Below are 138,586 nucleotides of genomic sequence, written 5' to 3' on the forward strand. Positions count from 1 at the left end.
GATATTTTAAAGGAAAAATCATATACTAAATATTTTTAACAGCTACTATATTATATATTTGATTTAGTATTGTAATTTATTTTAAAAAAATTTAGTTTTTTGATATTACATATATATATAATATATTCTTCATGATTCAAATAAATGTGATATTAGTATTGATATATATTCACTAAAAAGTATGTGCTTTCTACACAAATATTATACTCGTAAATGTTTCTCATAGATTTTTACTATAAAAAAGGATTGTTTAATTTAATATATAAAATCACAATTAATGCAACTTTACTAATCTAATGAGATAATTTATATTTTTTAACAATTATTATTTTTTTTAATGGCTACATGTGATCATATAAATGATTTCTTTTAAAAGTTAATTATATATTACTTCTAATATTTACGTTGTTCTCCATTTAATAAAAACAAAACAGTTGGTTTTTTTGCTATTACATATATTTTTTACTTAAAAGTAATTATAACAATTTTAGTTTTTAAAAAAATTATTATGAAACATGAGTTTTTAATAGATTATTTGAAGAATACTTTGATAGATTTTTTATTTATTTTTTATAGTTCAAATATGAAATTATAAGTAAAATATAATGATATTCTCCTTTAAAAATTGAATTATTAATAGAGTATTAGCAATTTTAGAATTCCTAAATCTTTATAATTATATTAGTAGCTTAAATAACATTTCGAAATTTATATTTTATCTTATGTAATTGTTAGATTTAATTCTTTTTTATAAAAATTGCTTAAATATATACTATAAATATAATGATAAAAAAAAACTATATTCATTTTTACAATTCATATAATTAAAAAACTACGTTTTTCTAATACGATTATTTATGTGTTCGTGCAGATGATATATTTATACATTATATGTTTATTATACTTTTTCTAAATAAATATATTAACTTAAAAAGAACAAATACGTACATAAAACTACGAACGTTTCATTTAACAAATAATAATTTAATTTTCATCCAATTAAGAGCTATATCCACCAAAAATAATTTGGGGAGTATGAAAAATCAGTCTTTATATATCTTCGAAATTTATACTTTTACGGCATATTAGGTGATTCGCTGTAAATTTGATTTCTTACTTGTATTAAAGATCAAATATTACTCATATGTTTATCTAGTTACCAGTTTAAAATTTACAAATAAAATGCAAAGTTATAAAAGTGTAGTTTTCTTTATAATTATCTTTATTTTATTGTTATAATAATTAAAATTTTTTTACAAATAATTATATTTTCTAGAATATAATTTTAAAAAATTTAGAATTATTAATAGGAAAACATCGCTGGAATCTGTAATACTTCTACTAGGAGTTAGAACAATATATTATCTATATTCTCTACTATCTATATTCTATATATACACCATATTCAAAATATTATGAAATCATATATCTGCTTTTTTATTTTATTTTGAAAAGAATTAATACAAAAATTATTTACTATTTTAAATAAATTATGTATCTTGAATATTTATTAATGCACTCAGTTTATATTTTTTAATTAAATCTATTTTTTTATAAATATTATTGTGATAAAATCTTTAGAGTTTATGTTTGAAATTATTTTTTCTATCTCTGTAGAAAAAGAAATTGTAGTTACATATTTTTAATATAATTTTAAGAAGAAATAATGAAAAACTAATTAAATAAATGATAATAGCATTTTTTTAATTAAAGGAATATTATATTATTTTTAATTATATCCTTGATCTGTATATTACCGCATTAACGATTTACATTATGGAACGAAAAATTAAGACACTGTTATTTATTAAAATTTATGCTTTTGTGTTTATAAGTTGGATATGTCATTTTTACACTTATATGGTTATGATAGTTTTATTTAAATATGTATATATTATTTATATTTTTCGAGTTTTATTTTTTTCAAGATTTTATCTTAGTGAGAATTTATTCATTTGATTAAATGATAAATTTTTTTTTGCTTTTTCAGAGTAAGCAAAACAAATATTTGGTTGAGTGCTACAATCAGCATAGAAAAATATATGCAAGAAACTATCGTTTACTGGCGAAATATAAGCAGGATAAGGATTCAATTATTGTATGTTTAGAGGAAGAAATGCCAAATAGAGTAAACGATAAAAAAAATATATCTAATAGTGAAAAATTGCTCCCAAGAGAAAAGAAACAGTCAAATGGAAGTTTCCAAATAAATGTAAGAGGCCATAAAAAAAATATAAAAAATAAATCTTGTATATTTGAAACTAAACAGTATTCTTATATGGAAAAAAAAATATTCAAAGAACTTGATTATGTAGATTTTCTTAAAAACAACAGAACAATAAGTGATAATACTTATAAAAAAATAATATATAAAAAATTCGGATTGCGATTTGCTTTACCTATATTCCTATTTTTTGGTCTTATCAATATCATTTGTGTTAGATTTTTTTTGTGGATATGGGATGTTTGTTCGTTTTTTTAGATTAATTAAAATTACTCAGGATTCGGATGGATCAAAAATTTAACTTTAAAGTTGTGGTATTCCCCTTTTAAATGGTTATTTATAAGTCAAAAAGCGATTAGTAAATCAACTAATCCCAAGTAAACGCTGTATAGATGGATATATGGTTTCAGAGGGTTTTTGTGGATTTTTTATATATTTTGTACCTTTTATTATATTAGGTATCATACTTATTTTAGGGGTTGTTTATTACCATAAGAAGGTTAAAAAATATGAAAAAATTAAGTTTACAAAAAGATAAAATGAATTATAAAAAGTATTTTTTTTTTTCTGCAATGAAAACTTCAATATGAGCTAATATGTGCATTATCTTGAATGGCACATGTGATATGTATTTTCATAATTGCATATATCTTATAAAAGGTTGTACATGTAAATGGTCTCATTAATACACATTAGTAAAAAGAATTTCTCTTATTTTTTTGTTAATTTTAATGTTTTAATGTTTTTCAATTTGTATTTATTGCTTAAGCTTAATTGATTATTTTTGACTTAATATATACGCTTGTGTATTTCCATATATTCCTATGGAATATATGTGCTTCTTTGTTGTAATTAATTAATATTAGGACAATTTATTTATTATGTTATATGTCTTGTGTAAATTTATATTTTAACTATAAATAATAATTCTTCATATTATTCTATCTTTTACTAGTCTAAAATAAATATTTGTTTACTTATTTTGGAAAACGTTTGATAAGAATTAAATTAAAAATATATGTATCTTGTTTTATTTTAAGTGACATGGAACAAATAAATATATATATTACATAAAAGCAAACATAAAATTTATTATATAAAATACGTTTTTTGTGATATATATTATAAAGCAATTTTATTGTAAAGCGCTTTTCAAAGTATTTATAATTTTTTTTTGCATGATATAAAAAATAAAATAAAAATATATAATAAAATATCTTTATTAATTTTAGGGTACTTATAATAGTTCAATATTTTAGCAATTCTAAATATTTACAATTAAGTGGATAGTTACTCTGTTTTATAATTTTTGTATTTTTTTGAACTGTGGTGTTAATTCAGTATGGGAAAAATTAATTGTATATACGCTATATAGAATACATATAAACAAATATACTATATATATTTTTAGTCTTTTATGTTATTAAAAGATTAAATTAATGAGTTAAAAGTAATGAATTCTTAATGTATAATATGCATAAATACAATTTCTTTCATAATGGTAAAATATTAAGTATATTTTTATATAAGTAAAAATATAAATTATCTTTAAAGGTAATAAAAAAATATATAATTTTTCTACATTTATATAGTAACGTGAAATTATTTTTATTTTGTATACTTCCTAATTTTATATGTATATTAATATGTTATGTAAATAGTTAATATTATTTTGAAGATATATAAAAATGTATGTAGTTTATATTGAAAATTGCTAATTAATTTATATCAATAATATTTCTTTTTTAAATGAAATGAAATTAAAAAAAAATTATTTATCTATAAACAATTCATAAATATATTACTTTGTTCTTTTTGATGACTTGGGTTTTAATTATATCTATTAAAAATATTTCTGCATTTTTTTGTATAAATTTTTTGTGTAATAATTTTATATTAAGTATAAGGAGGAATTTTTAAGTGTTAAAAAATAAAAAAAATACAGAAAAATTTCCGTTATAAATGTAAAAGTATGCTAATTAATTTTATACTATAATAATGAAGGAAAAAAATTGAATTATTCTAAATTCCTATATAATAGAAAACATTATCAAGTAAAAATACAATATATTAATATAAATAAAATATTTAAAATTTAGGCTTGCAGAAAATAATTCTGTATCTATAGATAAATGTAATAATGTTACGACGTTAATAAGAATATATATATAAGATAACAATTCACCTATGTTATACATATTAAAGAAGTAGAAAAATAAATATTTTTTAAGAAAATTTATATATTTCTTTACTATTTCTTAATTTAGAAAAAACTGGAATATTTAAAAAAAAAGGTTAAAAATATATTTTTAAACTATACATTTAATTAAAACAAAAAATAACTATTTATAATTAATTGTTATGAGAGTGTATATGTTGAAGCTTTCTAGTTTTTACTAATTAATTTTATATTATATATATGTATTATTTTACATTTTAAAATTTTGGTGCCTTATATTTAATATAAAAGTATTAGCTATAAGAATAAACGTTAAACGAGGAATCATCGTAGTAGATGTTGGTACATAAACAGGAGTTTTAATAAATGTCGTGACAAGTGTATAAATAATGAAAAACTATAAAAATACCATACTAATATTATTTGTAATGTTTTAAATTTTTTTTATTATTTAATTATTTACTTGGATAAATAATATTTATTGAAGAGAACAATAACAAAATGTTATATTTCAGGTGATTAAAATAATTCTCCGCGTTTGCCTGGTTTTCATAATTATCATTGTTCAGGTTACAATTCATAAGGAATATAAATATTCAGTTATAATATAATTTTACTTCTAAATATATTTTTCGTGCAGTATATATTGTTCATACACATATGTCAATTTATTATACTAAACATTTAAAATTTGTTCTTGACTTTATGTATTTCCAAAGTAATAAAAAAAAATAGCACTATCCTTAAAAAAATAATAATATAAAAACTACTAATTCATACATTTAAGTAATATACAATGTTATTCATTCTTATTTGTAGTGTCAATATTATACATTATATAAATTACATATATTTATAAATTTATATCAATATAAGTATCATTAAACTAATGTTTACGCAAATAACATTGTTGTAACAATTTTATATTTAAGAATTTTTTTTTTTTTTACTGTATTACTATTTCCTCTAATTATATGTATAATTAAAACAAAATTATAAAATTAAATAGATTAACATAAATATTTTTAATTTAGAAATAATTATACATATTAATCTTAATTAAATATAGTAATTTTATAAAGTTATTGTACAAAAATAAAAAATTAGTTCGTATTTGCTTTTAGAGTACGTATTTTTTAAAATATTAGGCAGTGTATAAATTGTTCTTTATTTTAAAAACCTTATATCCAGTAGAATATTAAACTTAAAATGGAACTAATACATATGTTATAATCAAGGTAATACGATATATGGTTTCTTTCATTTAATGTTATTTATTATTATATATATAATATTTGATTTAAAAAAACATTTTTTTCTAAAAATTAATGTTTACAAAATTAGAATAATACATAGGATTACATCCTTAAAATTTGCAATAATTATTTTAGTATACAGAGGGATATATTATATATATATTCTCTACATTGTGGATAGTGGATAAACTCGATATTTGAATAAAGAAGGCATAACATATTTATTTCTTAGTTTATTCTTAAATTTATTAATAAAATTATTATTTAGTTAGTACTCTACAATAAGTAAATTATATAGTTTAAACATTTGTGAATAAATTTATATCATTTTTTTTTAATTAAATTTATTTTTTTATTTAAATAATGTTAAGATAAAAATAATATAATTTGTTTTTAAAGTCATTTTACATTGTATACGTGATAAAATCAATTATAGCTATACATAGTTTGTAATGTATTTATGAAAGAATAGCAAATATAAATTTTTACATAAATATAGAATCTTTTGGTGTTAGATGCATGTTCCATTATTATCAATTTGTTTCTTTTAGAATACATTTAAATATTAAATATCTATATAATGAATCAAAAAATTATGTTGTTCCTTTTTATAAAGATTTCTACATTTATACTTTTAACATGGATATACGATTTTTACAGTGAGCTGGTATGATAATATAATTTAAAGATATTTGCATTATTTATATTTTTAATGTTTTATCTTTATTAATAATTATTTCTAGAGCGAACTATGTATCGTTTAAACAACAAATATGTGTAATTTTTTATTTTAGAGTACGTTTAACAAAATTATCGATAAAAACTGTAATCTTAGTAAAAAATTAGATACAAGAAATTATCGATTACTGGCAAAATATAAACTGAATAATCATTCAAATAATGTGGGTTTTAAAAAAAGATTTGAGGATAATGAAACAAATAAACAAAGAGATTTATCTAATAATGAAAAGTGGATAAAAGAAAAGAACAAACAATCAAGCAGAAATTTATTAAATAAGGCCCAATACTATATAGAAGTTATAGATTATAATAATGGAATGTTTGATGGAAAACATTTTCATTTTCAAAAGAAATGGGTAAAAAAAAGGGACTTTGATACTTTTCTTGCAAAGAAGAAGAGAATTGGTGATATATCTTTAAAAAAAATAAAATTTAGAAGTTATAAATTTGGATTTGCTATATTTTTTGTTTTTTTTCTACTGGGAATAGGATTACCGGTATCTAGTGCATTTGATTTTTCCGATGGTAGTGGCATAGGAACACGTATTTTATATTTTCTTCAAAGTAATCTCGGTTTAGGTAGTAATGGAAATGCTCATATATTATTATTTGCAGTAACATTCATTATGTTAGCAGTCTTGATTATAATAGCTATTTATAAGATCTTAAGAAATAATGAAAAATATCAAAAAATTAAGTTGATGATGGAGTAAAATGAAAAATAAGTAATTTGAACTTTCGCATAAATTAATTATTAACAGAATATATTCTATGTAATATTTATACTGTTATATACTTTGTAGTATTATTTATTATATATATAATTTTATAAATACACGTGTGTATAAGGTATCATTTTTGTACGAAGATTAATAAATTAAGTTTTTATATTTTTTGTAGATTTAAATGTTTTAATGATTTTCATTTTGTACTACAAATTATTGTTTCAGAATAGATAAATATCATTGCTTAATATATATATTCGTGTATTAAAAGCAGATTGATATTAACTGTGTATGTATTGAAATAAAATTAATATATAATATAAAAATTAATATACTTTTAATTATTCTATGTTACGATTGATCTTTTAAATGAAAAATACTTATGCTCTATTTTTTACCTTGTTCAATTTTAAAATAATTAAAGGTAGACGTGATGACTAAGTTACTTCGTTGATATTATGTTGAAAATAAAAATGTTTATTTTTGTATATAATCAAACGAAGTGAATGTATTATGCTACATTATGTATATTTTACTCAAAAAAAAAATCATAACTTTTATTATATAAAATAAGTTTTATTAGAAATATATAATATAATATATTTAAAACTTAAGTTTTTTTAACAAACTTCATTTTTTTTTTTAATGGCACAATTGGAGAATTATAAATATATAATGAAATAATATTATTTTTCATAATGGATTATTTATAGTTGTTTGCTAATATATATATTCTAGGCTATTAAAATTACATGAAAAGTTATAGTTATTTATTATTTTATTATTGTAACTAGTTGTGACAATAATATAGTTTTGACAAATTTTCTTAAATATATCTTATACAGAAATATACATATATTCATAAATGTACTATATATTTCTATTATTTTTTTTAATATTTAAAGAATATATTAATAAATTAAATTTACATAGATACCAATATGTAATATGTTGAAATTATATCCCTTTTCCCTATTCTGTGCCATATAATTAATATATTATTATATTTAGAGTAATATGTTATATTGGAAGTGATATAGTAAATGTTGGCAGAGGTTTATTAAGAATTCATGATAATTCATAATTCATATTCTAATATTTAATGTAGAATATCTAATAATATTATTCTTATAAATACATTTTATTAATATCAAAAAAATCTTAAGGTAATATAGTTATGTTTTATAAGACTTGCCAAATAAAATGTAACAGTTATATTATTTTGATTGAAATGAAATGAAATTCGGGTTAATAATAAAGAAGAAAAATATTAATTATTCTCATTGTACACTAATCAATTCTTAGAATATGTATAAATTAATAATTCATTTTTGTATATCAACACAATAATAATTTTCAAGAACAGAAAAATATAGTAGTAAAAGAGGAAAATAATGAAATTAGTTTTTTATATTATAAAAAAATGTATCCTGTCCATATTCCATTCAATCTAACAAAATATTCTTATTTGAAAATATATGAAACAAAAAAGAAAAGTTATTTTTTCTTATTCGTATATTTATTCAATGAATTGTCTTCACGAATAATTTAGAAGTTAATATAATTATATAATTATTAAAATAAGTACTTTTAAATAATTATTCTGCTATGGATATTCGATACTTCTTCTTTTATTACATTACTATTTTTAATATAAATAATATAATTATTTTCTCTTTTTATCAAATTTTTTTATTTATAATATTAATATGTCTTTCTTCATTTTTAAAATATGTTTCTTTAAATAAAATAGATATTTTGAAAATATGCACAATATATTTTTGAATATATTTAGGTATTAATATAATGACATTTACATCAATTTATAATTGTTTTTATAGGTTTATTCTTGATAATATTCTTTTATAATTATTAGATTTTAATATATATTTAATATACTAGCAATAGTTTTAAGAGATTATAGGTAAATTAAAAAACGTATTGGAATTTCATTTAAAAAATATAAAAGAGAACGCTAATATATATTTTGCTTGTAATGTATGCTTTATATTAATTAAATATGTATATACTCTTTATCTTATGTGGTAGAGCATAAGAATGTTTATTGAAAAGTTTCTTTTGTACGTTATGATACTATACTATAAAAGCACATCTGTTTTTTTAATGGTAATATAATGTGATAATATCTAAATTCAAATGATTCTATTCACTAACCATGAAATTTTGATAATGTTTATATTATTAATTAAAGATAATTATTTTCTAAATAAAATATTAATAATATATAATAATATACCTTATTTATATAATATAAGGATATAATATTAAGAAGAATGAATATATGCATTTTGTCTATGATTTTATTACCCTCTCGTGATAATTATAATAAATAAGAAAAAAATATTTTTTTTAATTTTAATTATTAATATTATTCCTGAATTAATTACATTATAGAAACAATAAACAAAATGGGGTTGTAATATTATTTGCTTAATAGAAAGAATTAAATAGAATTTTATAATATACGTATTTTTATGGTATATGTGAACAACCAAAAATTATTACATATCAAAATGTATCTTATACTTTCGCACTATGAGACTAATATTAATTTACATTATAAATTTAAATATATATATACAGTTATAATTGAAAAATAATATGAAAAAGAAAAATATTCAATAAGCTTATTAACTAAGATGAAAAATTAAAAAAATTATTCTGTAATTACAAAAATCAAAAAAAAAAAAAAAAAAGATGAAACTCAAAATACATAAATTATCATTAATGCGTAAATGAAAAGTAAGTCAATATTTTTTATTAACATAACATAATATAAATAAAATTTTAAGTTTAACTGAAAGGGAAAAAATAAAAGATATATAATATTTTTTAAAATTTCTACAAAATAATTATATGTTCTTTCATTTCCTTTTTGTTTTAAAAAAATGTTGAAGCATATGAATTTAGTACCTTTTAATTTACATATATATTCATATTTAAATTTTATTTTTTTGATTTCATAAATATATTTTAAAATTACTATTTTTACTTTTTTTTATTTTTCAAAATATTAATTTTTCCCTCAATATTTTTGGAAAATATTAATATTAATTTATATATAGATATATTTATTAGCGTTTTCATACATATATTGTGTTAGGTATTAATATAACTTTGTAATAGTTATTATTACATAAATTAAAATAAGTATATATAATTTGAATATTTCTAAAATAATTACATTAAAATTTTTACATTTCACATCTAGTTTTCCCTTCTATGATACACATTAATTAATAAACTTTTATCAATTACCCGTTTAGATTTCACAAAACGTATGAAATATATTTCATAAGCATCATCCGATTATATATAAATATCGTTCTAATATGTTTTTGGTGTGCATTGTGAATTTATAGAATGTATTTTGCCACAATTTAATAGGACTATTCTACACTGTTATCATTATATATGGAATTCGCCCCTGAATCATCTTCTTTTATCCATTCTTCTATTTCCTGTCTAAAACTATTCTCCCCTGTTTGAGCACGAATTTGCCCATTTTTTCTATGTTCTAAAGCAGTGTCATTAACATCAATTACTTGTTTTGGAGCATCTGATTTTCTCTTTAAATTTGCATCTGTTTTCCAATCATTTATGGAATTATCCAAATGCGATTCCTTATTTTTTATAAAATCTTCTGTTTTGCAATCTTCTAATACCATCATAAATACTAGTATGCACATTTTTGCAATTAATTTTTTTTTTATATAACTATATAATTCTTCATAGCATTCTTTACTCTGTAATTCTTCTGAATTTAATAGTGAAATGTTATTTTTAGTTTCTTCATTTACATACTCATCTGACAAATTGAGAAATTCTTGTGTCATTTCCTCAAAACATTTTTGTTGCAAATATTGTTCTATAATCTTATGCTTTTTTGATATCCATTTTTTCCATAAATCTTTTTCTTTTTCTAAAAATGAAAATTTTTGATTTTCATTTGAAAAATTCATTTTTAATTCTACACTATTTTTTATAGAATCTTTTTCGTCTTTCCATTCATTTTTCAAATTATTAAACCAGTCTGTTTTTTTCAATTTTTCAGAAATATTTCTATGTTCTCTTACCCATTTATTGCATAGAATTTTTTGTTTTTCAATATTATTAATGCTTTTAGTATTTTCCATTATCAGTTCCTCATTAGTCAAATTGGGATATGTGCTATATTCCGCTTGTGCGAACAGTTCTATGCATATATGTAAAAATTCTTGTTTTTTGTATTCCCATTCTTCATTTTTGGATTCTCCGAGTACTTCCATATGTACTTCTATAATGGTTTTAAATCTGTCCTTTTTTTGTTTTAACGTGTTTATATTTTTTATCATGACATGTTCATGTATTTTTAATTTTTTTATAATTTGTTCTTCATCAAATAATGTGCTTTCTGTATGATAATGTGTTAAATATTTGTTTTTTTTGTCAGAAAGAGAAGGTAGAAGTATTTTAAGAAATCTCACTTTTTTTCTTTTTATGTTTTTCTTTTTTTTAAATATCCCTATTAAAGCGTACTGCAATATAAACAAAAAAAAAAAAATAAAAAAATAGATTCACAATATTATTTATTACAATTATTATAAGTTTATCATATTTTTAATCTTCTATATTTGTTTTGCTTTAATAAAAAGAGAAAGTACAATAATAATTACAAGACTTGTTAAGATAGTTGATTTGTGCGGAACAGTTGTATTTTCTGCCTGACCTATAATTATAATTTAAATGTATATTTAATGTAGTTAGTTCAAAAACAGAAAATTAAATAGTATTAATACTACCTAAAATTTTAGAGGGAATAGAGTTATGTGGAAAATTTGAACTTCCAGATGATGAAGGAATAATTTGAAAATCGGCTGAGGTTTCTAAGACGCCAAGACTTGTAGGCAAAGTTATAGATACAGGAGATTTTTGAGATTCTGTAGAAACTGGACTTTTAGGAAATACTGATAGTTTTGATTGTGTATGTTGTCCAGGATCTTCATGATCATCTTTAGTTTTAATAGATGAAGATTCAGATGAAGATGTTACTGGGGATATAATTTGAGATTCCTTGGCAATTCCTTTTTCAAGGGCACTATGATCTTCATGTTGGGATCGTGATTGAGGTTCAGGTTGAGGTTCAGTTTCGAGTATATCAGGTGCGCGTTTTTGTTCTTGATCTTCGCGCATTGACGCTCTTTCGCTTTCTTTTTTGGTCACTTCTGGTAAATTTTTATTTTCTTGAGATGGAAGTTGTCCAGATTCTTTTTGAACGGTAGATCTGCAATTAGGTAGTTTGTTAAAAGTTTCGGGATCCATTATATTACATGTTTTTCTTCGACCTTTTTGCGTTTTATCTATTTCATAACAATTTTCAAAGAGTTTTTTTTTTGTCGTGAAATAACCTTTCTTTTCTTCAATCCATTCATTATATGAGTCACATTTACTTGAATAATTACTATCAGACTTAGGGTTTCCCTGTGACTGTCTTAATTCATCCAGATAGCTTTTTCGTTTTTCACAGAAATCATCTACTTTATATTTTAATTCTAAAATTTCTAAATCATTTTGATTCATAATCAAAGGACATCCTCCTAATTTATCTAGCTTCTTATAATGAGGACTTAACCATTCTTTTAGAGCCTTTTCCCACGTTGCTTTTTCTGGTAAATAATAATATGGTGGAGACTTGTTATTAACTAGATAATTAGCCAAATATAAGCATTTATCCTTTAATACTTTTTTATCATTCTTAGCAATTATGTCATCAATATCAACTTTTATATGATTTACAATTTTGTTGAAGATTCCATCCTTAATATATCTAAAATAAGTTGAGCCTCGAACACCCGAATACTTAATTAAAGTGAATTTTAAAAAATCATTTAAGCATAAATTTTCATTTTTGTTTTATTATCACTTTTTTTTATTGTAAATAAATAATTTATTAATAAATTTAAGAATAATAAAAAACAATGAATATTACCTTAGGTAAACATTTTTCCATAATGAATAAAAATTAATGCTCAAGTTGTAAGTAACAATCTGAAGGTAAAATAAAAATATACATCTTTTTATTGATCGATGGGGATATTTTAAATTAAGATAACTTAATAGGTAGGAATTATAAAATTATTATTTACATAAAAATTTATATGGGCAATGCGAGATAATTAAAAGCCCTAACATTTATTTGTATGCCTGTTATATACTTTTACGTTAAATAAATATAACTGAATATATATAATAATCATAATATGATATTAAATTAACATATATATCTTCATATAAATGGCATGCACCATATATAAAGAAAAACCCAAATACAGAAAATAACAAATTGCACATAAGTAATGTTTATAAGTAATATAAAATTTATTCTGTACAGTTATCTTTAATATCTATATAACTTTTATTTTTTTTCTTATTAGTAAGAACATATAAATACTATTATAAATGAATTAATGTGAGTAATTCTTTTTATTCTTTTTTTTTTTGTAAAATATATAATCTATATACCAAAAGATTTATAATACTGAAAGAATATTTCTTTTTTATTTTATTACTTTGATATTTATTTTTTGTATTAATCATTTTTAGTGCTATATATTTTTTGTTAATACATTTTATGTTTACTATTTACCGTCTATAAATGAGTACCACAATATATAAATTATATTTAATTGTCTCTATGGTTACCTAAAGTACAAACAAATAAAATATAATATCACTTAATATTATAAGTATATTTATACATATCATTTACCTAAAAATTAATTATTTATAATGTATATTATGGAATTATAAATTATTAAAACGGTATAATTTAATATTTATTTATATGTTCTTCGGTATGTGGCTATCAACACTTCTGGGTATATATAATTGAACGTGCAACAAATTCTATTTAATAAAATATATGCCTAGGTATACGGATTAATGAATATAAAATTGTCTACTTACTATAAATATGAAAAATTATTAGTTGTACTTATAGCAAAAATATTATACTATAAGCATAAACATAGGTAAAATAAATTAAATACTTATACTAAAAAATAATAACATTACAATCACAGGTAAATTACATAATATATTATGTTAAATAGTACAATAAATACTGAAGTATCATAATTATATTTCTGTAATTATTAATATATATGTTATAATATAAATATTAAAAATATTTAATTAATTTTTTTGGTTTCTGCTGAATTTGATAAATTTATGTAAATATAATTGTAACACTACTGATAATTATATTAGCATACATACTAAAAAGGATTATATAATATTTTATAATACTTTTTATCAATTCATATTATAAATGGAATTACAAGACAATATAAAAGTGTTTGAAAAGAATAGATTATTCTGTTATAATGTAAATAAATCATTTACAATTTTAATACATCCTTTGAAACAAGACAATAAAAATGTAGAACGGTAAGAAAATTAATAAAGGAATTCTAATTGCTAATGTATTTTTGTAAATAATTAACATAATCACTTAATATATTATAGTTATTATCAAGGAATCGAAATTTATAAAAAATTAATTTTTTCACGTATATATAATTTTTAATTTGAAATTTTTGCAAATATATTTTTATACTCTTTCTTTTCATTTAATTCTTTACATTCTATCATATTTCTTTTAAAAAAAATTTTATTAGTAACAATATATGAGGAACAAATGTAAAAATATTATATCATTTATCAAGATATTATATATGTAATTTTTGTATTTGAATATATTACATATATGGTAAATAAAATACATAATTAGAATGTAATAGTAGATATTTATGTTAAAAATAAAAGAAAATATGATTTTCTCAAATATCTGAAAGCATTTTGAAAGAGCTCCTTAATGATTATTTTCAAATATATATATACGAAATTTTTGTTTTCTTTTTTTTTTCTCTCTATACTATTCTATAAATTTATGAAAAAATATTTTTTTTTGTGGATATATTTTTTATTATTTTATTTTTACGTTTGATCAAATTTATTGTATATTGCTGCAGTTTATTCATGACATTTAATTTTAAATAATAAAAAATTAATAAATATTTTTAAAAATTATTTAATATTTTTTCCTATAACTAGCTCTATTTTATTTATATATTTAAAAATAATATTTATTATTGAAAAATATGTTTGAATATATGAAATTTTTAAGTCAATAATTGTAATGAAATTCAAATGTATATACGTACAGAAAAGTATATAGATGGAAATAAGCTTAAAAGTAATGCTATTAAGAATACTTTAGTGGATTTATTATAATTTTTTTTTATTTAATATAAATAAACAATGTAGTAACTATAATATAAATTTTTGTAAAAATCTCATACTAATTTAAAATTATAGTTCATATTATTTTATAGTGGAGTTTATACTTATCTATGTATTCTAATACTGCAAGTCATTTTAAACAATAATATAAATGAAAAACATGGTATAAAAATTTATTGTATGATAAATATATTGCAATATTATGTATAATCTTTTACTTTTGTATATAAATATAAACTAACAACATACTATGTAATAAATTTTTGATTTTGTGCTTTTACTAATAATGGAACAAATTGTATTTATCCACATCATAATAATATAAAATGTGTAAAGTTATGATTAGATTTTAATTAATATCGTTTAATCCTAATGGATAGAATATTATTATTATATTCATAATATGTTTAATTTTAAATTCTTAAGTTATAGCACTGATATTTTAAATATAGTGTTCTATAATCTATTATATTCTCATTATTTAATTATAAGAGTACATATGTTAATATGTGTGTTTAATTATACATTAAAATATAAGATATTCTTTATATTACTAATTTTTATTTAATTAAATGATAAATCGGTTTATCCATTGTAGCTACTTTAAAGTTACAATTATTTAATTACTAAATTATACTTTTTGTTAAATATCCATTTATATATATTATATTGAAGTATAGATCATACGAAATACTATTTATCCTAACTATATTCATGTTAATCAATGGTATATATAATAGACATCCAATTAAAATATTGTTTTTTGATATTTTTTGCCCGTCTGCTGCATAATTTACAATTTTGCATAAAATATTTGTATTTTAATTTCACAAATTTTTTTCACATTATTAAATTAGTTCCCACATTTTTTTTATTGTTTTTTTAGTTTTACTGTCAGTTATATAACGATATATTTGCAATATTATTATCAGAAAAAATTATTCTAATCTTTATTTTTGAATTTTTAACTTTACACTTCAACTGAATTATTTTAGAGATTATTTTATATTCATAAAAATAATTATTATTGAACATTTATATATTAGAATATTTTATAATTCTATATATTATATAAAACTTATTGTTTCCTGAATAAGGTAATCATATTCAGTGACATAATTGTTACCTGGCCATTATTTTTAATTATGCATTTAAAAAGTTGTATATTTTTTTGGAATATAACAGAAAAGTTAAAAATTTTTTTATTAGTATTAAAAAATATTATTTATTTGTAAATACAAGACTATTATGGCAATTAATTATTGTCTTAATATATAAGAGTGTTTCTTGTAGAGTGTTAACATTTTTAAGTAGAATAATTTATAATTTAGAAAAAAAAAACTGTATGGGAAATATTGCAATATATATTAATAAAATTATTGAAAATAATTATATATATTCATATGCACCAAAATAAGAAGGTTCATCTACAAGTGACACTTGATCCTCGAACAAGGATTTTACTGAAACCAAATATCATTGAGATTCAGTGATTTTATTTGGTACATTAATATATTTTAAGATTGATACAGTTTTAAACTTCGCTACATGATTCTTACGAATACCGTAATCATTTTCAATGTTTTATCGTTGGGTACAAAATATATTTCAATTTCATACAAAACACTTATTAATACCGTTACATATTAATTTATATTTTTGGCAATAGATAACGTTTCCATATATAATAAATGAAATGTACGAATTTTCTAGAAATAGAAAGAAAATAAAATGTATCAAACATGTAAAAAAGATGAATGTTTCAAATAATTTATTTATATAAAAAAGCTAAAGAAAAAATATATTTAAAATAGTAATACTTTAAAACACATAAATAATTAATAAATTCGATAAAAATTGGTTATTTAAGTGAATATATTATTTTTTGTTGATTTCGTTGTATAAATTATTATAAATATGAAAAAATGTTTTAGAAATTGAAATTTAATAATATTTTATATTCATTTACTTTTATTTGTATTTTTAAAATATTAATAATTAAACATATAAATGACATAATAAGGAAAGTATTTAAACTTTAGTGCTATATTATAAATGTATTAGGCGTATGACATATATAAGAAATAAAAGAAAAATTAAATATTTTTCTGTAAATTAATATTTTTATATATGGTCTCATTATTTAGAGAATGTAAATAATATAGATTTATAACGAATTGTTTTTTAAAATAAATAGATCAAAAAATACTTAGGATCAATTAATGTTTCTAAAAATAACAATATTTATAAGTAAATATTTAGCAGTATTTTATTATATAGTGCACTTATTTTTCTTAATATATTTTACAATTTTTGTGCATAGATTATTATAAATTTTTATAATGGATTAAAGCACATTATATACATAAGCATTAGGTAAGAGAAAAAATGTGAGCTGCTCAAAATGTTCGAAAAAATAGAACCTGATTGTCTTCATAAAAGTTATAATGAAAATAATATACATATTAAAAAATCAAAATATGTTAATTTTAATATATGTAATTTGTTTTTTCTGTTTTTTTTAGTTTATAAATAATATTTTGGTTTCATCTGTTTTTTTTTTTTTACGTTTTAATTATTAATTGGAAAGATAGTATTTTATAAGGAGATCAATAATATAAAGTGAATGTTCTTTTGACTGGAATATTTTTTTATAATTAAATTTCTAATTGTTACAATATGTGAGAGATATATATGGGAATAATATATTTATACTCATTTATTCCAGTTACCATGTAAAATATGTTTCTGGGATTATGTATTTTCAAAGAATATATAAAAAATAATTTATTCTTTCTAATATTATGAATTGAATAATCACTAAGTCATATATTTTAGTTGAATGTATTTTTATTATTTCACAATTCTATAAGTATATTGTGTCATATATATATCTTTAGTAAATTTGCTTCAGTTGATATATTTTTAAATTAATGAAATTTATTGTAACAGTTATATGTATGCTTTACCTTTAAACATTTTTTTTTTTTTTAATACTCTTATATTTCTTTAGAATATATAAAAAAAGAAATTTAAAGATCTATGTACATGAATGTAAAAAAAATTATTTTAGATGGAAGGTATAACTTAAACGTAATTAAAAATTATGATTTTCAAATATTAAGGTGCAAAAATAAAAAATCACACCTTGTTTGCTTTTAGAATATATATTCCTACATAGATTAAGAAGTTCGATAAATTTCTATTTTAAAAAGAATTTGTATACTATAAAAAAGTATATTTACTTGAGGAGGAATTAATGCATTTGTTCTAATTAATATAATTAATATGTTTTTTTTCTTATATTATTATGATTATTATATTATTATAATAATTGATATTTTATTAATAAAAATCAACGTTTTCAGAATAAAAATTTATATAATCAGAATTATTATTTGTTTATAATTTTTAACATTATTAATTATTTTCTTAATATATAGAGGAATATATAATATTTATATTCTCTACATTCTACATAGTGTATAAACTCAATATTTACATATAATAAGTATTCGAATATTATTTTCATAATTTATTCTGAAAAAAGTTAAAGTATTATATAATTATAACACTACGCTGAATATATAAATTATATATTTTAAATATATATGTATTAAATCGAATTATATGATTTCAAAGCAATTATTTTTTTTTTTAAATAAAATTAAGATAAATATTACATAATGCATTTAAAAAATTAATTTTGATTACAGAACATGTAACGTATATTATAGTTATGTATTTTTTATTATATATTTATACAGAAATAAAAATTTTTTTTTATTATTTTAATTATTTCATTTTACCATTAGAAGTATATTCTATTATTAATAACTTCTTCTTTATTGATTATATTATAATATTAAATGTCTGTATAATGGAACAAAAAACAAAGACCCCCTTACTTTTTAATATTGTTGAGCTTATCCTATTATCTTGGGTGCTTCATTTTAACAGTGATGTTGTATGAAAATATTATTTAAGGATATTTGAAATCATAATATTTTTTGGTTTTTTTCTCTATTAATACCTTTTTTTTACCTATGTATTATTTATACTATTAAATAAAAAATATTTACATTTTTTTTTAGGGCATGTTTGACATGCCATTGAATAAGTATTGCAATTGTGCGAAGGAATTTGAAGCAAGAAATTATCGATTACTAGGATATAAGTATAATATCGATTCAAAGGATATATTTACAAAAGAACAAATGCCAAATATTGGTTTGACCAACAAAAAAGATATATGTAACAGTGAGAAAGGGTTGCAAAGCAAAGTAAATAAATCAAATGGATGTTCACCAAGTATAACAAGAAGTCGTAAAAAAGATATGAATAAAAAATCTTGTACATTTGAAACCAAAAAATATTCCCATTTGGAAAAAAAAATATTCAAGGAGCTTGATTATGAGAATTTTCTTAAAAAAAACAGAACAATTACTGATAAGATGTACAAAAAAATAATGCTTAAAAAATACAGATTACGTTTTACTTTACCTTTATTATTTTTTTCACTGTTTTTAATCATACTCTTAATAGATTTATCATGGGGTTTGATTGATAAGAATAAGGGGTTATGGGGTGCATTAGGGCTTTCTACCCATTTAAAAACCTTGTCTGAAGGTCCTCTGAAAAGTTTTTTACAACCATTGACAGAGTTCCAAGGGTTTTGGAAATCTGCTCTTAATTCAACGTCGAGTACTGTTAGTAAAATAAACGTATTATGGCATTTATTTGGTATTCTAATATATTTCATACCGTTCGTTATATTGGGTTTCACATTAATATTAGGGATTATGTATTATCATAAAAAAGTTAAAAAATATGAAAAAATTAAGTTCAGAAAAAGGTAAAATGAATAATAGGAGACATTATTCTTTCTAAAAAGAAATATCCAATAACAACTAATATATATTATCTTTAGTGATATTCTTAATAAATATTCGCAAAACAGTATAAATTTTATAAGTAAATTTACATAAACATACCCATTCATATATTCAACTGTAAAAAAACATGTTTTAATTTTTTTTGTGAATTTAAATGTTTTAAGTTTTTTAAATGTGTTCATTAATATGTTATCTCTGTTTAATGTCGCATTTTCGATTTTTTTATATATTTTTGTATATGTAAGTAGGTTTTTATGAAAAATAAATTTTTATGAGATAAAATTAATATATAAAAGGATAATTTACATAATTATATTGAAATAGTATGTTAATTTATAAATATAATATGTGGTACTTCCTATTTTTCTACAGCTTAAGTCTAAAATTATTATTTATGGAAGTAATTATTAAAATGTATTATTAGATTTATATTAACTATAAATATGTCCTATTTTATAATTTATGTAAGAATGTGAATCTGTTTTGTTCCATTTACATACATATTTGTAATTAGTAAAACTATCATATATATTGTATAAAATATATTTTATGTAATATGTTTTATAGAATATATTTTTTGTTAATCCCTTTTTGAAAAAGGTGGAGATGTTTGGGGATGGTTTAATAGAAAAAAAAATGTATATAATTATATAATATATATATTAAATATTGATTGTTTTTAATAGTTTTTTAAATTAAAATTATGAGTTTTTAAAATTAAAGGAAGAGCTAAAATAATTTAATTTATTATTAGTGTATTCGGCTGCGATATTAAAGATAATTTTGGAAATTCTACTTAAATATATATTATATTGAAAATATATAGAATATATAATTTGTTAATATTTTCTTATTACAAAACAATAAAAGAAATTACTTTAAGTTAATTGCAGATGAATGTATTATATTGTGGAATTGTTTTGTTTTGTTTTTAATGATTATATATCTCATAATGTGTTTTATATATCTATGAAAATAATAATGGTCTTTATCTGTAATGAATCTAATTTTATTTTTTTCTGAAATAATAAATTAAAATGTATTTAAATATTTTTATATATATTCTATTTTTCAAGATTGTCTATAATTATGTAATGTATAAAATTTTGAAAATGTTTTAAATATATATGAAAATATATGTAGATTATAGAAACAATTAATAACATCTTCAAAATAATTACAATTTATTAAACACAATAAATAAGAAAAAACAATTATATTTTTTTAGATAATTTATAAATAATATTGTTATTATTTTTTAGATAATTTTTAACAATTTGTATGTACAAAATTATATATTTGTTCGCTTTGTTTCATTCAATATATCTAATACAGAAATTTGGTTATGGAATGGTTTTTCGAATATTTTTATTTATTAAAATTGATTTTATATAGATATAAATGAACGCATAAACATTAAATTATTATATTTTTTATTTATTACACTTAAATACACATTTAAAAAATATTCTTATATAAATATAATGTCTCATTCATAATTATTTCTTTGTAAAAAGCATACTCAAGATAAAGGGAATATGATATTATCATGTACAAGTAGTTGTTTCTAGGAAAGTGAAAATATATCTAATATACATTTTAATTAAAAGATCAATTATTTTTGTATTTTTTGTTAATTCTACAGATTAATAATATATTCAAATATTTTATTTCATTCAAAAAAATATATATCCATTGATATATGTAACAGTTCTATTATAGCAATAGGTATTTTATTTTTTGTTTTTTATTATTATTGTTACTTCTGAATATATATAGTTAAAAAAATAAATAATAAAAAATTTAGTATATGATTATAAATAATTTTCATTAAAATTATGTAATACCACTTGAACGCAAAGATTAGAACGTTTAAAAATTATGGTACGAATATAAAAAAAAAGTCTTAATTTCACTTTAAAATAGATACTAAATCATATATTAGGTAGAATAATATAAATTTAATTTTTTAAATATATAATACGCTAAAAAAATAATATATTCAATAAAGGAGTAATTGGATCATATGTTATAATTTAAGAAACATATAATTATATTTTTTTTTATTTAATTTTTTTTATTATTTTATTGTTTTAATAATTAATATTTTTTTAATAATAATCGTGAAATATAATGTTTATAATATTTAATTGTTATTAGGATAATATCCATAAAATGTGTAATTAATATTTTAATAATAGATAAACATATTATATATGCATTCTATATGTTCTATGTTTTATGGAAACTCAATATTTCAAAATAATATGGAATAAATTTTTTTTCCCATAGTTTATTAAGAAAAGGATTTATAAAAAAACTATTTAATTAGTACACTCGATGAAATAATTTAATAATATAATTAGTATATTACGAATAAATTTAAATTATTTTTTTTAATGAAAGTGTATTTTTTAAAATATTAAAATAAAAATTTTATAATACGTTTTTAAATATATTTTTCTTTATATATATATTACAAAATTTATTACGGAAATGTACATTTCATCATTTATTTGCGAAGAAATAATAATTTTTTTTTTTACGAATATATTAATAATATCAAAGAAGTATATCATGGAAAAATAATTTAAAACTATGTTATTAATTAAAAATTATGAATTATTCTTTTAACTTGATTATGTCATTTTATGAATATTATATGATAATATTATATAAGGATATATTTGCGGTATACATCTTGTTTTTTTGATTTTTTTTTTTTTTATTATTACAACTTTTATAATAGAATTATTCATTATATTATATATGAAATATTTACTTTTTTTCTTTTTTAGAATAAGTTTATCAGATTTTCCGATGAGAGCTATACTCTTGGTAGCAATTTAAAAATAGAACGTATAGATCCCTATCTGATTATAAAAAGGTAAGTGTTAAAATATTGTAGTATTAAAAGAATATATACCTAATCATAGTGAATGTGAAGAGAATGAATATGTAACATAAAAATGGGGAATACAAAAAGGAAAAAAACCTAATAAATCATTAAATAAGAAGAAATTCTAACACAAGTTACGGGTTACGATAAGGAAATGCTAATAGAAAATATATCGTTTTGAAAAAACATGAGTTAATGAAAATGATTATGAGGTCTTTCAAGAATAAAATAGAAAAATTCGTCATATAGATTTAAAAAATATAACACTTAGAAGTTACGCATTTGGAGTTGATTTTTTTTCTTTTTTTCTACTTGAAAATAGGATGCCTATATTAGAAGGATTAGGTTACTTGAAAATCTACAAACAATTCTTGTAGGACTGTTAACCATTATTCCAAACTTAAACCTACTCCAGTAGAACACTTTATTTGTTCAATATTTGTTGGAATACTTATGATTTTATTAGTTATAATAATTATAATAACGATAACTAAGATCTTAATAAATAATTAAAAATATAAAAAAATTAAGTTGAGGAATGTACAAAATGAATTATAAGTAGTGTGCATTCTTCCCTAAGGGGATTATTAATGTGAACAACTATATCTTTAGACATATATTTTTTTTTTATACATAGATATAAATGAAATAATTTTATAAATGTACTTGTGTATATCATATTATGTTTTTACGTTAAATAAGAAATTATGATTTTAAATTTTTTGTGAATTTGAAAATTTAAGGAATTTTTATTTTTTATTATAAATTGTTGTTTAAGAATAATTAAATATTATTGATTAACATATATATTCACTCATTAAAATAGATTACTATATAGAATATATATATAGGAGTTAAAATTAGGGTACAATAGAAAATATTATATAATTTCATAGATGTCCTGTAATAATTTATATTTTAAATGAACGATGGATGTGTCCCATTTTTTATCTTATTCTAGTCTAAAATGTTTATTTATATATAAATTAAGATAAATATATAATTAGTTTTGTATTAAAAATTAATGTGTTTTTTTGTATTTATTGGAGCAAAGTGAACGGTATTATATAACATTGATATATAGATATAGTTACAAAATATATTTTTACTTAAATTTTGAAACTTTAATAATTTAAAATAAGAATGAAAATACAAATAATTTACTTATAATAAATATAAAATTATATGATGACAAATTTTTATGATGTAGTGTAAAAAAACAAATAATTTACATACGATATTGCTGTATTGGAGACATATTTTTTTTACAGCAAAGCATATAAAATTTTGTTCACATTGAAATTATTATAATAAATTTATAAAATTAATTTTTTACAGTGAATACTTTTTTCTCATTTTTTACTAGAATTAGATTAATTTATCAAATAATGTCATGTATATTAATTTAAAAAAACTGTATTATCCAAACCAGCAGTATAAAATATTTAAAAACTGTTACATTGAATACCAATAAATAGAGGATTAAAATATAAAATTGTAACAGATATAATTATTATTAGGATAGTAGAGGAGAAGTTATGTTATTTAAAGAATATAAATGCGTATGAAATGAAGATCGTAATTAAGCCAACCATTAACACTAGTGCGATCCAGAAAAGGACGTAAAAAATTATAGATTTACATCGATTATTTTGTGTATATTTCATAGCATCATTCATTTTATCTATATAATTAATAAAACTAAAATTTTTTCTTGATTTGTTATGGCTTAAAATTGAGTTATTCTTTAAATACAATTTTTTTAAAGATTTGGGTTGGTAATTGTACTGAATATTATCATAATGTTCTAATGTGGGTGATTGTTCTTTTAAATTAGGTTCAAAGTCGAATTCTCCAAGTTCATCAAATTCTGAGTTTTTCATTAAATAATTAAATTCATCGTAAGAAGAAGCATCACTATATGGTGATTTCTTATCTTCATGAAAATGTTTATTATTCTGTAATACATATGTTTTTTTTTTAAATGCTTCAGCGCTTTCTCCTTCTAAATTAATTATTTTTTTTTTTAAAAGTTTAAATTTATCTCTGACCGATTCTACTGTTTCAATACTTAATAATCTTCTAAATTTAACATTTAATACGTTATTTCTGTTCAATTCCTTGTTCCATGATTTATCGCAGGTTTTCTAGAAGTGAATATTCATATTAAACATTTAAAAATGTATTTTTATATTATATAAATAAAATTCTTTTATCATATAGAAACATAAAATTAAAAAGAAAAATAAAAAAATTCAAGCATAATTACTATGATACCTTATAAAAATGTTTTAATGTCCATATTAAACAAGGAAAAATAAAAACTTTAGTAAAATGGTGCACATTTGTGTATTTCACTTTCATAATGAATTTTTTTAAAGTTAAAATTTATGTAATAATTAAGACATCAGACATATATGGCATTTTCGACAATAATAAGTAAATAGTTAATTTATAATTCATATTGATTATTTTCTATTATAACAATATAAAAAGTCTTCAGATTTTTTTTATTTTTGGATAAATATAATCGTAGTACGCATTACGTTACAAGACAAAAACATATTTAAAAAAAGTTATAATTAAAAAAAATATATTCCAGTAATAGTTATATTTAGAAATATTATTATTTCACATTTTTAAAATAAAACAAAAAAAGAATTTAATAAATATTTAAGGAAAAATTTAAAGAAATATAATTGTTCAAAATACAAATATTTTGCTTCAAATATATAAATATATATTGGTACAATATAAATTGATAAAATATTGATTTAATAAGCATATATTATTGCATTAGATTCTAGTAATAAAATATGCATTAAAACACATTCTAAAATTATTTTTAGAGCTTTTATGATAAAATTTATTAAAAAATATATAATAAGAATTTTTTAGAATCTATCTACTAATTATTCAAATATACTATTTTTGAGAATTATTTTTAATAAAAATTATTAAAAAAATGTGGAGGGAATAAATAAAATAGTAACAAAATTATAATATATTAAATAAGTTTACATATAGAATGACTTTTAGATATAATTTGATCTAATGTAAATATTAGAAACTTAGTTCACAAAATAAAATTATTTAACATATATATAGTTTTATTTTTATGTTATAACTAATATATGTAATTTTTATTTTCTATAATAATTTAACAATTAGCTCTTTTGATTCTTTGAAAACATTTTTATTTATATATGGAGCAAATAATTCAAGCATTGTAGCGATGTATATTAAAACTGTGAAATTTGAGCTACTATTATACATTGTTTTATGAATGTTTTAAAAATGCAGATTATGATATAATGGGAAAAAAAAATTAAATTAAATAGTGAACTTTAAAAATAAAAATGTTCACAGTTTTTTAGTTTTTTATTGGTATTATTTGTGTATTTTATTTTTTTTATTTCATGTTTTTTTTTTTTTTTTTTCCTAATGATTTAATAACGTGATTTGTTATTAAAAATATTACATTTATTTTTTCTCTTTGAAAACCAGTAGCAAAAAAAATTGATAGAGAGAAATATTTTTTAAATATGTTTCAACTAAGATAAAAAAGAATTATTTTTCATTTTATAAGATAAAAATTATCAGAAAAAAAAAAAAATATTTGTATTGATAATATAGCCTGTATTTATATGAAATATTTTAATTCTATATTTATATATTATAACATTTTTTTTTTTGGATCTACGTTTATTTTTACAATAAAAAATTATAGTCATATTTTATAAACATTTTTTATTTCAAATACGATTTGTAAACTCGGAATTAATAAGTATTAGATGTAAATAAATACAGAAAAAAATTCAGCATGTGTCATTATTATTTTATTATTTTTAATTTGATACTGAAAACATATAAATGAAAAAAAATATATAAAAAAAAAAAAAATAGAATATAAAACAAGTAAAAACGAAAAAAACAAATATAAAATAAAGAAAAGAAAAAAAAAAAAAATAAAAGGAAAGTTGCCCCTTTTACTTCATATGTGTACATTTATATTCATTTATATATAAAACAATAAAAAGTATGTAAACGAAATATTTGTTATTATTAGCAACCATTAAACATTTATTCATTTTTAAAGAAGAAATTTGACAAGTGTACATTCATCCCCGAATAGGAGTAAATATAACAAAAAAATGATAAGTTTTATGTTAATATTTTAATTATTCAATTTGCATTTTATTTTATTTTATTTTATTAGTTTTATACATTTATTAATTATAAAATAATTAACATGGCGTTAAGAAAAAATAAAATCCACAGTTTCATGAATATATATGGATTTTTTATTAGTGCGAAAAAAAAAAAATAAAATAAAAAGTAAATCCCAAATGATTGAAAATATTGTAGATTTCTAAACTTTACATCTAAAATGAAAATATTACTCTTTGTCTTATAATATTTAAAATATACAAAATAGAAATTATTGAGGTCTGATAGAAAATTAAATTTAATTTTGAATTTATATATTCTATAAAAATTTGATTATTCCATGTAATTTTTATATTAGAAATAAGCGGAAATTTTTGTTTAGTAATATTATTTGGATGCGTTCACCATTTTGTTTACACCGGAATCATAAGGTTATACTGTAGTTATATCAATAATCAGCAGAAGTAGAGATATTCTTGTATTTCAATAAATCATAGTTAGTTTCAGGGAAAAAAAAATAAAAAGTTAGGAAAAACGACAAAAAAACAAAAATTTTTAAATATATTTTATTTTTAGTTTTTATATATAAATGAAGGTAATATTTTTATTATTGAAATTATTTTTTATAAAAAAACAGCCTACTTACAACAAATTTTAATTGGTTACTGCTGTAATTAACTAATTTTTATAGATTATGTTAAAAATATGTTAAGTTGGTGTTACGCCAGTAAATATATAAGGAAATATTACTATATATTTATTACATTTTTGTTTTGTTTAACTTATCATTCAACATTCAATGGGTACATAACGTTTAATAAATATTTTCGATAAATTATTAACAATGAGTAAAATATTACAAAGGACTAAATAAAGACTTCTAACTAAATAGTAGTATGAATTATATACTGAACATTTTATTTCGTACTAAATTTATGATTACTATAATAGAATGACTTAGAAAAAAATACGAAGTTCATTCTCATTATAAAAAGTTATTAATTTGTCCCTTTTATATGAACTAGTCACATTTACAATAATATGATATAATTACAGTGTATATATTTTTTGTTTTTATTTTTCGCTTATTATTTTTATTTTTGTTGTTGTTTGTTTAATTTTTGTAAACAAAATTTTCTTATTATGAAATAAAACAGATTATGAATTAATAAAATAAAATTTTAAGTCTTATTTTTAGTTCTCCGTTGGTAAAACTATAAAACAGGAGAACAAAAGAATATCTTCTTTGCATCACAAACCTGGCATATTTTGAGCACAATTCATAATAGAATTTGAAGCAAAAAATGTAACTTTGAAAAAAAAGACATTATCAGATGATGAATAAGGAAATAAAAAAGAGAAAACAATAAATATAAGTTAGAAAAAATTAGAGAAAATAATAATTTAAAAAAAATACAAGGACTAATTAAAATAAAACATATAATGAATAACTTAAACCAAAGTACAAACAGTTAATATATACATTATGGAATGTAAATAAGAATAAATTTATTAATAAAAAAATAAGATATATGTCAAAATCTATTAGAAAAAATAGAAAACTTATTTTAAAAATTGTGTATTATATATATTATGCTAAATAGATGAAAATAAAAAAAAACTAAAATTAATTAAAATATTTATAATTAAATATATATATGCAATTTACAAATATTACTTGCCTCACCACTTTTGAAATTATTAATCTTGTTTCATTGTTTCATAAATTCAGTGTATGAAGTTTTAATATTCACTAGTATATGTAAGGTAATATTTATTTATCTTTACATAGACACTTTAATATATGATAAGCTATTAAAATAGAGTAGTTAGAACTATTTTTAAGCATAATATATTTGAGAAAAAGGTTAATTATTTCATACTTTAAAAAATTTGGTTGTATTATTAGTAATAATACATGTCGAAAATATATAGAGGAAATGTGTGATAATTAGTATATAACCAAGATATACTTAAATATTTTGATATGGAATAAGAAGATTAATATACATTCTTAAATTTTTAAACAATTAGTATGTATTTGTTCCTACATTTTTTATATGGTACTTTTTTAAGCTGTCTAAAAGTTCTTATTTAATATAAATATATTATATATCAATTTAATAATACTATTTATTTATAGTATGTACATTTACTTAGGAACAAGTTAAATATTTAGAAAATAAATGTAAATTATTTATATATGATACTTTTATTTGGATGAATATGAATAATTTATTTAAAATAACGCGAATAATTTTATTAGATATAAAATTCAAAAAAACTAATTAGAGTAAAATAAATACTTCTAAAAATAACCATCTCAATTAGTTACATGAAAATATAAAAAAAAAAATTTTAAATGAAGTGTTATGAGTTTACGTAATTTGTTTCATTATGTATTCCTCATAATATATAACAATAGTTATTAAGATACGACATTATATTTTTATATATAATTACGAATTTGTTCTATACGAAAAATTAAGCGGAAGTGAAGTAATAGAATATTCTATGGTTCTGAATCGATTAAATTTCCAAATACTTTTTATTATACGTATTATATATATATATATATATCCTAATCATATATGAAAGCATGAAGTAAAGAAATAATTATCTTATATTATTTCAGTGCCACAGGGTAATATGAATTATATGACGTAAATAAAAATATAATTTCTTTTTTATTTCATTTTATTATTTATTTTTTATGGCAGTAAATTGATTTGTCAAATTAATATGAGTTTATTATTGCATAATAAAAAATATATATTCAATATACGTTATTTTTGTAATTATCGTAATTAAATAAGTGGAACAAATAGTAAGGTAAAAAAGAATTGGAATATGAATATTTTTGTTTTTATAGGTTTATTTTATAAAAAACTAATTTATTTTATTTATATTAGTTGTATAAATTTTTTAATATAATACTTAATTTTTTATAGTATTTATTTATAAATAAATAAAAAATAAATGTATCTTTTTTACTTTTATAGAATTTTCAAGATTAAAAATTATATATAAAATATTTTCCTAATTTTTATTATATATTATTCTTCAAATTTCGTAACGATATTATTTTATATTTTAAGTAACTTTACTTAAAATTCTTTTAACTTATCGCAATTATTAAAGATTCTTTTTACAAATTTTACTTTTATATTTTTATTATTAATTTTTCTTTATTATTAATATTTCTATAGAATATATGAATTTTTTTATTCTTAGGAAAAAAGAAAAGGAAAATAAGGAAAGTAACTAAATTGTTTATTTTAAAAAATTTACTTTTAGCGATAAAAAATAAATTCTATTTATATAAATTTTATAATTATAAGGTTCTATTTGTAATTAATAGATATAAATTTATTTAACAGCTCATTTTAATTTCCCTTTTTAAACTATACAAATTATAAACGTTTCTTCAATTAAAGAATGCATAATTTAATATAATAGCGCATGAGTTTTTCAAATATCCAAGGTATATTTAACATGTAGCTTATAATTTGTGGAAAAAAAAATTTTGTCTTATTTTTTTTTTCATTTCGTATAATTAATTTTAAATTTCATTTAACGGTTTAAATAATTTAATTATTAAATAATGTTTAAAAATTATAAAAACTCAAATATATTTTTTCTGATAAGGATATATGAAAAAATTCAAAAGTTATATTCCTAATATACATTTCTATGTGAATATTTAGGGTATATATAAATATATATATTTTTTTCTTAAAAATAAAATTAAATTGTTAAACATCAAAAGGTCAATTTAATTTTATTTCTAAAAGGTATAAATAATAAAAATTTTAATTGTTATATAAGGAAGTATATATGTATATTCCAAACATTAACAATATTTACTACATTAAAACTACTTGTAAAAAATATTCGTTTTTCTACAAATATCATTATTGAAAACATTTACTAAAACATTTTTTAAAATGATATTTTTTCTTCTAAAGTTCATATTTGTATATTCTTTATCATACTTAATACTTTTAAAAAAAAAAGTAAAAGAAATTAGAATGCAAATAATACTCACTGTAATAGTTCATTGTGAAAATATAGTGAATTCTTTACAAACACAAAGATAATATAAGAACAAATAATGATAACATTAATAGAAAGTGAATTTTTTTATTTTAGTGAAAAGTCTTATACTTTTCTATACAGTTGTTCCTGTTATAATTACTAAGTAGTGGTATAATAATATCATCCAAGAAAATTTGCTTAATATTCATTACTGCTTCATATTATGTATATATGTACATTAATAATAGTAGTAATAATATGAGAAAATAATTATATAACATCATTAGAATTTAAAATATTTTATTTTACTTATAGTATTCTTTGATAATTCTTTCCATAAAATGAACATTACCCACAGAATATTATATAAAAAGTAAGATATTTTGTTGTCATATGGTGAGACATATGGAAAAAATGTAGAATTAAAAGACATATTATTTGAAAATGAATTTTATAATTCAAAAAACGAGGACGATAAAGACGAATCATAATTTGATGGAAAATGAGAGTCTACGAATAAAATTAACATAAGAACTTCATCCAAAGGTTTAATCAAAATATTAACATCAATTATATGGAAAACATTTGAAGAGGTAGATTATTTCTTTGAAAAAATATTATATAGGTTATTTAGTCCTATATATATTTATATGATATGCACAGATTCTACCCATAAAAAAGAATTAAAATGTTAAGATTATAAGAGTGCATATTTGATATTTGCTTTACCTGAAATATTTTATTAATGGATTTCCGTTATTTATTATATGTTCTTACTATAAAAATATTTTCGCACGCGATGAAGTAATAAAGCATGTTTTATACGAATTTATGAAATATTATGGTTATTTCGTTTTATTTTTGTTAGTTTTTTTAACTAGTTCATTGATTATTTATATTCTTGTAAAATTCTTGAAATATAGGAAGGATATTTTTGCAATGAAGTTTAAAAATCGATATAATAAATATAGAAGCTTTAGAAAAGCATTTTTTGAATAAATAATAAGGATCTACTTTTTGATTAATGATATTATATTCTCAATTAAATTCTTCATTTTATTTATATAAAATTATTTATGCATACTAGTTTATGTACTTATATATAGTGACACACAAAAGTAAAAAAATACATATTAAATATTTCCAACAGTTCAAATGTTTCTATATTTGTTTTATTAATATGTTGTACTCTTATAAGTTAATTTGTTGTTCACACTTGTTATAACTATATAATATATATATTGTGTTTCATAGGAATGTTAAATAGATATTACTCAATATTTATAATAAAAGTATGAGGAATATATGAAATAATTATGTGTATATATAATTTATGTAAATTTTTATTATAAATTACATATCTTTATTTAATTTGATGTATTAAATTACAATTAATACAACTTTAACTAAGAAGTGAAACTATTTACACTTCTAAGAGTCATACTTATTCTTTGTTTTTTTATGGTTGCAAGTGATTATATGAAGAATTTATTTAACAATTTAATTATATATTAGTTTTAGTTTAAGAGCACTTTGAAGTTTTTTATTTAATAAAAATATATATATGTATTTTATTTCTTGTTAATATGTACGTTTTATACAAAAGTATATTTAATAAATATTATTTTTAGAATACTGTTATGAAAAGTATATATTTCAAATCATATTTCATATAAATATATTTTTAATATATTTATAGAATACTTGAATAGTTAAAGATGAAATTACCCATATGAACTAATATTTTTTTACTTTTAAGTATTAGTTATTAATAGAAAATTACCAATTTTAATATTCATGTACCTTTATAATTAAAAGAAGGAAATAAATTCCGTGCATCATTACATAACGCGTATACTGGTTATATATTAAATTATTCTATGAGAATTAATTAATTCCTAATACAAAAGGAATTTTATAATAAAAAATTATTGTCCCCTTTTTTTTTTGACAGTACCGGGAGAATAAATTCTTGTGACAATTCTTACAGTATTGATACATATAAAAGAACAGTTATTAATTTTGTTATTCCTTAAACATTTTGTACTTTATGAAAATTAATCAAAAATATATAATAAAATTGAATAAACCATTAAACAATATGTAAATAAATTTTAGGTTAAATACATATATTCCATAATGTCTTTATATATAGATATTCATTTATACAGTTGTGCTACTCTGTATTTTTTCTGTACAAATATGTTTGTAGAAGAAACAATGGGATAAAAAATGTATGTAAAAGAAGGAGGTGTTTATCATAATAGCTAAGTATTTTTTAATATAAGTAATACTCTCCAGTAAAGTAATATTCACGTTATACATATATACTAATAAATATATTATTGTGCTATAGTTAATTATGTGAGCTTTGATATATTTTTTTAAAATGTTAAGATATATGTTTTATAAAAGTTTTAATTATATAAGAATAAAATAAATTGTTTTACTAAAGAAGATTTCTGATTTTTTGAAAAAATTAAATACTAACTTTATTAAAAAATTTCTTCTGTAAATTTAATTTTAATCAACATGTTAAAATTAATATTTCGTATATTAATATCACGCCATTTATATTTCAAATATTGCTTTTTAAACATTGATAGAGCTTATGTGTTTCATTTTTTCTTATATGTAAATATACTTGAAGATATAGAAATTGAGATAAATTTATGCAGATATTCTCTAAAAAAAATAGAACAACATAAAAATAAAAATTTTAATATATTTTTAAGTTTTTTTTCTTTTTATATTGTTATTTCTTACAAATACTTACATTCAATTAAAAACAAATATATATATGCATTAAGTCGAATTAAAACAATTTATTTTATAAATATAGACATATATTAAAATTAAATAATCATTTTAATATGAAAATATAATGCTAAAATGAAAATTGTTTTATAGATTAGGCAGCATATTATAAATTTAATTTATTATGTATATTATAGTTTATAAAAAATTGAAACTCTTACGAACGATATAACAAAATATATTGTAAGCAATATTAACATTTTCAATTTATTATAATATTCATTATATTTTATAAATATCAAAAGGATTAAAATTATATAATATTTATTTAATTAGATTTATTTATAGAAAAATATCATTAATTTTTGCAATTATTTGTTTAAAATGTGAAATGATACATTTTATATATTATAAACGTTTTATATTCTATATATCCTATATATTAGATAAACTCAATACTTACGAACATCATGAAGTAAAATATATATCTTTCTTTTTATGATAAAGGTTAATAAATATAAAAATTTTATATTTCTACTATTTTAAATAATTGATATATATATCATGGATATTTATGAATGAATTCAGATTATTTTATTTTAACTTAAATTAGATTTTTAAAAATACAATTAAGATAAATATTCTATAATATATATTTAAAATCATTTTTCTTGATCTTCGTTATAAAATTATTACAATTATATATATTTCATCACGTTGTTACGAAAAAATAATAAAAAAAAATTGGAAAAATAAATATAGTACCTTTATCATTAAATATATATTATTATAATTTTAATTTTATTCTTACTATGTATATGAGAATATAAAAAATCTATAAAATGGAAAAAAATATTAAAATAATCTTATATGTCAAAATTGCTTCGTTTATTCTTTCGGCGTGGATATGCTATTTTAACAATTATGAGGTATTATAATATTATTTAAGGATATATATATTATTAATATTTTTATTGTTTTTTTTTTAATGTACGTATTTTTAGTGTGATACATTATTTATTATTTTGAATAATAAATATTTACTTAATTTATTAGCTTACTTTTAACAAATATTTTGGTGAGAATTACGACGTTGGTAGAAAAATATATACAAGAAATGCTCGATCATTAGCAAAACATAAGCAAGAAATGTCCTCAAATATTTTAGGTTTAAAAGAAGATATAGCATTTAATGGAGAACACGATAATAAAAAAAACAAAAAATTGAATAGAAGATCGTTGAATAATGCGAGATACTATACTGAAATTATAGATTATAATAATGGAATGTTTGATGGAAAACATTTCCATTTTGAAAAAAAATGGATTACGAAAAAAGATTATGATAATATTGTTGAAAGAAATAGAAGAATTTGTGATATAGCTTTACAAAAAAAAAAGTTTAGAAGTTATGGATTTGGAGTTACTCTGTTTTTTCTTTTATTCGTGTTGGGAGTAGGATTGCCCATATTGGATGGATTAAAATATTTGGAAAGTGTGTTGAGTCCTATGAAAACGCTTCTCCAAAATGTGAGTGCTGAGAAATATACCTTTTTAATATCATTTGGAATACTTATAATTATATTAGCTGTTTTAATTATAATAATAATTCCTAGAATATTAAGAAATAATGAAAAGTATAAAAAAATTAAGTTGATGACTGAGTAAAATGAATAACAACATGTATTTTTATATAAGCTATAAATATGATTTATCATATGTAATATCCTTAATGTTATATACTTAATAAACTCGTTTATAATTATATTAATTCTTTAAATTCAATTGTTTTTACGCTATCTCTTTTATAAGGAACAGTGTTAAATTGTGTTCTCTCTTTATTAGTGAGTTTTAATATTTTACATTTTGTATTATACGTTATTGTTGAAGAATAATTAAATAGTATTTCTTAATATGTATATTCGTGTGTTAAAATATATTGTTATTAACATTGTATGTATTGAATCAAAATTAATATATAATATTAAAATTAATATAATTTTATTGATTCCATATTAGAATTTGTATTTTAAACGAATTTTACCTAAGTTATATTTTTTATCTTCAATTAATAAATAACTGTTGATAGAAGTAATAAGAAAAGCCCATAGTTTATATTATGTTAAAAATAAAAATGTCCTTTTTTTTATTTAATCAGATAAAGTGAATGTATTATACTGAATTACATATATTTTACTCAAAAAAAAAAACATCATATTCTTTATATAAAATAATTTTAATTAAAAATATGTAACGTATATTTATTAATTAAGACTTTTAAACAAACATCTTTTTTTATTTTTCATGGTATATGTGAGGAATTATAAATATATAATAAAATAATATTTTTTATAAATAAGTTTCTGAGTTTAGAGAGTATGGATAATAATTTAATTTTTACCCCATATACTATTTTACTTTATTTTGTAATCTTATAAATATTATTAAGTGTAGAATTAAATCTTTTTAAAAATAGAAAAGTATATATTATTGATTTAAAAAATAAATATTCTTTTTATTTTTATGCATGAATAAGAAAGAGCATAAATGAATACATTATGAATTTTAAATATACCTTTTTAAGCTGTAAAAACATTTTTTATATAGTTCTTCTATTTTTAAATATAAATGAAAGCAAATTTTTTATATCTGAAATTTTTTTATTTTTATAGATACCATATTATTAAAATATGCTGAATCTGTAAGGGAACTAATTAACCAATTTATATATATTAATTCAGTTAAAAATATTTTAAGTCAGTATTACATAAGCAAATTTGTAAGGAGATGATACTTAATTAATTTTGTAATTTTCTTTTGCTGTATAATTTATTATTCAGTTCTCTATGTATATATATGCATTAACTAATAAATAATTAGAGTAAAATAGAAAATGTTAATTAAAATATAACGAAACATTGTCCATATATATATTAGTAGTATTAACAACCTACTGAACACTTCTGTATAAATAAAATATATCATTAGTATATAGAAATATTCATTAAAAATACTATTAATTGGCTCCTTGTTATAAAAACTTTTGTATTTATCATTTTTATATGAACGCGTCAATGTTTTGGTAATGTTGAAAAATTTCAGTATTATGTATTTATTTTTTTACTGTTTTGAATGTGATATTATGTATAATCTTACAAATGTTATATCTAAATTAATATCTAAAATCAGTATATATCGTAAAATCTAGGGAATAATATAATTATGTGCAACAATTAAAATGAATGAATATTCTGAAATTTCTGATTAACAAAATAAAAGGGTATTTAAAATTTTTATGTAACTAAAAATAGGAGCTTCTCTTTATAACATATCATATGTACAGTTACATATATAATTAGTTTCATGGAGGCTATAAATGTGGAATTTTCTTTGAATACTTAAGAATATAATAATTATCTTTTAATTTTTCTTATTTTTTACTTATTATCATATTACTTGCTGCTACAATTACAGGAATATTTGCAGAATATTTGCTTTAGTATATATAGAAACAAAATATAGATATATAAATAGCATTTGTTTCTATTATAATTGTTTTTGATAAAAAAATTATAATTATAAAGTAATTTTATATATTTTTTTTATTTATTATATGTTCATTTGTTTACTCCTCATAAATATAACACCTATAAAGGGGTGTTAAATGTTAAACGAAAAATTAAGTATACTGCTTTAGAGAAACATATTTAAGAATTATTAAATAATGGATAGAAATGTTTCCATTTAAATTCCATCAACAGTATTACTTTTCTCATTTATCATCATGTATTAATATGCTTACTAAAGTTGTATATATAATAACTGAAATATGAAGTTAACAATGATGAAATTGTTCTGTATTGAGTTAAATTTTCAATTCTACATAATTTTCAGAGGAAAATAATAGTAAAAATTTAAAATACAAATTTTTATAAAAAAATTATATAAATTTTTAATTTTTTTAATGGTATCAAAGTTTGAAATTTTTTTTTTTATCTTATATAATAATATTATTGGTTGAGTTTGTAATACTTTTTTTTTCATCTTATATTTATTTAATACTTATTTAATAATTATTACTTCACATTACTATGTAAGAAAATCAATATTTATTGAATAATCTTGTACTATATATTCATATCTTAAAATTATTTGTTTTTCATTGACTAAAATCTTACCTATATGTATATTTTTCTGCTAATAATTCTTATATTAGTGGTGTATACATGTTAATCTTTTCTATGAATAACTTTTATATTAACATTATTGTAATTTTTATGAACTTGTATTAATTTCTTTATATTTAGTTAATCTTATTTATTAATATATTTCTAGAAGTATTCAACCTTCGTATCGGTGTCTATTAGATTTTTGAATGGACATAATATACACTGTAATTTTTGTAGCAAGGATCTTTGTGAGGTTGATAACTTATATTATGAAAAGTCTGTCTATAATTTATATTTACATTTTGTATATTTTGTAAGGATTCTTATGTTTCTTCTTCAAGTTCAATTATTTTTTTCCTTTTTAAGCGACTATGTAACGACGATTTTATAGGAGTAAACTATATGAAAAAATAATATATATATACATAAAAATATAATTATTTTGTGCAGGTAATTTTTAATGAACATGAACCTACTCATTTTGGTAGAATATTCACACTACTGTGCATAATTTTTATTAACCTTATATAAAACAAATAGTATAAAAGATAATAATATGACAGTTGTTGTTAAACTAGTAGCAAACATATAACATTTTGGAAGTGCTAAAATTTTTGGTACATGTGGACATATAGATACATCTCCCATTGTTTCATCATATGCTTTTTTAAAATTGCTTAAGTCTTCGAAAAATTCGTTCATTCAATTTTCTTCACACTTCTTGTAATTTTCAATGTAAAATTTATAACAATTTTTAGGATTTTCTCAACTAATTGTGGCTTTATCCTTTTGAGATGTAAAATTCATAAAATCCTCATATAAATTGTACAGATTTGTTTCTCCAAAATATGTTTATCAATTTTTTTTATTTCTCGAATACATGTATTATCTATATTGGAGGAAAATTCTTTATATCCATTAAACCAACTATAATCCTTACTATATTAATTTTCTTTATTTATCCGGTAATTCATGTATTTACAGCATTTGTTGCTATCAGTTTTATAACTATATCTTTTTTTAATTATATATTTACCAATATTCTGACAAGCAGTAGTAAAATTTTCATAAGTAATTATTAAATTGCCATCTTTTATATTACAATATAGACAAGGATTTATACTCCCCTGTGTTTCACTTGAGATAGTATTATCAAATTCCTCTTTATATTTAAAAAATAATTCCACGCAATTATCCTAAAAATAAAAAAATAATAATAATATATAAATTAAAAAAATCTATATTTTCATTAAATTTGTTTTCACATTATTTGTTGGAAAACGAATTATTGAATACATTAACATATATAATTATAATAACAAAAACATAAATTTTATGTAATTCTATGAACTTTTGGATATCATTGTAAATATGTATAAGTAAATTAAAAAATATAAATTAAATTCACATCAAGTTAATATTTATATAAATAAATAAATGATAGATCAAATGTTTATATGTGATGCATTCCATATACTATACGATGAATTTAAAAAAACTTTCCATATTAATATCAACTCTTTAGTTTTTACATAAAATTGAAATAAGATAGAATACAATGTACACATTATAACATAAACCTTTAGGCGTAAATATAATGATATCAAAAATTGAATTACTTTATATTAATTAAAAAAGTGTACAGAGAAAAATGGAATTTCCTAATATTTTCATTCAGAGGAAGGCTATAAAATTTTATTGAATTGTAGTACTGAAAAATAAGTTATTTCTAGTGAATACTTATATAAATTTAGCATTATAATGGAACATATCTTTAGTAATATTTTTTGAATTTTTAGTATACTATAAATACTTAAATATTCCATCTTTAAAAAGTACATAATTTTTCCTTTTTTGAACGATTATTTGTTCATAAGGTTAAAATGATACTTTTCAAATTAATTCAATTAATTTTCATTATAATTATAATAATATAATCGCCTCATACAATATTTATCTTTGACATTCTTATTGTTATTAGAATTTATATAAATGAAATAGAAATTTAACTAAAATATAAATATACTATATGACAATATGTATTCTTTTGTTAAATTAAATATATATTATTTTTCAAAGAATTAGCTTTAATTATAATTTATTATTAGATAAACACTTTATATCGTATTATTATAAAACAATCTCTTAATACTCTTAATTGAATTGCATATGGAGGATAACATTTTACTTTACTCTTGGTTATATTTGACTTAGTATATTATATATTTTTATAATGGATATATAAATATATACATAAAAATTAGTTATTATTATATAATAAATTAATTATAATTGTAAATTAAATATAAAAGGAAGAATAATTTAACTATTGTAATAAAAGTATTAATAAAATTTATTAACGTGATACTTTTGTATATGTAGCATCATAAAAATGTCGATTTAAATAAGAGTTAGAATTAATTATTATAATTTATGGAGAATACATCCTATTAGAAAACATATATATAATTCATGTTTTACTTTTAATATATAATAAAATAATTGTGATAGTGGTATAATATTATTTTTCAATTTGTAAATTTCATTACAATTCAACTTATCTAAATTATTTGTCATGTAAGTTCTACTATAAAAAACACCTATTGAAGATACTTAGAAAATAATAGTAAATAATTTCTCCTTTTTTATATAACTAATTGTTGCAAAAATTTTTTAGGCTTATATATTTTTAGTATAATATATAAGTCATATGTTATTAAATTTTAATTCTATTAAAGTATTTAGCATGTAATTAAATATATTTTAAAATAAAAGTTGTGAAAAAAAAAAAATTTCTTTATTATTACTATATGTGTGAAAAGAATCGTCTTTTTTTCATGAACTATTAGGAAGATAATATACTAGCATAATTATTAAAAATGTTAAATATTTTTTAAATGTTGTTTTACAATAGATGTTTTATTTTTCTTATTTTATATTTTAATGTATAACTTTAACATGTCTTTTTTTTAGTTTTTTAAAATCTGTTTTAACTAATAAAATAAACATGTCAAAATGCACAGTATATATTATCAAAAATTATAGTTGTATTGAAAGTTTTTTTTGTACTAATATATAACTAAATTTATAGGTTTATATGTAGCAATATTTTTTTATAATTATTTGTATTTAATTTATTTTTGATATACTTTCAAACGCTTTAAGAGATTAGAAGTAAAATAAAAAATTTTGTTAACTGCCATATAATACATAAAGTATATAAGAAACATACATATTTAATGTGATTGTAGTTTACATTTTATATTAATTAAATATGTATTAAATATATATTTTATATTATAAAGAGTAAAAATATCTATTGTAAACTATCTTATATGTGTTAATTTAATAAACATTAAGAGAATTTTATTTTTGTTACTGGTAATATAAAATGAGAATATATAAGTTCTGTTAATTTTATTCAAGTATTTTGAAATATGTATAATGATAATACAAATAATAACTTAATTAATTATATTCTAAAGAAATATTATTAATATATTATAATACACTTTCTTTATATATTATAAGGTAATCATATTGCAAAGATGCAAATACGTTTGAAATATAGTTATACTGCCTTCTCGTAATAATTATAATTGCATAAAAAAAATATGTTAATTATTAATATTATTACTACATTAATAATATTATTTAAAAAAATAAACCTAGTTAAGTTATTATAATTTTTACGTAATATAAAGCGGTAAATAGAAAATATTAATACAATTAAATTTATGGCTTATAGTAACACTAAAAAATTATTACAAATCTACATGGATTTTATATTTCCCCTCATAAATCTAATATTAGTTTATTTTATAAATATATATAAATATAATTTAAAAAGTTATATAAAAGATATAAATAATAAATAATTTTATAAAAGAATAGATAAAAAAGAAATGGTATTCTGTAATTACAAAAAAAAAAAGAAAAAAAGGAAAAATATGTACGTCAAAATATATAAATTCTCTTCAAAATGTAAAACGAATATAATTGAAAGTTTTTTATTAATATAACTTAATAAAAAGAAAATTAGAAATTATATTCAAAAGAAAAAAATAAAAATATGTGATTTATTTTAAAATTCCTATAAAATAACTATATTACTTTTCATTTCTACTTATTTTTAAAAAAATCTTAAAGATTACTGATTTAGAATTATTTAATATATCAACCTGTTAATATTTAATATGTATTTCTTTGATTTAGTAAAAATTATATTAAACTATAAGGTAGAAACTTAGAAAAAAAAAAAATAATAATTATTTTTATATTTGTGCATGTTTTTTTTCAAAAAAGAATAATTTATACAAATTAATGTAAAAAACAGGACGTTCAGCATAGTTTTATTACATTCCCTTTTAAAAAGTTTTAATAATTTGATTGATCTATTAAATACATTTTATTAAAAGTTTCCAGAAAGAAAACAAAAAAACTTTAATGTTATCAGTATATAAAAATTCGTGTGAAAATTTTTATGTTACATATATATTATGAACAAAAAAGCTAAATATCTTATTATTAAATGGAATTTTAAAATATAAGTTTTTATTCTAATAAAATATAATTAGTTTAAAAAAAAATGCTGATATATATAACAGATAAAGTGTTAAAATTTTGTAATAAGTTAACACTCTCAATCAGAGATCATCTATTAACTCATAACCCCCTAACATATTATCATTAAGTATATAGTACATTTTTTTTATAATATCCTTTTTCATATAAGTTATATATGTATTGTCCTTATATTTTCATATTTTAACATATTTCTTTTATTACTAACAAATTTATTATATTGATTAAAACGTGGAACAATCTAATAATGGGAATGTTTAATGAACACAATATAATTATCTTTCTAAATGTGAAAGAAACACTACAGTTAGTAATAGAATAAAATATTGTTATATAAATTTATGTAATAATATTATATTAATTCAAAAAATAGTTTTACGAAATTAGTGATTTTGATTTTTCATATTTTTCAGTTTCTTAATATTTTCTGAGAAGTTTACTATTTTCATATAATATTATTTTTTTTTTTTTTATTTTATATATGTATAAATATCGTGCTACTTGTATTGAATCAAATAATAATATATGGTTCCTTTAGATATTTTTACTGCATTAAAAAAATGTATATATATTTAGAATATATTTTATGTATCTGCATTCCAATCTTCATATTTCACGAGAAATTTTCTTAATTTTATATTACACTTTACATTCTTCTAATTATTTGTGCCCTCTCATATCAAAATAATTGATGAAATATGTTTCATATGTATTATTTCATTATGAATAAATATTATAAGAATATATTATGTATATATATTATAAATTTATAATGTATTTTTTCCTGGTACATCAATGCATTTGTTTACTTCTCCATCATTAATTATGAAATTTACGTATGTGTCATCGTCCCTTGTCCAGTCATATATTTCATTTCTAAAGTTGGGTTCCTCCTTATGATCAATATTTTCTTTATTTTTCAAAGCATTTTTGTCAGTGTCAATTAAATTATTCGCAATTTCTGTTTTTTTCCCTAAATTTACTTCTCTCTTTAATTCATTTATAGAACTATCAAAATATGATTCGGTATTTTCTATAATATCCTCTTTTTTACATTCTTCCAATATTATCATAAATACTAGTATGCACATTTTTGCTAGTAATTTTTTTCTTATATACTTATATAAATCTTTGTAACATTCTTTCTGCTTCAATTCTTCTGTATTTAGTAGTGAAACATTATTTTGGGTTTCTTCATTTACATATTCATCTAACACATTGTGGAATTCCACGTTCAATCCTCTAAGCCCGTCCTGTTCCAAATGATGTTCTAAAGTTGCATGCATTTTTGATATCCACTGTCTCCATAGATCTTTTTCTCTTTCTAAAAATAATATATTTTTATTTTCATTAGAAAATTCCTTATTTAATGCTTCACCTTTTTTTTCGTGAATTTGTTCTCTTTTCCAATCCTTTTTCATATTATTAAACCAGTGTTCATTTTTTAATTTTTCAGAAAGATTTTTATGTTCTTCTATCAACTCATTCCATAGAATTTTTTGTTTTTCATTATCACTGCATGTGTCAATATTTTGCATTAGTTCAGAATTTTTTAAAATATTACACGATGTACACTGTGATATTTCTAACTCTTTTATACATATTTCTAAGAATGCTAATTTTTTGGTTTCCCATTCTTCATTTTTGCATTCTTCTAGTACTTCCATATGTACTTCTATTATGGTTTTGGACCTGTCTTTTTTTTGCTTTGACAAGTTTACATTTTTTGTAAGTTCATTTATTTTAATTTTTTTTATGATTTCTTTTTCATCATATATTGGCTGATCTAAATGATCATCTATTAATATCTTACTTTTATTTTTAGAAAATGAAGGTACTAGTAATCTGAGAAATTTCACTTGTCTTCTTCTCGTCTTTTTATTTTTTTTTAAATTTTCTATTAAAGCAAACTATGGCATAAGAAAAATATTTTTATAAAATAATCTATTACAATAAATAAATTATTATCATATAATTAAATTTTTATTTCTATATTACTTTAATAAAAAGTAAAAATATAATAATAATTACGAAACTTCTTAAAATAGGTGATATATATTTATCATTTGGATTTACTTCCGAGCCTATAGCTGTAATTTATACGTAGGTATATGTTATTTATTAGAGTTATTTAAATTTTAAAAATATAAGTAGACTTGGTAATACCTGTACTATGGAGATTTTTAAGAGGAAATTGGACTGAGGTATAACTTGATGCTTGACGAGTTAGCTCAGTATATTTGCGACTAGGCGATGCTTGTGTTTCTTGAATAACTGGAGAGGGAAATCTATTATTACGTGCTGAAGTTATGTCTGCATTATCAGGATCTCTAGATGTTTTTAATGATGTTATTACTATAGGTTGTATATCAATGGTCTCTTTAGTTGAATCTTGCATGTCTGAAGCTTCAGTTTCAGCTGTTTCTAATGAAACATGTTGTAGAAGTTCTTGTGAATCTTCTGGGGGATGTTGTACTGGAGACTCTGGTGAAATTTCTGGTTGTTGTTCATCCCTAGTTGCGGGTGTAAATATCAAATGTTTTTCTTGTTGACCTTGAGGTTTAGGAATAATTTGAGGGGTATCTTGACTTTTCTCTGGTAAAATTTTATTTTCATTTTCACGTAAATGTCCAGTACTTTCAACTGAGTTCACATTTAAGCAATAAGGAAGTTCTTTAAAAGTTTCTTCATTCATTATATCACATATCGATTCTTTAGTTAGTTTTTTGGTATTTTTTCTTGGTTCCATTTTGTAACAACTTTTGAAAAGGTCTCTCTTTTCCTTAAATTCATTATAAATTTGCTTAATCCAATTATTATATGCTTTACATTTCGTTAAACATGCATTTTCACATTTACCTGAGTTTCTTTTTTTTATGCCTTCTATTACATTCAAATCGGCAGTCTTTTTTTTACAAAAATCCTCTTCTTTATATTTTAATTCTAAAAGTTCTTTATGTTCTTTTCTTAAGATCATGGGGCATCCGCCATAATTAGTTATACCCTTAAAGTAATGATGTAGTTGAAACTTTAATAAGGATTCCCACATATGTTGACTTGTATACCGAGGAGGAGACGTTTTCCCAATTAGATAATCAGCTAAATTTATGCATTCTTCTCTAAACAAATCTTCGTTATTTGCCGTTTTTAATAAATTAGTTTTATTTTGTATGTGAGCTCTAATAGTCCTAAATTGTTGTGTAATTGTTAGCCCAAATCCTGCCGTTCCAGAAAGAGTGAAATTCTGAATTTAAAAGAATTATTAAAAATTACCTAAGTATTATGTTTTACGTTAATTGAATTGTCACATATTTTATCATAAATAAATAATTTATGTATGAATTTAATAGTTTAAAAAAAAAAATGAATATTACCTTAGGTATACAATTTTCCATAATGACCCTAATTGATGCTCTAGTTCGTTCAAAATAAAAAACTTAAAGAAAATTGATCGTGTACACTTTGTATCAGTAGCGTATTTTAAATATGAAGATGTATTAAAAGCAATTACATATTTATGAGCTACGTAGTAATTTATATTAGAAATATAAAGTAAATAAATTTATTATTATTTATTCTCTGAGAGTTCTATATTATTTTACGTTAAATAAATATAAAACAACTTAATATATATCCTATACATGTTTTGAAATTAAATGAGAGTAAGGTATATTTTCGTGTATAAAATTTATATGACCTTCATTAAAGGAATCCCAATAACTTACAAAAAAAAAATTACATATAAATTAAATGTAAAATAAGTTAAAATTTATTATATATAAGTATTATTAATCAATTTATTACTTTTTTTTTTGGCTCTTTTTTTTTTTTTAACGCAAAATAAAGTATATAAATACTATTGTGTATTAAGGTAAACAATTCTTTTTGTTCAAGTTTTTTTGAAAGATAAATAATCTATAAACCAGATAATTATTAACACTTATTGTATGTTTGTTATTATGTTACATTTATCATTTTTCCCATATTGGGCACTACATTGTAATTATATTGTTAACGGTTTTTTATTTTTAATACCTTATATATAGAAATGGGAAATAATAATATATAAATTATACTATATTGTTTCTGTTTTTGAGAATGGTAAATAACATTATAATGCACTTAATCTATTTAATAATATATGAAAATAATCTACCAAAAATTTAATAAGTTATGCTATACATTATGCTACAAAATAATTTTAAATAGTATACATTATCATACATATACATATATATGTATGTTCTGTACTTGTCTATTAGCACTTTTGAATAAAATTGATTTCATTTGCGCTAAATGTTAATTAATAAAGAATAAGTTAAAATATATTATTTATTGAATAAAATGTTGAATGCTTATGAAATATATGAAAAATTATTAGAATATACTTGTGAGAACGTTATTCGTACTACATGTCTAAAAAATCGTAAAATGAATTATAACTATGTAATGAAAAATAATAATACTAAATTTCACGTAAATGCAATAATATATTAAATTAAATAATACAACATTATTGAAGTTTCATAAATGTTTTTTTGTACTTATTCATATATATATTCTAATAAATACATCATAAAAATTTTTTTTTAATTTTATTTCTATTTTTATTTTTTTTTTCTGCATTTGCTATGAATATGAAAAAATCGTTTTAAGACTATTATTAAGTATTCATTTATGATCTAGAATGACAAAATTAAGTATTAGCGTATAATATATTTTTAAATATTAATCAATAAATGAAATCACAGAACTTTTTAAAAATATTATTGCAATATAATTTATTATTTGTTAATGTAAATATATTATTACTTATTTTAAAATTTCTTGTGAAACAAGCATATAAAAGATAATGAATAAGCAAGAAATTAAAATAATATATATATTAATAAATTTTAGTAAATAATTATTTGAATTAGTGGTTGATGTAATATAATTATGTATAACCAATCTGTTATATTAAAGAATTAATGGTTTTTATTTATTTGTAATTTTTGTATTTATTTTTACTCAATCTTTATTTTTTTTTCTATTCTTTATATTTTAATCCTTTACATTCCATCTCATTTTTTTTAAAAATATTTTTATTTATTACATTGTACATGGGAATATATGTGACAATAATTCATCATTTTTAAAGATATTATATGTTTAAAATATCTCATTTGAATGTATAAGATATGTGGAAAATATAGTACATAATATATATGTAATAGTGCTTGATTAGGTAGCAAAATAAAAGAAAATATAATTTTCTGAAATATGTGAAAGTATATTGGAAGAACATTATTATAATTGTTATCAAGTGTATATAAAACAATTTATTTCCTCTATTTTTTTTTTTTATTGTTTTATATATATATGAAAAATCTTACTGTTTTGATGTATCCTTTATTATTATATTTTTAATATATTATAAAATTTATTGCATAACATTACAGTTTATACATAACATATAATTTAAGTAAATGAAAAAAATAGTAAATATTATTATGAATTATTTGATATTTCTCTATATTACGATAGTTATTTTATTAATTTACTTAAATAGTATATTTTAATGTTAAAATATATATATTAAATAAGTGGAATTTTCGTATAAAATGGACTAATGATATTCCAGTATGTATATATATATATATATATATATATATATATATATATATATATATATATATATATATATATATATAACATTTTATTAAGAATACTTTTAACGGAAAAAATATGCAAAAATATTTGTATTCATTATGTATTAAAAACAAATTTCTAATAAATATAAAAAAATTATATGCCCAATATTAATTATAATCACGTAAATACATTATACTATTGTTCACTTAAAAAAATATTATTCTTCCAAATGAATAATTAAAAAATAATAAAAAAAAAAAAATTTACAATAATTAAAAATAATATATTATTATCTTTTTAATATATATATAATTTTGTTACGATAGCATTTATGGAAGCGCTCATTTGGTTTTTATTAATTTTTAGCACAACTAGGTTCTCTAACTATCTTACATATAGCTGATGTTTACAATGAAATAAATAATAATGCATTTTTATATATTCATAATAATACAAATGTAACTTACAAAACGGAATAAAAATAAACGTTGTATATAATGAAATTCCCTTAAACATTTACATTTAAAGAGGATTTTTCTATTTTAGTAAAAATCCTTGTTCCTAAATATTTTTTTGGGATGTTTTAATAAAACAAAATATATATATTTGAATAACTTATTTATGTTTTTATATATTAAGGAATACTATAAAAATTATTTATTATCTTTGTAAAATATTATATTTTCTCCTTATTGAGTATATATTATATAAGGAAAATGCATTCTTATATGTACGTCGGCATAAAGTTCAGAAACCTTTCACATTAAGTCTTTTTTATATTTGCTAAATTATACATACATAAAAAATAAAATATGTATAAAATAATGTTAACAATTTTTAATGTATTATTTATATATTTATGCTAGCTATATATTAGAATATATACAAAAAATAAAATGTTCGATTTTTATGGAATATAATGTTTTATATATGGAGTTTCAAATATAACTTGAAGATATCTATTTTTATACTTTTCTAAAAAGAAGATTACTTTAAAATGTTTTCCTTTAATATATATTTTAATATAAATTATATGTATTACTGATTCTAAAAAGGTTACTATGAATCAATGTAATACATACAATTATCGCATCTATGTTTAAAAATATGATTAATTATATAATAGTAATATAAATAGATATGCTGAGCAAAATTGAAATAATTCATATAATCAATTGCAAATATTTTAAAATGAATATGGAACTCGTAAAAAGTATATATCTAACTTTAAAAGTGTAGAATAGTTAAAATATGTTAATGAACTACATGAAGTTGCTGAATCTCATTCATTTTTAGTTTCAGTAAAATACTTATTATAGAGATTATTGTCATATAAACAACCTTATGCTATTAGGTGTTAATTTATTTATTATTTTTCCATAATTAGATTAATATTTAATGCAATATCTTTCATGTTTTTCCTTTTGTATTACACTATATGTCATTCTAATTAAAAACGTGAACACGTTTCTACAATCCTAATATATAACGATAATTATTTTTTACTCCATTAGAATTGTTTCTCTCTGTATGTAATTCTTAGTAATATTTGTTTTTTCCATCTTGGCAATGATGTTGTTTTCAATAAAAAAAAAATTAAAAGATGTCGAAATGTGCAGGTGAACAAAGTGGTAAAATGCTGATAAGTGCTTTTGAAGGTCATGACATATATTAGTGTAACAAGGGATATTAAACAATATATAGAGAACAAAATTCTAATCTATAAATTTCCAATAACACATAACTTTTTGAATATAAAAAAAGACCTTAATAAACTTAATGAAATATATTTTAAAAAAATGCAAAAAAAAAAAAAAAGTTAAAATAATTTTTTTTAATAATAATACTACTAATGTAATATATAAGTGTATGATTCTAACAGAATTATAAAACGTTGATAAGTGAAGAGCCGTATAAACTATTGTAACAAGGTTAAAAAAAATATATATTTAATTAAAAATCAAGTATTTTACTAAAATACTAAGTTATGAAATACATAAGATGAGAAAATGAAAAAGCATTAATTTTTATTGTATAAGTAATATTCATATTATTGTTTAGTATGTACATAATAAGGATATATAAAATTTCTTCTAAGTAATCCATCTCATAATATATATAAATGGATAGTAAAAAAGAGACTTTTATTAATTGAATAAGTGTAACACGAATAGAAACGATTAAATGTAAACAGAATTATGATTAAATTAACTAAAAGTTTGTAATAGATAGAGTATATAATATATTGTAATGCAGAATTAATATATAAATTATGTTTTTTGTACTATAGTTATATATTTGTCAAAAATATCATAACGTCTGTAATCCAAAATTTGAAATACAAATACTATAAAATATAATTTTATATTAAAAAGATTTATAGAGAACAAAAATATGTATTCCAATGTCATTAAAAAATTTTAATTGAATATTAACAATACTATTAATATTTTATATTAAGATAATGGGGATATAATTTATTGAATTTTTTATTAAAATCAAACATATAGACAAATTTCTTGTATAGTGTTAGTAGACTCTATATTTACTTGTATTTCTAAAAAATAAAACGTAAAATTAAAAAATATTTAAGGTAAAATAAATTTTTATGTTATAATTTTCTACTATATTATGCTTTAATACTGCTTGATCTATTGGAATATATTTATAATGACAGATTGCAGAGGGAAATAATATGAACTATAAAATTTTAATACTTAAGTGTATTTTTTTAAAATAATATATATGAAAGTTACTTAAATTTTTCATTTATACAAATTAAATATGAGAAAATTATATTGTGTTATATGAAGTAATCGAAAAATATTATATAGGATTGTTTTTTAGTATATTTGTAGCTAGAAATTGTGCTGCTTAATATATATTGTAATACTGATTATGTGTTTGATGTGAAATGTTTAAATGACAAACAAATCTATTTTAATGTTAAATATTATTTTTTAAATAAATAATATATTCATAATGCCATGAAAAAATAGAATATACAATAATACGTTTGAATTTTTATTAATTTATCATTAATTTTAATGAAATGCAAAGTATAAATTTCGATACGATAAAATAATTGTAATCATTTATAAAAGCAAAATAATAAAAAATACCTTTAAAAAGAAAAAATTTGGTTATATAAATTTTTGAAAGCAAATTTTACTTATTTGTTTTCATAATCTAAATTTATTTTGGGAAAAACATATAATTTTTTATGTTTGTACATGTTCAAATACAATTTTAAGTTTGTTATCTATTGTATTCAATTACAACTTAAATATATAATATCCTATAATACAATAACATTATATTTATATATATTCCAATGTATACGGTTATTAAACAACATATTCCAAAAAAAAAAATTGCATATATCGTAAGAGATTAAAATAAAAAGATTGTGTTTTTGAAGGAACAAAAAATTGTATATTTATAAAGTGAAAAGTTAAAAATGCTTTATTTCATTAAATCTTAAATAGAATGAATAAACTTAACTATAATAAATTTAACTGTTTACATGAAAAAATTATTAAAAAATTAATTATTTATTAATATATATTTTTTTATATAATTTTTTCAATATTTTTTAATCTTTTATTTACCCAATACAATTGAAGTGTTAAAATTAGATATAAATTTACATTATAGTGGAATAACATGTAATATATATAATATGTTTAAATTGTTCTATAATTTCTTTTTCCAATTAATGTCTTAAAAATATTGTAAAATAATATATGATTATTTTTTTTTTTATAGTAAATAATATTTACTAACAGTGTTAAGGAGATATATTCATATAGTTATCAAATGCAGTAAAAACTGAAAAAAAAAAAAACAAATTTTAATCTATTTATTTGAACATTTATATTAATAATCTGAGAAAAATTATTACGAAACTTCAACATTTTTGTTTAATTTAATATAATATTCCATTTACATAAAATTATAATAATTTTATTTTGTATTGTAATGTTCTAACAACATTTACTTTTTTTTTTAACCATATAGTATAATAAATTTGTTTATAAGTATAACCTAAAATTTTTCTTATTTTTAATAAGTAGTTAAATTTATTTATATTAATAAATATACGTTAATGTCCATTTTACTAATTAAAATTTAGTCCTAATGGAATCATCCGTATCCAAATGTGGCAATATATATATCCAATAGAAAACTTATATATAATAAATTATACTAATTTAAAACTAGTAAATTTCATAATATTTACCACAAGTAATTAAATTTAGGTAATTCATATGTATATAATGATTAGACCTTTTTGTATATATTATTTCCATATATTTTCCTCAAATATATCAACAGATTCGTATAATTTATATATTATTAATTCTTATCAAGAGATAAAAGTATATATAAAAATTTTTTTATAATGCTATAACATTATAACGATCTATATCAAAAATAAATTACAAAAGACAATAAAGAGGAACATACTATAAGTTCTTATAACGATTTTGCTTATAAATTATATGTTTCTGAACAAGTAATAGATTAAAAGTTATCATTTGCTTTCACGTAAAAATATCTATAAATATAGGCGTTAGTACTAAAAAATAAAAAAAAAATGTTATATTACGTATATTATTGTTAATTTTATGTATAAATGATGTATTTCTTATTAATGTTACTTCTGTTGTAATTTTTTATTATTAGCTATTGGGTTTTTCTTTATAAAAGATGTATATATTTTACATAAAAATATATACTTATATTTGTTTAATATCATATTAGGATTAGAATATATTCCTTCTTGTGGCATAAGTTTTTAATATAAAAAGGATAAGAAGAATATAAAATAAATATTAATATGTTAAATTTTTTTATAGTTCTCGCATAAATTCCTTTAATGTTTATAATTTTAGAATTTCATTTAATTAATATATTGGAATTTAATATTACTCTAACTATAAATAAAATATTATATAATTTTATTGTTAGTTAAGATAGTTATTTAGAATTACCTATAGTAATAATGTAGCTTCATCATGGATTTGGTAAAATTTAATGTTTTTTAATATATCTAAATTTATACCCAATTTTTAAGTTTGTGGTAAAAACAAAAGATAAGTTAATTAAAAATTAAGGCTTAAATAATTCCTAATAATTTTTTTGAGTCTAGGGTTTGCATGGATTTGGTTCTTCGTCAGTGGAATATATTTTAAATCCCATATTTAGAAGCATAGGAAAACATATTAAAAAAATAACTTCTTCCTTAAGAGTTCAGAAAAATAAAAGAAAATTTAGAAAAAATTGCTTAGATCTGGCTGATTATATAATTGAGAGAAGCCACGCACCCTCACATATTGATCAATCTAAATGGGACTTAGCACTAAAGAATTGGTATCAAATTCAATATAAAGATCTAACTAGACATGGGGAATGCCCTATGATTATAGAGCAGAATGAGAGAAATCTTTTAGAATTAAGTTATGAAGTAAAAGATTTTCATGAAAAAAAAAATAGAGAACTCAGTCGACTAAAATCCTTCCTTACAGAAAATAATACATATAGTTGTAATAATGATCAAGTTTGTAAGAAAATACTTAAAGGATATAATATCTGGATTAATGATAGGAAAAAATATTTTCAGGGAAAAAGAGAGCTCATTCAAAAAAATTCCTCATCTGAACAAAGGACATTAAAATTTTCAATACCAATTAGTAACTTGCTGAGCCCTGAAATATACAGTGAACTTTCTGAAACTTTACCTTCAGTTTTAGTTCCATTTGAAGAAGAAGATGGAAAAGAGAAAGGAGGAGAAGGAAAAAGAGAAGACATACCCTTAAGAGTAAGAGAAAATGCGTCTGAAAATCAAAGTACACTACAAGAAGAAGCTTCAACTTCAGGATCATCATTACTTGAAACATCTGAAACTACAAGTACAGGAAAATTACCTGGATCAGCTGTAGATTCCACAATTCCAGAAGCTGAAAAATCAATGATTCCTAAAAATTCTGAACAACCTTCTTCATTGAATGAATCTGATCCTGTAGAACAACGTCCAACTACTCGTGGATTAGGAGGAACTGCTGGTCATATAAGTACTATGCCATCTAATGAAGCATTAAATCCTGATTCAAGTTCTGTTTTTATTACAACCTCTAAAAGAACAGGTATCACTTATTTTACTTATTATTATATTTTTGAAATATCTATACTAAATAATATATAAATTTTAAAAGATATTGAAGATACAGAAGGAAATCAATATAACGCCCACATATCGTATATTTTAACAAGCTTTCTAGTTATTATAGTATTTTCCTTTTTTATTAAAGTAAAATAAAACTAAAATATTAAAAATAACATAAACTTGTAATTAATGTAATATTTTATTTTATAAATATATTTCTATTAAATTGTAGTATGTTTTAATAGGTATGTTTAAAAAAAAGAAAAAGATAAAAAGAAGAGAAGTTAAATTTCTGAGAATATTAGTACCTTCCTATTATAACAGAAGTAAATTTTTAAGACATAATCATTTGGAACACCCAATAAATGAAGACGAAGAAATCATTAAAAAAATAAAAATACAAGAACATAATATGAACAAAAATGAAAATGTATTATACGGAAAAAAGGACAGATCCATAACTATTATAGAAGTACATATGGAAATACTGGAAGAATGCAAAAATAAAGAATGGGAATATAACAAAGGAGAATTTTTAGCAATATGCCAAGAAGTATTAACAAAAAAAGAAAATAGAACCTACACTAACTTAAAAGATGATGAAGTAGTAATGGATAATATTAAAAGTACCAATGAAACTGAAAAACAAAGAAGTCTATGGAATAAATGGATGGAAAGGAATAAAATATTTTTGGAAAAATTGAGAAAAAAGGATTGGTTTAACAATCTGAAAAATGATTGGAAAGAAGAAAGATCATACATAAAAAATAGTGAAAAATTAAGAAAATATCTTTCAAATGAAAATGAAAAAGATCCATTTTTAGAAAGAAAAAAAGATATATGGAGACGTTGGGTATCAAGGAAGGGTAGTATTGTAGAAAAATATTTGGAAGAGGACTTGTTTGAAAAATTGAGAGAGGAAATATATAATATGATAGATACATATGAAAATGAAGGAAGAAAGGATGATATATTATTTATGAATAAAGAAGAATTGGAAAACAAAGAAAATTATGAAGTATTATATAAATACTTTAAAACAAAATTATTAGAAAAACTGTGTATACTAGTATTTATGATGGTATTAGAGGAATGTAAAAATGAGGAGTATATAGAAAATATGGAATCAGATTTCGATAATTCTATAAATGAATGTATAACAGGAAAAAACTTAGATATTAAACCAAAAATTGAGGAAAATTTAACTGATATTAACGGAGATGTTTTAGGGAATATAAAAAATAATAAAAATTATACTTATGAGGGAGAAGACTGTTTCAGAGAAGAATTGAAAGAATGGATAAGAGAAAATGATGCATACATAAATTCCTTAGATAGTGATAATAACATAGACGAATGCTATCAAGTGGTAGAATAATACATGCTATATATTAATAAAGACAAATTCAAAATATATTTGAATAATAATCAGGAGAAGTTGTACGATATCTATGAAATAAATTTCTTAAATTTTGTTATAACCTAAGGAAGAAAGAAAAAGTAGAATGCAAAAAAATGAGTTATGTAAAATAGAAAAACAGGCATATTATATGAAGATTCAAACGTTTTTATTTAAAAGATATTCCAAGATTATATAATTGTTTTTATTCATATTAGAATATTTCTACAAAAGTTATAGTTACACATGATTCAATAAAAATAGCAATATTTTAATGTGTATATAAAACAAATAGTAATTTTTATATGTTATATAGTAGCATATTTATTTAAAAAGTTTTAAGCAATGTTTTTTTTTTTTTGATTCCTTAATAAAAGTTTTTTTTTATTGAAATATTTGGATATATTAAATTTTTTACATATATTATTAAATTGTATTTATTTTATTATCTATATTTTAGATAAGTATATAGTAAAATTGTCGGTGCCCGGTTCCCATGAAATTGATATTAATGCGTATATCAGGATCTTATATAAAAATTTTTTTTAGTATATATATATTACATTATTTGTTAATTCTTAAATTTTCATAAATTTCACTTTAGAAATAATAAAAAGAATGCATTATTTTATATTATATAAAAACAATAATATGTCAATTAAAATAAGATGGTACAATTATATAAAACTGTTAAATTGGATAATACGTTTTAAAATAAAAACGTTTGTACGTTAATTTAATCCTAGAATATAAATTTTATATTTTTACTGTATAAATTCTTTTCATGTCGTAGGTTCATGTCACATTTTAATAAAACATGTGTCATATAAAAAATTTGTGTTATTTTATTTTTTTTTCTTTCATTCCTATCAATACTGTTGTATGTAGTACAAATATTTATATTTTTTAATTATAACGTAATTTTTAGAGGGTATAAACTATATATAGCCGAAAGATCATTTTTTGGATGATAAGCAACAAATTAATAACTATATACATTGTATAAGCTAATGCACCAATTTTCACAGCATATATTATTTTTATACTAATTATGAAATAAAATCCCTATGAACTAAAGAAGTCATTTTATTTTAATTTTATTATGGAAATTATTGATTATAAAAATTTAGAATTGTTCTGTTCGAATATTAATATATATATATATATATATATATTCTTTTTTTTTTTGGAACGTTTAGGAATATTATTGGATTTACAAAAAATTATTTTTTTTTTATTGCTTTTTATATAAATTTGTTGAAAATATTTACAAAAATATATTTAAAATTATATATAATTTTTTATACTTTATATTTATATTCTATTTAAATATCTTTATGCGTTTTTAAGTATAAAAGGACAATGCAAATACATATATATTTATATCGCTATCTTGTAGATAAACACTTATTATTTTTCTTAATTAAAAATATTGTAAAATTAAACAATACTAATATGAAAGAAAAAATGTAATCTTTTATTATAGTAAAAATCAGAATTATATTTTTTATTTAGGGATGTTCTAATTTATATTGCATGGCCTAATGATAACATAGCTGAGAATTTAACTTATAATTTTTTATACCTGAAATTAAATGTATAATAAGAAAATTTCCATTATAAGTACATTTATAATATTATAAATAATAAAAATATATTTTTTTCATTAATCGTATCCTAGATAAATATTTTGTTAACTAGAACTGTGAAGATGGAACCTTAAATTCAACAACCGATATATTATTATCAGAAAATGAGAAAGAACAAATAATATATAATTAAAGATATATTATTTAAAATTGGATAAGATGATTCTGAAAATGAAAGTGATTATATTGAATAGACTTATTGATGAAAAGATTAGTGTAATGTTAAACATAATTCAAATTTTACGGAAAATAAATTAATCAAGAAATGAGTGTTTATTATATGTTAGTCATTTGAGGTGATAAATATATTTTTGTTTTTGAAAAATAATTATATAGAGGATTTAGTTCTATATATTAATGTCGGTAATATACCAGTACCACTCAAAAAATAAGTATACGATATTTAGGTTGTATTAATATATTTTTATTACTTACCTTGTAGGAATATTTTTGTTACTTTTATTATTTTTTAATCCTTTAGAAAATTTATTGTTTATTAAGAAATAAATTACGGAGAAGAATATTTTACTCTATCAATAGAGGTACAACTACAATGAACTTAGTTACTTTATTTTGTAGTTTAATGACCATTTATGTACTTGTAAATTTTATAAAATACATAGTTGGTGTTTGAGAAAATTAGTTATATCCTATTTACATTTCATATATTGTTTTTATAAATAATATTCTTCATGCATCTAATGAAGTTTTTCTTCATACTTAATGGAATTATATTCTTAGCAAGAGCAATCGTTTCATAATTATAAATTTTTTCTTATGAGCACTGAATATTATATAAATATATATGGATACATAAAAGTAGAAAAAAATATATTAAATAGTTTTAACATTTTGCATGTTTATACATTAGTTCTATTATAATAATGAATCATTTTCTAGGGTAATTTAATACTCTTATGAATTGTATATAAATATATATTTTTCTAAGCATATAAAAGTAAAATTGATATTTCTCAATATTCATAATATAAATATTTACTTTATAAGAAAAAATTATACGTACAATATGTATCATGTCTATTTACATTGTGATAAGTATGAGATCGTTTAAATTAATTTATAAAATTAGACTTAATATAACTTCTCTAACCTAGTGAATTAATTAATATTTTTAAAAATTATATAATTTTTTTTTTTTTATTGTTCTATGTGATCACTTGAATGAACATTTAAAAACATATTTAATGCATTAGTTTAATTTTCATTATATTACGTTGTTCTTCGTATATTAAAATCAAAAAGATATCTGTTCTCGTGTTTATATGTATTTTTTATTTAAAAGTAAATATAGCAAGTCATATTTATAAAAAACTATTATGTGAAATATATGTTTCATAACTTATTTGATATAAAGATATTTTCAGTAGATATTTTTTTTTGTGCGAGTATGAAATTATGAATACATTAATATATAATTCTTTTTTAAAGTATAAATTATTAATAGAAGATTATCGATTTAAGAATTCTTGAAACATTATTTTTATATTAGAGTTTTAAAAATTTATACGATTACTTTTTATGTTATGTAATTTTTTGAGCTAAGAACATTTTTAAAAAATTAATTATATGTGAAACATATATTGATAAAAAAAAATTATATTGACTTTGCTATCGAATTAATTAAATAACTAAATTATATTAACTATAATGTTTTTATGTAATATTCCTTGTACAAAATTTCTCTATAAATATTTAATAATTTTTTATTATATTTCTTATAAATATGTATATAACATTAAAAAAGAAAAAGGTAATATAAAAAAGGTCGATGAATTTATAAACATTTCTTATAGACATAATAGTATAAATAATATCTAATTAAATACTATAACATTCAATATTTATATTAAGGAAGTAAATGATCAGTTCTTATATATCTTCCAAATATGTACTTTTTCAGTAGTTCATATACTATAAATTTGATGTTATAAATACATTATAAATCATAATATAAAGTGTATTATTATAAAAGAATTAACAAATATACGACGAAGAGAATAATAAGAAAAGTTGTAATAAATGTTGTTTTCTTCATTTATTATTGCATTGTTAAATTTATTAATAATATTATGGGAATAACCAGTTTTTCCTTGATATATAAAATAAAAAGATATACAAATTAATAAGGATACATCAATTAAATGAGTTATACTTTACTTAATATACAGAATAACGTATTATTTATGCTCTCTACATTCTATATTTTCTATATATTCCATACTTGGTCATATTGTGAAAACATATATATAATTATTTATTTTATTTTGTAAATTAAAAAAACAATTATTTAATTAATTTACGGTATTTAATAAATAACTTATATATTTTGAATATTTATTGATGAATTATATTTATAGTATATTTTGTAATGTTACATTTTTATAAATAATATTAACATAACAATTTTAGATTATATTTTTGAAGTTATATTTCCCTTTCTCATTGTAAAACAAATTGTAATTATACATTATTTTTAATAATTTTATCAAAAAAAAAAAAAAATTAAATAAATAATAATAGGGTTCTATATCATTAAAATTATATTATATTATTGTTAATTATATCATTTCTTCGTTTATTGGCGTATTAAATACTTATATTATGGAACAAAAATTTAAGTCTTTGTTATATAATAAAATTCCTATATTTATACTTTTAACTTGGATATGTCATTTTTACATTTATGTGGTTATAATAATGTCTTTTAAGTGTATATGTATTATTTATTTTTTTTGAGTTTTATTATTGTTAGTATTTTGTTTTACTGAGAATTTATTCATTTGATTAAAAAATAATTTTTTTCTATTTTTTCAGAGTAGGCAAAGTAAATCATTGGTTGAATGCTACAACCAACATAGACGGTTATACGCAAAAAATTACCGTTTACTGGCAATATATAAGCAAGATAAGGATTCAAGTATTGTGTATTTAAAAAAAGAGATACCAAATCGAGTAAACAATATAAATGATATCGTTAATAATGAAAAATATTCCTCGGGAAAAACTAAACAGTTAAATGGGGGTTCACAAGGAAATAAAAGAAGACATAAAAAAGATATGAAAAATAAAACTTGTATATTTGAAACGAAAAAATATTCCCATTTAGAAAAAACAATCTTCAAAGAACTTGATTACGTAGATTTTCTCAAAAACAACAAAACAATTAGTGATAAGATTTACAAAAAAATAATGATTAAAAAATGCGGATTACGAGTAGCCTTACCAATATTACTGTTTTTTGTGTTAGCAGTATCATTCATATTAGATAATTTTTGTGGATGTGGGCTTACACGTGGTTTGCTTAAAGTAATAGTTCTTATTTCACCTGCCGTAGGTGTTACTGAGCTTCAAAATTATCCATATTTTCAAGGAATTGAAAATCTCTCAAGGATATTTAAAGAGAATGCTTCTCCCGCTTTAGCAACCTTTTATATGTGGTTAACGAAATCACCTTTAAAAAGGTTTACACAAGTTTTGTTAGAAAACTCACGTACAAGAGAAGTGAGAAATTACTGTGTTTCAGGATTTTTGGGATTTCTTATATATTTTGTACCTATCTTCATATTAAGTATAATTCTTATATCAGGACTTGTTTATTATCATAAAAAAGTTAAAAAATATGAAAAAATTAAATTCAGGAAAAGGTAAAATGAATAATAAGCAATTTTTCATTACTGTAATGAAACCATCCATATGATCTAACACATTTCATATTTTAAATGGTATTCACAATATATATATCTATAACTTACTAAATTTTATAGATTTATGTTAATATAACTGGTTTAATTCATACGCAGCAGTATAAAAGTATATTCGTATTTTTTGTTTATAATTTTGTATGTTTTAATATCTTTCAATTTATAGTTTAAGGTATCGTCTGAGATTTATTCACTATTTTGTCTTAATGTTTATATATGTATATTTTCATATATTCCTAGGATAAATATGTTTTTGTGCGTTATAATTAATATACATTATGGAAATTTATATAATTTTATTGATACCATGTGTTAATTTTTATTTTAACTATGAACAATACTTATTTATATTATTTTATCACTTTCTAGTTTAAAATGATTATTTGTAGACTTATTTTAAATAATGTTTGTCAAGATTTAAATTAAATTATTATATGTCCTATTTTGTTTTCAATGACATGACGCAAATATATTCTGTTGTATTAATGTAAATATATATATTTCATAAAAGAAAATATTATATTTATTACACAGAATAAGTTTTATGAGAAATATGTTATGGAACAATTTCATTGTAAAACACTTTCCAAAGGTTATTTTTTTTTTTTTTTGAATGATAAAAAAAACAAATTACAAATAAATAATAAAATATTATTATTAAATTTATGATACTTATAATAGTTCAATAACTCAATAATTCTATATATTCAGAATTAAATGGAGAATTATCACGATTTATTATTTTGTTATTATTGTGAATTAATGTGTCATTTCTATGTGGTAAAAATTAAATTAATATATACTATATTAATACTTTACATATAGAGAATATATATTTTATATTTTTTACAATATCTAAAGTTTAATTTAATGAAATAAATGTAATCAAATATTAATTAATAATATACATAGATACTTTTTCTCTTTTTTTAATAATAGTTAGATTTTAAATACACTCATATCTACAAAACAAAAATAAATTATTATTAAGGGAAATAAGAAAATATATAATATTTATACATTAATATAATAATGTGAAAGCGTTTTTTATATATATTTCCTTATTTTTTCTGGTTATCAGTGTATTATGTAAATAGTTATTATTATTTAAAGATGAATAAAAATATATTTAATTTCAGTTGAGAATTTCTAGTTAATCTATATTAACAATGCTTGTTTTTTAAATAAAATAAAATTATAAAAAAAGTATTATTTTTTTATAAAAGTTTCATGAGTACATTACTTTTTTTTTTTTTTAATACAGATGTTTTTATTTGATCCATTAAAAAGAATATCTATATTTTTTGGTATATGTTTTGAATAAATAAATATAATAATTTTATACTAAAAATATTAAGTAATTATTTACTGTTCCAAAAAAAAAAAAAAAGAAAGAAAGAAAATATTCTGTGTAAATGTAAAAATATTTTTAATACATTTTAGATAATAATATTGAAGAAAAAAATGAACTTCTCTATGTACTTATAGTTTTGAATACATTATCTACTAAAAATGCAATAATTAGTATAAATAATTAAATTAAAATAACGAATTGAAAAAAATGTTATTGAAGGTACAGACGATGGAATATGCAATAAGAGATTTATGAGAATATACATTTATAATATTATAATTCAGTTCTGGTATAAATTTTTAATAAGGACAACAATATATATTTTATAAGGATATTAACATATTTGCATATTAATTATTAAATAAACAAAATCATATATAATTTAGAAAAATATGGATTATTTTTAAATGATAAGGCTAAAAAATTATTTAGAAATCAGAAATATTACCAACACAGAAAAGGTATATTTATAATTTATTGTTTAATGGATTATAATATATAGTGAGTTCATTTCTCGTAATTAATTTCATAATATATATATTAGTTATTATTGGTTTTTAAAATAGGTTGCATTATGTTTTATATAGAAATATTATCTTCCACTTAAAATATAAAATGTTCAAATCATTGTAACAATTAAGGGTAGATAAAAAGGAGCTTTCATATATATTAAGATAAATGTATAAATAATTTAAAACTATATGAATGCAATGATTTTAACGTTTGTGACATTTTCACTTTTTTTTAATGTTACCTTGTAGAAATAATATTTCATAATGAGAACAATAATTTAACTTAATATTTCAGATTATTACAAATATTTATTGAGCGTATAATATATTAATAAATATCACTGTTATATTTACACATAAAAAAATAAATATTGGGGTATCAAATTTATTGTTGTTAATAGTTTATTTAATAAAATATTATTTGTTATTCTGTTTATATTGACTTATTAAGGTTCTACTCTGAATTATATTCATAACATTACTAATTCATAAAGGAATATCTAAAACATAACATGAAAATCGTAAAAATAACAAAAGCAAAATTAACAAAACATGCATTTTAGTAAATTATACTGTACTTTCTTATTTTTTATGGGAAATTATACACTATACATATCATACCTATTTGTAAATATATTTAAATTGAAATATTCTTTAATTAATATAATTGCTTGTAATACTTCTATAAAAATTTTTACTTCAGCGGATTTTATTTCTTATACTTTTTTACTACAGTTGTATATTATATAAATTTATATATGTTAAAAAAACAATTAAAAAATAATATAGCTGAATATAATGATTATTCATTTATAAGTGACGGAATTAATTAAACTAAATTAATAATTGTAATTTTTAAAAATAATGGTAGAAATATAAAAAATAAGTTCTTATTTGCTTCTATAAGGGATATTTCTTAATAGATTTGTTGGTATATTATATATTCATCATTTTAAAAGAATTATACAAAATAATATATTCTTTTTGATGAGAAAGTAATGCATGTATTATAATCATCATAATACAATTGCTGTTTCAATAAATCATTATTTAAGTTATTATAATAATTAATGTTTTATAAAATATAACTAGTTTTTCATGAATACAATGTTTACGAATTCAGAATTATTATTGAGATAACATCCCTAAAATTAGTAATTTTTATGTTAATATATATAGGAATATATTATTCATATGTTCCCTACATTCTCTATTGTAGACAAAATCAATATTTACATATAATAAGAATTCACATAATTATTTCTATGTTTACTTTAAAAATAATTAATAAAATGTATTACTAATTAGTACACTATCTTAAATTAAATATATATTAAAATATTTTTGAATAAGTTCTAATTAATTTATTTTTATGAAACTTATTTTTATTTTAAAATAATATTATGTTATATTTTAAATAATATATTTTTAATTTTATTTTACTTTTTATATGTGGTATAATCAATCATATTTTTGTACTTTTTTTTATATATTTATAATAGAAGAGTAAAAAAAAAATTTTTTAATAAGTATAGAACTGTTTGTTATTGGAAATACATTATATTATGGTTAATTATTTCATTAATATATTATAGTGTTAAAGAACTTTATAATGAAAAACAAAATTACGCTAAACATATTTATTAGAATTGGCATGTTTGCCATTCTATCATGGATATGCAATTTTAACAATTATATGGTATAATGGCATCAAATAAGTATATTTATTATTATTTGTATTTTTCCTGTTTTACATTTATTAAAATAATATTTTACAATTAGTATATTTATTCTTATTAAAGATATATATTTACTTTGATTTTTTAGTATATATTTAAGAAATATTTGGATGGAATGTGTAACTATGATAGGGAAACATATACAAGAAATTATAGATTACTATCAAAATATAAAGAGCATAAGGATTCAAATAATCTATGGCTAAAAGAAAAGCTTCCCAATAATGAAGTCATTGGACAAAAAATCACATCTAATAATGAAGTAGGAACTAATAGAAAAAATAATCAATCACATAAATGTTTATTAAATAAAGCACAATATTACACAGAAGTTATAGATTATAATAATGGAATGTTTGATGGAAAACATTTCCATTTTCAAAAGAAATGGATAAAAAAAAAGGATTATGATACTTTTCTTGAAAAAAAGAAGAGAATTGGTGATATATCTTTAAAAAAAATAAAATTTAGAAGTTATAAATTTGGAATTTCCATATTTCTTGTTTTTTTTCTATTGGGAATAGGATTACCGGTATCTAGTGCATTTGGGCTTTCCGATGGTAGTCAACAAGGAAATGATATTTTATCCTTTCTTAAAAGTACGCTGGGTTTAAGTAGTGAAAGAAATGCTTATATATTATTATTTTTAGTAACGTTCATTATGTTAGCAGTCTTGATTATAATAGCTATTTATAAGATCTTAAGAAATAATGAAAAATGTCAAAAAATTAAGTTGATGATGGAGTAAAATGAACAAAAAGTAATTTGAATTTTCACATAAATTAATTATTAATAGAATGTATTATATGTAATATATATACTGTTATATACTTTATAGTATTATATATATAATTTTATAAATACACATATGTATAAGGTATCATTTTTGTACGAAGATTAATAAATTAAGTTTTTATCTTTTTTGTAGATTTAAATATTTTAATGATTTTCATTTTGTACTATAAATTATTGTTTAAGAATATATATCATTGCTTAATATATATATTTGTGTATTAAAAGCAGATTGGTATTAACTGTGTATGAATTGTATCAAAATAAATATATAATATAAAAATTAATGTAATTTAAATTATTCTATATTACAATTGATATTCTAAACGAAAAATACATATGTTCTATTTTTTACCTTGTTCAATTCTAAAATAATTAAAGGTAGACTTGATGAGTAAGTTACTTCGTTGACATTATGTTGAAAATAAAAATGTTTATCTTTGTATATAATCAAACGAAGTGAATGTATTATGCTACATTACGTATATTTTACTAAAAAAAAAAGTCATAACTTTTATTATATAAAATAAGTTTTATTATAAATATATTATATAATATATTTATTACTTAAGACTTTTTAACAAACTTATTTTTTTTTTATTGGTAGAAGTGGGGAATTCTATATAATGAAATAATATGATTTTTTAGAATGGATTACTTATAGTTGTTTACTAATTTATATATTCTAAGCAATTAATATTAAATGAAAAGTTATAGTTATTATTTTATTATTGGGGCTACTTGTAACAATGATAGACTTTTGACAAATTTACTTAAATATATTTTATATAGAAATATACATATATTCATAATTGTACTATGTATTTCTATTATTTTTTAAATATTTAAAGAATATATTAATAAATTAAATTTAAATAGATACCAATATATAATATGTTGAAATTAATTCTTTTTTTTCTTTTTCTATGCCATATAATTAAAATATTATTATATATGCAGCATTATATTATATTGGAAGCGATATGATAATTGTTGGCAAAGATTTATTAAGAATTAATTATAATTGTTAATTCATGTTCTTATATTTAATGTAAAATAGCTCATAAAATTATTCTTATAAATACAATTTATAAATACCAAAAAAATCTTAAGGTAATATAGTTATGTTTTATCATACTTGACAAATAAAGTGTAACAGTTATATTATTTTGATTAAAATGAAATAAAATTCGGGTTAATAATAAAACAAAAAAACATTAAAAATTATCATTATCCACGAATCAATTCTTTGAATATATATTCACTTATAATTCGTTTTCATATATCAGCACAATAATAATTTATAAGAACAAAAAAATATAGTAGTAAAAGAAAACAAAAATAATGAAATTACTATTTCATATTATAAATAAATGTATCTTTTTCATATTCTATACAATTTAACAAAAATTTTCTAATTTGATATTCTAAAAAAAAAAAAAGAGAAGTTATTTTTTCTTATTAGTACATTTACTCAGCGAATTGTCTTCACGAATAATTCAGAAGTTAATATAATTATTAAAATAAGTACTTTTAAAAAATTATTCTGCTATAGATATTCGAAGCTTCTTCTATTATTACAGTACTATTATTAATATAAAAAATATAATTATTTTCGTATTTTATCAAATTTTTTTATTTATAATATTATTATGCCTTTCTTTAATTTTAAAATATGTTTCTTTAAATAAAATAGGCATTTTGAAAAAATACAAAATATATTTTTGAATATATTTAGGTATTAATATAATGACATTTACATCAATTTATAATTGTTTTTATAGGTTTATTCTTGATAATATTCTTTTATAATTATTAGATTTTAATATATATTTAATATACTAGCAATAGATTTAAGATATTATAGGTAAATTAAAAAACGTATTGGAATCTCATTTAAAAAATATAAAAGAGAACGCTAATATATATTTTGCTTGTAATGTATGCTTTATATTAATTAAATATGTATATACTCTTTATCCTATGTGGTAGAGCATAAGAATGTTTATTGAAAAGTTTCTTATATACGTTATGATAATGTACTATAAAATATCATTCGTTTTTTTAATGGTAATATAATGTGATAATATCTAAATTCAAATGATTCTATTCATTAACCATGAAATTTTGATAATGTTTATATTATTAATTAAAGATGATTATTTTCTAAATAAAATATTATTAATATATAATAATATACCTTTTTTATATATTATAAGGATATAATATTAAGAAAAATGAATATATGTATTTTGACTATGATTTTATTACCCTCTCGTGAAAATTATAATAAATAAGAAGAATATATATTTTTTTATTTTATTTATTAAAATTATTCCTGAATTAATTAGTTTATCGAAACAATAAACAAAATGGGATTGTAATATTATTTGCTTAATAGAAAGAATTAAATAAAAATTTATAATATACGTATTTTTATGGTATATGGTAACAACCAAAAATTTTTACATATCAAAATGTATCTTATACTTCCGCACTATGAGACTAATATAGATTTATATTATAAATTTAAATACATATATATATATATATATACAGTTTTAATAGGAAAATAATATGAAAAAAAAATTATTTAATAATCTTATAAACTAAAGTGAAAAATTAAAAGAATTATTCTGTAATTACAAAAATCAAAAAAAAAAAAAAAAGATGAAAGTCAAAATATATAAATTATCATTAAAGCGTAAATGAAAAATAAGTCAATATTTTTTATTAACATTACATAGTATTAATGAACTTTTAGGTTTAACTGAAAGGGAAAATATAAAAGATGTATAATGTTTTTTAAAATTTCTACAAAATAATTATATTTTCTTTCATTTCCTTTTTGTTTTAAAAAAAAGTTGAAGCTTATGAATTTAGTACTTTTTAATTTACATACATATTCACATTTAGCTTTTTTTTTTTTGATTTCATAAAAATATTTAAAAATTATTATTTTTGCTTTTTTTTATTTTTCAAAATATTAATTTTTCCTTCAACCTTTTTGGAAAATATTAGTATTAATTTATATATAGATAATTTATTAGAATTTTGATGCATATATTATATTAGGTATTATATAACTTTATAATAGTTATTATTACCTAAATTAAAATAAGTATATATAATATGAATATTTTTAAGATAACTGTATTAAAAATTTTACATTTCACATCTAATTTCCTTTTCTATGTTATTCATTAATTAATAAACTTTTATTAATGATCCCTTTAGATTTCGCAAAGTGTATGAAATATGTTTTATAAGCACCATCCGATTATATATAAATATCGTTCTATTATTTTTTGGATGTGAATTATGAATTTATAGAGTGTATTTTTCCAAATTTAATAAGATTATTCTACTATGTTCTCGATATATATGGAATTCTGCGGTGTATCTTCTACTCTTACCCATTTTTCTATGTCCTGGCTAAGGCCTTCCTCCCCTGTGTAAGCAGGAATTTTTCTATATTCTGTATTTTCTAGAACATTGTCATTAAATTCAATTATTTCTTTTGTAACATCTGATTTTCTCCCTAAGTTTACTTCTGTTGTCAAGTCATTTATGTAACTATCCAAAAGTAATCCCTCATTTTCTATAAAATCTTCTTTTTTGCATTCTTCCAATACCATCATGAATACTAGTATACACAATTTTTCTAGTAATTTTTTTTTTATATATTTATATAATTCTTCATAACTTATCTTCTGCTGTATCTCTTTTGTATTTAGAAGTGAAATATTATTTTTAAATTCTTCATTTACACTCTCATCTATCATATTGAGCAATTCTTGTGTCAATTCTTCATCCCATTCCTGTTCCAAGTATCGATCTATAATCATATGATTTTTTGATATCCACTCTCTCCATAAATCCTTTTCTTTTTCTGAAAATGAAATTTTTTGAATTTCAATTGAAAAATTCATTTTTAATTCTTCAGTTTCTTTTATGGAAGCTTTTTCTTTTTTCCATTCATTTTTCAAATAATTAAACCATACTGTTTTTTTTAATTTTTCAGAAATATTTCTATGTTCTTTTATCCATTTATTGCATAAAATTTTTTGTTTTTCAATGTCATTAATACTTTTAGTATTTTCCATTATCAGTTCTCCATTACTCAAATTAGGATATGTTCTATATTCCTCTTCTTCAAACACTTCTAGGCATAACTCTAAAAATTCTCCTTTTTTGTGTTCCCATTCTTCATTTCTGAATTCTTCGAGTACTTCCATATGTACTTCTATAATGGTTTTAAATCTATCCTTTTTTTGCTTTGACGACTTTATATTTTTTATCATATCATGTTCATGTATTTTTAATTTTTTAATAATTTGTTCCTCATCATATATTGTATCTTCTGGATGATCATGCGTTAAAAATTTACTTTTTTTGTCAGTAAATGAAGGTAGTAGAATTTTCAGTATTTTCACTTGTCTACTTTTTATACTTTTTTTTTTTTTTAATAATCCTATTAAAGCGTACTACAAAAAAGAAAAAAATTGAAGATATTTAAAATAAATTACGGCCATAATTGAATGGTTGCAGCTTTTTTAATACTTATGTTTTATCTAACTTTAATAAAAAAGGTAAATACAATAATAATCATAAAGCTTATTAGAATAGATGATATGCTTTGGCTATGAATATTTTCTTCCGTACCTGTAATATCTTCTTAAATATATATATTATTTAGTGTAATTATTTAAAAAGTAAAATATTAGGGAGTATTAGTTATACCTGTCTTTTTAATGTGTGTAGGGGGGGTAATATAACTAGAGACAGGTTCAAATTCTTCAGGAGATGATGGAATAGGCCCTTGAACTGGGGGTAACTTTATGATTTCGTTATCAAATCTAGTTGTAGTTTCTTTGCCTGTTTCGGAAGGTAAAATGTCGGAATTTGGTATAAAACTTGGAGTTTCGGTTTGTACTGATTCTGCAGCATCAGATTGCTTTTCCATATTTGGTGTAGCAGATAATGATTTTTGATCTTCTACTTGATGATCTGATGAAGATTCAGATTGTTGTATAGTTAAATTTTGTATTTGCAATGAAGATTTTAATGAATCTTGATCTTGATGTATAGTTAAATCATGAGATACATCTGGATGTTGCTCTTTATTTTGTTTTACAGCTGTATGATCTATAGGTGGGTCCGAGTACTCGCATTCAGGAAGTGTTTCAAATGTTTCTGGTTTACTTACGTTGCAAGAATTATTTGGAAATGGTAATATTCGATTTTTATTTTTGCATTTTTGATAAATGTGCTGTTTATTATTAGTGAAATAGTTCTTTCTATCTATAATCCAAGTATTATATTCAACAATTTTACTAGAACAATTACTATCACATTTAGCCGGACTAGAATTTCCTCTGTTAATGCATTTTATTCTATTTCTTTTTCTTTTTTTTTCCTCGCAGAAATCTTCTGCTTCATATATAAAATCTAAAACTTTTTTATCTTCTTCATTTAAAATCATAAAACATCCGCCATATTTATTTAGCCCTTTATAGTATTGTTGTAACCAGTACTTCAGTGCTAATTCCCACTTATATTCTCTTTCAAAACGTGGTGGTTCTTTCTTTTTCTTAATTAGATATTCAGCCAATTCTAGGCATACATTCCGGAAAATTTTCTTATTTTTTTCATTTTTCAAGGAATTCGTTTTTTCTTGTACATGTGTTATAATCTTTTGAAATTCGGGATTTGTACGGAATCTCCACGCATCATATCCTAAAATAGGAACATACTAAAAACAAAAATATTATTAAAAATTATATAAGCTATAATTTTTAAATTAGATATATATAAACACCTTCTTTATTATAAATTACTTATAAATAAAATTAAGCATCATAAAAAGCAATGAATATTACCAAGGAAAAACAAGAATCCATATGGATACTAAGTTAATATTGCAGTTTGTTCAATATAATAATCTGAAATAAAAATACAAATTGGTATCTTTTTATTTATTTCTAGTGTAAATTTAGATTAATATTTTTATATAATAAAAAATTATAAAATAATAATTTTCATAAGAATTTAAGTTTTTCCTACAAAATAATTGAATACATTAGTATTTATTTTGTACACTTCATATCTGCTTTTACTATATGTCAATATATTATAAATGGAGATAAATTCTAACAATATTTTTATATGAATGCATAACAATTTATATATTTTTATGAACAAATAATATTCCCTTTATAAACAAAAAGTCAAGATATTAACAGTAACGAAGTACATACAAGTTATATCAACATGTAATATAAAAGTTAATCTGTAAAAATATCATCAATCTATATAATAAATTTTTTTCTTTAAATATAAACATATAAATATATGTATTATTATCTATATTAATGTAAACAATTTTTTATATTCTTACTTTTTTCCAGGAATATATGATCTGTAAACCAAATCATTATTAGTACGGATACCATATATATATATATTTTTTTTTTCTCTTATTTATTCTTATTTATTTTTGGAAGAGACCTTTATAGTGTTATAATTTTTTTGTTAAATTTTTTAATCATTTACCACATTGTAAGTAAGAATCAGAATTAATAATATATATATTATACTAAATTGTTGCTATTTTTATGGAAAGTTCTTATTAAAGTGTGACTGTGATACTTAATATTATATTTATATATTTTACCCAAAATTTCTTTATTTCTGATACATATTATTCAGTAAAATAATCTTAATAAAGTATATTTATTAAAGATTTATGTTCTTTTTTATGGGATAATTATCACTTTTATAGAAGAATCATTTTATATAGACAATATTTTAATTAACGAAAAGTATATTTTGGTGTAATAATTAATAAAAATATGTTTGGCTACTTATTAAAACTATGAAATACAATTAAGAAATAGTTATAACAAAATAATTCATAAAATTTTGTTGAAAAAATATAAAATATATTATAATTTTATAATAAAAAATATTAACATAATAACTAAATGTAAATAGAATAATATATTAAATTACATGAGACAAAAAAAAGAGAGAAGCTTTGTAATTATTTTTCATTAATTTTTGATAGATATATTCTAATAAGTAGATTAAAAATATATTATATATTTTTTTGATTGTTCATATATTTAACCATTATAAAATAAATTTTTTTTATAGTAAATATTTATTTAGTATACAAAATAAAAAAAGTTGTATATTATTTATAATTCTTTTTATGACGCGAATAATCAAATTACATTGCAGAAGAGTTTTAACTTATAACCAACAACATAGCTTATTATATTATTATGTACATATATTATTACATATTCTAATGTTTCCTTTGAAATAAGTACATATGAGATAAAGAGCGATTGGAAGATTAAACAAAAATATACTTATTATAAATTTCTGTTACTGATTAACTTACATTTAAAATTACGTTATTATAGTTATCTTTAATAAATAATTTATAATAATGAGTTATATATTAAATTAATTTTATGCTCTAATGTATTTATATAAAATTTATTTGTTCAATGTTCTGTTCGTTTTATTTTAATATCATATGTTTTTTTCAATTTTTTTTAAAAATATATTACTTAATAACAGTATATAGTAGAATATACATAAAAATAACTTATTATGTTTTTGAATTTATTTCATTTGTATTTTTGTTTTTGAATATATTTTTATAAATATATGTAAATATAATTTATATAATGAGCGTATAATTGTGAAATAATTTGGAAACAAAAAATAGTATATGATTCTATGAAACACTTAAAATTATTTCAACAAAAAATACGTAAATTTCGTTTTAACATGTTTATAAGAAAATATTTTTTTTTTCTTTGTGTATGTATTTTTAATTATATTTTTCATTATTTGTTCAGAATTTTTTTATAGTACTTCAATTTATATATTATTTTTGATTTATTTAAAAAAAATACAAAATAAATAACAATTCATATGAATTAATGAAGTTTTCTTCATAATATTGTGAATATGCTACTTGAATTTTTATTTAAAGTTAATATTTAATATAATAACATTTATATCTTCATGTAAAATATTAAAACAATATAAGCTAGTAGAAATGCTAAATGAATAAAAAGTATAATAGCTTATAAGTGGAAACATATGTAAAAGTAGATGTACATAGACAAATGCACATATTTAAATAATAATATATAATTTTTTTTTATTTAATATATACAAAAACACAATGAAAAAGTTCTAGTATCTATTATTATAAGATGATACTTATGTATTTAAATTTATAGTTCATATTATTCAATGTAGAGTTAATAATTCTTAACATATTTTTATAGTGTAAACAGTCTTAAATAATAATAAACCTGATAAATAAGATAAAAAAATTTATTTTTATGTTAATTAGGACTTAATTTTACTAATATTTTTTTATTTATGCATATAACTATATAGTCTTATCATATTATATAGGAAACTTATTATAGTAAGTATTTTAACGAAAAAGAAATAAGATAAATTTATTAAGAATAATGTAATATAAAATATGTGATATTAGTTTAATAATTTATTAGTGTCATATCATTTTATTGATCTAAATAAGATTGTTTTATGTATAATTTATTTTTCATAAAATTCTATTGTTCTGGTATGCATCTTTCAAATTTTGCGATCTCTAATATATAGCATATATAGTAATTTAATTATCTTAGTGTAAAAATTATTATTTATGTAAAAATAGTAAATTAACAGAAGACATGTTGTTAATATTGAGAATTATTATTTGATTTTAATTATACTTTTTCTTATTTACTACATATACTAAGAATATTACGTTTATTAAATTATTAATTTGTACTTTTTGCTATATTTCTATTCATATAAGAAATATTATATATACAAATAATTTTAATGTTAAAGAATTAATGGATATTGGTTATTCAGTTAAAATTAATTCTCGTTTATATTTCTATGTCTGTATTACCTACAAATTTAAGTAAAATATTTGTCTTTAAATTCAAATATTTTCCTTTTTTTACGTTGTTAAATCTTTTACATGGACATTAATATAAGAAATGTTTATAGTTATATTAAAATGATACTCCTATTCTATTACATTTGTGGTGCTATTATTAAAAAAAAATTGTTGTAATCATTTTGTTTTTAATTTTTTTTAATATATATTTCTATTAAATTATTTAGGGTTTTTATTTTATACGTACCAAGATGTATATACTGAAAACATGAAGACTATAATTTTCTTAAATAAATGTTATATATTACTTTCTATTAGCCGAAAATGAACTATTGTTTTCAGAAAAATTTATCTATATTTGGGTATTTCTTTCATATACATATTTTTATATTTTCTTATTAAATCTCAAATCAAAGTACGAGTCATGTAATATAGTATTAACTAATTGCATTTTTGTATGTACAACATCATTTTAAAAGGAATTTCTTGTCGTAACAAAATAGACGTATCATGTGGAACATTCAGATTTTTGAATAAATTAATTTGTGGTTCTAGAAAAAGGGAAACATGAAAAATAATACCTGAATACTAATGTAATTAATGAAAATAAAAATGTAATTTCATACACCATATTTTTAGATGCTGTTTTTTCTTCTACTAGTAAACTTACAAATAATAATTTTACTGGAATTGTATAACTTAGAGATCCATTACCTTCATCTAGTTCAATAATATTGTTTAAGAGCTGTATTCTTATGTGCTACAACATATGATATTTACGAAGTTGATATTTATTATTAAAGTTTTCCAATTATGTACAAAATTTATTGCATTAAGTATAACATATTTATTTAAATGACTATTACATAGTCAATTATATTTTTTAGTATAAGAGCGACGGCTATAATTGTATATGAAATTTGGAAAGATTTTAGAGGTAATAAAACAAATAATTTGTATTAGGTATATAAAAAAGCGAAAATTTTCAACAATTTTATATTAGTAAAAATGTAGAAATAATAATCTCTTTAAGTAAATTATATATTAAACCATATAAATAATACAGTACATTCGATAAAAATTGGATACTTAAATGAATATACCATTTGGGGGGGATATTGAAACGTGCAATTAGTATAACTATGGAAATCATATTTTGTGAATTGAAATTTAATATTACTTTTTATTTATCATGTTATTTTCTTTCGTATTGAGTATTATTAATATTATTAAATAAATATAAAAATGATATAACTTGAAAAGTATATAAAATTTATTGATATATATATAAAGATAATGTAAGTATGCATGCTCAATAAGGGAAAAATTAAATATTTCAATGTAAATTAATGTATTTGCGTATGACTTCTTAATTTATAGGATATAAATAATTTAGATAAATATAAAATTATTTTCTAAAAATATATTAAAAAATGTTTTGGAATAACTTGTGTTACTAACATTGAAGAGAATTAAACATAAGTAAATATCAAGAAGAATATTTTATACAGCGCACTTATATTTAATAATTTATTTTACAATTTTTATATATAGGATATTATAAAAATTTTAAGTAGATTAAAGAGCATTATAAATGGAAACATTAACCAATAATAAGAGTGTTATATGTTGATATTGTTTAAAATACTACGATAACCTATATAAGACTATTCATGAATGTTATAACGAAGTTAGTATATGAGAAAAAGAAATAAATATATAATAATATTAATTTCTGTATTTTTTAATTTGTTTTTTCGGTAACTTAAATAAATTATTTTAGAGTTACCTATTTTTTTCATATTTTTAACTATTCCCATTGTATTGTGAAATTTTTGATGGAAAAAATGATATAAATCTAAATTTCGGATGGTTACGTTAATATATGATATACATGATATTCTTATAATTATAATTCGTATGGTTACAATACGTAAATAAAAATATTTTATTGGCATAGTATGTTTACTACTGAAAAAGTATTTTTAATAAAATATTCTTTATATATATATATAGATTTATGATGATGTATCTGTAAAAAATATTACTGGAACTAAGTCTTTAAAAAAAAACAAAAAAAAAGATATATATATTCGTTATAAAATTATAAATAAAACAATTACTAAATCTTATATTATAGTAGACTATATTGTTATTCATCTTTATATGTTATGTACTCATTATGCCCTGCAATTTAATTGTAAATTTTTCTCGTTTGATATGTTCTTAAAATTAATATGCAATATTTCTATATTAATTTTATTTTTAATTTGTTTTCTTATTCTTTTAAAAAATTTCGCATTTATATATATTTAATTAAAAATATATACGATGATTAAAGGAAAAATGTTTCATTAAGGTTTAATAACATAAATTAAATATAATTAATATTATAATTTTTAAAAATGATTATACAAAAATGAAAATTCAGTCTTCTTCTTGTTTGAGATATATATTTTTTCATATATTAGATAGTAGTATATAAATTAGATTATTTGAATACAATATAAGCTGTAAAAGAATTTATAAAATTATGAAGAAACTAAAGTATTTATCATAATTTTTATTACATAAATGTTATTTTTTTTCATTTTTTATTATTATATTATTATAATAATTTACATTTTATTGTAAGTTACTACCTTTTTTAAAGTATAATATTTATTAAATTAGAATTAATAGTGGAGTAATATCTTTATGATTTGTACTTGTATTAACTTATAGAACAATGTATGATCTATATTCTCTACGTTCAATATTCTATATATACTCAATAACTCAAAATAATAGGAAACCTCATATTCTTACTTTGATTATTATGAAACGTATTCAAAAAAATACTACATAATAATTGCACTTAATCAAATAATTAAATAATATATTTAGAATATTTATAAATAAATTCGAATTATTTTATTCAAATGAAAATTAATTTTTTTTTTATAATAATATTAAGATACACATAATATAATATATTTTTAAAGTTATGTTTCTTTTTATATATTGTAAAAACAATAATAACTATATACATTTTATTACGTACTTACAAAGGAATAATAAAAATTTTTTTTTGAATAAATAAAGATTCATTTATTAGTACAAATATGTTATATAATTTAAATTTTTTTCTTTACTAATTATATCAGTATAATAAAAATCTATATAATGGAAAAGCCAAAAAAGTTATTCTTATTTACTGAAATTTTTTTTTTTATAATTTCAACTTGGATTCTAAATTTTGAAAATGATGTAGTATTAGAATATTATTTTAATTTATATGTATTTTTTATATATTTTGTTCTTTTTTTTTTAATACGAACTTTTAAAAATAAATTTTTTTTTAATTAAAAAAATCCTTTCTTTTCATTTTTAGATTTTATTTAACAAAATATTGGATGTGAACTATAACCTTGTTCAGAAATTAGACATAAAGATGTACAGATTACTAGCTAAATATAAGGAGACCAAGGATTCAAATAGTGCAAGTTTAAAAGATGATATACCTAATAATAGAGGTTATTCTCAAAGAGATATATTTAATAAAGTAGAAGACACAATGAAACGCAAAAAATCAAATAGAAGTTCACTGAATAAGGCGCAATATTATACAGAAGTAATAAATCATAATAAAGGAATGTTTGATGGAAAACATTTCCATTTTGAAAAAAAGTGGATCAAAAAAAAAGATTATGATTATTTTCTTGAAAAAAACAGGAGAATTGGTGATATATGTTTAAAAAAAATAAAATTTAGAAATTATGGATTTGGAGTTTTCATATTTTTTATTTTTTTCGTGTTGGGAATAGGATACCCCATATTACAAGGATTAGGTTACTTGAAAGATGCTGCGGAAAAGATCTTGAAATCAATAAAAAGCGCTTTTGAGTTAGCAGAGGATATCCAAGTACCAACCTATACTTATCCATTATTATTTTCTATACTTCTTTTTATATTAGCTATTATAATAGTAGTAGGAATTACAAAGATCTTAATAAATAATGAAAAATATAAAAAAATTAAGTTGATGACTGAGTAAAATTAATAATATGGAATATATATTATTCTATCAAGAAGTCTTAAATATGAAGTCATATATGTAAGATTCTCAGTGGTATATTATTAATAAGCATACCTGGAATTGTCATAATGTTACGAATGTACGTTTGCATACTTAGTTTATTAATTAACAACAATAAAAAATTATTTTTTTCTTTTCTTTGGGGATTTTAATGTTCTTATGTTTATAAATGTGTATACTAAATTATTATATAAGTTGCATTAATTATATATAACCTAATGCTTATATTTATGTAGTTAAATATATTTCTATGGAAGATATATATTTGTTCTTTAAAGCAAATATAGAATATCATAATTCATATATATTTATAGAATTGTGATAAAAAAATTAGTAATAAATATGGTGCTTTCCATTTTTAACCTTCTATTACAATAAAATTATTATTTGTTCATTATATGAATTAATATGTATCATTATATTAAAATTAACCATAAATATATCTTGTTTAGAATTTAATAAAATGTAGTGAATGGATTTTGTTGAAGTGATATTTATATATACATATATTTTTTTTCTTTAAAATTAAACTGTTATTCTATAAAATAAATTTATGAGAAATGTGAAAGAAGAAACCTTATTTGTAAAGATATTTTTATCAGATATTATTCTGTTTTCATCATATAAATGTGAAATTATAAATATATAATAAAATAATATCCTTTCTATTTATAGAATATATTAAAATATTTTCTAAATTATATATCCTGAATTTTTACAGTTATATGAAAATTTATACGTATTTATCCATGTACAAGTATGCTACATTGTGGTGTTAATTAAATTTTACATAATTATCAATACATATGTATTATAGTGAATATTTATAAATAAATATACTATATATTGTTATCATTCTCTATATTATTATAGGACCAAAATAAGAAAATATATTTAATCATATATTAATACATAGCATATATAAATATTTTTATTTTTTCTTTGACATAATTGTAAATATCAAAAAATGTGATATATAAATAAATTTTAATTTTCATCAATATTTCAAGAAAAAATTTTTTTTTTCCGTTTTTCCTAATTATTTGTGGGTATTTATTTATGTATTTTATTTGTAATTTATAGTTTTGCATAAATATATTAATTAAAATTTAATATTATTTCAAATATATATAAATAGATTATATTGACAGTTACTAATTCATTCATATTTATAACAATAATAGTTTAAATAAATTAAAAAGAAAAACAATTTTGTTTTATGCATATAAACCATAAATACAGGTTTATATTTTTACTTTACGGATAATAAGTTGTCAACATGTATAAGTGTAATTTTAATCTTAATAGTAACAGTATGCAGGGTATTACTAGTTTTGTGTATTTGTTTAGTGTTCAATAAATAGAGAAATAACAATATTTATTATTTCATCACAGTAATTTCGTAGTTGTTCATACACTTTTATTTATAGGTTTATTCTAAATAACTGTGATAATGTACCCTCATGAAAAAAGTGATATTCATATATGTTATTGTCAAAATTAAGATTATGAATTAATGATGTATATTACGGTAATAATATTTTTAATACAAGATTTACAATATTTTTATTTTTTATTATATTATAATATATTAGTACGTGAAAATACATATGTAAGTAGAAATTATATAATAAATAAAGTCTGTAAATTTTAAAACATCTTATATTTATATAATGATATAAATTAAACTTAAATTAGTGATTTTCTAAAATTGTTGTACAATAATAAAAAATTATAATTTATTCATATTTAAAATATATTTTGTTGTATATATATGGTAATATAACATAAATTCAATTTTTTAAAAATATTATTTACTATTAAAGAATAAAAGTGTTATAATTAAAATATCATAAAATATATTACACAATATTTTTAAAAGCATTTATTGTACTATTATAATAATTAATATTATTTGACTATAGTAACTTGTTTTTAAAAAATATAATGTTAATTAGTAACAGGAAAACATCATTAAAAAATGTTACTATAATCTGAATAAACAAAGCAAAAAATTATCTATATTCTCTACATTCTATATATTCCATGATATATATAAACTCAATATAGACAATGATTAAGAAAACTTATATATTTTTTATTTTATTTCTATAAGTATAATAAAAGAATTACTTAGGTAATATAATATATTAAATAATTACTTTTTGTAATTTGAATAATTATAAATAAATGTATATTATTTCATTTTAATGATAATTCGACTATTTAAAATAAAATTAATATAAAACTTATATAAAAAAAAGATATATTTCGTTATATTTGTTGTACGAAGTATTTGATTTATAAAATTTTTATTATTATAGAGAAAATATTAAAAAAAATTTATAAGGATAAGTATAGCTTCCATTTTCCTTAGAATTGTACTATATTATAATTAATATTTTGCTTAGTACGTTACAATATTATAAATATAAATTATGGAAAAAAATATTAAGTTACTCTTATTTATTAATGTTGCTTTTTTTACCTTTTTAATTTGTATATGTAATTTCACCAATGATATGGTATGATAATAAGATTTAAACGTATATATACTATTCGTATTCTACTTATTTTATTTTTATTAATACTTCTTTTTACGTTTATATTATTTATTACTTCAAATGTTGAACATTTTTTTTTTATCTTTTTAGAGTTCAATTAGCAAATCATTAGATGATGAAAACTATATTGAAAGAAAGTTAAATGCAAGAAATTATCGACTACTTGCAAAATGTAAGAACAATAATGATTCAAGTATGATAGGGTTAAAATTTTTTCCATATAATGAAGAGATAGAAATAAAACACAAGACTGTTGAAGAATCCTCCAAAGCAAAAAACAAATATTCAAATGGAAGTTCTTCAAAATATGCAAAAGACCATAAACAAATTGCAACAGATAAATCTAATATATTTGAAACAAAAAAATATTCTAATCTTGAAAAAAAAATATTCAAAGAACTGGATTATTTCGATTTTCTTGAAAAAAACAGGACAATTAGTAATAAGGTTTACCAACAAACTATATTTAAAAAATACAGATTACGAATTTTTGCCCCTGTAGCATTAATATTGTTGTTATCAATATATATCACATTAGATATGTATTCCTTTTATGGACTTGAAGGGATATTGACTCAGATACTTGTTTATTGCTTCGGAAATGATTGGTATAATTCTTTACATAAAATTTTGAAAGATCACAGTTTAAAATGGTTGTTTAAGTCTACGGAAAAAGTAAAAAATTATCTGGGCAAGATGGAACAAGGAAAATGGAAGGCAATAACACAGCATGTTTATGTAGAGAATTTTTTTGGTTATATAGTATATGTTGTACCATTAATAATATTAGGTATTACCCTTATATTAGGGATTTTTTACTACCATAAAAAAGTAAAGAAATATCAAAAATTGAAGTTCAAAAAAAGGTAATATGAATAATAAGATATATATTTTTTATTTATTTAAGTTTTTAATTTGAAGTAATAATATTAATAAATTTAATATTATGCTTAAGAAAAATGAAAAATATTGCTTAAATTTTATAGATGTTTACATATATACCTATCTTATTTGATATACATCTGTTAAAAAGTACGTTCTTAGTTTTTTTGTGAAATTAAAAGTATTAATATTTTAAATTGTATATAATGAAATATTTTCTGTCTTTAATTAAACGTTACAACATATTATATATATTTGTGTATTAAACAGATCTCTATGAAAGCAATATTTTTCTTAATAATAATTTCTATATAATAGAACAATTCAGATAATTTAATTGAAGTTATATGTTAATTTATATATGAACTATTAGAAATGATACTGATTGTTTTTCACCAAGTTTCAGACTAATATTATTATTTGATAACACAATTAAAAAGATGAATCATTATTTTTAAATAAGTAATTAATGTACCTGATTTCGTGTTTATTGGAATGATGTAAACGCGTTTGTTTCATCAATATATATAAATGTATATTCATTCAAAAAAATATTAATATATACATTGTGAAATACGTCGTCTGAGAAGTGTTTTAAAGAATATATTTATTGTAATACTTTATTAAAAGACTTATTTGTTTTTACGTAATATAAAAGGGCAAATATATATATGTAATATAATAATATTTCTATAAATATGCTTTAATCATCATATATTTATATCTTAAGAATTAAATTCATTCATTATTTTATTATTGTTTTTAATTTTGGTGATAATTAAATTTTGAAAACTATAATTACATATAAACAATACTGAAAAAATACATATAGGTATATATATTTTTATTTTTTTCATTATTATAGTATGAATGTAAAGAAAGGAATAAAATTCTATATTAATGTAAGATATATTGAAATACTTTTAGTCTTTGATTATTCTTGTTCTATAATAATAGACTTCTAAAAATGTATTATATATGTATATAAATGTAAAAATATATATTAAGTTTAATAAAATTAAGTGTATTCTTATTTTCAATAATATAATTATTTTTAGAAAAATATTTGTACATTCGTTCTATGTTTTACGATTTTACATAAGTGCATTATATAAAAAGTTAATATTATTTCAAAGGTACATAGAAATATGTACTGTTTATATTAACAGTTAGTAAATTCTTCAAAATAATATGGATAATTTTGTATACAAAGACAAAATGAAAAATAGAATTGTTTTTTATAGATGATATATAAATAGTTAATATTTTTTTTATTTTTTACATAAATATTAATAAGGTATATTTAATGGGTTATTCTATGTTTGTTTTTTTTTTAGACCATTTAATTAATTACGTATATAGTACAGTATTTCCCATTGAATCATTTTTCCAGATAGTTCCATTTTGCAAATTTGATTTTGTACAGATTTAGAGAAAAATTATAATGCGATGTTAATATATTTTTTAATTGTCCCTCTCACATAATCTTTAAAATGTATTGTTTAGTCAATTAAAAAACATATAAAATGTATTTTTTTAAATAATATTCTAAGGAAATATGGAAAATTACATTAAAATAAATGAAAATTTATTAATAGTGAAAGTAAAAATATTTCTAATAGGAATATTAATAAATAATTTTTATATATATTTTCTTTGTAATATTGAATATTGCTCTATTTTCTTAATATATTTCGTCTATGTATATGATATATATAAATATATAAAATAATTATATTACAATAATCTATGTTTCTTTTTTTTAACTTTGTAATATTTTTAAATACGTGAATGTATATATAAATAAACAATATAAATTACATATGTACATATGTTACTAAAACGTTCTTTAATTTACTATTTAAATTCTCCCTTTCATATCACAATTTTACCTATACTTATTAACTCTTTTTTTTTTGTCATGCTTATTTTTAGAAAATAATACTTGAAGAATTAAAATTAAAAAATAAAAATTTATTAATACTTTATGCAATTATCTTCTTATACATCTGAAATGTTTCACAATTCTTGTGTTTACTCCACAGAGCAGTCCTCTTCCAAACAATGCATTATAGTAATACCCTTTGTTATATCCGCTATCTCTATATATATTTTGCTTTTTCTAAAAATGGAAAATTTTGAATGTAATTCGATGATATTTGTTATAATGTTTCCATTTAATTTACGTAAGCTTTTTCTTTTCTTCTTTTGTTTTTCATGTTATTAAACAATTCTAATTTTTTCAACATGTCAGAAGGATTTTTATGTGTCTCTATCCATTTATTCCATAAAATATTTTGTTTCGTAATATTATTTTTACTTTTAATTTTTCTAATTCTTCCTTCTTCATTTGTTATATTAGACTAGATTCTACATTGCTGTTCTGTGAATTAGAATAAGTATATTTACGAAAATTATACTTTTCATAATTCCCGATCATCATTTATTCATTCTTTGAGTACTTATATATGTACTTCTGAAATGGTTTTGGACATTTTATTTTTTCTATTTGACTCTCTTACATTTTTTTTTATTATCAATTCATTTGTTTCAATATTATTTTGGAAGAACTTTATCATAATTTGTTCTGCGCTTTAAGTGATTATGCGTAAAAAACTTACTTTTTCTGGACGAAAATGAGGGCAGTAGAAATATAAGTATCAGTTATTTTATTTTTATATTTATCTTTTTTTTTTTTTTTTCTTTGTTTCTATTTTATAAATATATTAGAATATATTTTTATTTTTGTTAGTATATTTTTTATTAATTTGTTTTAATATATGCCTAAGATTATTCTATTATATTAGAGTTTAAATATTACGTCTAATTAAGAGTAATACAAAATAAATAACAATTCATATGAACTACTGAATTTTGCTTCATAACATTATAATTAAATTATTTATTTAAAAAATATTATTTAATATTAAAATAGACATTTTACATAAGTAAATTTTTCCATATCAAATACAATATTAAAATTGATATAAAAACATACGAAAAAGCACAGCATGTATCTGAATATATACATAAAAGTAAATCTATATAAAACACTTTAGTTACTTCAAATAAAATATCCAAAAATTTTTTCATTTAATATATATATATATTTTCATTGTAGTGAATGTAATGTATATTTCTATAACTAGTCACATTGTAAAATTTTTATATAATATTATTTTATAATGTGATTCATAATTATAGGTATATTATTATAGAAATAGCATCCTTAAATAAATTATGTATGAAAAGTGTTATGAAAGACTTTGTATTGATGATAAATTTATTTTAATTTTACATATATATTTTCATCAATATATATAAATATGGAATTACGCGATAATGTGCAAGAAACATGTTTTTATATTAAATTGTATTAATAACGCAGTGAATTATTTTTATTTACATTATGTAAACGTTATTTATGTGATATTATGGTTAATATTTAATTAGTATTATTTATTTTTTTTAGATTTAATATAATCATTCTGTTTACCATTTATTTAATATCAAATTATGTTGAATAACTGATATTTAAATGATGGATTTTCGTAATTTATCAAATTTTTTAAAATTTTATATATTATAGCATAAAAATTATTATTTATCTTTTAATTTTGTATTAATGTATGTCACATGTTTATTATAACGTTTTTTCAGAAATATAATGAAAATGTTTTTTTTCCATTATACCTAGAGGTATTTTCATATTTATTCACTTAATAAATTTTAGTTTTGAATAAATATTCATATATGTATATGTACTATATAGTTGTATTTTTCATTATAACTATTATATGTCTTAACCACCTTAATCTTTTGCATTAATATTTTCTATGTATTTAATATTATCGTATTTTCATATTTTCTCTGTCTATTCTTTATAACGTAGATATCCATAAAATAATTGTACTTTTTTTAAATATTTTTTCTTTTTTTTCAGACTACTAAACTTTTATGGGTGTTCTTTTATATGAAAATTTTTATTGCATTAGAACTTTTCTTTATCCTACTACTCTTGATAATATATTACTAAAAAAATTGTATTCGAATATTTTTTCTTTTTTTATTTATTTTTTCAAAATACATTCGATTTATATTTATCACTACAATTTATATGAGAAATTATATCTTTTATTATATATCCATGATTTAGAATTTTATAAACTATGATATGTTATATGATATCTTCTCAGACTTTAGTATGTTTTTTTTTTTTTAAGAGCTATTTGTTGCTATTTGTTCTTTTTTCTCATATATATATTTAAATATTGTTTCATTTATTCTCATTTAAGATAAAAGCAAAGCCTAAATTAGTTAAACGAATAGTTAAAAACTTACTTATTTGTAGCTACAGTACATATGGAACAATAATTTTCAATCTAAATAGATTGAAGGAATTGTAGAAAAACATTCATACTTTTAATTGAAATAATTTATTGTGGTATAAAAAGGAAAAATGTGAAAAAAACTACAATAAATATAAATATAATTATTGGATAAGAAGAGATAAATTTGCTACTATCATGTGAGATTTTGATTCTTGGGGGATAGTGAACAGGCAAGTGAAGTTTTTATGAGAAATAAATTTTACTGGAATTGAAAAAGTTCCTAGTCTTCATTGACAAGGTTTAATATTTGTATACATTTGTTCTTGGTAATATGATATTTACAAGTATTATGTCCATTTTTTAAATTTTAAACTAGTTTACAAAGTTTATTGCAATTTCTATTGAATAACCATTTACGTGATTATTATATAACCAAATATATTTTTCATTATAGATGAGAAGACTACGTATATATTGAATAATAGAAATAGTTTAACAAATAATTTACGCTAAAAATGTGAAAAATTGCAAAATTTTGTAGAAATATTTCTTTGTATAAATGTATAAAAATAAGTGTATTTAATGAATTCATATTTTAACCAGATATATAATACATATTATAAATAGAATTAGATCATTTATATGAATATTTTATCCTTCGCGATTATAGTAATATATGAGTCGTAAAATTATGAAAATATTATTTTGAAAATTGAAAATTAACATTATTTTATATTTAACATGCTTTAATTGCATAAATTAAATATTTATAATATTATTTATTAAATATAAATAAGGTGTAACTTGAAATGTGTTAAATATTTATGTATATATATATATATATATAAATATAATCATGATATAATTATGATATAAAAATATTATATAAGAAAAAATTAAATAAACTACTTGGAAATAAAAATATTTGTGTATAAATTTCAATGTAGAAAATGTATAAATATTTTGGGAAGATATAGTTTTGTTAAAAAAAAAAAAATGATTAAAAAAATTCCTTAAAAAAAATAAATAGCGCTAAAACTGAAAATATTTATTTATAAGTAATATTTAGAGGGATTTTACTATATAATAAAAATGTATTTTAATACATCATGTTTCGATGATTATAAATGCATAACATACGTTACATTATATATTATATATAGGATTCAAGACTGAGTAATATTGAGATGCATTAAAACACTGAGAAAATATATAAAAAACTAATAAACTACATAAATATTATTATAATAATCATATATGTATTAAAAAATTAAAAATATAATGACGTTAATTTTTGCAAATTCTTTTTTAGTTAAAAATTAAAACGTAGCGTTTTAAATTTATCTATTTATTTCTCTTTTTAAATATTTTAATTATTTTCATGGAAAATATTAGTTTTTTAGAAAAATAATGAAAGGTAATATTTCACGTTATTACCATAATTGTTTTGTATGTAATATTTTTATAATTATACATCCATTCCCTAAAACGTTTAAGGAATTGAGATAGTTGAACATAGAATATTTTTTGTCTTAACGGATTTTTTAATAAAATATTATTATTTATATATATACGTTCATTTATTATACTGCATTCCTAAATGTGTTCAGAACATTATGCACTTTTATAAGAATAAATAAAAAATAATATAATGTAATAAAATTATTGCTAGAAAAACTAACAAATCATATATTTTTGCAGATTATTTTGTTGATCTTTCTAATTTGTCATATACATATTGTATATTGTATATAAATTTATTTCATTAGATATGTTATTAAATTAATGATGTTGTATGGGATATTTTCATAAAACTCTACCTTTAATCTATCAAATTGTTTTTTTTTCTTTGTTTTTACTACATATGTATTTCTTTTAAATATATGTATTAATTTAAAAGAAACTTAAAATATCATGTAGATGAATATAAAAAATTTTCATAAATAATGGCATAAATTAAATTTTATAAAATATACAATATTCAAATATTATGGCAGGAAAGTAAAAAGGTCAGTCCATATTAGATTTTAGTATATATCTTTTCTTATAGAATAGATATTACAGTGCAAGAGAGAATTTTTAATTATATAACATACTATAAGATATTGTATGATATTGAGTAGTAACTAAGATATATATCAATAATATAATACAAAATTATGTTTGCTTTATTTATTATTACTATTATTATTATTATTATAATTAATATTCTATTAAAAATAACTTGCTTTTCGAGGATACAATGTTTATAATATTAGAACTATTAGTAGTATAGAATCCTTAAAATTATTTACTATTATCTTAAAAATGGAGAAATCTATTATATATATTCTCTACATTCTCTATAAAATATAAATTCAATATATATATATATACTGTAAGAAAGCACATACCTATTTCAAAATTTATTGTGAATATTATTAATAAAAAAATTATATAATTGTTGCACTACATTAAATAATGAAATTATATATTTAAATGTTTTCAAATCAATACAAATTGTTTTATTTTAGCTAGAATGTTTTTTTTTTAAATAAAATTATAGTAGAAATTATATTATATTTTTAAAGTTATTTTAATTGGTATGTGCAGTAAAATTTATTATACTTATATAAATTTTATTATATATGAAGGAATAATATAAAAAAAATTTTATAGTGATATAGAATCCTTTATAAGTGGAACTATACTACATTATTATTAATATTTCCTTATCGAATATATGAGTATATAAAAAATTTGTATCATGGAACAGAACATTAAGTTATCTAAAGCTATTAAAATTGCTTCATTTATCCTTTTACCAAGGATATGTCATTTTTATAATGATGTGGTATAATAATATTATTTAGGGATATATACATTATCCAAATTTTTAGTGTTTTGTTTTTATTTATACGTTTTTTTAACGTTAGTTTATTTATTCAATTAAATAAATAATATTTAAATTTTATTTTTTTTAGGTTATTTTTAACAATTCATTGTGTAATAATTGCAATATTTTTAGAAATCTACGTTCAAGAGATTATCGATTACTAGCAAAAAATAAACAAAATAAAGATTCATATAAATTATGTTTAAAAGACAATATGCCAAATAATGAAGAGGGTAAAAAGGAAAAAAGCAAAAAATCTAAAAAGAATTCATTAAATAAGGTGCAATATTATACAGAAATTATGGATTATGATAATGGAATATTTGATGGAAAACATTTTCATTTCGAAAAAAAATGGATAAAAAAAAAAAATTACGATTATTTTATTGAAAATAACAGGAGAATTCGTGATATCTCCTTAGAGAAAGTAAAATTTAAAAGTTACGGATTTGGAGTTACTTTACTTTTTCTTTTTTTCTTGTTGGGATTAGGCTACCCCATTTTACATCATTATAATTTGTTGGAAAGTGTAGGTGGAAAGCTCGTAAGTTTTCTATCAACTTTTAACGAAAATATTAATACAGCAATTAATGCGTCTGGAATGTGTATTATATTATTTAGCATAATTATGATTATATTATCTGTCATACTAATAATAGCGTTACCTAAAATCTTAAGAAATAATGAAAAATATGAAAAAATCAAGTTGATGAATGAATAAAATTATTAATAATGAATATGAATATTTCTTCGAGGGAACTTTTAATATTAATAATGCCTATAATATATTTAGATATATATATTCTTAATGAACATACATATTATTGCTACAATGTTATAAAACAATGTTTGTATACATGATTTTTAATAAAAACTATAAAAAATTATGTTACTTTTTGTATGAACGTTAAAGTTCTTAAGTTTTTTAATTTGTATATTAATGTATTCTATAAGTTGATGTAAATATGTATATGATCTAACGCTTATATAGTTAAATATAATTTTATATAAAATATAATTTTTTCTTGAAAACGAATATAATGTATGAAAATTAATGTAATTATTTACAATTATTATGTTTTGGACTTGATATAAGAACTGATATATGCCATTTGAACTTAGCTTTTACATAAATTATAATTTGTTTAGGTTAATAAATATATATTATTATATTAAAATTAACAGTAAATTTGTCTTATTTTTTATATAATGAAATGAAGAAAATGCTTGTTATTGCAGAAATAAGCATAAATAAGTGTATATATATTTTTTTTTAAAATGAAATATTTATTCAATAAAAAACTATTTTATAAGAAATATGCAGGAAGATATATATACTATGAAAATGGTTTTATCAGACATTTTTTTTTGTTCATCGCAAACGTATGAAATTATAATTATATAATAAAATAATTCCATTTTTATATTTAGATTATTAATAAAATTTTGGTAACGTGGGAATTCTAAATTTTTACGATTATATGAAAATTTATGTCACCTTATATATCCGTTATTACGATTAATTGTGGTATTAATTTAATTTTACAATATTTCCTAGATATATACATATATTTTATAGAAAATACATAAATAAATATATTATATATTGTTATTATTTTCTTCATAATTATAAGATTAAAGTAAGATATTACATTTAATTAAATATTAATAGATAAAATAAGAAATTTTTTTTTTTTACTCTGATATAATTGTAAATTTCAAAAAATGAGATATATATCTGTAAAAATTTAAATTGTCGTTACAGGTAATTAAAACATGCATATTATTCTACAATAGTTTCTTAATGTGCTATTATTTATTTATGTATTTGATTTATATTTTATTATTATCTATAAATATGTAAAGATATTAGTATTTTTTCAAAGATATATAAATATACATACAGATTATATAGTTAATTACTAATTTATCGATATCTATAATGATAATTTTTAAAGTAAATTAAAAAAAAAAATAATTCTTTTATTATATATAATAAATACAGATTTATTTTTCACGTTCTTGTGAAGTTATATTTTACATATATTAATATAATTTTAGTTATAGCAACAGCTTTATGTAGGATATTATTAAATTTATGTATTATTACGGTCTTTCATTAAATTTAATGATATTCATATTTTAAGTACTGCGTAATTGTTGGTATAATTTTATTTAAAAAAATATATTAAATATCTATGTTATATTATAACAATAATAAAAAAAAATATATATTTTCAATATTGTTAAAACTAAGCAAATGCATTATCGTGATAGCGTTATTCTCAGAATACATTTAATATAAGCTTTAGTGCTTTTTGTTTTGTTAATATAAAATTACTTTTATATATAAATATCTATTTAAAAATATAATATTAAAATAAATCTAAGAATTTTAAGACTTCTCTATTCATGATACAATATGATTTATATTTAAAAATTGTAACTTTTAAATATTATTATACAAATATAAAGAATTGTAATTAACTTACCTTTTAAATATATATTGTTTTATAGATTTGGTAGTATTTTATAAATTAAATTTTCAAAATATATCATGGTCTCTAAACATTATACATACTGTTAGGAAGTAATTAACGCGCGAGATTTAAATAATATAATACAAGTGCCTATACATTATAGATTTTTCTTTATTTATTATTATATTATCATAATAAATAATAATATTTAATAATCATAACGTCTTTACAAAACATAAGTTTCATAGATAATCATTATTAGTAAAAAAATATTTTTTAAATTATTTGTTATTATGTCAACAGGAGAAAACACATTATATCTATATTCCATATACTCTATAGTGTTTATATTCTATACATTCTATACTCTATATAAATAAAATATTTATAAGAACTAAGAATTATTATATTTTCTTTTCCTTTTATTTTAAAAAAAATTATGTAAGTATTATTTTATTATTCTTCCATATTAATTTATCAAATTATATATATTGAATATTTTGAAACTATTAAAATTATATACTTTAATGAAGATTAGCTTTATAATGGTAAAATTAAGATAAAATTTTTATAATATATATTTAAAATTATTTCTGTTTATCACTTTTTTTAAAACCATTATCGTTGTACATATGTTACTGTGTTCTTAGGAAGTGTTAATTAAAAAAAAATTTTTTTAATTAGTATAGCATTGTAGATTATTAGATGCATATACATGGTTACTAATTTTTTTCTGCTCAATATAGTACATTATTGATATTTAAATTATGGAAAAACAAATTAAGATACTTTTCCTTATTAAAGTTACTATCTTTATATATTTAAATTGGTTATGTCATTTTACCAATGATATGGTTTGAAAATATTATTTATGTCTAATTATATTTTTCATTATTAATTTTTGTTTATATTGTTTTTAAGCATTATAATCTTTATTCATATAAATAATAAATACTTACACTTTTTTTAGTGTACGTTTAGCAAATCACGGTGTAAGGAGCACAAAGATGGGGGTACACAATACATAATAACTTATAGATTATTAACAAAATGTAAACAGGATAAGAATTCAAATTATGTGAGATTAAAAGAAGAGACACTAAATAATGAAGAGCACAAAAAGATATATATAACTAAAAACGAAAAAGGGGGCAAATGTATAAATAAACAATCCTATAAAAATTTGTTAAATAATGCAAATTGCCATAAAGAACGTAAGAAAAATAAATCTTTTGTATTTGAAACAAAAAATTATTCACGTGTTGAAAAAAAAATATTCAAAGAACTTGATTTTATAAATTTTCTTAAGAAAAATAGGACAATTAGTAATAGGACTTACGAAAATATTATTTGTAAAAGACATAAAATGCTATTCATATTACCTGCAACATTGTTGTTGCTTTTATCCATATCATTCATGTTAGATAGTTTTTGTGGATGTGGGCTTATAAAGGGGTTATTCCTAGTATTTATTAGTACATTGTCAGCGGGGTGGCAACGTACCTTAAGATCATGGTTTCATAATAATCCTATAGGTTCGTTTTTTAGGTATACTACTCAAGTGACCGTTAGTGGTAAATCTAAAACGGCATATTATTATATAACAGGTTTATTTGGATTTGTAGCGTATTTCTTACCCTTCTTTTTATTAGGTGTCATACTTATATCAGGAATAATTTATTACCATACAAAAGTTAAAAAATACGAAAAACTTAAATTTAGGAAAATATAATATGTACGAGGAATATGATAGATCGTTTAAGGAAATGTTCTATACGAAATAATATATGTAATAAATTTAACTACATATTAATTAAGAATATCCATAATTTTTATAATTTCAAAAATACATCTGCGTTTACGTGTTAATATTGATAGAAAACGGGAAAATGTTTATGTTTTTATTTTTCTGTAAATTTGAATTAATTAATGTTATTCAGTATATATTTTAAAGTACATTTTTATTTAAAAATATTGGTGTGACCTAATATATACAGTTATTAATTTACATAGATTTTTATGAAAAAATATATATATGTGCATCAGAATTAATATGTAAGAGAAAATATGATATAATTTTATCGAAATCCTTTGTTACTTTATACTTGAACTATATGAAATAATATTTTATATTTTTTCACTTATCCACTGTAAAAATATTACTTGAGCACACATTTATAAAAATGTATTATTAGTTTTATATTAAAAATAAAAGAATGTTATTTTGTATTTAATGAAACGAAGTAAATATGCCTTGTACCACTGATATATATATTTTTATTTTTTGTTCTTACCAAATATAAACTTAATACTAATTCTATAGAATTCGTTTAATGATATATGTATTATAAATATATTTATTATAATTGTCTTTTTAATAAATGATACGATCATTTTTCATAATTTAAAAGGAAAATATAAGCTCACAATTTAAAAATATATTTATTAAATAAGGTTTAGTTATAATTATTGAATAAATTAGGAATATTTAATTCTCACAGTTAAATTATGAGGAAAAAGCATATACTAATTTATTATTATGTTTAGTTGAGGTATTAATGCAAGATTGTAAAAAATTAATTATTATATATTATATTCAAAAATTATATATATATGTATAATATATATTTTTTTTTATTTTTTACATTGCTACAAGATTAAATTAAAGAATTAAATGTAATCATCTATTTATATATAATATGCATATATTCTTTTTATACTTTTTCTCATTGGTAATATCTTAAATCTATAAGAATATAAAAAACTACATTATCATTGAAGATATTTAAAATAAATATATATTTTGAATAAACCTATATTAATGTGCAGATATTTTTTTAGATATATTTAATATGTTTCATATAAATATATATATTAATTAATGAACTAATATTATTTTAGAATAAAATAAGAATTTTTATAGTTTATTCTATGGATTAGATATTATTTTATATCTATATAATACATTTTTTAAATAAAATAAAAGTAAATAATATATATATATATTTTTTTTTGATAGACAATTCATAAATACAAATTATTATTTTTCGTTGTTAGGTAAGGTTTATGTAGAGGTAATTAATAATTTACTATATTCATTTGTTCATGTTCTAACTGAATAGATGTAATATTTATGGTTTTACAAGCAATGATATTAATAATAATTTAATTTTTTATCTTTGTTTTTTTATCTATTCAAATGAAGATGTAACATAAATATATGTTTTAGTTATACATATACCTGGTATATCTCATTGTTTTATAAATTAAATAATGCATGAATGTTTTTTCTTTGTATTAGTATACTCATTCTGTCGAAAAAAGAAGACCAATACATATAGACAAACTTATATGATGAAAGTAAAATATATTGCTATTAAAAATTTTTAATAAAAATTTTTCATATATTTTTTGGTTTTTTAATATTATATATTAATTTATATTATAAAAATATTTTTTTTTATGTACGTAAAATAGATGTGCGTATACGTGTATATAGAATAATTATATTACTATATTATATTTATACATTTTTTTTTTTTCTACATTTCTAATTCTAATTAATAAAAATAATATATTGTAAAAGAGCCAATTATATCAAAACTGGTATTTTTTCAATTATAATATATATAAATGCTGAGGATATCTAAATATGTGTTCATCTGACATTCGAAAAGATTTTTAATAATATATAAGCTATTATATTTTGGGGATTTCATATATATTATATTGAAACTCTTGATATTTTAATATTTATGTTGTTCTTATTAAGATAAAATGTACTTTTGTGAAGGAATTTTTTATTATCATTTGAACTGTTTGCTCATATAATAATGTTTGTAGTATATATTTGAAATATTGAAAAAATTTCTCATGAAATATACCCTTATTTCATAAAATGATAGTTTCAGGTGCTAAATTAAACATTAGTTACATAATAAATTTATGTACGTTAATTAGAGGTGGATATGATATTTTAATAAAGATAAATACATAAAGATATTTAAAATATTATGTATTTTTATTATATAATAATTATTATAAAATGCATGATGAAACAAATGTATTAGAGAGGATATATAAAAAGTCATTTTTTTCTAAAACTTTTATATATTTATTTCTGTTTAATTAATATGTAATGTTTTAAATATAGTTAAAATATTATTATGTGCACAATAATTAATCAAGTAATGTAATATTATTTTTGATTTTTACTATAAGACAACCATTAATTTTAAGTTATATGGAAGTTAAAAATATAATTATTTTTGTATGATAAGAATAGGGAAAAAGGTTAATAAATATATATAGCGCACTTTTGTTGGATAAAATATATTAACACGATATATAATTGTTATAAATACATTTGTAATGTTTCTCAATTTACGTAATATTATATTTTATATATTAAAAAGTATTATTATATTTAAAAAAGAACAAATGAAATAAACTGAAGAAAATATATTAAATATATTAATTAAAATAAAAAAAATGGAATTAATTAAAATTTTCTTGTTTTTAATTAGTAAAAAAATATAATTTGTAGAAATAAATATATAAATAAAAAAATAACATATGTTTAGTAGATAAAGTGTTATATGGTAATTTAATTCCTCTCATAATTTAATGTATACGTAAATTTTATTTCATATGGTATAATATGGTGACATATATATAAAATATTGTAATATAATATTTAAAATAATTATTAATAAATTAAAATAATAAAAATTTTTGAACTTGATAAAATAATTAACTATTATAAAATATAAGAAAATAAGGAAATCCTTTTTGTAATTGTTACAATGTTAATATCTATAGTTCCTTTTTTTATTTATAATGGTATATTTTAGAGTAGGTAAAGCTATAAGTAGGAAGAAAAAAATATTTATCCTTATTACTTTTATTATTTATAGAGTAATAATTTATTACCAACATTGTATGGGTTCTTGTTTGTCACTAATATCTTCCTAAGTTTGGTTTATTCTTTTTTTTGTTTATTTCAGTATTTGATTAAATTGTTATTATACAAATTTGTTCATGTATATCTACATTCCATATTCATATTTTATTTTCTTTTTCTTCTCTATTTTTCTTAATTTTTTATATGTATTTCCATTTACATATGAGTAACTAAATATATATTACTTATGTATATATATTTTTAAAACGTTCTTCACTTTTTTTTATCTCTCCCTTTTATCTATTTTTTGATTTCCCTGTTTTACTTCACCTTTTTGCATCGTTTTTTTATTGAAATTAATATGAGAAAAAATATAATTAAAAAAAATGAAATTATTGAATGTTTTTTAATGAAATTGTATAGCAATTATTATAAAAATGAAAAATTATAATTCCGATTGTGACATTGAAAAATCGTTGAAGTGTTAAATGAGTGTCGAGATGTTGTAATAATTGTTGTAATATATGTAAATATAATTCTATAATTTAAGTCACTTTCCGTTTTTAGTATACTACGTATCGTGCTATTAATTTGTATATTGCATGAAAACATTTTAGTAAAATAGATAATGAAGAATATGGAGTACTAATAATATGTACATTATAAGAATAGTATTATGCATATAATAAAAAAAGGACTTTTTTTTTTTGGTTACATTATTTTGTATTAGGAGAGCTGAATATTTCTAAAAGAAGGTTTATCTGAAAAAGATAGAATGAGAAGTACTAAAATGGTAGATGAGTATATATACGAAAGTAAGACAAGAATAAATGAAAACGGGAAACATAAAAAAAAAAATTTATATAACATAATATATAATTAAGCATGAAAACAAATATATTAGTGTACTGTATATTTTAATATCTCTTTTTTTTTTTTTTTTCTTTGTTCTCATTGGTGAGTGAACAACTAGAAAGGTATTCTTCCAAAAAAGGGAAACGGATAACAATATAAATGGTTAATGCAAAAGAAAAATGAAAAAAAAACGTATGGAATGGTAACAGTTTAAAACATATTCTTATTTATTCTTTGTCCTCTTAGTTCGTGTGCAAAGATAAAAAACTAAGAAAATAAATTCGTAATTATGTATTCCGTATAAATTTGGGATAATAAGTAATAATATTTATTTATTTAGAAAACTTTTTATGTATCATATGTGTTGCTATATTGTATACATCTATGTACACATAAGTATGTATATGTGAATGCATGAAACCGATAGAATTATGTGTCCATTCATGCATTCTCACATAATGTATCTTACTAAATTTCATAAAATGCATATTTATATTTATACATATTAAAATACTTTGAATAATTTAGTCATATTTTTAAAGGTCTTTATGGAAGCCTCTACATCTGGACAGAGTGCATATGATAAATTTTGAGCAAATAAGAGAAATTAAATTAATTTTATGTCATTCTTTATCTTTCTGTATTTACGATATCATTTCATCAGTTTCTTATTATAATTAAAATTTATGCACATATATGTAAAAGTTTTTTATGTTATTGTCTCCATCATAAGAATACTTTTACAAAGACTCTAATGCGAACATAGACCAATTATAACAAAATAAATCATATATTATATTATCTAGTGGAAAGTAATTTTATATATAAAAATAACTGAAATATTTTGAGTACGTAATTGTATAAATGCCATTTTATATACATATGATATCGCTACTCATTTATAAATTTTTTTATGCATGTAAAATTCATGTGTATGTGTATAATTTTTCTTTTTTTTTCGTGATCTTTCGTTCCTTTTATTTGTTAGAATATTCGCATTAAAAAATACTAAATGCGCGTACATGCTTATGTGTATACAAACATTTACATATAGGCATTTAGTTACAGGAACCTTCTTGTGTTACCATCTTATGCATCAACACTGTAGATGTGCATATGTAAAAGTTTATATATATAAGATGATGAAAATGTTAAAATTCTGATACATATCTAGGAAGACTACGATCAATGTATAATGAGCTCTGAAATAGTTATTTTTCTTAAGATATTAATAAAAAAAAGGAGTATGAACAAAAATATAAGCCACCTAAAGAGGACGAAGATTAAATTAATTATTTGTGAAGTATACTGTTTTAACAGTGTACCATATTATATTACGTCAAAATTGCAATCGTACTTTTTATTAACTTTATCAAGTATTACTTTACTGGGTCTTAACTCATTTATTCATTCTATACATTAAGAAAAATAAAACACTATTTTAATTAAAATGTATAACGTGAAAAAGCACAAAGAGAAAAAATAAAAGATATTAATGCGTTGTTGTGCTATATGACAAAGTTTATGAATACACATATATATACACGTAAGGCATACTTATGAGTACATACACATTTTTCTGTTACTCACCACGCATAAACAGGCATGTAAGGATATATATCCACGTACTAATGAAATTGATGCACAAACAATATGAATATGCATATTTTGCATATAAAGTATTAATTCATTTTTAAATAAAAAAAAAAAATTATACCATATTTTTTGTTATTTTTTTTTTTACTTAAACATAATAATAATTAATATATGTAAACTTATTTGTAATATGAAACTATTATATATGGTTTACAAGAATAAATTAATTAGAATTAATATGTCAGTAAAATTTTAGTCTAAAGTGAAAGACACTTTGATAAAGCTCCTAAATATCCTCAATTTAATAATAATATTAACATATTTATGCTTTTGTTAACATATTTCAATAGCGCTCATAATAGTATTAGTATTATAGAAAAAATTTAATAGTTCTATAATAATGATGGTTGTAAAAATATTACTTAATAAAGCAATAGGTAAATAATAATTTCATTGGAAATATGAATAATACACGTTAATTAATTTTAAAAAAAAAATTAAAATAAAAAAGTAATATATCTTATATTATTATTATCATTATAACAGTAAGGACAAATTAAAAGGGACTTAATCTAATATTGCAAAACACATATTTATGAGAAATGAATATTATGAGCGATTTTGTATCTACAATATTTTAAGAGATATAAAGGGATTACTACAAATATATATGTATGAATTAACAGGTATGAATATATAAAATAAATATATATATCTAGTAATACTATTTGCTGATGTTGCATTCACTAATTTAGGACTTAGTTAAATATTTCAAGAAAAATGAAAATTACTTATAGTTCATTTTTTCATTTTACTGAATATGCATAATTAATTTAAATTTGTATGAATATTTTTAAAAATTATAACATGAATAAATAAATATAGGAAAAAGTTAATTATCTAAAAATTACCAGCTAAATTAATTATGCCGAATTTTAGAAAATAATATATAATTATAATCTAGTATGTTTATATAATTTTTATCATTATGTGTTCTTAATAATATAGGCTATCATTTCCTAAGGTGCGCTCTTACAGTTTTTTATATAAAAATAAATTTAAAATTTATACATAATAATTAAAATGCGAATAAAAAAAACATTTAATGATCTAAGATCCAGAATATTTATAACTATGTTTATATGTATATATATAATATATGTGTATGAAAACTTGGAATAAAAAATTTATTATCTTATACTTAAGCTATTCTATAAGGTAATATTTATTGTATAACATTAATTTTAAAGATTTTTTATATTCCCTTTTAATTATTTTTTAGAAAAGTAATTTGATTATACAAATTAATATCGATAAATTATTATACAATTCAAATAGTACAGTTAATATATTATATTTTTGTAATTGTCTACATTCACTATAATGAAAAAACATTATGGAATATAAATATTTATTCTTTGTAGATAAATTTAAAAAAATATATAGTTTATTTTATTTTGTTAAATTACAAGAAAGTTGTAATTTAGTACATGTTTTCTGATAATATTTATTTATAAATCAACAATAATATGCACACTTTTCCCTTCATTTAAAATATCAAATAGAAAAATAATGCATTAAATATTTTGTCAAAATTTTTTTATGTTTTATTATATATATTGTTCTGTATTTTTTAAAGATATTAGTTTCTTTTTGCTATTTTCTCTTAGTACGTTCCTTTTTACATTTTTTTTTAAATTTATCTTAATATAATTTCTCTAGAACATGCAAATTTATATGTTAAACAAAAAAAAAAAAAGAAATTAAAATTTACTTAGTTTTTAAATTTAATTAATTTATTTTTAGCCATAATACGAATATTGTATTATTTTAAGTTATATGAAGTAATAGTATTCAACATTTAATAATATTATACGTATATGTAAAAAAGTTAAATTGGATAGTACTTTTTGAAATATAAGTATTTTGTGCGTTAACTAATTTTTAGAATGGAATTTACAAATTATTATAGTATAAAATTTTTACATGTCGTAGGTATATGGCACATGTTAGATTATAATTTATATTATAAATAAATATTTTTCTTTTCTTTATACTATGTGCACTGTTATATTTAACACTATAATTTTTGTTTTTCATTTATAAAATAATAGTATTTTAAGATATAACATATATATATAATTAAGCATATTATTAGTCATCTTACAAAAAAATTAATAACTATATTCCTAATATGTGCTTATGTTAATATTTTCATAGCATATCTATTTTTTTTATTCTAATTATAAAATAAAATCATTCTCCTCAAAAATGATGGTTTTCCATTCTATTATTTTTCTGAAAAGCTTCGATAACTAAAATATAGAATTGTTCTCTTATACCATAATATATATATGTATTAAGGATTTAGTAATATAATTAGTATTACCAAAAATTATTTTGATATTGATTTTCTGATAAATAACTTCATTGGAAATATTTACAAAATTATTTTTAATTTTATCTTTTTATTTTTATACTTTAATTGGTATTTTATTTATACAAATTAATACTTTCTTAAGAAACAAATTTGCAATACAAATAACTGTATACTATTAACACTACTTTGTGAATAAACTGTGCATTTTTTAGTTAATTTTATATATATTATAAATTTCATTAATTTGAATATAAATTAAAAAACATAATTCTCTTTATTTCAGTCAAAACATTCATATTTTTTTTTTTATTTGGATATGTTCTTATTTCGCTAATGAGTTATAATAACCTTGCAGATAATTAGTCTTAAATTTTATTTTGCTTTATGTTATATAATAATATATATGGGTTTATATGGAAATTTCTTTTATGTGTGTTTAATATATTATAAATAATAAAAATTTTTTTTTCATTGTAATATAAGTTTAATAAATCTTTATTTAATTGGAATCTTGTTCATGGTATATTAGACTCAAGAACGTATATATTATTAGCAGAAAATGAGAAGGGATCATAAAATATAGAATGAACCATATGTTATTTCAATATGGACATTATGGTTATGACAATTATGCTTATAATATAGAATCAGAATATGATGAAAATTTTTAGTGTAAATATAAAAATAATTAAAGTACTGCAGTCAAATAATTGGTTAAGAAATGGGAATACCTTTTATGTAGTCCATTTACTAAAGTAGATATATTTGTTTTAAAACAACTCCTATAAATGGGTTTCAGTATTATATATAAAATGAGGAATTCAGCGATTATACTAAGTAAAAGAGTTCAAAGCATTCAGCATATATGAGTAATCGTTCTCATTTTACAAGTATACTTTATAGTATATTTATCACTTTTTTTATTTCATGTTCCACCGTGTTATTTATTATATATATTATATCAGAAATACTAAGGTGGTTATTTTATTCTGATAAGGGAGATACATCAGTATTAGACATAGTTACTTTATTATGTATTTTAATACTAGTTTATATAATGGCAAACTTCTTAAAATTAACAGTTAAACTATGACAAGATGAAGTATAATTTTATTTATCATTAATATTTAGTTTATAGAAATAAACTTTTCATGTATCTAATGGAGTGTTTATTTGTGCTTAATGAAATTATTTCATAAAAAAAAATTAATTGTACACTTATAAATTTTTTCTTACGTACCAAGATAATATGCAAATATATGTTCATACAGAAAAGTAAAAAAATATATATTAAATATTTTTAACAGATAGCATGTTTCTATGTTTGATTTGGTATTATAATTCATTGTTTTAAAGTAGTTTATTATCATTATCTAACTATATATAATATTTTTTTTTTGTTATTATAAATGTAATATTGACATTGCTAAATATTCACTATAAAAATATGTGCTTTATACTCAAATATTATACATGTAAATATTTTTTTTATTTTTGTATTATAACAAATATGTAATGGTTTATTTTAATATATAATGTTAGAATTAATATAGTTTTATTAATCCATTGAAATAATTTATTCTATTATGAATTATATGAATTTTTTAATGATTGTATGTAATAATTTAAGTAATTTTTTTAAAAAAATTAATATGTATTATTTTTAATATTTACGCTGTTCTCCATTTAATGGTAACAGAATCATTTGTTTTTTTTTTTTTGTTATATTTATTTTTACTTTAAAAGTAATTTTAACAAACTATCTTTATAAAAAAATTATTATTGGCATTATATGTTTAATAATTTTTTTGATGTAAGAATATTTTTAATAGGTTTTAAAATTTTTCTTTATAGTTCATGTGTGAATAAATAATTAATGACAAAATAATACTTTAAAAAATGAATTATTAATGGAATATTATCAATTTTTGAATATTATAAGGTTTATATTTAAATGGGAAACTTAAAGCATATTACATATTTTGTTTTTTATTATAAATAATTGTTAGAATTAACCTTATTTTATAAAAATTACTTATATATAAATGTTAAAATATAGATAATGAAATACAAAGTGCATTTATACGTTTGATATAACTAAACAACAACATTATTCTAATAATATTATGATTAGGTTAATAGATTTTATATAGCAGTTATTCATTACTTTATATATTTATTTATTATTACCATTATGATATTATAATATAAATAAGTATTAACTATAATAGAATGTTTTTCCAAATATACAGTTTTTATAAATTAAAATTAGTAATGGAAAAACATTAATGAAATCAATAATACTTCCTTAATGTATAGAACTATAGAAATGCGTTATCTATAATCTCTACATACTATATTCTACATAAACTAAATAGTTCGAAATACAAAATAGTAATACATATTTTTTTTATTTTACTTTGTAAAGAAATAATAAAATTATTTAAATCATATAATATAATAAATATATAATTTATATATTTTGAATATTTATTAATAAATTCAATTAATATTGTTATAATTAAAAATATTTTTTTATAGATAACATTAAGATATAAATTTTATAGTACAGCTTTAAGTTTAAATTCCTCTGTCTCAATTGTAAAAAAAAAATTATATAATTTTTATTATATTTTTACAAAAAAAAAAAAGAAATAATAATAAAATTAAATAAATAATAATAGCGTCCTTTATAATTATAAAAATATAACATTATTGTTAATTATATCTTTTCTCAGTATATTACAATATTAAGGATATATATCATGGAAGAAAAAATTAATTCAATGTTATTTGTTAAAATTACTACCTTAATCGTTTTAAGTTGGATATGCTATATTTATATATATACGGTGTGGCAATAGTATTTAATGATATTTATATTTTTTGTATTTTATTTTTATTTGTACTATTTTTTAGTGTGATATTATTCATTAGATTATATGATAATCTTTTTTGTGTTTTTTCAGAGCACGAAAAAAAATTCTTTGGATAAATGTTACAGTTATTGTAAAAAATTATATTCAAGAAATTATCGTTTAGTGGCACAATATAATGAGGATAAGGATTCAGTTTTTGTATGTTTAAACGAAAATGTACCAAATGGGGTAAACTATAAAAGAGATATAGCTAATAATGAAAAATTGGTCGTAGAAAAAGAGAAAAAATTAAATAGACGTTTTTCAAGAAATGTAAGATGCCATAAAAAAAATATGAAAAATAAATCGTGTGTATTTGGGACAAAAAAATATTCCCGTTTGGAAAAAAAAATATTCAAAGAACTGGACTATACAGATTTTCTGAAAAACAGCAGAACAATTAGTGAAAAGACTTACAATAAAATAATGCGTAAAAAATACGGATTGCGACTAGCTTTACCTGTTATCGTAATACTATTACTATCAACATCGCTCATATTGGATTTTGGCGGATTTGGACTTATAGGAGCGTTGATTAAGACATTGAATGCAATTACAACAGGATGGTTGGAAAGTTTACATATAGCATTGAAGGGATCGTTCTTATGTGATTTCCTCAAATCTGTAGGTAAAGGAGTGAAATCAACATCAATGCAAAAAAGTGGCAATCCAGATCACTATTATGTAACAGGTTTCTTTGGTATTTTCATATATTTAATACCTTTCATTGTAATAGGTGTAACAATTATATTATGGGTAATATATTATCATAAAAAAGTAAAAAAATATGAAAAAATTAAATTTATGAAAAGGTAAAATGTATAATAATTAATATCTACCTCTGTATAATGAAGTCCTTAATATAAAGGATTTACTATATATCTATAGTTCTATTCTTAATAGAAGTTTAATAAAATTGCTTAAATTTTATAAATCATTAAATTTATATCTATCATTTTTGATATACAGCTACAAAAAAAAGTTAGTTTTTTTGTGAATTTAAAAGTTTAAAATTATAAAATATGCATTGTAATATAATAGTTCCGTTTAAATAAATATTAGGTCTTAGTATTTGTGTATATAAGTAGATTCTTATGAAATATATGTATTTGTTAGTTATGATTAATATATGATACCACAATTCGTATAATATTATTCTGGTTGTATGTTAATTTATATTTGAATTATTAGAAATAGTACCTTCCATTTTTTAACTAATTGTAGTTTAATATTCTTATTATTGGTACTATTAAAAAAATTTATGATTAATTTTAAATTACAAATGAATGTGTCTTGTTTTATATTTAATGAAAATAAATAATAATATTTTGTTTCACCGATATATTTATATATATATATATTTATATATTTTTACTTGAAAACTTAACTTCTATGTTATAACATAATATTTATGATATATAAGTTATATATTTTTTTTAAAAGTTTTTATAAAAAACTTTCCATCGTTTTTCTATATTTTTAAGAGGAAAATATAAATATATAATTAAATAATATGATTATAAAATATGGGTTATTTTTAATAGTTTACTAAAATTGGAAATATCAATATTCAAAATTAACTGAAGGGTCAAAAAGTTTTAATTTATTATTATTGTGCTTCGTTATGGTGATAACTAAATTTTGGAAGGTCTAGTTAAATGTATATTTATTCCAAAACTATATATAAATAGACTATAGTTATATTTTTTTTTTCATAATTAAAAAGAAAATTTAATTAATTAAATGCAAAAATATATTAGTATAACTTATATTGGAATTATTTGTCTTTTTTTCTTCTTTTTTTCGTAATTGACATCTAAATATGTGTTATATATCAATATAAATCAAAAATATCATTAAAATTAATACAAATAAATATATATACTGTAGAACCACATAATAATGTATCGGTATTTATTTATATATTTGTACTATATTCATGGTCATTTATAAATATATAAGTAAAGATTTAATATTATTTAAAGAATGCAAAATGATACATATAGTTTATATTCACTGATAAGAACTCACATACATTTAAATTCTCATTTTGTAAATGAAATAAAACAAAACAAAAAACAAAAACTGTTTTCATATATACAATTCATATATACACATATATTTTTGGTTTTGATGCGCGAGTTAGTATTCAAGTTATTTCTAAGAACTGTTCAACACAAATTAGTGTATTTTCGTTTTTACTATAAAATGCATGTATGTTATTATTAATATGGTGTATGACAAAGTTGTAATAATATATAAGTTTATACGTACTTTTAATATTTTATTATTACTATTACGTAGTTCTTTAATTAATTCTATTTTATAGTTATTACTTATATGTGCTTAATGTAATAAAACGTAAAGAATAAAATATATGTGTTTTTATTGTTTATTGCATAAAAAAATATATTATTGAAACAATGATATTCTGATAATTATGCCTATATGTAACTATTAATATATATATTACTTTTATTTTATTATATAATATTAAAATTTCTTCTAAGTATATATATATATATTTATTTATTTATTTAAAAAACGAAATAAATAATAAATTATATAGTAGAATTTAAAAACAATTCATTTAGAAGTAATATGAATTAATCTTAATTTAAAATAGTAACTTACGAAAATTATTATACAAAAATAAAAAATTCTCATTTATTGAATTTTTAAATATATATTAAATTATATATTTTGTAATATCTAGTAAATTATATTTTTCTAAATACATTATAGATCATTAAATAATTAAAGCGCCGCAATTAATATAATACAAACTGTTGTAGTAACTATGCTTTATTTAACCTTATTATTATTAGAATATTATAATAATTTATATTATATAACATTAAATTCCAATTTTTGAAAACAAATGGTTTATAAAATTAGAATTATTAAAATAAAAATATTGCTAAAATTGGTTATAGTCTAAATACAGAGAAAATACATTACCTATATTCTCTACATTCTATATGCTAATACATAAAATATATGTTTGGAAATATTCAGTAAACTTATTTTTATTTTAACATATTTATAAGTGATGAATAAAAAAATATTTAATTATTGTTCCACATCAATTAATTAAACTATATTTTTTAAATATTTATAAATGTATTCAAATTATTTTTTTTTAAAAAAATTAATTTGTTAAAAGCAAAATAAAGATAAGAATTTTATTATATATTATTAAAGATATTTTTCCTTGTGTCTACTGTTAAAGTTATTATATGTACATTTTTTTTTTATCGCTTCATATATAGATAAAGGAAAAATGATAAAAATACTAAATATGTAATAAATTATTTTTTAGCATTAAAAGAATATTATACTACGGTTTATTTATTCTTTCCTGAATAAGTTATAGTATTAAAATTTTATATCATGGAAAAAAAAATGATGATAATTTTACGTATTAAAATTTATGCGTTTATACTTTTATCCTGGACAAACCATTTTAAAAATGACGTAGTATGAAAATATTATTTGAAAATATTTTGGTTATTACCATTTTTAGTGTTTTATTTTTGTTAATAAGCTTTTTTAGCATAAAATATTTCATTTAATAAATGACAAATGTTTACTTTGTTTTTTTTAGAGTACATTTAAGATGTCTGAAGTTGATAACTACAAGCTTGAAAAAAAAATAAATGCAAGCACATATAGGATACTAGCAAAATATAAACAAGATAAGGATTCATGTGCTGTATATTTACATGAATATATACCAAAATATCAATCAAAAGAAAAAAGGTACGTATCTAATAATGAAGAAAAAAACCCAGAAACAAAAAAGCAGTCAAATGGAAGGGCATTAGTGAATGAAGGAGGTCATAAGCAACATATGAAAAATAAATCATTTATGTTTGAAACAAAAGCATATTCTCGTATAGAAAAAAAAATATTCAAAGAATTAAATTACATAGATTTTCTTCAAAACAACAGAACTATTACTGATAAGTTTTTCAGAAAAATAATATTTAAAAAATACAAAGTACGAATTTGTTTACCTTTATTCTTATTCTTGTTTTTATCAATCTCAATAATATTAGATCTATATTGTGGTTATGGAATTATTCGTGGGTTGTTAAAAATATTAAATACAACACTAGGAAAAAAATGGTCAAAACCCTTACGTGCTTTCTTGAAGAAACTCAATTTAGACATTTTATGGAGGACACCTAAGGTTCCTAATGGTAGTGGAACACAAAACTGGACTTATATAACTAAACCGTTTCTAGGTTATATAATTTATTTTATACCTTTTTTAGTACTGGGTATAACCATTATATTAGGAATTTTTTACTACCATAAAAAAGTAAAAAAATATCAAGAAATTAAGTTCAGGAAAAGGTAAAATCTATAATACGTAATACGTTCGTTTGTGTAATATTAAATATGAACTAATATCTGTATTATCCTTATAGCTATGCTTAATAAACCTTCCCATAATTTCTTATATTTTATAATTGCACCTATATACATGTGGTATTTTTGGGGTACAATAGTTAAAATATATGTTCTTAGTGTTTTTGTGAATTTAAAATTTTTCTTTTTTCTAAACATGTATATACTGCAATTATTATAGAGTTATTAAATATACATTATGAATTAGTAAATATATGTGATTATGTCAATGGATCCATATGAAAAATATATGTGTATATATTATAATTCATATATAATAAGACAATTTATATAATTGTCTTTAAATAGGGTGTTAATCAATGTTTGAATTATAAAATATTGTACATTCTAATTTTCAATATTTCACAGTAACACTATTATATATTGACTAAATTAAAAATATTTTTTGTTATTTTTTGGGTAAAAATGAACGTGATTTTTTTTATTTTTAATGAAATATACTGAAAGTGTTTTGTTCCCATGCATGTGTATATATGCATGTTTTGTTATTTACTTTAAAAAAAAAATAATATCATATTAAAATATGAATGATCTATAATAGTTTACTATATTCATAAAATTAATTATTTGCAATTAAAGAGTTAAATGCATATATCGCATTACTATAATGATTAAATGAATTATTAATTAATATTTAAAAACTATTTTTATATATATTTTATTGAAAATTTTTATATAAATATATTATGAATTTTATATATATTCTATGTCATTGAATCATTAAAATAACGATTTGAATTTAATCAGATATTATTAGTTAATATGTCGAAATTTAGTTTTATTTTTATGTTTATCTCGTAATAGTAAATTTAGAAAAATATATTATATGAGGGTAAAATATAAATTTTAATTAAGCATAATGAAAAAAAATATATACAGTTGTAAAAACATGTAATTATTTGTAAATAAAGAATTACATATTCGTGCTCTTTACACACTTTCCATAAATATATGATGTAAATTGTTAAAATAATTTTAAACGTATATAATAATAAAGTTTATATTAATTAATAATTTCTTTAAAAAATAATGACAATTTTTAAACAAAATAAATGTTAAAGAATATTTTGTTCTAATATATAACTTATGAATGCGTAATATTTTTTATATTTTTTATATATTTTTAAATAAGGCATAATTTAAAATTTAATCTATTTTTTTTTTACTGTTTAGTTAAAAAATTTAAAAAATATGTTTCTTCTCTCAACCGTTTTTGAGTAAATTTAATAAATACAATTCACATATTAAATTTGATTTTTCATATATTCTAATCAAACTCATAATATACATTTAATATATATTTTAGTTACAATAATAGAATAAATTTAAAAATATATCGTTAATCTCTTAAATAACGCATAAATTTACCATTTTATATAAATGCATACTTATATATTAAAGATCATAATAACATCATATATAGAAAATTCTGTATGAGAGAGAAAATATTTCTAATTATTGTTTAAATGAAAAAACATATATATTTATATATATATTATTAACATTAAATGTTATTTTATTTGAATAGAATATCTTTTTCTATGAATATAATATAAGCATATATATGGAATAAAATATTGTGATAATGTATTTTTTCACTTTTACATTTACAACTATATTAAAAAAAAAATAAATAATTGAATTAGAATCAATTCTATTTTATATGGTATTTGTTTAATTAAAGGCAATGTAAAAACTGAGAATATCAATATATATTTACTTAAAAATTTTAGAAGAAATATCGAAATGAAATTTATTAGAGTTGTTTCATTTTTTTTATGTCATAAAATAACCTATATATTTATTGTTATATTGTTCATAATAATTTGAAATATACATGAATTTAAAATTTTTTTAGATTATATATTATAATAAAAATGATTTATGAATTTATAATAACTGTTTAAAATATTTTACGAGGTTTATACAAATATTCTATCAAATAATATTATCAGAATTATAATTATATACTAGACTTCGAAAGTTATTACAGAAGCGCATGTAAATATAAGATACTATGGATAAATCAAAGAACAATTTGAATATTTCTATATTTTTATATAATTATTTTAATTGAATATAGGATGAAAATTATAGAAAAAGAACATTACACATAAGAAGTTATATGTGTTGTAATTATTTGTTCGTTTCCGCGGAATTCATAGAACATATATTTCAAAGAACACTATAATTAAAATATTATTATTTATTGTAATTATAAATGAAGTGGTCCAATATTATTTTTGATTATGATTTTTATGGTTACTTTTGTGTCAGCAGATATTGATATATAAAAATATATTTTTATATCATATGAAAACAAAGTTACATATATTTATTATTTCTAGTTGCACTGACTTTTAAACAGGATTACTATAGTAACGCACAATCATTTTATATTCGTCTATGATGTTTTTCAAATTTAGATAATATTATAATTTAAAAAAATGTGACATTTCGAAATAAAGTAATACGTTAATTTAAGCAAAGCGTATAAAGTATATTAATTAAAAAACAGCTGTAAACGATATTTAAAAGGAACCTTTTTAATTGTTAATTATAGAGAATTGCAATATACAAAAATTATTATAGGAGAACAAATATATAAATATACAAATAAATAAATAAAATAAAAATATGTGAACAAATTAAATATGTATTATTAGAGTATTATATAAAAATTCAATTCATATATTATGAATTTTTAAAAATATTCTTTATTTTTATTTTTACATTTTAATATAGACAGACATATAAGTTTCTGAATTGTCATATATAACTATATGAAAAAAACAACATATAATACACTCTTTTAATAAAAGTGTTATATATAAAATGACATTATATGTCAATATATAGCATTTTTCTAATGTTATAATAAGCTTTTTTTTTTTTTTAATTATAACGATAAATTGGGGAATATGCATATAATACAAGGTATAAACATAAAAAAATTTTGACTTTTTTTCTTTTATGTATTTTAGAATAAATATTTTGTAACGATTGATATCTTTTTGTTCTTTTTAGCTTCTTTCCCATATCTATTATATACTTCGATGTATATATTTTAATTTATGTTTGATTTTATTATATACATATTGTTTCATTTTGGAGACTCTTCAGTTCATATACACAAATTTATCTCTTTTTTTTTTTTTATCTTTTTTGAACTTTTTTCAAGTATACACATGTATGAATGAAGACATAATATAAAATGTACATGTATATATATCCCTAAAATTTTCTTTACTTCAAATTTTAATTTCTCCCGTAAAGCTCACTTTATTCCCACTTTTTGTCTTTCTTTTTTTTTGAAGTTAGTATGTAAAAAATTAAAATAAAAAAATAATATATTAATAAATTTCAATACTATTTCCTTGTGTATAAATTTTTAAAAATAAGATAAATTATAATTTTAGCTTTACAATTGTAAAAAAGTTAATGTATGGTAAGTATAAGATAGAACTGTTATAATAATTGTATTAATGTATGTAATACTAATTAGTATACTTATATTATTTTTTCACTTGGTGTTTTTCTTTTCATTTTAGGCTTATATATTAATGAAATGTAAATGAACAAATTCTAATAAATATAAAATATGAGAATTGAAGGAATTAACGTTGTTTGCATGAATAATATGCTTTCTTTTTATAGGTTACCTGTATCTTTATCAGGATGACTTATCCAGAAGGAAAGTTATGCTAAAAAAGGAGAGAATATAGAAGAAAAAAAACATTATCTAACAAGATTATGCAAAAATGATTCCAAGAAATAAAAACAAGTAAAATAAGATAAAATATCATTAATATCAATGTAAAATGTATGTGTATAATTAGAAATTTTAAGAAAACATTTTTTCATCTCCATTTTTTTATTCTTCAGAGAGTTATTACAATATTTTTCTGAAAATGATGACGAATATACGTGTAAATATTTTATGCAAAAGAGATAAAAAAAATGGTAGTATATCTTTTTAGACAATTCTTCTAATTTATTTTTTCTTTTCTTAGGATGTATGAAAGAGTGAGCAATAGAAAAATACAACTGTAATTATATATTTTCTTGGGAATTGGGGATATATGCGTTGAAAACAATTGTTTTCAAAGAATTTATATATGTCAATCATACTTCTCATGTGTGTACATATATGTGCTCTTACGTATGTGTCTATGTACATGAGCGTATGAACATATATGTATGTAAATGCTTATAGGAATGTGTGTATATATGTATATTTACATAAGGTAATGTATCCACTTACATATTTCAATACATTTACCTTCCCGTATATCAAAAAATCTATCTTTATTTTTAAACATGAAAAAATACGTTGAATTATTATAATGTAACACTAACAATGATGATGAAAGAGTATTTTATTGCTTAAGTAATATGCACATAAAAATAATAAGAAATAAAACATATATGATATATTTTCTATAGATTGGTTTATCTATTTCATCTTATGAAGTTTTTTGAGTAATTTTATTATTATAACTGAGCTTTATGCACATTTATGTATATATTTTAATTTTGTTGTACGCATTATATGTGAAACAAGCGAACACATAAGAAGTATACTTTTATAAAGAAACTAATACTCATATAAATCATGTAAAACAAAATAAATAGAATAAGGCATTTATGATTGGAATACGGATTTATATCAATATCCAAAACCGTTTGAGGAAATAAACACTCTCATATATGTGTGAATGTTTATATGGTAACATTATTGAATGAATACATATTTATTAATATAATACACTTCTATATATACATATGGTATGTTTCATATTTTAGCTTTAATTACCTGTGTTAGTTCGTTTACCTTGGAAATTCAGAAACGGATTTACATACATATATATAAGTACATACATATACAGACATTTGAATGTTGACAATATATTTATAACTAATTGTTTTCCTAACCTACCTATTTTATTTACCTTGGGAATGTTCCGTTGTATGCGTAAGCTCATACACGTAGAAAAGAATGAGATAAATAAAAAAACTGTAATGTATGACAAGAATATCATTAATGAATTAATAAGTTCATGGAAACTGCTTTTTTTCTTAGGGCTATTAATAAAGGTTAAGGAATAGAATATGTTAAAATCTATCACAACAAGCGATTGCTAATATTAATTAGTTATAAAAAAAAATAATTTAAGATCATTCCAATTTATATTAAGTCAAAATTTCAAATTTATATCTGAATACCTTTGTTAATGTTTCATTAAAATGGTTTTAATTAGTGCTTTCAACATAAGGTTTGAGAAAGTATATATACAATGTTAAAATAAGAAAACGTATAATATGTAAATTTAAAAGGTCTTAATTTTTAATAATTCGAAGAATTACACTTTATGTATGTGCATGTGTTTATATATATTAAGGTAGACATATATATATACATACACATTTTTATAATATTCTCTTGAACATAAACAAGCACGTAAGTAATTATACATGTGTATTGATAAAGAGTACAAGCAAAAAATTCAAGTTTGAAAGTAGGAATATAAATAATTATATCATTTAAAAGGTAAAATGGTAGAAAGGGAATTATACTAGTATATTAATTTTTTTTTTTTTTTTTTTTTGTTAACATGTACTTATTTAAATAAATGCTTAACAAAAATATTTAAAAAAAATTATTGAGAAATATATACTACAAAACTTATTTTATATACGAACATTTTTAATATATTTATATATATTTTGCATACATTAAATGTGAAATTTCTCTATATGCTAATATTATTTTACTTCGAAGAATGAAATATTACCATCACTTTATTTATATTATAATACATAATGCTTTATTATTAAATGAGGAATACAAATTCCATATGTCATCTTATTTTTTAAGATACATAATTGATGGTATTAATTTTTATGATAAAAATTACTTAATTTTCTATAATGAATAAAAATTTATAATAAAAAGTTATTATATATATTTGTTTTTAAATATGTTAATCCGATATTTATTTGAAGCAGTATTAGTCGGATATTAGCATGTATTGTACAAATATAATCACTTTTTTTTTCTTCATAAACTATGGCTACATATAGAAAAAGAATAAACTACTTATAATGAAATTCAAGTGACCATAATATGATATTTAAATATATATCAAGGTTAAATATATTTTTTCAAATAATACCATTATATATAAATAACCATTCATAAACTTATATTACATTACATTTTTGCTGTGTACATTATTTAAGAAAGCATTAATGAAATCTTTGATATATGGAAAAATATAAAAAGTTTATATTAATAACTAAAAATTTTATAAAATAGTAATCATCCTTTAAAAATTATAAACGTAGGAGAAAATTTAGTTTATACATATAAGTTAGTTAATAAGTGTTTCATGATGCCTTCCTTAATGTCATATTCCCTACTATATTTTAGTTAAAATATTAAATTATTTTTTGTGTAAATAGATTAATTATATAAAAATAAGTTATATGTCGTATCGCAGAAATTTATTTATGAGCTTTTTGATATAAATAGCTCTAATTTTTTTTAAAACTATTCTTCGGTGAATTAAAATTAAACACCTAAGTATAATATATGATTTGTTAATTACATTTTAAGTAAATTTGAATATGTATTTTTTAAATCATTAAAAATGTTAAGTATTTAATTTATTTGCATACATATAGATGGAAATCAACATCTAGAGAATAATATTTTGAAATAACTACAGAAAAATTATAGCCATCTTTTTCATAAAAATTTTAATATTCTTTAATTTTTTAATTTTTTATTTATTAGTATTAAAAGTTATAATATTTTATGATATATTATGTTTCCTGTACATGGTATGCGGAAATATTCAGAGATTTGGACTTAGGGTTTAAATTACGAATGTAAATAATAAAATTTTGTTAGCACAATTTTAATTTTTAATATGTACGTATGTAGAATATAATTATTATGTGTATTGTAGTGTTTTACGAATAAAGAAAATGTTAGATATATATACTATATTCTTGTTACACTTATTTTTGTAATTGTATTTAATAAAAATTATTTAAATATATATTATTAAATAAGTAGTTAAAACAAAAGTATATGAGTTCTTATTTTCGATAGAATTATAAAAATACACTGTTGGACAAAAGAAATTCTGCTGTTAGCACATTTTATAGAATTTAAGTACATCGTTATTATCTTTTTTTTTTTTTTTGCATTTTAAAAAAATTTTATCGATATATATATATATAACTAAAAAAAATATATATTGAGTCTTTAAATATACAAAACTTTCGTTTAAATATTATACTACAAATTATATATAATTAATAATTATATTAAAAAAGTAAAAGATAAATTATTAATAATATTTAAAATATGAATTTTTTGTATGTTAAATAATATTTTATATTTTATTTTAAAATAGTTTATAGATCATAAAATAAAGATTGTATATATGCAGAAACTAATAAAAGTTATATAAGTCATACAAAAAGGCATATAAAATATTGTTAAATTTATTTATTATTATTAAAATATTGTGATAATAAATATTTTTTAAAAATAAAAAATAGTTTTCAAAAGTAAATATTTTATGAAATATAAATTAATAATTTGAATTATTGAAACTAGTAAATATCCTTTTAATATAGGATAAATAAATTATATCTGTTCTATAAATTCTCCATTTTCTATATTTTATACATTTCTTATCCTGAATTAAAATAATGCGTAGAAATATTATTATATTTTTTTATATTTGTATAGATTAATAAAAAAAATTTATAATTACTTTTCTATATTAAATCATTATTTTATGTATTTTGAATATTAATTAATGAATTTAAATTATTTTATTTTAATAAAATTAGTTCTTTAAGAAAGGAATAATATAAAAATCTTATAGTATATTTTGAAAACTATTTTTGCTTATATCTGTTGTAAAAAATATTATAGATATAAATATCATATTAATAACTTAAGAAAACATATAAAATAAAAAAAAAAATTAAATAATAATTATAATGTTTTTAAACATCGATGAATTTTTACTATTGTTAATTTTTTCCTTATTGATTATATCACAATATTAAAATTCCATAACATGAGACAACAATTACATTCACTTTTATTCATTAATATTTCTGCATTTTTCCTTTTGTATTGGATATGCTGTTTTAACATAGATTTAGTATGATATTATTACATATGTAAATTTTCATTATTCATTTTTATTGTGTTCGATTATAATTAATACACCACTTTAGAATGAAATTAATTACTTTTTAAATAACAATCGTTTACGTTATTTTTTTAGAATAAAATTAACAAATGTTTTGATGAAAACTTGGACAACTGTACAAAATTAAATACAAGAACTTATAGATTACTATCAAAATGTAAAAAATATAATTATATAAGTATTGTGGGGTTAAAACAAGAGATGCCAAATATTGGTACACTACAAAAAAAAGATATATCAAATAAAAAAGGAGGTGCGATGAGAAAAAAGAAGCAATTAAATGAATATTCAACAAAAAATGTGGAAGGGAATAAAAAGGTTGTTAACAGTAAATCATATATATTTGTGACAAAAAATTATTCCCATTTGGAAAAAAAAATATTCAAAGAACTTGATTTTATGGAGTTCCTTAAAAACAACAGAACAGTTAGTGATAAAACTTACCAAAAAATAATACTTAAAAAATACGGATTTCGAATTGGTTTACCTTCATTATTGTTTTTGTTGTTATCATTATCGCTCATATTAGATTTATTTGTTGGTTGCGGAGTTATAAATGCGTTGTTTTTCTTATTAAGTAAAATTTCAATAGGGTGGTTTCATCCTTTACATGATGCTCTGAAGAAACCTTTAGAATGGTTGTGGAAGACTGTAAGATGGAAGTCAAATAATACCTTAAGCTCCTCCCCTGGTAAATCGGTTTATTTTCAAACAACATACGTTACAGAAGGTTTTTTTGGTATTATTATATATATACTACCCTTCATTATATTAGGTATCACAGCTATATTAGGGATTATTTATTACCATAAAAAAGTTAAAAAATATGAGAAAATTAAATTCAGAAAAAGGTAAAAAATATAGAGAAAACTATTTTTAGTTTTATAATGAGTTCTTTAATATGATTTATTGAAAGTTATATCTTTAGATAAATACTTATTAAACATACACCTAATTTCTTATTTATAGTAAATTCACATACGTAGGCATGTTATTTTTGCTAAACAACTGTAAAAAGTTATATTCCTAGATTTTTAGCATATTTTAATGTTTAAATTTTTTTCAATGTGAATTATAATATATTGATTTTTGACTAAATATTATGGTTTGTTATATATATTTTTTAATTTAAATACATTTTCATAATATATAAATACATATATATGAGAGTTACAATTATTATAAAGTAGCATAATTCGTATTATTTTATTGGAGTACCATAACTTGTATTAAATAAAAAAAATTATTACTTTTTGTTATTTATATTTTTATCGTCTAAAATATTTATTTTTTCAACTTATTAAAAAGGAATAATATTATTTATATATTAAGAATTAATGTATATTCTTTAATAAGTAACAAGAGGCGTAGAATATTATTTTTTTTCATTAATAAATAAATTTAATATATATACTATAAAATATGTTTTATAAAATATATTTCAGCAAAAAATAATTATTATAAAAACCTTCTTAATATATGCGTTTGATGTTTTTGAATTATATGAATATTATGTTTTAAATATATAATAAATAAATATCCTTATTAAATAAGTGTTATTTATAAGTGTTTATTAAGTAATAGGTCCTATATCTTTACAATTAAATAAATAGTTTAATGAAATATACGTTTTGTTATTTCTTTTAATTGAAATGTATTGGAATTTTTCTAAAAATAAATGAATTATATAGTTTGTTGAAATTATATAATTAAAAATACTTTATATATTTATTATTTTATATGTCATTATATTATAATAGTAATAAATTAAATATAATAATATATGAATAGTTAATATGTTGAAATTCTTTTCTTTTTCCATCATTTTTTTTATCATAATTATGAACTTCAGTATAGGTGTTCATATATCTATAAATAAAAAAGTTATGATTACGATAATGAAAATATATATATCTTTTCTTCAATAATATAATTATGTATAGTTTAATATTTATACAGAAGTTCTATTTTATATGATCGTCCATAAATATATAAAGTAAAAATTTGATATTATTTTATAGGTATATATATACATATTTTATATTAGCAATTAGTAAATTTTTCATACTAATAATGAAAATCTTATAAATTAAATAAAAATGAAAAAATAAATTATTTTTTTCTTAGATAATTTACAAATATGTAAAATTTTTTTTATTTAATAGATAATTCTTAATAACTAATATTTAAAAGGTTAATTTATTTTTTTTAAAAAGGCTTAATTAAATAAATACTATGAAAAAGGATCCACATGCAACATTTTCACAAGTAATTTTCATGATTATAATTAATTTACTATGATTATTTAGAGTTTTAAAAGAAAAGAACAATATATTACACATATATATTTTAATTATTCCATTTATAAAAAGTTTGAAAAGTATTGTTTAGTCAATAAATTATCTATTTTATACGTTTGTCTTTGTAAAAGTATACATATGACTTATGGAAAATTAGACTAATATATACGGAAATACTGTATGTTAAAAATGAAAATAGTGACAATAAAATTTTAATAAAAAGCACAAATATTTATTTTTTAATAATAAATAATACTAATAATTATTAAAAAATTTTAGTCTATTTAAATAGAAAGTTTATTCCCAAAAAAGGCAAATACTTTTATTTTGACAATATAATTATTTTACTTATTTTTTTTTTAGTATATAAATATATTTTTCATATAACTTTAATTAATAAAAAAAATATATAAAAAATTAAGAATATGAGTAAAAAGATTTTACATTAATTAATAATAATGCTATATATTAAACATAATTAAAAAATATGGTTGAGCATTAAAATATCAGTTTTTATTTGAATTTAAGATATATATTCTTTCATATATCAGGTAGTAGTATACATATTATAATCTATAAAGAATTATATACGTTTAGGGATTATCTAAATGATCTGCTATAATTAACATAATGCAAAAAATTATTCGTTCAATATATTATTATTATAATTATATTCTTATAAATAATTTTTAAGAGTAATAATAAGTTGTTATAAAATATAATGTATATACATTTAGAATTATTAATAATATAGCATCCTTATGGAATGCACTTATTGTATTCATATATATAATTGTATGTTATCTATATTTTATACGTTCCATATTCTATATAAATTCAATATTTATATATTTTTTTTATTTTATTTTGGAAAAAATTATTAAAAAGTATTACATAATTGTTTATATTTTATAATAAAATTATAGTTTTAAAATATTTAAGTATAAATGAAAATTATTTTATCTTAATGAGAGTTAATTTTTTATAAAAAATAGGATTAAAATTTTATGATATATATTTAAAATTATTTTCTATAGGAATGTTGTAATAGATGTTTTATTTATATGATTTTTATTATTTTTTTACAGAGAAAACAGCAAAAAATTGTTATAAAAGTAATTATTGCATTATTGATCTTTTGAAGCATATTATACTTTTGTTAATTCTTTCTTTAATTTATTAGAATATTAAAGATATGTATAATGGTGCAAATAATTAAGACTATCTTATTTATTAAAACTTCTGTCTTAGTCCTTGTAACATTTATACGTCATTTTAACAATGATATGGTTTGATAATACTATATAAGAATATATTCTTTATACGATTATTACATATTCTACTTTAATTAATAAAATTTCGTAGAATTAATTATTTATCCTTTAAATAAAATAAATATAATTTATTAATTTTTTTTTTAGCGAACATTTAATAAAATCGCGGATGAAAAATACAAACATGGAGAAATTTAGATACAATAACCTTTCGATTATTAGCAAAATATAAACAGGATAAGGATTCGCATATTTTAGGGTTAAAGCAGAATAAATCAAATAATAATGAGCATGAAAAGTATGATATAACTATTAATGAAAAAGGGAACAAAGGAATAAACAAAAAATCTGATAAAAGTTCATTAAATAAGGCGCAATACTATATGGAAGTAATAGATTATAACAATGGAATGTTTGATGGAAAACATTTTCATTTTAAAAAAAAATGGATTAAAAAAAAAGATTACGATAATTTTATTGAAAGGAACAGGAGAATTTGTGATATATCTTTAAGAAAAATAAGATTTAGAAAGTATGGTACTGGAGTTGCTATGTTTGTTATTTTTTTCTTGTTTGCAGGAGCATTTTATGTATTACCAAGATTAACGTCTTTGAATACTGCATGGAAAAAACTTGAAGAGGGTAGTGATATATTGAAAACATTGCATGAAACTATAAAAAGTTATGGGGATACAGTAATGACATCTATTTATTTAACATTATATAGTGTACTTATGCTTATATTGATTATTGTGCTTGTAATAGGAATTTGTAGAGTCTTAGGAAATAATGAAAAATATAATAAAATTAAATTGATGTCTGAACAAAGTGCATATTAATAGAGTTATATATTTTTGTAATTAATTCTTTAATATGAGTAATGTCTGTAATATATTTAGTGATATTCTTAATACGAATACTTATAATTTCTAAAATATTGTAAATTCTCATGAACAGAATTAGTCTGTTTGGCACACAACAATATATGTTCCTCGTCTTTTTAGGAATTTGAAAGTTAAAAATTTTTTAATTTGTATATTAACATATAATTTAAGCTTAACTAAAAATACTTATTATAAATATATTTGTGTAATAATTAGATTTCAATGGACAATATATGTTGGTGCTTTAAGGGGAGTAAATAGTAGAATTATTAATAAAATATTATAAAACTTACTTAAATTACACTATAGCTAAAAATTATTGTCTCCTATTATGTAACTTCATATATTCTAAAATTATTTTTTGCTAAGGTAATTAAAAGAAATTATATTATTTTTTTTAAATTAATAAATGTGTCTAGTTTACTATTTAATAAAATTATATGGGAACATTGTGTTTGCACGGTTATATATATAAATATATATTTTTAATTAAAAACGCGATTAATATTTATTTTATATAATATCTTTTATTAGACATATATAAAAAAATATATTTATTGAAAAAATATTATTGAAAGATTTTGATTTCTATCTTATTCAGTAATTGTGAAATATAAATATATAATGAAATAATATATTTTTTGAATATGGAAAATTTATAATTGTTTAATAATTTGTGTATTATGAAACTTCATAATTATTTCAAGAATAAAAACCAATTATTATATTATTATTGTTCATAATGATATTATTGATTCTATTCATTATAAATTAATTTAATGTATATTATATTGAAGGTACATACATATATTTTATATTGTTTTTATTTTTCATATTATTAAAAAATTAAATTTGTGAATTAGTTTTAATCACATATTAATAGGTAATATTTATAATTATTTGGATTGTAAGGCTTATCATTTTAAAGTCTATTAGGAGAATATAAAGTTTTCATATTAACTGGCAGAACTGAAGCATATAAGATATATATGTATATATATATATATGCTTTTACTGAATATATATGTCAAAGTAGTTCTGCTTAATTCTATTCATATTTTCTAAGCTAATATAATCATTTTGTTACTTTGCTACAATATTGTTGTATGATTATTGCATTCATGTTTTAGAATAATAATATATCTTACTTTTATTATTAATTAGAGTAAGTCGAATTGATACGCATAATTAAAATTTTGAAATTAACAACGGAACAACTACATTACTCATAATAATTTTTATAATTATAGACTAGCAAAATATGTGATATTTTATGTTTATTTTAAACGTATTAAGGGTTAATACTCATAAAATATATTATCACTTATATTTTGTTTATATATTATTTTATTTATTACTTCAATAGATGAATAATTATATAGCAAGATATATATCGAAATATTTGAAATGATGGTTATATAATAAATGTGTATAAACTTCATAACTAAAGTATGTTTTTATATTAATATAAATATTATTAATTTATTTTGGATTAAATATTTCAAAAATTATATGTTATTTCTTGATTATTTTTTTGCTATTACACATTTCAGTAATATTTATATTTTATGTACTGTATTTTTAATATATATATGGTAAAACAATTGTTGAATTAAAAATAAAGAAATACCTATTTTATAGATAATAAATATTGCACCTTTTATTTTTTTTTATTATTTAGTTAATTTTTTTTTTCTGATGAATATTTAGATAGGAAATTGTATAAATCTATTATTATAGTGAGAATTATACGCTTATTTTAGTTTTTTCTAAACAACTATGATAATTAATTCTAATTATGCAGATTTTATTAATGTGTTGTTATAAATTCAATTATTTAATAATATTTTTAAAATTATACAAACTAGTTTTAATATATTGAACATTTATAACTAACATTTAATGAAAAATATGACTGATTAACATGTTTTTCAGGGTTTCATTTCGTTGCACTATTCCCTACTTCATTATAATATAAAATCTGAAACTTTAGCGTACAAATGTAAGCATGAAACCTAAATAGTGAAACAATGGAATTTTCTAATTTTAGTACCGAAATGGAAGAAAATTTTATAAATGTTTTAATATTTATTGTTAGATATATCGTGGTTTATTATATTTATATTTGCTTTCCAATTTATAGCCTTTTTTTCATTATTCTTTATATTCCATTGTTTTTATTTTCAATTTTCTTAACAAATGAATGATTCTATTAATTAAATAAAAGGAGTTTATTCATTATTCGTTTTTTCTCTACAATTAATATATTTAAATAAATAAAATTTTTGTAAATTACCTACGAATTTTTTTTACTGCTTCACTTTTTAGTGTATCCTTTCTTCTCTTATGAGCCATTTTTTAAATATTAATGTAAAAATGTTATTATTAAGCGCCATTTCCATAACGCACCACCTTTTTCTCCATTTATAATCGGAATATATAATATGATTCATGTTTTTTTAAACCATTATATACATTAATCTTTGCTCCAACTAGAGAATACATCATAAAGTTCTGATTGATATTCTTATTACATATTGGGATTGTAATGCATCCATTTATCATCTAATTTGTTCAAAAAAATATTAAATTCTTCCTTTTTTTTCAGGACAAGAATTCTTTTACTTTTTAAAATCTTATATCATTTTCTTTTTCCATCTACTAAGCCATAGTTCCCAAATAAAATTTTTATATTTTTCTGATAATTTGTATTCCGCTATCTTTTGTTTTAAATATACTTCTGGTATAACTTTAGAGAATTTATAAGATTTACAAAGTGAAGACGTTGCTTTTCCCGAAAATATTTAAATAAAATATTAAAAAAAGTGTATTTTTTAGATTAATTTAATTTTTAAATGGAATTAACTAAAATTCAAATATATTTATTTGAAATATTTTATCTTACCCAACTGCAGTAATCATCATTTGAACTGGTTGAAGATAATTTAAATATGACTGTCGAAACAGACGTAAAAAAGAATATTGTTTCTACTTTAATAATAAATAGTGCTACTTTATATTATTTAATTTTCAATTAAATATATTAAATTACAAAGGCATAAACTTTAATATAAATATGAAAATATAACGAACAATATAAAATGATTTATAAAAAATATTTAAATTACTGTTCAAAAAAAAATAATGAAACAAAAAGTTTTATATAAAAAAAAAAAATTAAAAATTATGATTTTTATTAAGAATTAATTTTATAAAAACGTCATAAAATATCTTTAGAGAAACGCCTATATCTACTTAAATGTAATTAAATATTTATTTATGTACCTTTGTCCACTTATGATTATTTTAATAATATTAAATTATTTTATTTATTATTTTTTTTTATAAGTATGTAATTTTAAAATATAAATAATAATAATATATAAAATTATTGTAAACCTTAATATAAATAAATCTATATATATAAATGTATAGATAAAACTTCAAGTGTTACAATATATTCTCCCATTCATTTCTTTTTATCATATAGATATATCATTAATATAAGCTATATGGCTTTTATTAATAAATACACTATCCGTCATTAATATTATTATGATTGTAATTTTTGTTTTTTATGAACATATTATTGTGTATAATTATAATATGATAATAAATATGCTGATATAGAAAAAAATATAAAAATAAATAACTAAAATATGAAACTCAAACTTATATTAATTTTAAAGATACATAACAATTATATAATGGAAAATAATAAGTTTTTAAAAAAAACTTTTTAACATTTAAAACAGACTATGTTTTCCATATTATATTTTACATTTTTTTCAACTTTCTTTTCATTCTAATTTATAAGATTTTTCAAATCTATTTTTTGTTCTTCTAATTCTTCTATTACTTTTTGTATTTATTTTTATGTATTTTAAACATTCACATTATTTTATTATTTTTATTCTCTTTTTACTTTTTCTCTTAATTTTTTTAATATTTTTTCTTTTTACCCATTTTTTTTCTACAAATAAAAATTCAGAAGAATAAATTCTAATCAATAGCATTATTCGAGCACAACTTGTTATATTAAAAGAAATATTATTTGCATATTTTTATTATTTTCTTTTTTTTCTAATTGAATAATTCTGATATTAAAAAATTAGAATATATATAATGTATTACATTCGGAGAAAATAATTATTTATATCTTTGTTCTGTATGAATTCTAATGATTTTAAAATAAAGTAAACGGCATAAAAATTTGCATGTAAAATTTTTTATTATTATAATTACATAACAGAATTAATATTTGCTATATTAGTAAAATGCTCTAATAAAATGATTTTTTTATTTATAAATATATTATAAGAATTGTAATTTTAAAAAAATATAGTTAATATTTTAGGAATAATGTTAAAAGATAATTTAAAAAAAAAGTTTTTGCTAGTAGAAAGTATAATAATATAAAAAATATGGTTACTGTACATTTTATAAATATTGAAATATATGTAACAAAATAAAAAAAAGATATATATTTAAAAAAAACAAATTTATTTATTTAACTTGAAGGTGAATGTTTACTTAAAATTTACGCCATGAGCTAGAAGTTAATTAATAATATGGTTTAATGAACAGAGAAAATTATAATATAATACAATTATTTATACACAATAGCTTAGCATGAAAATTGAAAAATAACTCTATAAATCGGATTAGATATATCATTCCCATGATCTACTATAAGGTTGTTCATTTTATTAATATATCATCAATAATTAATAATAGTTACTTTACATTTTAGCAATATATAGGTAACATAATAAATAATTCAATTATTTAGAAATATTATTTATTCTACAATATGTTCTAATTGAGAATATCTCCCACAATTGTAGTAAAATATATAGCATATTGATTTAAGGTATCTATTTCTTATTCTCCTAAATATTAAAAAAATTACACTTTTTTTATATTAATATATATATATATATGTAAATGTGTTTAGTTTATTATTCATTATATATTATGGAGAAAATGAAATTCTTCATTAAGAAATAGAATTTTTAGATATAATGTTTTAATTTTTTTAAAAAATAAATAATTAAAAAAACGCAAATATAGATAATAGGTAAAATTTTGAAAATATACAATAAATGAATGTTATTAATGTACGATATTCATTAACTCATAACTGATTAAGACGTTTTCATTATGTAGCATATATTTTTTTTTAATATAATTTGTAATATAGATTTTGTGTAAATTATCATTACGTTTTCATGCATATAAAGAGTTCTTTTCCTTATTATTTTTTTTTTTATGAACAAATTTTTTATATAAATTGAAACATGAAACGGTTGGTCAATGGAAATATAAAAAGATACAAATAAGTATATTTCTAAACGTGAAAATAACTGTAAATTAAGAAGTAATGGAATAAAATAGAATTATTTAAATTTTTGTAATAATAATATATTAATTCAAGAATAGTGTTACAAATTATTTATTTTGTTTTTATTTATTATTCCAAATTATAATTTTTTTAAGGTGTAACATTTTCGGAAAATTTTAATATTAATTTTTTTTTTTTATATGCGTATTAACATCTTACTATTTTTGTTAAATCAAGTATTAGCGGAGTGTCCTAATGTATAATATTACAGATATAAAAAAACGTATATAATTGTAATATATTTTAAATGCTTCAATTACAAACTTCATGTTTCATGATTTTTTTTTTCCTTTTTATTACTTATTACTTTACATTCATTTTCTTTATTTCCTAGAGACATTAAAAAATTTAAATAATATTTTACATTAGTAGCCTTTTTTCTTAAATATCATCTAAATATATTATGGAAGTTACCTATGAATTTATAGAAACTGTTTTCCTGCCATTTCATCCGATTTGTCTACTGTTCTATCAATAACTATAGGATTTGCATATACGCTATCTTATTTTACCCAGTTTTCTATCTCATTCCTGAAAGTATTATTCCCTATATGAGCATGGATTTCTTTATTTTTTATATATTCTAAATCATTACTATTATATTTAATTATATTTTCTGTAATTACTGGTTTTTTATATGAATATACTCCTTTCTTTGATTCATTTATGGAATTATCCAAATATGATTCCCTATTTTCAAAGTTCACCTCCTTTTTACATTCTTCTAATATCGTCATAAGAACTAGAATACATAGCCTTGTTATTAATTTTTTTTTTACATATTTATATAATTCCACATAATTTTCTTTTTTTTGGAATTCTTCTATATTCATTAATGATATATAGTTTTTAGTATTTTCATTTAGATATTGATCTGATATATTGTGAAAATCCTCTGAGAATTCATTGAAGCATTCCTGTTCCAAATACTGTTCTATAATAATAGCCTTTTTTGATATCCATTGTTTCCATATATCTTTTTCTCTTTGTAAAAATAGAACATTGTGCTTTTCATTATTATATTTCATTTTTAATTCTTCCATTTCTTGTATATAATATAGTTCTTTTTTCCATTCATTTTTTAAATTAATAAACCAGTTTGCTTTTTTCAATTTTTCAGAAATATTTCTGTTACTTTCAATCCATTTATTACGTAGAATATTTTGTTGTTTAATATCATTACTACTTTTAATATTTTCTGTTATTAGATCATCATCAATTAAATTAGGATAGGTTATATTATCCTCTTTTTTGAACTCATCTATGCATATTTCTAAGAATTCGTCTTTGTTGTTTTCCCATTCTTTATTTCTAAATTCTTCGAGTACTTCCATATGTACTTCTACTATGGTTTTGGTTCTGTCTCTTGTTCGCTTTGATAAATTTACATTTGTTGTAAGTTCATTTATTTTTATTTTTTTTATAATTTCTTCATCATCATATATTGTGTGTTCTAAAGGATGATCCGTAAAAATTTTACTTTTCTTGTGAGAAAATGAAGGTACAAGCAATCTCAGAAATTTCACATGTCTTCTTCTTATCTTTTTTTTTTTTTTAAACATTCCAGTTAAAGCAAACTATAGTATAAGAAAAAATTTTTTATAAAATAAGCTATTACAATAAATAAATGTTTTTCATATTTTTAACCTTTTATTATTATATTACTTTAATAAAAAGAGAAAGTATAATAATAATTACCAAGCTTATTAAAATAGATGAAGTATATTTATCACTTGGATTTAATGTCGTACCTATAATTGTATTTTATACATATATATGTATATATTATTTAGTATAGTTATTTAAAATGTAGAAATATAAGTAAAATTAGTGATACCTGGAGTATGGGGTATTTGAGGAGGACTATGTGCTAAGGTATATGTCGATGATTTATGAATTGGCTTGGTAATTTCACGACCAGGAGATAATTGTATGTCTTGAAAAGGTGGAGAGGGTAATGCAGTAGTATCTTCTGATACTACATGTACATCTTCAGAACTATTAGCTTCTTCTAATGATGCATCTGCTAAAGATTGTGAATCCTTAGTTTCATTAGTTGAATGATGAATTTCTGAAGCTTCACTTTTAATAAGTTTTGGTGGAGGTTGTGGTGGATTTTGTAGTTCAAGTTCAGTTTGAGCTTCGGGTGAAATTGGCACATCTATTTCTTGTTGTACGTGAGATTTGGGTATAATTTGAGCTGTATTTTGAATTTGAGTTTCTAAACCTTTTTTTTCTGTTTCAAGTAAACCTTCAGTACTTTCTGCTGAATTCGGGGTTATACATTCAGAAAGTTCTTTAAAAGTTTCTTGATTCATTATATCACATGTCGATTCTTTAGTTAGTTTTTTGGTCTTTTTTGCTGGTTCCACTTTGTAACATCTTTCGAAGAGGTTTTTCTTTTCTTCAAATTGCTTCTGCATCTCTTTAATCCATGCATTATATGTTTTGCATTTGTCTAAACATGTATTTTCACATTTACCTGAGTTTTTTTTTTTTATTGTTTCTATTACATTCAAATCTATACTTCTTTTTTTACAGAAATCCTCTTCTTTATATTTTAATTCTAAAAGTTCTTTATGTTCTTTTTTTAAGATCATAGGACATCCACCATATTTAGTTAAATTTTTAAAGTAATGATTTAGATAAAACTTCAATAACGCTTCCCACATAGTAGGAGATATAGACTTCGGAGGAGACATTTTTCCAATTACATAATCAGCTAATAGTTTGCATTCATTTCTAAATAAATTTTTGTCCTTCACCGTTTTTAAGAAATTAGTTTTATTTTGTATGTAAGTTCTAATAGTCCTAAATGGTTCTCTGCGGGTTAGCGAATATCCTGACATTCCAGAAAGAGTGAAATGCTGAATTTAAAAGAATTATTAAAAAATACCTAAGTATTATGTTTTACGTTAATTGCACTGTCACATATTTTATCATAAATAAATAATTTATGTATGAATTTAATAGTTTAAAAAAAAATGAATATTACCTTAGGTATACAATTTTCCATAATGACCCTATATTGATGCTCTAGTTCGTTGAAAATGAAAATCATAAAGAAAATTAATTGTGAACATTTTGTACCATTAGCGTATTTCAAAAATTAAGATGTATTAAAAGGAATTTCATAGTTATGAGCTACGTAGTAATTTATATTAGAAATATAAAGTAAATAAATTTATTATTATTTATTCTATGAGAGTTTTATATTATTTTACCTTAAGTAAATATAAAAACTGAAGATATATCCTAAATATATTTTGAAATTAAATGGTGATTAAGTATATATTAGTGTATAAAATTTATATAACCTTCATTAAAGGAATCACAATAACTTACAAAAAAAAATTACATATAAATTAAATGAAAAAATTAAAATTTATTATATATAAGTATTATTAATCAATTTATTGCTTTTTTTTTGGCTCTTTTTTTTTTTTTAACGCAAAAAAATTATATAAATACTGTTGTATTAAGGTAAACAATTCTTTTTGTTCAAGTTTTTTTGGAAAATAAATAATCTATAAACCAGATAATTATTAACACTAATAGTATGTTTTTATTATGTTACATTTATCATTTTTCCCATATTGCGCACTACACTGTAATTATATTGTTAACGGTTTTTTATTTTAATACCATATATATAGAAATGGAAAATAAAATATATAAATTATAATATATTGTTTCTGTTTTTGAGAATGGTAAATAACATTATAATGCAATTAATCCATTTAATAATATATGCAAATAATCTACCAAAAATTTAATAAGTTATGCTATACATTATGCTACAAAATAATTTTAAATAGTATACATTATCATACATATACATATATATGTATGTTCTGTACTTGTCTATTACCACTTTTGAATAAAATTGATTTCATTTGGACTAAATGTTAATTAATAAAGAATACGTTAAGGTATATTATTTATTGAATAAAATGTTGACTGCTTATGAAATATATGAAAAATTATTAGAATATACTTATGAGAACGTTATTCGTATTATATGTCTAAAAAATCGTAAAATGAATTATAACTATGTAATGAAAAATAATAACACTAAATTTAACGTAAATTCAATAATATATTAAATTAAATAATACAACATTATTGAAGCTTCGTAACAGTTTTTTTGTACTTATTCATATATATAATCTAATAAATACATCAAAAAGATTTTTTTTAATTATATTTCTATTTTTATTTTTTTTTCTGCATTTGTTATGAATATGAAAAAATCGTTTTAAGACTATTATTAAGTATTCATTTATGATCTAGAATGACAAAATTAAGTATTAGCTTATAGTATATTTTTAAATATTAATGAATAAATGAAATCACAGAACTCTTTAAAAATATTACTTGCATTATAATATATTATTTGTTAATGTAAATATATTATTACTTATTTTAAAATTTCTTTTGAAACAAGCATATAAAAGATAATGAATAAGCAAGAAATTAAAATAATATATATATTAGTAAATTTTAGTAAATAATTATTTGAATTAGTGGTTGATGTAATATAATTATGTTTAACCAATCTGTTATATTAAAGAATTATTGGTTTTTACTTATTTGTAATTTTTGAATTTATTTTTACTCAATTTTTTTTTTTTTTTTCTGTTCTTTATATTTTAATCCCTTACATTCCATCTCATTTTTTTTTTAAATATTTTATTTATTACATTGTACATGGGAATATATGTGAAAATAATTCATCATTTTTTAAGATAATATGTTTAAAATATCTCATTTGAATGTATAAGATATGCGCAAAATATAGTTAATATATATGTAATAGTGCTTGATTAGGTAGCAAAATAAAAGAAAATATAATTTTCTGAAATATGTGAAGGTATATTGGAAGAACATTATTATAATTGTTATCAAGTGTATATAAAACAATTTATTTTTTTTTTTTTATTGTTTTATATATGTATGAAAAATCTTACTGTTTTGATGTATCCTTTACCATTATATTTTAATATCTTATAAATTTATTGAATAACATTACAGTTATACATAACATATAATTTATGTAAATGAAAAAAATAGTAAATATTATTATGAATTATTTGATATTTGTCTATATTACGATGATTATTTATTAATTTATTTAAATAGTATATTTTAATGTTAAAATAGATATATTAAATAAGTGGAATTTTCATATAAAATGGACTAACGATATTCCATTATGTATATATATATATATATAAATAATATTTTATTAAGAATACTTTTAACGGAAAAAATATGCAAAAATATTTGTATTCATTATGTATTAAAAACAAATTTCTAATAATATAAAAAAATTATATGCCCAATATTAATTATAATCACGTAAATACATTATACTATTGTTCACTTAAATATTATTCTTCCAAATGATAAAAAAAATAAAAAAAAAAAAAATTTACAATAATTAACAATTATTATTATCTTTTTAATATATATATAATTTTTTACGACAGCATTTTGGAAGCGCTCATTTTTTTATTAATTTAGAACAACTAGGCTCTCTAACTATCTTACATATAGCTGATGTTTAGAATGAAATAAATAATAATGCATTTTTATATATTCATAATAATACAAATGTAACTTACAAAACAGAATATAAATAAACGTTGTATATAATGAAATTCCCTTAAACATTTACATTTAAAGAGGATTTTTCTATTTTAGTAAAAATCCTTGTTCCTAAATATTTTTTTGGGAATGTTTCAATAAAAAAAAATATATATTTGAATAACTTATTTATGTTTTTTCTATATTAAGGAATACTATAAAAATTATTTATTATCTTCGTAAAATATTATATTTTCTCCTTATTGAGTATATATTATATAAGGAAAATGCATTCTTATTTGTACGTCGGCATAAAGTTCAGAAACCTTTCACATTAAGTCTTTTTTATATTTGCTAAATTATACATACATAAAAAATAAAATATATATAAAATAATGTTAACAATTTTTAAAGTATTATTTATATATTTATGCTAGTTATATATTAGAATATATACAAAAAATAAAATGTTCGATTTTTATGGAATATAATGTTTTATATATGGAGTTTCAAATATAACTTGAAGATATCTATTTTTATACTTTTCTAAAAAGAAGATTACTTTAAAATGTTTTCCTTTAATATATATTTTAATATAAATTATATGTATTACTGATTCTAAAAAGGTTACTATAAATCAATGTAATAGTACAATTATCGCATCTATGTTTAAAAATATGATTAATTATATAATAGTAATATAAATAGATATGCTGAGAAAAATTGAAATAATTCATATAATCAATTGCAAAAATTTTAAAATGAATATGGAACTCGTAAAAAGTATATATAACTTTAAAAGTGTAGAATAGTTAAAATATGTTAATGAACTACATGAAGTTGCTGAAACTCATTCATGTTTAGTTTCAGTAAAATACTGATTAAAGGGATTATTGTCATATAAACCACCTTATGATGCTACTAGGTGTTAATTTATTTATTAATTTTCCATAATTAGATTAATATTTAATGCAATATCATTCATGTGTTTCCTTTTGTATTACACTATATATCATTCTAATTAAAAACGTGAACACGTTTCTACAATCCTAATATATAACGATAATTATTTATACTCCATTAGAATTGTTTCTCTCTGTATGTAATTCTTAGTAATATTTGTTTTTTCCATCTTGGCAATGATGTTGTTTTCAATAGAAAAAAAATTAAAAGATGTCGAAATGTGCAGGTGAACAACGTGGTAAAATGCTGATAAGTGATTTTGAAGGTCATGACATATATTAGTGTAACAAGGGATATTAAACAATATATACAGAACAAAATTCTAATTTATAAATTTCCAATAACACATATCTTTGTGAATATAAAAAAAGAACTTAATAAACTTAATGAAATTTATTTTAAAAAAGAATGCAAAAAAAAAAGTTAAAATAATTTTTTTTTATTAATAATACTACTAATGTAATATATAAGTGTATGATTCTAACAGAATTATAAAACGTTGATAAGTGAAGAGCAGTATAAACTATTGTAACAAGGTTAAAAAAGAAAATATTTAATTAAAAATCAAGTATTTTACTAAAAGACTAAGTTATGAAATACATAGGACGAGAAAATAAAAAAGCATTAATTTTTATTGTATAAGCAATATTCATATTATTGTTTAGTATGAACATAGTAAGGATATATAAAATTTCTTCTAAGTAACCCATCTCATAATATATATAAATAGATAGTAAAAAAGAGACTTTTCTTAATTGAATAAGTGTAACACGAATAGAAACTATTAAATGTAATCAGAATTATGATTAAATTAACTAAAATCTCGTAATAGATAGAGTATATAATATATTGTAATGCAGAATTAATATATATAAATTATGTTTTTTGTACTATAGTAATATATTTGTCAAAAATATCATAATGTCTGTAATCCAAAATTTGAAATACAAATGCTATAAAATAGAATTTTATATTAAAAAGATTTATAGAGAACAAAAATATGTATTTCAATATCATTAAAAAATTTTAATTGAATATTAACAATACTACTAAATATTTTATATTAAGATAATGGGGATATAATTTATTGAATTTTTACAAAAATCAAACATATAGACAAATTTCTTGTATAGTGTTAGCAGACTCTATATTTACTTGTATTTCTAAAAAATAAAACGTAAAATTATAAAATATTTAAGGTAAAATAAATTTTTATGTTATAATTTTTTACTATATTATGCTTTAATACTGCTTGAACTATTGGAATATATTTATAATGACAGATTGCAGAGGGAAATAATATGAACTATAAAATTTTAATACTTAAGTGTATTTTTTTAAAATAATATATATGAAAGTTACTTAAATTTTTCATTTATACAAATTAAATATGAGAAAATTATATTGTGTTATATGAAGTAATCGAAAAATATTATATAGGATTGTTTTCTAGTATATATGTATCTAGAAATTGTGAAGTTTAATGTGTAATGTAATACTGTTGATGTGTTTAATGTGAAATGTTTCAATGTCAAAAAATCTATTTTAATGTTAAATATTATTTTTAAATAAATAATATATTTCATGATGCTATGAAAAAATAGAATATTCAATAATACGTTTGAATTTTTATTAATTTATCATTACTTTTAATGAAATGCAAAGTATAAATTGCGATACTATAAAATAATTATGAACATTTATAAAAGCAATATAATAAAAAATACCTTTAAAAAGAAAAAATTTGGTTATATAAATTTTTGAAAGCAAATTTTACTTATTTGTTTTCATAATCTAAATTTATTTTGGGAAAAACATATATTGTTTTATGTTTGTACATGTTGAAATACAATTTTAATTTTATTAAGTACGTAAATAATGTATTTAATTACAACATAAATATATAATATCCTAAAATACAATAACATTATACTTATAAATATTCCAATGCATACGGTTATTAAACAACATATTTCAAAAAAAAAATTGCATATATCGTAAGAGATTAAAATAAAAAGATTTTGTTTAAGAAGTAACAAAAAATTGTATATAGCTAAATTGAAAAGTTAAAAATATTTAATTTCATTAATTGTTAAATAGAATGAATAAAATAACTATAATAAATTTAATTGTTTACGTGAAAGAATTATTAAAAAATTAATTATTGTTTAATAATTTTTTTTTATATAATTTTTTCAATATTTTTAATCCTGTATTTACATAATTCAATCGAAGCGTTAAAATTAGATATAAATTTACTTTATAATGGAATAACTTAATGATGTTGATAATACGTTTAAATTGTAATGTGATTTCTTTTGAAAATGCACGTATTAAAAATATTGTAAAATAATATATGAACGTTTTTATTTTTTATGTTAAATAATATTTAATGACAGCGTTAAATAGATATGTTCATATAGTTATCAAATGCGGTAAAAACTGAAAAAATAAATAACAAATATTAATCTATTTATTCGAACATATATATTAATAATATAAGAAAAATTATTACGAAACTTCAACACTTTTGTTTAATTTAATATAATATTCCATTTACATGAGATTATAATAATTTTATTTTTTATTGTAATGTTCTAACAAAATTGTTTTTTTTTTTAACCATATTGTATAATTATTTTCTTTGTAAGTATAACCCAATAATTTTTCATATTTTGAATAAGTTGTTAAACGCATTTTTATTAATAAATATACGTTAATGTCCATTTTACTAATTAAAATTTAGTCCTAATGGAATCGTTCGTATCCAAATGTGGAAACATATATATCCAGTAGAACACTTATATATAATAAATTATACTAATTTAAAACTACTAAATTTCATAATATTTACCACAAGTAATTAAATTTATGTAATTCTTATATATAAAATGATTAAACCTTTTTGCATATATTATTTCCATATATTTGCCTCAAATATATCAACAGTTTCGTATAATTTATATATTATTAATTCTTATCAAGAGATAAAGTATATATAAAATTTTTTTTATAAAGCTATAACATTATAACGACCTATATCAAAAATAAATTACAAAAGACAATAAAGAGGAACATACTATAAGTTCTTATAACGATTTTGCTTATAAATTATATGTTTCTGAACAAGTAATAGATTAAAAGTTATCATTTGCTTTCACGTAAAAATATCTATAAATATAGGCGTTAATACTAAAAAATAAAAAAAAAATGTTATATTACGTATATTATTGTTAATTTTATGTATAAATGATGTATTTCTTATTAATGTTACTTCTGATGTAATTTTTTATTATTAGCTATTGGGTTTTTTCTTTATAAAAGATGTATATATTTTACATAAAAATATATACTTATATTTGTTTAATATCATATTAGGATTAGAATATATTCCTTCTTGTGGCATATGTTTTTAATATAAAAAGGATAAGAAGAATATAAAATAAATAATAATATGTTAAATTTTTTTATAGTTCTCGCATAAATTCCTTTAATGTTCATAATTTTAGAATTTCATTTAATTAATATATTGGAATTTAATATTACTCTAACTATAAATAAAATGTTATATAATTTTATTGTTAGTTCAGATAGTTATTTAGAATTACCTATAGTAATAATGTAGTTTCATCATGGATTGGGTAGAATTTAATGTTTTTTCATATTTCTAAATTTATACACAAATTTTATGTTTGTGATAGAAAAAAAGATAAGTTAATTAAAAATTAAGGCTTAAATAATTCCTAATAATTTTTTTGAATCTAGGGTTTGCATGGATTTGGTTCTTCGTCAGTGCAATATATTTTAAATCCCAAATTTACAAGCATAGGAAAACATATTAAAAAAATAACTTCTTCCTTAAGAGTTGAGAAAAATAAAAGAAAAATTTAGAAAAAATTGCTTAGATCTGGCTGATTATATAATTGAGAGAAGCCACGCACCCGCATATTTTGATCAATCTAAATGGGACGTGGCACTAAAGAATTGGTATCAAATTCATTATAAAGATCTAACTACACATGGGAATGCCTATGATTATAGAGAAGAATGAGAGAAATCTTTTGGAATTAAGTTATGAAGTAAAAGATTTTCATGAAAAAAAAATTAGAGACCTCAGGCGATTAAAACCATTCCTCATCGAAAATAATACATATAGTTGTAATAATGATCAGAGATGTATGCAAATATTTAACGAATATAATATTTGGATTAATGACAGGAAAAATTATTTTGAGAAAAAAAGACAACTCATTCAAAAAAATTCCTCATCTGTACAAAGGAAATTGAAATTTTCAATACCAATTAGTAACTTGCTGAATCCTGAGATATATAGTGAATTTTCTGAAACTTTACCTTCAGTTTCAGTTCCACTTGAAGAAGAAGATGGAAAAGAGATAAGAGGAGAAGGAAAAGAAGAAGGAAAAGAAGAAGGAAAAGAAGAAGGCATATCCTTAAGAGTAAGAGGAAATGCGTCTGAAAATCAAAGTACACTACAAGAAGAAGCTTCAACTTCAGGGGCATCATCACTTCAAACATCTGATACTATAAGTGCAGGAGAATTACCTGGATCAGCTGTAGATTCCCCAATTCCAGAAGCTGAAAATTCAAAGTTTCCTAAATATTCAGAACAACCTACTTCAATGACTGAAACTGATCCTGTAGAACAACGTCCAATAACTCTTGGATTAGGAGGAAGTACTGGTCATATAACTACTATACCATCTGATGAAGCAGTAAAACCTGATTCAAGTTCTGTTTTTATTACACCC

The 138,586-nt window shown here is 19.1% G+C and overlaps 21 protein-coding genes and 2 pseudogenes across 23 annotated transcripts; 17 read left to right on the forward strand and 6 right to left on the reverse strand.

Moving 5' to 3' along the window:
- Positions 1-1,776: 1,776 nt before the first annotated feature.
- On the forward strand, positions 1,777-2,482 carry PmUG01_00022200 (fam-l protein; the record flags this gene model as incomplete). The annotated part of the gene is made up of 2 exons (XM_029006922.1): positions 1,777-1,863; positions 1,991-2,482. The coding sequence occupies 2 exons, from the start codon at positions 1,777-1,779 to the stop codon at positions 2,480-2,482; spliced, it is 579 nt and encodes a 192-aa protein (XP_028859291.1).
- A 3,757-nt stretch (positions 2,483-6,239) lies between these two features.
- Positions 6,240-7,113, forward strand: PmUG01_00022300 (fam-m protein; the record flags this gene model as incomplete). The annotated part of the gene is made up of 2 exons (XM_029006933.1): positions 6,240-6,326; positions 6,454-7,113. 2 exons carry the CDS (start codon positions 6,240-6,242, stop codon positions 7,111-7,113), a joined length of 747 nt encoding a protein of 248 aa, XP_028859292.1.
- Positions 7,114-10,535: 3,422 nt separating this feature from the next.
- PmUG01_00022400 (STP1 protein) lies at positions 10,536-13,135 on the reverse strand (the record flags this gene model as incomplete). Its single annotated transcript, XM_029006944.1, has 3 exons — positions 10,536-11,650; positions 11,928-12,942; positions 13,115-13,135. The coding sequence occupies 3 exons, from the start codon at positions 13,133-13,135 to the stop codon at positions 10,536-10,538; spliced, it is 2,151 nt and encodes a 716-aa protein (XP_028859293.1).
- A 6,174-nt stretch (positions 13,136-19,309) lies between these two features.
- Positions 19,310-20,288, forward strand: PmUG01_00022500 (fam-l protein; the record flags this gene model as incomplete). The annotated part of the gene is made up of 2 exons (XM_029006955.1): positions 19,310-19,396; positions 19,524-20,288. 2 exons carry the CDS (start codon positions 19,310-19,312, stop codon positions 20,286-20,288), a joined length of 852 nt encoding a protein of 283 aa, XP_028859294.1.
- A 2,739-nt stretch (positions 20,289-23,027) lies between these two features.
- Positions 23,028-23,757, forward strand: PmUG01_00022600 (annotated as a pseudogene). Its single transcript is given in 8 exon segments — positions 23,028-23,075; positions 23,090-23,173; positions 23,188-23,205; positions 23,220-23,342; positions 23,357-23,377; positions 23,388-23,392; positions 23,403-23,591; positions 23,605-23,757. Coding segments are annotated over 8 exon segments (641 nt in total).
- A 1,007-nt stretch (positions 23,758-24,764) lies between these two features.
- Positions 24,765-25,587, reverse strand: PmUG01_00022700 (Plasmodium exported protein, unknown function; the record flags this gene model as incomplete). The annotated part of the gene is made up of 2 exons (XM_029006966.1): positions 24,765-25,370; positions 25,501-25,587. The coding sequence occupies 2 exons, from the start codon at positions 25,585-25,587 to the stop codon at positions 24,765-24,767; spliced, it is 693 nt and encodes a 230-aa protein (XP_028859295.1).
- A 9,443-nt stretch (positions 25,588-35,030) lies between these two features.
- PmUG01_00022800 (fam-m protein) lies at positions 35,031-35,856 on the forward strand (the record flags this gene model as incomplete). Its single annotated transcript, XM_029006977.1, has 2 exons — positions 35,031-35,117; positions 35,245-35,856. 2 exons carry the CDS (start codon positions 35,031-35,033, stop codon positions 35,854-35,856), a joined length of 699 nt encoding a protein of 232 aa, XP_028859296.1.
- Positions 35,857-38,605: 2,749 nt separating this feature from the next.
- On the reverse strand, positions 38,606-39,553 carry PmUG01_00022900 (annotated as a pseudogene). The gene is given in 3 exon segments: positions 38,606-38,872; positions 38,961-39,182; positions 39,197-39,553. Coding segments are annotated over 3 exon segments (846 nt in total).
- Positions 39,554-43,708: 4,155 nt separating this feature from the next.
- PmUG01_00023000 (STP1 protein) lies at positions 43,709-46,336 on the reverse strand (the record flags this gene model as incomplete). Its single annotated transcript, XM_029006988.1, has 3 exons — positions 43,709-44,838; positions 45,108-46,185; positions 46,316-46,336. The coding sequence occupies 3 exons, from the start codon at positions 46,334-46,336 to the stop codon at positions 43,709-43,711; spliced, it is 2,229 nt and encodes a 742-aa protein (XP_028859297.1).
- Positions 46,337-53,596: 7,260 nt separating this feature from the next.
- Positions 53,597-56,122, forward strand: PmUG01_00023100 (STP1 protein; the record flags this gene model as incomplete). Its single annotated transcript, XM_029006999.1, has 4 exons — positions 53,597-53,605; positions 53,731-54,724; positions 54,803-54,888; positions 54,977-56,122. 4 exons carry the CDS (start codon positions 53,597-53,599, stop codon positions 56,120-56,122), a joined length of 2,235 nt encoding a protein of 744 aa, XP_028859298.1.
- A 4,292-nt stretch (positions 56,123-60,414) lies between these two features.
- On the forward strand, positions 60,415-61,461 carry PmUG01_00023200 (fam-l protein; the record flags this gene model as incomplete). The annotated part of the gene is made up of 2 exons (XM_029007010.1): positions 60,415-60,501; positions 60,628-61,461. The coding sequence occupies 2 exons, from the start codon at positions 60,415-60,417 to the stop codon at positions 61,459-61,461; spliced, it is 921 nt and encodes a 306-aa protein (XP_028859299.1).
- A 3,531-nt stretch (positions 61,462-64,992) lies between these two features.
- PmUG01_00023300 (fam-m protein) lies at positions 64,993-65,867 on the forward strand (the record flags this gene model as incomplete). The annotated part of the gene is made up of 2 exons (XM_029007022.1): positions 64,993-65,079; positions 65,208-65,867. The coding sequence occupies 2 exons, from the start codon at positions 64,993-64,995 to the stop codon at positions 65,865-65,867; spliced, it is 747 nt and encodes a 248-aa protein (XP_028859300.1).
- Positions 65,868-69,270: 3,403 nt separating this feature from the next.
- Positions 69,271-71,814, reverse strand: PmUG01_00023400 (STP1 protein; the record flags this gene model as incomplete). The annotated part of the gene is made up of 3 exons (XM_029007033.1): positions 69,271-70,385; positions 70,655-71,666; positions 71,794-71,814. The coding sequence occupies 3 exons, from the start codon at positions 71,812-71,814 to the stop codon at positions 69,271-69,273; spliced, it is 2,148 nt and encodes a 715-aa protein (XP_028859301.1).
- Positions 71,815-78,026: 6,212 nt separating this feature from the next.
- On the forward strand, positions 78,027-78,897 carry PmUG01_00023500 (fam-m protein; the record flags this gene model as incomplete). The annotated part of the gene is made up of 2 exons (XM_029007044.1): positions 78,027-78,113; positions 78,235-78,897. The coding sequence occupies 2 exons, from the start codon at positions 78,027-78,029 to the stop codon at positions 78,895-78,897; spliced, it is 750 nt and encodes a 249-aa protein (XP_028859302.1).
- A 2,480-nt stretch (positions 78,898-81,377) lies between these two features.
- PmUG01_00023600 (fam-l protein) lies at positions 81,378-82,373 on the forward strand (the record flags this gene model as incomplete). Its single annotated transcript, XM_029007055.1, has 2 exons — positions 81,378-81,464; positions 81,594-82,373. 2 exons carry the CDS (start codon positions 81,378-81,380, stop codon positions 82,371-82,373), a joined length of 867 nt encoding a protein of 288 aa, XP_028859303.1.
- A 7,089-nt stretch (positions 82,374-89,462) lies between these two features.
- PmUG01_00023700 (fam-m protein) lies at positions 89,463-90,312 on the forward strand (the record flags this gene model as incomplete). The annotated part of the gene is made up of 2 exons (XM_029007066.1): positions 89,463-89,549; positions 89,680-90,312. The coding sequence occupies 2 exons, from the start codon at positions 89,463-89,465 to the stop codon at positions 90,310-90,312; spliced, it is 720 nt and encodes a 239-aa protein (XP_028859304.1).
- A 2,526-nt stretch (positions 90,313-92,838) lies between these two features.
- Positions 92,839-93,803, forward strand: PmUG01_00023800 (fam-l protein; the record flags this gene model as incomplete). The annotated part of the gene is made up of 2 exons (XM_029007077.1): positions 92,839-92,925; positions 93,042-93,803. The coding sequence occupies 2 exons, from the start codon at positions 92,839-92,841 to the stop codon at positions 93,801-93,803; spliced, it is 849 nt and encodes a 282-aa protein (XP_028859305.1).
- Positions 93,804-104,570: 10,767 nt separating this feature from the next.
- PmUG01_00023900 (fam-l protein) lies at positions 104,571-105,539 on the forward strand (the record flags this gene model as incomplete). Its single annotated transcript, XM_029007088.1, has 2 exons — positions 104,571-104,657; positions 104,775-105,539. The coding sequence occupies 2 exons, from the start codon at positions 104,571-104,573 to the stop codon at positions 105,537-105,539; spliced, it is 852 nt and encodes a 283-aa protein (XP_028859306.1).
- Positions 105,540-108,116: 2,577 nt separating this feature from the next.
- Positions 108,117-109,089, forward strand: PmUG01_00024000 (fam-l protein; the record flags this gene model as incomplete). The annotated part of the gene is made up of 2 exons (XM_029007099.1): positions 108,117-108,200; positions 108,331-109,089. 2 exons carry the CDS (start codon positions 108,117-108,119, stop codon positions 109,087-109,089), a joined length of 843 nt encoding a protein of 280 aa, XP_028859307.1.
- An 8,176-nt stretch (positions 109,090-117,265) lies between these two features.
- Positions 117,266-118,258, forward strand: PmUG01_00024100 (fam-l protein; the record flags this gene model as incomplete). The annotated part of the gene is made up of 2 exons (XM_029007110.1): positions 117,266-117,352; positions 117,479-118,258. The coding sequence occupies 2 exons, from the start codon at positions 117,266-117,268 to the stop codon at positions 118,256-118,258; spliced, it is 867 nt and encodes a 288-aa protein (XP_028859308.1).
- Positions 118,259-120,905: 2,647 nt separating this feature from the next.
- On the forward strand, positions 120,906-121,816 carry PmUG01_00024200 (fam-m protein; the record flags this gene model as incomplete). Its single annotated transcript, XM_029007121.1, has 2 exons — positions 120,906-120,992; positions 121,214-121,816. 2 exons carry the CDS (start codon positions 120,906-120,908, stop codon positions 121,814-121,816), a joined length of 690 nt encoding a protein of 229 aa, XP_028859309.1.
- A 5,952-nt stretch (positions 121,817-127,768) lies between these two features.
- Positions 127,769-130,281, reverse strand: PmUG01_00024300 (STP1 protein; the record flags this gene model as incomplete). Its single annotated transcript, XM_029007133.1, has 3 exons — positions 127,769-128,718; positions 129,103-130,132; positions 130,261-130,281. 3 exons carry the CDS (start codon positions 130,279-130,281, stop codon positions 127,769-127,771), a joined length of 2,001 nt encoding a protein of 666 aa, XP_028859310.1.
- Positions 130,282-137,836: 7,555 nt separating this feature from the next.
- On the forward strand, positions 137,837-138,586 carry PmUG01_00024400 (STP1 protein; the record flags this gene model as incomplete). Its single annotated transcript, XM_029007144.1, has 1 exon — positions 137,837-138,586. A coding segment is annotated over one exon (750 nt), but the record flags the coding sequence as incomplete, so codon positions are not given.

The sequence above is a fragment of the Plasmodium malariae genome (genome assembly GCF_900090045.1).
Source record: "Plasmodium malariae genome assembly, contig: PmUG01_00_8, whole genome shotgun sequence".
Classification (NCBI taxonomy): domain Eukaryota; phylum Apicomplexa; class Aconoidasida; order Haemosporida; family Plasmodiidae; genus Plasmodium; species Plasmodium malariae.